This window comes from Homalodisca vitripennis, chromosome 1, assembly GCF_021130785.1.
Source record: "Homalodisca vitripennis isolate AUS2020 chromosome 1, UT_GWSS_2.1, whole genome shotgun sequence".
Lineage (NCBI taxonomy): Eukaryota > Metazoa > Arthropoda > Insecta > Hemiptera > Cicadellidae > Homalodisca > Homalodisca vitripennis.
In genome coordinates this window covers 43,682,168-43,806,054 of record NC_060207.1, presented here as the reverse complement: position 1 = coordinate 43,806,054, position 123,887 = coordinate 43,682,168, and the positions used below count along the sequence as shown (strand labels likewise).

Below are 123,887 nucleotides of genomic sequence, written 5' to 3'. Positions count from 1 at the left end.
ATGTACGAGGTGGGTTGTTGCAACTAGAACTGCATCATCGCAACCCTCCAGTACTGGATACATAACCGTAACAACTAAACGTAAAATTTTAACTCTCGTGATAACATGACCAATGCAATGAAAAAGTAGAAAGTTCCACTGAAACTTCAGTGACAGTGCAGGCAAATATTGCACGGATTCTGGGCTGGTTCTAGTACGGAACAATGAGATCATTGTGACACTATACATCGCAACACGTCCAGAGAGGCTATATTTTTATTTCAGCCTTTTCGTCCTTCCCCTCTAATACTATATGTAACCAATTGGGAATTTACTTATAGTCAGCACTTTGTAAATTTGTAAGTTTTTTTATGTTGGCTACACGTATTTGTCTTTTGTCTGTTAGAAAATGTAAAAATTTATTTTCTGTATGGACATTTTAAAACATATAATCATTGAAATTATATGTTGTGTAATGTTTGCCTCCAATTTAAAGAAGTTAAACCTTATGTCTTGGAAGATTGTATAAACCAGTCAAAAAATTCATAATTTAAATAACAAAAAATTACATTATTGTTATTATACAATTGCTCAATTTTGCATATAATTTCTTTAAAATTTTGAAGTCTTCAAAATATTGATAGAAAATAGTGGTAGTTAGTGATTATTATCTCATAGTCAAGTTGTGGGATGATTTTAAAAGCCCTAAAATATGTGTATGTAAACAGATATGAATTGACGCTTTATAAAAAAATATATTGTTCCTTAATACTGTAATACACATTGCTCTTAATGCTTTGCTTGGGTCCGGAATAAGACAAAAACAGTTTACAAGTTGTATATTTGATCTTTGTCATCAATCAAGTTCAGAGCATGGATCTACCCAGCTATGCTCTGGTTGGTGAAGCCTGGCAGAAATCATACCTGCTCAACCGAGTCCAGTTACACTCAGAAGTGATCGTCATACTGCAGCTAATTATCATTGTGAGTAAATTTTCCCTCTGCCACTGACAGAATAACACAGCTTATGCTAATTGATCGAGTAAACACACAATATAATATAAACACATTAATAATTATTTAGAATTGTACTTCACAAGTAGTTACATTTTGATTACCTGTTCAGACTAAATCATGCCTTTGGTGTAAATTAATTCCTGATACGCCTGGATATATTACAAACAGACTGAGATATTGATGTATAATCTTCACCATTCCTATTAAAATACTATTTTGGAGTTTTTTTTAGGGTAAAATACCCCCTTTTTTTAAATGGGAGTAGACGGGGGTCACTTTGAATTTCAAATTGCAATCCCTATCTAGTGACATGTTATTTGAAAGGTAGATTCAAAAGCAACAATGACATGAAAAAAACATCTCTATGATGATCCTAGCAAAAGTTATGGGCAAACAACCCCTAACATCTTAGGTTGTAAATTAAGTCCTGATACACCTGGATATATCACGGATTGAGATATCAATGTACAACCTTCACCATACTTTTGAAAGGGGGATAGAAGGGAGTAACTTTAAATTTTTTAAATTGCAAATACCTCTATATTGTGACATGTCATTTTAAAGGTCTATGTAATGGAAATGCAATGACATGAACAAAACATCTCTAGGACGATCCTAGCAAACGTATATACATTGTAATGTCACCTAGAAAAGGCACCTCTTACCAAAACCATGCACACCAGAAACATTGATACTACGTAAAGGGATAAGCTGGGCCCCTCAAAGTCTTACTAAAAGATATCATGCATACAATATATTGATATGCGCAGGACATTTTCCCTACAGATTATTATTTTGTTGCGTTATTTGCCCATAACTTTTAACTTTTTAAGAAATGACATACAGGTGTTTTCTTAGTATCATTGTGTGTCTATTAAATAGACTTTTAATATGATAACTGACACCTCTTAAAATTGTTAAACAATTTCAAGTAACATTATTTTTACTTATTTTTCAATAACTCTTAGGATGGTGACCGTTTAAAGTTATAACTCTAAATAACTTGTACATTATAGAAATATACAATTAATTGTTATAACTGAATTGTTTACAAACATTATTTTGGATTGATTTAAGTCCATCATTTTTACAAACAGATTTATATGCTTATAAACATTTTTGTCTTGTAAGGTTTTAAGACTATGGAGTTTTTGAAAGCGTTACAATTATATCAACATTGAGATTTCTGTCATAACAGATAAATGTATCAAGCACATAAAAGAAATCATCACTAATCGTACAATCCTGAAAGAAACAATCAAGTGCAATGACCTTGTTGTGTAGAGCTTAACTTTCCTGAAAGTAATAAAAAAAGTTTGAAGAAAACTGTAGAAAATAAATCATTACATTAAATACATAAATGTTTATCCTGTCTTGGGTTCTTCTATCCGTGGCCTTTCCTTTTTCGGTTTAGGGCATTGCCTGGTTGGCCCCTGGCGGAGAAGATATACCAATACCTTACCTTTCAAAATTTTCTATGTTTTATTTTCTCCTTAGAATTCCTTCCTTTACTAACTCAACACTAAATAGGACACAAAGGAAACATGAATGTTGTAAGTAACATCACACTGTTCTTGTTATCAATTTGTTTTCGGACATCGGAACTCGCAAGATATCACACCCATGCTTGATACTAAACAGAATCTCATACTTTGAGAAGAAAAATGAAAGACAACCACAGAACAAGTAAACTTCGAAACCTCATAGATAAAATCCAGACTGCCAATTTTTGGCAAAAAAAAAACTAATAAATGTATTTTCCAGTTTGACCTTTTTAGAGATGATGCCAACGTGAGAATTCTACCTTTCATCCGACTAACATTTGAATGAATGATATTAATGTCACTTAAAAATACCATCATGTGTCGTTTTGTTTTTTCATAGGTCTAGGAAATGGAAACAGTTTATAATTAGTAAAAATAGTTCATTTATAAATGGTGACATGTAGAAACAAGTTTTGAAATACCCATTGGTAAAATGAAATACCATTTCCTTTTTTTGTCCTATTGTGCACTTGTAGGCAGCACATGCTATAGCCAGGAGAAATGTATCACACGTTAACAGCAAATAAAACAATGACAGAATAGAGAGGTGAGGTACATCAATGCAAGCAGTGGACACAAGGCACATGTCTGGTGGGTTGACTGGGTGGTAGCGGGGTGCAGGAGTGGACCGTGATCCCCTAGTCTTACTCACTGTTCTCAGCGATCGAATAGTTTAAATACAGCAATGTGCTGATTTGATTATTAAATTTAACAGCTGATAAGCTCATTGTTGTCATTTTGAATACCTTGCTATGAAGTTGGTTTGCATGAGTTACACGTTGTTTTCGAATTATTATTTATTTTCGCAAACAAAACCATTGATCAATTATATAATTAATTAAACGTTCAAAACTTAAATTTTCAGCAGACTACTACTATATTTACACACAGCTGAGATTACTAGATGGTTGTTGTTAATTTTATATTTTTATTAGTTTTGTTCACAAATTTCATATTTATTTATGTACTAAATTCTGAATAAGTGAAGTTATAACATGCCTTTAAAGTCAAATAGCTATTAAATTTAAATATTTCCACAAAATGGTATTTTCTTCCAGAAGGTTTATATTTTATACAAATTTATGATCTTTTTTATTTCTCTCATCACGTTTGGTTTCATATTTTCTTTCATATACAGGTAGCTCATGGTAAGTTCTTTTGATTATAAGCTATCACGTTTTATAACTTTCTGTTCTTGACTGTTGATTTGTTGATTAGATGCATACTAATTAAAGTGGTACATCTATTCTATAACCAAAAAATTGGTAAAATGTTTTAATGTTTAACATTATTCTTGTGAGACTTAAGTCAAGATGGCTGCCAGTACAACTACCTCTTAACATTGAAGTGAGGTTATAAAAAAAATACTGCAATATTTCCACTGTTTTTATTAACAACAAAATTATACATTGTGATTTGATTCCTTGCCATTTTTATTTGCATTTTATAACTAACTAAAAGTAGATTTGTCAATATTAAACATCATTATGTACAAAATAAGTTCAAACTAATTCCTGCTCTTAAAACATTTGGATGACAAATATTATTATTAAAGTTAATGTAAAGTAAAAAGTATAGAATAATTACAATATATCCAACTAATAAATCCCAATTAAAAACGTCTTGAATTAAAGTAATGCTCCAAATGTAGTACTTTAAACGGAACTACTAAGAATAAGTATCTTATAATTTATTTGTAGGCAATAAGTTTTAAAATTGTATAGTCTATACAATGTACTAAATATGTACTTTTACATTGACTTTTACTTTCTTTTATACTTTAATGAAAACCGTATTACTTTGATTTTGAGTTAAACACCACTTTCTTAATAGGCACACTATTACATAAAATTAAATTTTTGTAGTAATTTTATGAATATTACTCAAACCGAACTTGAAAGCCCTTGACAGTAATAAGTTAATATACAATTGCATAAACAGCTGTAAATAATTGACAAAATTAAATTCCCTTAAAACATATAATTATTGATTGGAAATATTTTAAATGTGGAGGATAGCACTTCATCTTAATACTGATTGATGATAAACTTCTGATCCCCAGGCTCTGATCAGCCCCCTGTAGTGAAGGGGGTCTGGGTATGATAAAAACTGACTAGTCAACTAACAGAATGGTAACCCTCTGGGACCCAGTTAGCTTACTGGAGGAGATGAACGATCGCATTTACTTTAAAATAAGATCCCAAGAGTTAACTATCTGTCAAAATATTTTAACTTTACTAACTCTACTAAGTCAAGCCCAAACTGTTCCAGGCCACGATAAACCTTTTCTGTTTATTAAAGTAGAGTGAATTTCAGATCTTTGAGAATTTGAAAATGTATTTAAAAGCATAACCATAAAAACAGTATATAACCTAAACTGACAAATAAATATGAAGTAAAATTTAATTTTTAAGAGTGGTAAACTTGTTTTTTTTCTAAATACTCTAAAAACTTTGTATTGACATTACTTCATAAATATGAAAAAAACTGTTAGTGCACTATATATTTGCACTAATTATCTAAATTATACATTTTCAATCCAATTAATTGTATAAGATATGTATTTCAATTTTAAATAAACAAGCAGTACACTTTTACAGTAAAAATATATCACACTCCACTTCTTGAGTACACAAAAATAATTTAATAACTTATAAACTAGTCTATGGCTAACATTTTAGTTTTGATATTTACATTAGAATAATAAAAATCCTCCTCTTAATCTATTTACACGTTAAGAAATGGCTAGATGTAAAAACAATCTTTTATATAAAAAACATATTTAAGTCAATGTTATATCTTGACAACAACCTCTGAAAAAATATATACAAATCTAGACTATGCTATAAAATTGTCTATGTTTAAACACAGTACAAATGTAAGATCAGTTTTATTGTATACTTGTTCACCTACAGAAGGTGGTTATCGGATTGAGGGGGAGGAGCATTCATTAAAACACACACTGCCAAGGTATATACAATAGATTGGAGCCAGCTCTTTACCTGCAGTATTGAACCAAAAACTATAACCCACTACAATATGTAAACATTTAATATTCCATATAATTTATTTCTATTGATTATATTGACTTCTCCTACAGAATTTATTTAAATTAAAAACCAACTGTAATAGATTACTGTTAAAATGTCTGAGTCTGCAAAATACTACAACTTATTATACTTATTACATTATTCCAGTTAGTACTGCAATATAGTATACACCCTGAAACAGTTATTGGTAGATCTCTAGCCACAGTTCCTACCTATTTGTTTCAAACAAATATATATGTTATCCAGTTTACAAAATAATTTGTTGGACTTAAAAATCACTTGATGACTTTCAGGTTTTAGATATTAAATTTGTAAGGTTTTAAATTGAAAAATGTATACACAACTTGACTTGTATATTCTCTTAATTAACTTACTGTGTTAATAAAAACTGAAGACATCACAACATGGCACAGAATATTTTTGCTGTCTTATACTAAAGAATAATTGAGAACTGTTATATTGGTAGTTTGATTGGCAACAAAAAAATAATACTAACCTATAGAAACTGTTATTATACTTACTATTGCACTTTGACACAACATTTGAACAAGTGTTATATCAGCTAAGAGAGGCTAAGGGAGGCTTATCGGTAACTGTACAATATCTATGGTAATTACAAATTAGTTCTACGATGCCGACGTTGATGCCTTTTCTTTATTGATGAAAGCTCTGTTTCTCAACGACTCTTGACTGATGTAGCTTGACTCCATTTTCTTGTCAGGTTGTTGATAGGCCTCATTGGAAGAGAATACCTTCCCGTTGGCAGCACCATTTGCATGACCATTTGCATAACCGTTTGTTCGACCATTTTGGACAGCGGCATCCTCATTCTTCTTCAATTGAGCTTTGATCTAAACAAAGACAAGAAAGAAAATGTAACTAAATCTATTTAGGTCGGACTGGATTTAGTTCAAATCCATCTCCCTCATGAAACTTATCAATCATTTTCGATTTGATAAGTTTAATTATTTTGTACAATTAATGTACCCAAACACTGTCACACAGGTAAGACAATACTGCGGTTTGTATGACTGTCAAAATTATAAAGTGACAGAGCTTCATTTCATGCTACAGACTATTGGTACCATTAGGAAGCTCTTGTAAGAAAAAAATTATCAATGATCCTTTCTTTTGAAGGTAAAATGGTTCCTTCTAAAGAAAATAAAAAAAAATTTTAGGTAGATTTTAAACTCCAATCATACTTATAATGGAATTTCTATAATATTTTGTTCATTTTATAGATTTTGGTCAGCAAAACACAATATAACAATAATCTCAAAATAATTATATAAATTGGTATATTTTAATAGGCATCTGTGGTACAACGCAGGCTAAAATTAAACATTTCCATTCATGTCTATTGGTCAGTATCAAGAAATAATATGTTTCAAGATGGTAAGCATTCGCATTTGTGCAGCATTTTCATCTTGGCTATACAATATACATCAGAAATCAAACATTCTTAGAAACTTTGAGCTTTTTCAAACAACTCTTATACCTACACATGTTATGATGTTATTGATAACTCTTAAGATTTAAAAATGGTAATCATTCAAAGTTTCAAAGTTTGGGGCTATAAATTTTAATTGTAAAATATACTAGACATCTGCATAACAAAACTTTTTTAGATGTTGTATTGGTAATCAACTCAACATATCACTTGTCTTGCTGTCAACATTAACCTGTACTTATACATTGTTTTTCATCATTTCTGCATTTAGTTATAGTAAGGTTCAAAAGTAATAATTTTAGGATCAATTGACTAAACAAGTAGCTAGTATCAAAACTCGTGTAATTTATTAACATTTAACTAGCTGTCCAATAAATTAACCCTTCAATGTGGTTTCTCATGTCAGTTCCGGCTGGCTAACTCACAGTGCTGTGGTGGTTTTACGTGAACGTCAATACTACTGTGTTTTGTTTATTTTCTTCTGTTTGTTTTTTAATGATAGGTACTGATTACGATTACAGATCAGCTGATTGCTTCAACATTATAGAATGTGATGGTTAGAATGGTTAGGTTTACACTTTATTGATGGCACCGTGATAAAATACAATTTTTTGTCTATATAAATTATAGTATGAGTTTAAATATAAATATTTTGACAACATTTATATATTGCAATAAATGCAAAATAATACCACAAGTGTTGTAGTTGGAAGGTCATGGTAGGTTAAGCCTATAACGAAAATTTGTTTTCATTATATAAAATGAAAACAGTTCATTTTTTCAGTTTTTTTTTTTTATTAAAAGTTAAGTATGAAAAATTGGCAAATGACAATGACCGGCTGACTGACAATGTCAGTGATGGTACGGTGAATATTCTCACAGCTGGGAGTAAACAAGCCTGCAAACTATTTAACGTTAGAGGGTTAATACAATATATGTATTAAATTCCTTCCTATTTTGTAGTTTTGTTTCAACAAAGGTTTCCAATCATAATTGCCAAATAACCAAAGTGCTATGTTACCTTTTCATCTCTTTTCTTGTAAGCCTGCTTGTAAAAGTCTGCAAACAAGAAGTAGAACATGACAGCATGAAGTCCAATCCACCACACAAAGGCCTTTGGATAGTTGCAATCAATGAAGAGGAGTTGGAAGGCATGGAGCATGACCAGAACAAATTGGACCTGAAATGAAAAAAAAACCCACTACTTTAATATAATGCAGCTAGAATTCCTGCTTTAGAATATGTCCTGCTGGTTCTGAAAGATTTTCTGAAGCAATCCAAATGACCATCTTTAACTGATTATTCATTATGTGAAGTAAAAATAAAATCATCGTGCAGTAACAAAGTTATGATTATTTAGTTTCTTTATTACAGTTTTCAACAATTTTATTTTTGTACAAAAGAATATATGGTAATAACAATTTTGTTGTTGTTACTGTTTTCCTTTTTTGTTGTGTGTTTTTTATGCTGGTCGAATTGATATTACATGACTTGTAAATATTACTATCTTGTTTTATCACTATTTTTTATTAACGTATTTCTGATACACCATATATGTGAATGTTATAACATCATTGATCATGATGTTGTTGTTTGCTGTGTTGTTTTTGTTACGTGCTAAATGGACAAAACAGAGTGGATATCAATCATACCATTTGGAGAGCTGTGAGATATTTCTTCCACCACAGATACTTCTGCATATGTGGCCCCAGAGCTGCCAGCAGATAGTATGAGTACATGACAATGTGCACAAATGTGTTCAACATTCCGAAGAATGTGCTGTGACCACCTGAAATACCATATAAACATTGTATTCATAATTACTTTAACAGAGCTAGATGATCCAAGTATCTGTAATGTTTCTTAAAAAATATACAGGGTGTTTCAAAAAGAATATAAATATTTAAAAAAAAATGTATTTATTAAACTTTAAGACACAAAAATATAAAACGACCTACACACATTTTACGAACCTCTCAAGTTCAGATTACAGATGTTCAATATGACCCTCATCAGGGACATGAACAATATCACACTGATTCTCAAATTTCTCCCATACTCGGGTAAGCATGTCCTTCATCACTGATGTTATGGCAGTACGGATCTGGTTCTTCAACTCTTCTAGGTTCTATGATAATGGTGGTATATAAACATTGTCTTTAATGAAACCCCACAGAAAGAAGTCACAAGGTTAAATTTGGTGACTGTGAAGGCCAGGTGATACATGCTAAGTCACCAGCTCCTTTATGACTAATCCAACAGTTTGATAGAATTCAATTCAGATATTCACGCACCTGGCGACTCCAGTGAGGGGGTGCCACGCCTTGTTGAAAGATGAAGTTGTCTCAGAAACAACCAGTTTTGTAACATAGTGAGATACTGCTGACCATTTACTGTATTTGTATTGAAGAAGAATGGGCCGTAAACAGATAATCGGGATATCGCACAAAACACATTGACATTGACTGTACACGTTTAATGGGTGCATGCAAACATTGTGTTTGTTTACCTTCCCACTAACATAGAAAGTCGCTTCATCACTGAACACGATGCGTTGGGCGAAAGTTTTATCATTGTCAATAGCATCAATAATCTTGTTACAAAATGCATGTTTGTGTTTATCATGTCCGTTACCAAGCAAAACAGAAGACAACTGACATCTAGTGACTAGACTATGTATTCGTTTCTCTAATAGCTGAGCCAATAGCAGCAATCAATAGTTTGGACAAAATAATACTATGTCATGTGTATATTCTTTTTGAAATATCCTGTATTGTTGTTCTTAGTACTTTGTAGTCAAAACTGAATGTACATCACTTGTCCTGTTCTTAACGTTAATCTGATGTGATATTAGCCATAGAACTCACTTGGTTCATAATGTTTATACATAACTAACAAAGCTTAAAAATAATAATTTTTTAATTCATTGACAAAACAAGTTGCTAAAACAGAATCGTAGTAGTTTATATAATATGACAGCATATAACAATATTATTATAATTCTATACTGTATTATATATTTTGTTACATGTAAACTTAACTAAGCTTATATTTATAAGTTTCACGGGCTTGGAGAGTCCGATTGTCAAGATGTTTTTATTATGTTGGTACTCATGCTCCTGAAGTATAATAAAATTTCCAGCTATATTCATTGTTTACTTATTCAATGGCATTTGCTAAGATTAGAGTGTTTTAAGAACTCTGAAATTTTCATTTGTTAAAAAAATAGATAAAAAATGTGTATAAAATTTTGGTGTGAAAAATTAAAAAAGTTTGGGAAATGTTAACAAAGCCCTATGGTGAGTCTGCTATCAGTAAAACAAGGATTTACAAGTGATATAAGACGTTTCAAAGATGGCCGTAAAGACATTAAAAACAACCAATGAAAACGTGAAAAAAGTGGAAGAAATGGTTATGAAGATAGCCATATTACGATCAGAGATATCACTGATCAAGTGGCTCATGCCATGAAATCTTTGAGTATGAAACATGTGGCAGCAAAATTTGTTCAGAAATTGCTGAAACCTTAAATAAAAATACTTCAATTTATTAAAATAAATATGCACACAAATATTTATTACTTATTGGTGCTATTTCCAGAAAAATAAATTACCTGGTGAGAACTTGACTCCAAACCAGGTGCTGAGGGGCATGACACCATGATGTATTACATGCAGTTTTGACACTTGGTCATTTTTCTTGCGCAAGACGAAGAAAAACTGTTGAAAAACAAACATAAATTTATTTTTAAAATAAGCTAAATACAACACTATGTTATATTTTGAGTGTAGCACATAAAAGTTCTCATTTGTTATTGTTACGTTAAACAAATTACCAGTTCAGCTAAATTTAAAAAGCAAGAAAGATTCCAAAAATGTTGAAATGTTATACCAATATTTTTGTTTTAATATATCTATTTAATTAACACCTTACTACAATTTTATATTGAGTGACCTTGAGTACGCTTAAACATCCAGTACGCCCGGAGTCTGTCGCAGTCAATGTGTTAAAGCTTCAGCATTCTTTTTCATAAATATGATAATTTATAATTGATGAGCATGATGTAATCTTAAACCACAGCTCATATTAAGGATTTTTAGTGGAAATTTATCAATACATTTACAATTTTTATCTGAGGTTATTGAAAAGAAACCATTATGCAACAAAACCTAGACACAAACTAGATATCTGAATGAATTATAACTTGCACAGTAATTTATAAGGTTAAAATAATATAATTAGGTTATAATCACTGTATTTTACAGCTAATGTTGACTTCTTCATACTTACAGTGTCAAAAAACTCAGTAAACTTTGAGAAGAAATACCACCAACAACCTCCTGCTGTCTGTAACAAAAGTAACAAGAAATATTTTTTTAAATATTAAAACAAAATTAACCTCTCATTAGTTGACATATTTAAAAAATATGAACAATTGCAATATATTTTGTAAAAGAAATTATACCCTTTCTTCACTGCAATATGCCTACAACAAATTTATCTTTCTGGATAGATACAAAAAAGTATAAATTTCAATTTCACTGGATTATTTTTACTTTAGTATAATATAGTGTGGAAAATAGACTCAGTAAGTGCAACCTCTTTAGTTTTTCAATTCAGTAATACTGAATACTTGAAACTGAATATCTCTATGATTGACAAATTGCCCAGTGAGCACAATATATTCCATTTATGTGTTCTTTGTAATATCTCTATATTAAAGAGAATATCCTTCCAATACGGAACATTTGATAAAAATTAATACACAGATATAAAATTAAGATATAAATTAGGTACAGATTCGAATAGAAGAGGATGTTTTAGGCCTCTTCCTATGTTATCAAAACTCCCATTTTACAATTACAAGCCAATAACCTAGCATTACTTTCCAGACGACAAAGCTTAATGATCATTAGAAGATATAATCTTGGGCTTTTCATAACAAATTAATATTTATTAAAAAATTATGTATTTTACAGAAAAACTAACATATTTATTACTATTTCCTTAGAAAATAATAACACACAATAATTATGATATTATACACTACTGAAGTTGACAGCAGGTGTCCTAGTGATTCCTAACATTCATTGCACAAATTTATTGTTTTGCTTACTTAACATCAATGCATGTAAAACACTGATTATCTACACATAATTATTGCAAATTCATGCACAATGCGGATATGCAACTCACCCTCAGTGCTTTGGGAGTATTTGAGTAGTCAACTGGCTGGCAACGGAAACTGTATGTGGTGAACCATCCAGCAATTATTGACTGAAACATAGTGTTTATTCTACAGATACATTTTCCTAAAATTTACATTCTGTTTTTATGTATAAAATTAATGTAAGAAAAAGATACTCTTTTTAACCTTTAACGCAGAGATTTTCGCAAGCCTACCTACTGCGAGGTACGGGAACTAGTCAGCCTACTGTTACTGACATCAACATTTTAAAGGTTATTTTTAAACATAGTAAAAAACTATAGAAACACTTTATACATAACTGTTGTTTTGTAATTCTTCATATTACATAAAAGAACAACAACACTTTCATAATTAAACTAGGCTTACAAGGCGCTATTAACACTTTTCTTGGCAGTGTATAGTTTGTGACAATACCAGGAGTAATCATGGTCAGAATGATGTAGGTACCTAAAGAGATATATCCTAAATAAGGGGTTAATCACTTGCCCTGAGCATAAAAAAATTACTCATGCTATAATCTGTGTTGACTAAAATAGTGTATTTGGTTAAAGAAAAACAGCTAAATAAAACAAACAAAACATAGTAATGACAAAATTACAAAACGTACAAACATGAAACATAACTCCTAAAACTACTGTTTAGGAAAGAGTAATATATTATTGTTATTAAAGATACTCATTTTTTAAAGATACTCTTACAACTACCACTACCTTGATTTAAAAATTTTGAACTTACTTCATAAAATAACCATGCACTGAGAATAACTTGAATCAGATTATACACTATGAGAGTTTTTCTGAGCTGGTACGGTTTCCTCTTCTCCATAAATTTGGGTCCAACCACCTTCACGATGAAGGCATATGTGAGGCAGATAAGCAGTGTTGGGCCAGGACCACTCATCAGCGGCCAATCCTTCACTCGAGGATCTGTGCAGAGAGTATTGGGCATTATTTACAGCGAGTTTTGCTCAATTTTGAAACTTTTTATACAATTAATCATCTGAATAGTTTTCTTAAAATATATTACTATCATTTTAAAATAAAATTTTACTTCTTTGAGAGATAGTTGAGTAGTTTATTAATTCTTTAACATGTTACATGTATTGTAAAGGACACAATCACACTCCTTATTTCCAATTTAGCATAAAAATATTATACATAAAATTATACAATCCATATATTCTGTATATATTATAATTGCAAAAATTTGTGAACATTGTTGGGTGTTTGGATGTTTTATACTAAATCATGCAAAACATAGTGAAGAGACTTGAAACGAAATTTGGCATGTACGTTACTCAAACATTTGTATAAAACAAAGACATATTTTTATACCAAAACACCACCCACAAATACTCTTAAAAGTAATTTAAACAACATTTATTTATTTAATTTTTTTATCTAAATGCCTTACGGCTGACTTGGAATTACACCATGAAGTCAATTTTCACTTAAAAGAATGTTTTGCACTGGTTTCATCTGCGATTGCCTTTGATCATTATTCCACTATTATGCTATATGTTTCTTTTTATGGTTGTCAGAAATCTATTTATGTCCTTCAGGGTGTACATAAAGTCCTGCACGGGTATAATATTTTCTGAACGATAACAGATAAAGAAACAAGATTTGGTACATCAATACTACACCTAAAAATCTACTTTTTGAAGGAACTATCAGTTTTCTGTAATATCATGGGGACGTCCCGCAAGGAGTCAGAAGGAAATCTTAAATAGGAGCATAGGTCAATATGGACATCATTTTAAAGGGCTTATCTAGCAGAGTTTAATGCCGCAAACCGCACTCAAAAAGATTGATCCAGTACAAAAATGGCGGCTGTTCAAAGATTTTACTTGGTTACATTTTATTAGTAGCCATAACCCCAGTAAAGCAAAACTGCAACCAAACGAATACTGCAGCTAACTACTACATTATGCTTGTCAGTTGTACAGAAGTGAATTATGACATTAGTTATCCTCAAGAGTTACAAATTTGGTCCTAATATATTGATAACGGGGAAAACCTGATAACAGTAACAATTAGAAATCTCAGTGAACTATGACGATCGGAAACACTTCCTGTTTTCATAAAGTGTTGAACAGTTCTCCCTACAGTTGTTCTAGAAATTGGCTGCCTCTCGTGAAAGTAGTCATTAAATAAATGGCATGCTTCCTCGTGTGATCGTCTGTTATTTCCCCAACCATCATAAGAAGTGTTATACGTTCACGTTCGTCAAGCGACATAGTGTAGTTGAAGAACTACAAGCAATACGACAAACTCTTTTGTACTAAAGCGCACTGATAAAATGGATGGACAGCACTACTAAAACAAGAAAACTAGAATAGCCTACTATGAATAGACTGGCTAATAGGAAAGTCCTAACTGCGACCCAAAGATAAGAGATTTCTAATCGTTACTGTTATCAGGTTTTCCCCGTTATCAATATATTAGGACCAAATCTGTAACCCTTGAGGATAACTAATGTCATAATTCACTTCTGTACAACTGACAAGCATAATGTAGTAGTTAGCTGCAGTATTCGTTTGGTTGCAGTTTTGCTTTACTGGGGTTATGGCTACTAATAAAATGTAACCAAGTAAAATCTTTGAACAGCCGCCATTTTGTACTGCATCAATCTTTTTGAGTGCGGTTTGCGGCATTAAACTCTGCTAGATAAGCCCTTTAAAATGATGTCCATATTGACCTATGCTCCTATTTAAGATTTCCTTCTGACTCCTTGCGGGACGTCCCCATGATATTACAGAAAACTGATAGTTCCTTCAAAAAGTAGATTTTTAAGTGTAGTATTGATGTACCAAATCTTGTTTCTTTATCTGTTATCGTTCAGAAAATATTATACCCGTGCAGGACTTTATGTACACCCTGTATAATCTTGCATTAAAACTAGATAATTTTTTTTTAGTTTTTCTGAGATATCGTCATCAGGTATTCTTTTAATTTGTTGGAAACATGAGTTCCTTTCACAGTCAAATTGTGGACATTTCATTAGTAGATGATCCGCAGTCTCATTCACTCCTGCAGTGCAATTTAAGCACAGAGGAGTGAACTGTAAAAACAGAAATATTTTTACAGCTGATCGAGTCAATGAATGCAACTTGCCATGCAGTGACTCAGTACTTTGTACATGAATATCAGCATGCATATCAGCTGGCAACCGCAGTCTCATTCACTCCTGCAGTGCAATTTAAGCACAGAGGAGTGAACTGTAAAAACAGAAATATTTTTACAGCTGATCGAGTCAATGAAACAACTTGCCATGCAGTGTCTCAGTACTTTGTACATGAATATCAGCTTGCATGAATATCAGCTGTCATCACGTGATGCATACAATGTGAGTTAAAAGTATGGATATATTCTGTTTAGTTTTTGATGGATAAAGATGGAGGGATGAAACTCGGAACACCTTTCTAGAAAGTAGAAATAAACTTTTTAGTAACTGTTATAACTTTGTCAATTTCCCCAAAATGGGATTTGGGAGGAGGGGAGGTTGGCTCAGAATCTTTCAATGTAAAGATCTATTAAGTGACACCTCATTTGAAAGGTCTTAATAAAAGAAGAAGAACTGTGGAAACTAGAGCTTGCTCTCTCAACCCAGTACAAAATGGCAGCTCATTGAAATTAATGAAGTTAAAATGTACACTTAGATTAAACAACATTGCTTTCTCAGATTCACGAAACAACTTTCATGTTAAACGGTAACATTACCAGACACAATGCTCCATACTGGACTGACGTTACTCCTCATTAGATGAGAGAGCAACATACCCAGCATCCTGAAAAATAAAACATTTGGCTTGGCATTGTGAGGGAATGCCCTATTATGATTAGGTTTTTGGGCCAAACCAACCTTGTACAGCACTAACTAAGCAATTATAGGTTTAAGGTATGCCACTTATTTAAAGATAAAAGACAGCAGTAGTAAAGCCATAAATTGTTTTAAAGCCAAATCACAATTCAATATGTTGAGTTTTGCCAGTATCTGTTCTACATATTTCTTACTAACAATTTATTACGGGTATGGACAAAATCTTTGAATTAATGAGATTTTTATTGTACTTGCCACTTTTATTCTCCATAATATCTGTATAGAAGTCCACCACATAGTTGACGACACTCGCCATGGTCATCAGTTGTTAGAACAGCAGCCAAACAACACTTGTCACTCTCTGCTCCGTATCTTGGACCTGGAAAACAATATACATTTCTAAGTACATAATATTATGTAGGTCTTGATGGGAACTATACAAATTAAATATGACCACGATAAAAGAAAGACTTCTTGGTCTACTACAAATAACCACTGGTTAGCAGACACCTCAATGTACTTAGTTGTACTGTATGTGTACATATCAGATGGTACTCATCTTAGAAATAAAAGAATAGTGTCTAAATGTGTTGCTAAGCGCTAATCTCGAGAATGGCTCGACCAATTCGGTTAATTCTTTTTTTAATATATCTGTTAAGTCAGAGAAAGGTTTTGATAAATAGAAAAAGTTTTCTGGAATATTTAAGCATTCTGGAAAATAATTATAATATTTACAAAGTATAATCCAAAGTTAACTGACGTTAAACAGTTCTTGATGCTTTCAGCTGAAGTTCACCAAAGAAGCAGAAACATTTGTTCACATTTAAATAATAAATAATTCTACAGTGCTTGATCAGTAGTATGATGTAAATTTCAAAGACAAAGTTACAATCTAGTTTTCACTTTAGATTGCACCAGTGACAAATAAACCATATTATTGTATGCATTGGAAATACTACAACGCTGTTATAAACAAAAGCTACATTAATGCACAAAGCTGTGAATGTTTACCCATAAGGTAATCAAAACTGGTTGGCTCCCTTGACATTGTGTATCACATTTTTATTGTAGTTATAAGAAAAGCAAAGGAATGGAACACACTTCCAATTTTACCAGAAGTAAAAAATATGCTTTTTGATCAAAGTAATCTTTTTAAATTTACGTATGCACATTTTTTCTTGATCAAAGTAAAAAATAAAATTCACTTAGAACCAGAAATATTTTAGACGCTTTTTATCCAAGTTGGATTCCAGAACTTACATATTATGTGTTTGTTTTCTTGGTCAGTACAAAATATAAATAAATTAGACCCGGAGTGAACTTACGGCCGGAAATGACAAATTTTGACCAAAATAACATTTTAGTCATATGTAAGTATATAAATTTTTTGTTTCTTTATCGGGACAAAAAAATTGAACTCTACCTATGGCACTTGAAATATCTTAGACCAGAAGTAAGTAGATCACAAGGGTAGTAGATGCTTTTTGACCCAAGTAGATCTTGAAAACCAACATACAGTATATATCTATTTTCTTGATCAATGCAACAAGGCAAACTCACCTGTTGAACCATACATAAATTAGACTGGAAGTGAATTCAATTGGCTGGAACTGAATCTTTGTAACCACAGTAACTTTTCAGTCATACTTAAGTAATACATTTCCTTCATTGGGACAAAAAAAGCAAACTATGCCTATAGTACTTGAAAAATCTTAGGTAGGAAGTAAATAAAAAGAGCCGAAATTAGATGTTTCTTCGAAAAATTGAAGTTGGCTTTCATTGGTATATATTTTCTTAGTCGAAACACAAGACAAGCCCAACTATGGCACTGGAAATACCTTAAACAGTAGTTGATAATCTGGAACCCTTTCCATCACGATGCATCAGTACCCAGCCTTTTACCACCCAATACAATAGACTGCAAATATTTCTATGGTTGTACACACAAATTTTCTGATACTGCTGCAAGAGAATATCCTTTAGCATTAGGATTTGGCCTGGTAATACCAGCTGAATTATATTAATGGTAAGATTTTATTTATACGTAACTAATAAAATCATACACATCAAAATAATTATATTTCTATGAATAAGAAATAGATAAATGTGACAGGCAAAACAGCATCCTTGTAAGAAAGACAGTAGTTATTTTCTTGAAGTTGAATAATCATTTTGTTGAGAAAGAATAACAACCATGCAAATAGAATGAGTTAATCTTGAACTAACTTTTTAGCACACTTATTTGATGACAAGAGTTTCTGTAACTATCACTCTTTGTCTTTTAAATCACATAAATCAAGCATTTTAATTTACTTTTATTGTGTAAATTGAAGTAATAAATACATGATTATGATAACGTTAATATGCAGTAAATATTTTGTTGTTAAAATAAATATCTGTGAAATTAACCACAGAGTTGTAATCCCTTATTTTGATGTTCTTAAATTCTTATACCCATTTTCCTGCACTATATAAAGTATTAGGGTATGCTGCTATACGTAGCAATGTTTTTATATTTGAAATGGAAATAACATTAGTTTATATTGGTTTATTTCAATGTTGTGCGTCATAATATGTTTCTCATTTTTATTTGCAGGCGAAAACTATTATGTAAGCGCTTAGTAAATTTCTGAATCAGTACAACATCAATAAGCGTCTTGTGTATTGCTGTGCTTTAAAATAACAATGGAATCAATAACAATTTTCAATAACATCAAACTAGTTCCTTGAGTTTTAATCTAAATATTGTATGTTTTTATGAACCATTTGGTAGAGTGCCTGAATTTCGATAAATATAATACAGTAATTTAATTTTTAAATAACATATTATTTTTATGAGTAAGAAGTGTTCTGCATAACAGGTGTTATTTTTTTAATTAGGGCACTCTGATAGTAATGTCTGATTAAATGTTTAGGCCCAACCCAAGTTTTTAAATGTTGCTAATTTTACAAGTTTACCAATGCTGGTGTACTTCTGAATGTGCTCCACTGGTTTTATAAATTTACCTAGTGCCTTATGACTACGTAGTTATATTTTGAAATGCCATGGCAAAGATAATTTTGCTCCATGCACAAGCAGTTACAGTTTCAACGCTTTACAGATTTGTTACTTGTTGCCTGCACTTCCTAAAATCCTATATATTTTGTTGTTGAGGATGACGAGTGTAATATGGTAATAGCATTTAAATAATGTGGCTACAGTATAATAAGCAGTCACAAATCAATAATTCAAATAATCAATTAGAAATTCATAAATTACTGAATATAAAAACAGTACATTCTTTCATCATAGTTATTAAAAATTAATTATTGCTAGTTCTTAGCAATGTATTACGTAAAATATTGTTTTGAATTAATTTAAACAAAGTAAAATCATTTTGCGGTATTTGAATATTGGCCACAGAAAAAATGATGGTGATGAGCATGTCTTATAATGTGTCACAAGCAGCTGTCAAATTGTTTATTCTTCAAAGTAGTAAGAAATAAATTTTACACTGCTTTGTTTGTTAAATTTAATAAATACATAGCATTGGCTTAACTATATAAATTTTAAACATCTACGAAATACTTGATTTCACAATTTGGTTTTTTTACAGCTCGATAGTTTAGATAATCGAAAATATTGATTTATGTGGTGTACACTTATGATACTTGCAGCCTTTGTATTTCCAATATTTAACTTCATGGACCTATTAACTTAAAATTGCAACATTAGGTTGGTTATAGAAGAAATAAAAATTTTAATCTGAGTTGAGTTGACTGATGTTGTTTGCATAATGAAGATAACTATTATAGAAATATAGGCCTACCTTTTTCATAGTCCATATTAGAGCTGCTTGGTATGTGTTAGGAAATAAAATAATAACCAATTGAATTAAAAGTTGATATATATTCAAACAATTAATTTTAAATGTATAGATTATGTTATACATATTTACAGTAAATCTTGTCATAATCTTCTACAGGTGTGCAGATCTGTAGGCCTACTGAGGTCTATCCTATTTCAGAGACAAAGTCTCTAAGTTTGCAATAAGATCCATGTGCCGGAAATCATCAGGATTGTTAGTAAATCGTTCTAGAAGAAGTGTTCTTTTTTCATTTTCTTCTCCGTAGTACAGCTGTAATTCATTAGCTAAACATTGAGCTTCCAATGCAGTCAAGACATCTTTGTTGAACTCTCCTTTCATTAGAACTATACCTTTAGATTCCTTAATATCTGTGTAATAAACCATTGTTAAACATTCTGGGGCATTTTCTTTGTGTGTCTGATAGCTTATGAGAGGAGTAAAGTGAACTTCATTGCCTGAAAACTGGCACAGTATGAATTCATACCCTTGATCTCGAGGAAGTGGTAATAAAAATAGCGGAAATTTCTCTCCCCTAGATTGTAATAAATCAAAGTTACTTGATGGAACTGACGCAGCTATACAGTCTTTGTGTTTGTGATATTCCAGCCAAATATCCTTAATTTCATCTGCAGACTTCCCCGAAATTAACTCCGTCTTCATAACATCATTCAACAGTTTTGGCTTTGTAAATACTGTAGATCCAGATTTGGCAGTACCTGCATGTCCAGCTAGAGGAGTAGCTATGTGTTTATTACTCGTTTTTGGAGTTTTCCTGTTTTCATTTTCCTTCAAACGTGCTAAAAATTCTTCAGGGGACGTTTTCTGTAAATCAGCTATTTTATGTGCGTACTTGTTGTAATATGGGTTACTTTGAAGATTTTCCTCTGCTTTTTCATAGTTCATTTTTGACGTAGATATCATGCAGTATTGAGTTGGAAAACAAAACTTGATCACAGCGTTATCGAAACTCAACTGTCTTAATTTTGGAACGTTAATAAGAATCTTAAACATATCCCAACTACAATAACCTCAAAATAGTATGAGATAATAAACAGTGTACAAACAGAACCCCACACCCCACACAAAACTCTAGCAGACGAACTAAAAAACAGATTCCAAGTGGATTTGGTTCAAAGACCTATAAACTCACAATCCATAGAAGATAGAAGTTGTGGTAAACGCGAACGTTCACAAATTCATATATAAATAAAATAAACTTAAAAAATAAACACAGTGATCACTGATATACAAGCTGAAGAAATACCAAGGGTATAGTCAGAGAAATAGCTGCAGTAATCACATCTGAAACACTGAAAAAAAAACTCGCTTCAAGGACCTTGAAAACAACGTTCCAACACACCGAGAAGTTACGAATGTTTACGATGTTGGCCGAGTGAAGGTTTAGAGCAGGAGTCGGCAAAGTGAGGCTCGCAGATGATTTTTGTGGCATTCAATTAGCTTAAAAATGTATCATAAAGAATGAGATTACATAACAATTATATATTATTACATAACCGAAAATATTTTACAACCATGAAGGCCTTTAGACTTCTTTCAACAAATTACAGAACGGATGGGTAATTTTGATTTTGGTCTCAAAAGCCCAACCGTTGTCCTCTTGATGGTTGTCCTTCCTATAGCTGTTATTGTATTTTAATTCATAAACACATGAGAGACGATGTTATCATGCATTATTATTGCATAATACAGCGATATATTTTGTAAGCCAGAATAATATGTTTTCAAAAGTTACATTGAAGTAGCGTATTTATTTGTTGTTTGTTGGCTTTCCTGAGGAATTTTGTTTTTAGATAGAGTTTTCGAACTGAAAGATTCAATCAACGTTTATTATGAAAAGTAAAGGAAACCTTATCGATGTATTTAGTGGTCTTACATGAGTAAGCTCTCTTTAATTCAGTTTCTTTGCCAATATCGCAATGCATCTCAATACCCTGACCAAATAAAGACAGTTTCCAGGCAGTTAGATCACAATCTGTTCGATTTTGTCAAGCCATTTGCACCCAAGCTAAATTGCGTCGGCTTAAGAACTATGACACAGCCCACTTTGACGAACGATCCCAGCGTGAAGGTTATAACATGAATAGGTAGCATGTCACTGCATTGGATTCATTAAAAGACTAGTTCAGTTCGCAATTTTCCAATTTTTGATTTAAGGGAAATGAAGAGTCAATTGGTTTGTTTGTCCAGCTGTTTAGTTTCTGTTTAGAAGTTGATTAAATACTTATAAATATATACAACTAAGTAACACTTTACTACGGGTTTTAGTAAACAAATAAAAACATATAAAATAAGGTGATTATATTGAAGATGATAATTGGCAATGTTTCTGTCAATATTTTCCATTAACGTTTGTGTACACGTACAGTATAAGATGCTGCCATGTACTTCACTGGATCTTAAAGACAATGTTACTGTACTGAAATATAATGCTTGGTGTCAATCAGATCATCATATTGTGTTAATAATTATGATTTCCTCATTCTTAAGAGTAGAATATCTTTTAAAATGACGCAATGATGCAAATAAGCTCTAAACCAAGGATCGGCAACTAAAATTCAGAAAAAGACCCAAACCGTATACTTATTTCAACTCTGTTGCACTTTAAATCAGTAAGTTCCATTTATATGTTTCCTTTGCAGCAGAAATTTTAAGTCGCTGTTAATGTTACACGTCTCGGTATTGTTTCTACAAAAATAATCTGACAGTTAAAAAATGTATGTTGTCAAAACGTATTCTTATAGTTTACCTACTACAAAAATAAACTACCTAATTAACTTTCAACACTTGACCGGACTTATATTGTATCAGAAGTATGGAATAATCCGTTTTTGATTGTATAACATATTATTTCAATATAATGTTCGCAAAAGCTGTACGGTTGACTTTTGGATAAAAATATCAGAATTTTGGATTTTTAGCTATTAATTTTCTTCAACTTATCAGCTTTTAAAAATGTATCGTTTATTTTTCGTAAAAAATATGTGTTTAGTAAGAAATGTTAGCTTTTTGTATAAGCAATTGTTTGCACTATACATTTTACTCAGTAATGAGCATATTTATGTTCACATGCATTTTCCCAAAGACGTTGTTTGGGACATACACACACGCGCGCGCGCGCGCGCGCGCGCCCGAAAGGATAACTTGATGACTTTTATTAAACTGTACTAATTTATTTAAATTTAGAATTTTTATCAAATTTTTTTTTTGTATTTTTTAAGTTTTAAAAATATATTTGTATAAACATACTCAATAATTCATAAACATTTATCTATACCATAGTTTTAGAATGATAAATTAATAAAGAACAACGAAACCACTACTTTTCTAAAATAAGAAATAATGGAAATTGTGAGGAAATTATAATAAAACAAACATTGAGATGTTGTATTATTTGTTTCAAGAAAGAAGACAATGTATTAATGGATTTAAGTTATGTACTGTAGTACGTTAGTGAATAATAGGTTTTACGTTATGCAGGTATGTACAATTTTTTTCAAACATGTTTGTAAAAAAATTGGTTGTGGCATGGAACTATCAACTTTAAATTTATATTTTTTTACAATAAGGATAGCTTTACTGATCGACCTATCGGTTGGGAAGATACACTAAATGATAGAGTTAAACGAAGTCCTCTAATTTTATTTACTACGTTTTGAAGCTATTTCAAACCTTCCATTCCTTTATGTTCCTATCATGAGTTAATATATAGACTAAGTTTGATGTCAACAATCAATAATGAAGTAATTATCAGATAAAACGTAAATAATAAGCTGTAAACAGCCTTATCTTTAACTTATCGGTTGACTTAATTACATTAGGATTAATGTATTTTACATTCTACTAAATGAAAACATTTTGTTTTCGTTATGTCACTGTCAGTTATGTGGTGCCTGACAAAATTGTGAGGCAACCAATCACAGCAGTGTATAACAAATTGCATAAAACAATACTCAGGCGATGCATAGAAAAATTGTATTGTTGAATCACTTTCTTAAAAATAGAATTTACTTTTGAGGTACAACTTTTAATTCACATATCTTACATGATAATTGACCAACACAACTTGTTCTAAATTTAGTTAATAGTAACAACAATTAGAAAACTTCTGATATTTTATCAGAGGCTTAATATGCTGCTACTATTTGGAATATGGATTACAAATTATTTACATTTATAATTACAAATTTGATCAACTGAAAATTATTCAGATCACAAGGTGACATACATTTTTAATTTTTAAGATTAACGCAAAATATATTATTGCAGTACTGTGCATGATTGGATAAAAATATATAGTCTACTAGAATGCATATAAAGTAAACTTATAATTAATAGCATACAAATTTAAACATTTGATTAATTATGTCCAGATAATAAATTTCAACTAATTTAGTATAAATATTACCTGATCAACTTGGTAGCTGAAAGTTGGGATCCGTACGATACGACTAATTAAAGAGCCATGGACACTGAATTTCCGTATTACAGTTATTACTAGATACGAAGATACTATGTACAATTGTGTACTGTATCTCATTTTATACGCATGAATATTTTTGATTTATTATTAGTAACACAATCAACTGATATTGAAAGTAGATATAATGTAGAGTTATCTAGAAATTTCAACGGAAATAATTCAGAGATATTATATAAAAATCGATATACTCTACTTACTCAACTACCATAAAACTGGCACAGAAATCATTTTCAGGAGGACGAAATGTCCTTGAAATGAAACTATTAATGGGTTTTGAATTACCAACTCTTTTCCTGGTAACAATAGATGGGATTTTTGAAAACAGACCAAGTAAACCAATTAAGATGGATATTGATATATCTGAATTCAAAATTTCTGTTGGTGTTTGGAATAGATCTGTGTTTGCATTCACCGAAAATAAGCCTTATTCTCAAAGAAAAAAATAAATCGATGGATAGGTTTAACTCCAGCTTTATACCAATACAACAAGGTTGAATGTAGAAGTTCCCGGATCAATCTGATGTACTACTTTTGGGTTTGAAAACTGTAAACTAGTAAATAAGTGATTGTTTTAATCAGTAGCGTATCCAGGATTTAAGTTTGGGGAAACTCAACCCTATCATGCCATATTTCAGAGACTTTCAAATAATCAAATCTCTTCTTTATGTGTACTTAATGTATCGATAGAATATGGACGTTTACAGAATGTACATTAATATTTCAAGTACTGATTAAATAAATTGTATTGAACTATCAGGTTTCTTCTACCAAATGTTAATTTAACGAGTAATGCTCTCGAAGGTGACATACCTAGTACTATGTTGCGATGAAAAATGTGAACATACTTTCACACTTACTTTCTGATTGCACAGCCTACGTTGCGATCCTTTCTGAGGATACCTCCCTCTTAATAAGTTTCCAGCCGTAATAAAAACTCCTAGACTTAAAAGCATACACGTCAACTTAATAAAGCAGGTAAGGGAAAACACAAACATCAGATCAAAGTTTAATTTTATTTTTACAAATTTATAATATTATTTGTGATGACATACTGCTCATAACTGCTCCTCTTCAATTCGTCGCTGGTCTCAATATAATTTCAAAGTTGTATTTATGTTTAATATTAGTTACAATTATTAGTCTAAATTGGCCAAGTACCTATCTCTGTAATGTTAACTCCTTCATTTTTTAACACTTATGGTGTACACATCTTTAAATATCTAAAGTAGGTAACACGTACATTGCAATGAATTGATTTTACATTGTAGTTAATTAAATTCTAACCTCAATCGTACAAAAAACTATAGTTTGGATACTAATAGTAAAATTGCATTACCCTTGTCATTGACTATCAAAATTTATTTTATTTCTTTATGTCCTGTAGGAATTTTGCTATCCGTGATTAACATCTACACTTTTAATTATATTTTTCATCATTGTTTACAAGTGTAATAAAAGATAACGTCGCAACATTTATCATGTTACACGAAATCTCAATATCAAGATGTCGTTGAATGCACGTGTTCAAATTTGATTAAGTAGATTTTATCATTTAAGCTTCTCTCTTCCACCACCCATAAATTACCTGCAAATGTAAGGGTTTCCATGAGAGATTCTTTTCATATTAATAACTCAATTAAGCATTGTGTGGCGCAACAGTTTGGAATAGAGCAATACAATTATTAGTGTTTGGGTTTATAACAACGTGACAGAGGTAGCGCAATAGTGACAGTGCAGTGTTGTATGAATTGACAACAGAACAGCTGACTGAAGTAGTGCAAGCGCCGAGCTGACGGTGGCGCGGTGCGGCGGGTGCTGTTGCAAGCGAAGCGAATCGTTTGTCTTGCGTTTGCTGCCATTGCCAAAGTGTCTCATTTATTGTCGCACTTTCACTGGGATTGCGATAGAGGACGCTTTTGGCTTATCTCCCTCTTCACCGGCTCCGATTAGGATTTCCGCAGTTTGTTGCTCAATTGTTTATTTAGGCTATACATCGAATACGAAAATCCGAATTTTGGGTGATATCTCACCCAAGATGACATATGAAACAAGTGTCTCGACCACATTGATACATTTCTTATGATATAAAACTTTATCTCTACATAAATTCTTACATTACTACAGTCTAGGTTCAGATGATAGTTTGTTACCATGTGGAATTGTGTGCAAACTGGAATTCGACACCAGGTCTGGGTGACAATCCAGGTGCTAACCGTTCAGCAAGCAGAGACAGCATTCTCCTCAACGAAATACATATGAATGCTTTCTCAATTTTAAGATTTCATCATACAATACCAACGTAACTACAAATTGCAATAAAGGTTGATCCAGCTTTAGAAATATATTTTTCTCTTTTAAAGCAGTCATCTTGCATAATGCATTACTTGTTACTAAATCATATTTCTCACGTATCGGTGCACAAATATATAGACTGATGTAACGTTCAGTTATTAGCTCTTAGTCAAGACTCGAGAGAAACGCTGCTATCAGTTCTCCAATAATATTTTAGAAGCAGATATCTGGAGAGAGAATAATAATTATGAGGAATCCGACAGGTCTTTCTTAAAATCGTGTCGTTATTTGTCCTTCCGTGCTATAAATAACTTTTGATAGAAAATCGTACAGACTTGAAACTTGGAACAAAGGTTGCTCTTAGTACCAAGGAAGAACAATACTGATTTTGGGTTCAAAAGGTCAAAGGATAACAGTGTTGCAATATTATGTAACATTTTTATATTGATCTTTTAGTTAATCATTATGGCATCGAGAAAATCGAGAAATCCCAAATTTCTAAGCAGATTGAGTGCAAATATATGGAATTTTCCAGTAAGTTACTAACACACGATATGAAGTTACGTATTGGTTAAGACTATTGTTACGTTTCATCGTTGTATCGGTTTATTATATTGCCATTTTTGTACAAAATACAGTGAGTTACAAGTAAATACATTGTATGATACACATTAAGTGTAATACCTGACTGTATCAGTTAAGAAACATATAGATGTATTGTATACATACATATAGGTACTACACATTTGTGTAAAACACATTGATTTAAATAGTGTCAATCATTCAATGTTAGATTGTTAAATGTGATTTAAAATAAACATGCAATTAACTGTTAACTAGATGGTATTGTCATAGAATGATCGATGTAATAAACTTGAGGTTAGCATTAAACGAGTTGTTCCTTCTTTTATGTCTAGAATTAACATAGTCACTGGTCTGAGGTAAACAAGGAAATATAGTAAAGTTGTAGAGTGGAACGTGTGCAAATTTACTTTTAGCGAGGCGCTTACAGCTACTGCCAGAAAGTGACGAACCTCGAGTAAATGATCCTGGGAAAGTAATTTTGATAGTAGAGTATTCAAGGAAAGTACAGTCACGCTCATTACAAAGACTAATTTACAATATTAATGACAAAATTAAAACTAAACTTACAAGAGGAGTTTTTTGTACAGGTTAACACCTTCACTGCATCCAGATACGTACTGAGAGGTCTTAAACACTCCAGTGCTGACTCTGCACTGTCAAACGTCTGCCGCAGTCAACGCGTTAAATGGAAACTTTAACGTACAGTTGTTGCGGAAAGTCAAACAACATTTGAAAACTAATAATACGTGTACTAAGTAACTCTAAACACGTACAAAAACATAAAAATGTTATCAGTTAATTGATAACATCACTATCAAACCTTGAAAAGTTGGAAGGACAGTCATTGCACTACAACACTTAACGGTAAAGCTCTTTTTTACTGATAAGTTTGAATTTTATTTTGTCGTTTTTCAACAAACCAACGCACGAACTCACTTTACAGCTGAACATTCGCATCCGGCTGGCAACAGGTTTCATGCCAGGTAATTTACATTCGCTCTCCGTTTTTTTGTGGTGTTTGCTACAGCAACAACGTTGAAAGAGTGAAACTTCCAACGGGAAAAAGATGACTGCACCAAATGGCCGTTACTACCTGTCAGCTTGCCGCATTTTTGTTTCTTTTAGTTCGATTTGCGTCACTTGAAAGACGAACCTCTTAATGCTTTATCGTACCAGGGCTTTCAAATTGTTGACGTCTGAGATTATGCTAATGAACAAATCCGTGAGTGCTTCAAAACAGGCAACTGATCCCATTTGAACTCGACTGATATATTTTAATATTAAACGGTTTTATTCGAATAAAGAGTTAACGATTTATCAGAGAAACTAGACTAATAAATGTGAACAAAATATCAAAGTACGCTGGTCTGACGAGAAAAAAGTGAAAGTGTGAAGTGGATGTTGCAGTGTTGCTATACGAGTATACACGGAAAAGGGCGCAGAAAAGAATAAAATGATAGTAAGGACAATGGTACTTAAAATATTGAACTTTTTATTCGTAATTTTCCAACTTTTTTATTCATCCTTTCCAACGTATGGCATAGGTATCTGGAATACTGCTCAGTCCCTTTACCTCTTTTTTGGCATGGCCACTTCGGAGACACCTAGTAGGAATTCACTTTAGTAGCCAAGATCAGATTATCCAAGTAGCTCGCATTCTTGAAAACTACGTCTATTAAATAGCTCTAAACACCTACAAAACCATAACAAATATTATCAATTAATTGATAAGCACACTATCAAACCTTGAAAAGTTGGAAGGACAGTCCTTGCACCACAATATTTATGTCGTCCTCGTGTATTGTACGATGGAAATGCGACTGTATTGTTAATGCGATGTAGGAATTACTTTATGAAATAAAACTTATGATTGCAAATTGTGCATTTTATTCAAATTTATTTTATCTGACGTTAAACTCTATTTTAACATTAATTAACAAAATTTAACTCCAAGATGGATAATCAGTGATGAAGAAATAAAAGTAAGACCATAAAATATTAATGCAAAAGAATCAACAAACATAAACAAATTAACAATAACATTATTATATTACAATAAGCTCTTTTGTATCCTTCAGATGGCACTATATGAGTAGGTGATACACCTTCATACAGCGACAGTTCTTTTAAAGAAATGTTTCATTCTCCAAAAAGAGGTCAATCATATCTAGGTGAAATATAATTTCTCTACTATGTGGTCTTAGAAATTAGCTATTGTAAATGTAGGATGTAGAGCTACTTTGGAGAAAGAAGAGATCTTGTGTGCGAGTGTGGATAAAAACGTTCTTTCCAAGGAAGTATGGGAAGCCAATGTCATTATCAAGAGTCTGAGAAGAAATACATCAGCTTGCCGTCTTCGGTCGACATGGCTGGACTGACTGCGATCACAGGTGACTAAATTATACTGTAATTTGTTTAATCACAATGAATGAATTACAAAGTTAATATTTTAGGATAGTAACGAGAATGTAGTAATATAGTAAACATATATGCTTTACTAATTCACCCAGTTCAACACAGTTTTCACAAGTGAGAGTGTTTACTGTTGGATGGAGATTTGTTGGTTTGGAAGTTAAATGACCTAATCTTTCAAGTGGCATGTTGGATCAGGATCGTGGAGCAGGTGCTGTTTTCGCAACCCACTCGACACCTCCTTGACACGGATGTGATGTGAGACCGTCAGCCGTCTCCTGCTGAGGCTCAGGACAATACCGACCGAGAGACTCGAGACCGTTTCGTCAGACCGTCCTCAGGAGAGGTAAGAGTGTGGAGAGAGCGAATCTGGGGTTAAGCAACGTAGGCACGGATAGTAAACCATGTTGAAACGCCGTGAATCTCAATAAACACCTTTTTATCGCCAGTTACGTAAATATGTCAGGTAAACGGACTTAACTCTTATTATAATTCATATTCTATCGATCTTTAATAGAAAACGTAACTGATAACAGTTAACATTTTTATGTTACTAGTATTACTGATAAGGATTCGACAGATCCTTTTAAAAATCTGTTGTTTGTGCGATCTCATAATACAAAGGTTGTAGATGTTTGAAACTTAGTACTGCATATAGGTTCTTCTTGGACCATATATAAAGTCTATTGATTTTTTAATTAAAAGGTCAAAGGGCAAATTTTCCATTTGACCCTTTGACTTTCGGTTCAATACTCCTTTTAACTGGTTCATTTTCGTTAGTTAAGATCTGAAAAAATGCTTCGTAAGTTGACGAATTGTATGGTTTTTATGGTCTTCTTGAAAATAAAGTACGAAGAGACAAAATATGGAATATCAGTATCTACGTTTCAAGAACTTAAAATCATTCTGCACACATTTAGCACTAAGGTTCCTCTATAAAACATACTGTTAACCCACTCCAATGAAGTACTTATAAAAACTGAATACTTAAAAGCAGACTTAATTATTTGATGAAAGGGATCATTTCTTTTTTACGTAATCACTAATCTTAATATATGTAATCATGTAGTCGTAACACATTTGCATGATATATTTTGCAATTAATTAATTAAAACTTAATTTCATGAGGTGAAGTTAGGACCATTAGGACCTTCCTTACACTGAACGAGGATCTTCAACGAATAAAAATTTATGGGAGCTATAACAGGCTTATGACTGAAATCACGAACACCCTCATCTTCGTGTTTATGTAGTTGAACATTGTAATTTATAGATTTAAATAATATATAACTGATGGAAACCCGTCGCAAATCGTGGGGCCTGCAGGTGTACTGCAAGTCGGCCTTGCTGATAGTTTCTAGCCTGGTGTAACCAAGACTGTAGTTTCTAGTTCTTCCTACATCTCGACACTGTAGAGGAGCACTGTTTCAGTCACGTCATTAATTGGTTTTTATCCGCGTAATTCCTAGTATGGCGTTACATCTACTCCAGTTGCATTACTAGATCGTTACGTACCGCTATTTAACATTCTGAGGTCATTGTTGTTGATATAACAATAGAGTTACGTAAACTTGGCAAGGTTATTATTGATATATTATTGTATATTATTTTATTAACGGTAGCGTACTATTTTAAATGTATGTTACAGACAAGTAATACATCAAAATATGGCACAGAATAACAAATAACAAAGAATTGTCCAACCTATTGTCGAAAATTATAGGCTCGAGTGTGTTAAGTTCGAGCCTATTACTCCGGTTAGTATGTAAATTTCAAATTAATGATTTACACAATTACTAAAACCGGTTCTAGGCCAGTCGCTTTTCTTGACCTAGGATACCACTAAAAACTATAAATAGTTCAAGGTATTAACTTCATCATCTTGGCATGTACATGTATATAGAGACCTTGTGACAAATAACATGAATGCAATAGTGTTTCTATCCTGTAAGGCCATGACGCTAATGGACAAAAACATTTATACGACTTACACATATGGGTTTCCCCACTGTGCCTATTGGTAATTTCCTACCGCGTAATCGATAGACACGGAGTTGTAAAAAAAAAAAAACCGGAAAATAAGATAATTTGAATGTATACAGCGGTAAAATTGTAATGTATGGGAGGGGCTGTAGCCACATAACTTAATTTTAAAATGTAGATTAAGGGATAGTGATAAGGCAGTTCTTAGCTATGATAGCTCTTTGTCAATACTGTCAGGAATCAAAATAGGCCCAAGACTGGAATTGAAGTTTCTTTTTATTTGTTTAGAAAATATCTCTACAGCTCCTGAAGTGATTCGTATATTTTAACTATAGTATCTGCAGATAGTTTTCACGATTGAATTTACAGTTTGACGACGAAAGAAACTGAGATAGTGAAAAAGAAGTATCATTGAAAGTAGAAGAAGGACGCCATTAATCTCACGATTCTATTTGATCAAGTTATAAATATTTTCACAACTACGTGCAACAAGTCTGTCATGATGGTCTCTCACAGACAGGTTTTGGAATCAATTTTGAGGAAACAAAGTAAACCGGGGATGGTTTAAAATATATAAAATCTTCAGAAAATAGAATACCCATGTGGTAGATGTTCTAAGAGAAAATTTTGAATTCTTATGTTAGATGAACTTTTGCATGTCAATTCAGATTCAACTAGTTCCGTATTTTAGTTACACTCATCCCGAACTCTTATTTCGTGTTTATTCTATGCATTAATTTCGTTAGGCCCAGTTTTACACAATTATTTACGTCCTACACCGTAAACCTTAAAATCAATGGAAATTGATAAAAAAAAACAGTATACATGATGTTTATCGTTTACGATAGTTTTCTGTTCGAATATTAACTGCATTGCAGTATGTCCGTAAGCGATTGTTTAGTATCTTAGATTCCAGAAATGGTAGTAAAAGATACTAGTATAATAGCTTGTCTGTGAGGATAAGTTTTCTGCTAAATTTGAAACGGGTTTATGTTGAAAAACAAAATGAGATACACACGAAAAAACATATAAAAACACAATTATGCTCAAAGAAATAAAATATAGCCCATTTTAACTTGCTTGCAAATTCAGATCCATTTAAACTATACTAACAAAAAAACCAAGATTTATCAGGAATAAGTTTAATCGTAAGGCCCTCACGTACTTGAATATTATATTAGCAGATTTATTAATTACAATTTGCGATAAGTCTAACACTCTCATAGTTACGCGATTCACATTAGGCTAATCATAAGCTAGTTCACTAAGTAGTAACAATTGGTACTACTATGAGGCCACACAAATCGTCCTCTTACTGGAATGACCACATGTATAAAATCCTCTCACTAATTGCCTATATTTTTATTCCTCTTGGAAACTTAAAAAATGACTACAGTGTATGCTCGACCCACAATGTACAATCTACCTACGTCGGCGAGAGTGAATTAATTATGTTTACAAGTGTTCAAGTTTCCTTAGTGGCAGTCAGCCGAAGATTTATGCACACATTTCTAGAAATAGTGTTAATTTAATTTAGTTATGAAGTAAAGTTTTATTCATAAATGCAACTGTATGCTATAAATATTTATCTGCAATCTCTTACACAACCAGTGAATCCCAGTTTGTGTGATAAAATGTTGATTTCCTCAATCCCAGTTACACGATAAGGAAAAAGTCAGGAAAAGTAGAGGAATTATTTAATTTCGAACCGGTGACGCAAGGATACTAAAGAATAGTGGTAGAATAGTTTAGTAAAAAATTATAATAATAAAATATAATAAAGTTTAATAGAATGTCACGCGTCCCTTGGACAGCAAGACGTGCCGTGCTGATCGGTAGTGTAGTTTTTTTTTTAGTGTAATATTCATGAATGATGAAAGAGAGAATTGGGCAGGAGATAAAGAAAGATGGAATCTCAGAAGTACTAAACTGTATAACCTGTGAACTAGCGCTTGCCGTTCTGACCGGTAGTGTAGTTTTTTTTTTTTTAGTGTAGTATTCATGAATGATGAAAGAGAGAATTGGGCAGGAGATAAAGAAAGATCGAATCTCAGAAGTACTAAACCTGTATAACCTGTGAACTAGCGCTTGCCGTGCTGACCGGTAGTGTAGTTTTTTTTAGTGTAGTATTCATGAATGATGAAAGAGAGAATTGGGCAGGAGATAAAGAAAGATGGAATCTCAGAAGTACTAAACCTGTATAACCTGTGAACTAGCGCTTGCCGCGCTGACCTGACGACTAGCGCGCATCTTAGTCTCTTCTTAATTTGAAAATGGTAGTAATCACTATGACTTTAGGAGTTATTCAATTTAAACTATTAAGCTATGGCCCAATATATGGGGAATTTTGAGAAATCTCCCAAAATTGCCCTGATAATTTGTTTTGAAAGACTGTTAAAAAGATCTTTCTCTAAAGCTTCTTTATACATCCCTTAAACACTCACTAAGCACTTAGGTAAATGAATAACACATTGAAAAGTTTCTACAAAGCAAAATTGTTATGTACACTGACGTGTAAATCAATTTATTTCGAATTATTGCATTAAGTTTAGAAAGAGTGCGTAGGATCATAATGTAGAAACAGTAGTCACAATTTAATATATGTACATGTATCCCCATGCATTTCCTATAATTTAAGAACCTAATAATTAACAACGTCAAGTAATTTGAACTAAAATCCGTCATAAGTTGAACTTTATCTAAAATAAGTATACACACAAAATATCATATTTATTAACATATAACCTACTTATATATATATATATATATATATATATATATATATATATATATATATATATATATTATTAAAAAGACTAAACCTATTATCCCTGATATTGTTTTAAATACGGCATGAGTGAAGGATTTTTCGAGGATTATATGGACTTTAATGATAATCATTACATATTCATACATGTCATATATTATTTTATCACTGCAGAATTTATATACACATAGCGTAGCGCTAAAAATAATATTTGTAGCAAGTTAGTGTCTGTACAATTAAACTGTTGATATTAATATCTTAATACACATCACCATGTTATTTCAAGTGCAAATTGAATTTCTTGTTACCAAAAGAGTGCAAGATTAGTGAGTTAATTAACACTCCAATATTGCGAACAGTGTGTATATAAAACAGTCAGGTGGAGTAGAGTAACTGATAAGTCTGCACCAGAGAGGAAGGCCTTGGACTTGAACTCCGTGCGGCAGGAGGGCAGAGCTCTCACTTTTCATAGGATAAACCCGGGGCGGACTGAACCCACGGACCGCGACGTGACGTTGTAGAGGCGGTCTGTGGAGCGAGCTCTAGAGACTGTCCCTAGCCCTGCGTCAGACAGGTAGTCCAATCAAAGTATCATCGTCCCATAGGCAATGTGGACGTATAAATCTTCAAACCATACTGTAGTTTATAACACGGGTTTTATGATTCTAATTGAATATTGTTTTAATACCAATAATGTATCATTTTCGTTGTATTCTTTGGATCTGAATAAAAAAATAAATTCTCCCATGTCCAACCCACATCAATCCAATACTTAGATCCACATCAATCATAACTATCATTTAAATTGGTTTACGCCGCATTAAAGAATCGCTAACACTATTAAAATCGTGAGATATTTCAACATAGTTGTGGAGAATCAACCTCAGGCAGCAACTTCTGTTTAATTGAAACTAACAGAGCCTGTAATGCACATCCGCTTATAAAGATAGTGAAGGAGGCAAAGTCATGTTGTGATTGGCTAAAACACGAAGTAGGTCGTAAGGATATAAACGCTTTCTTTAGAGTAACAATACGAATCTTTTTCTCTTACTATAATATAACAAAAACAAAGTGTCCGATTAGTTAGGGTACTGTATAGAAAAGCAATGGGTAAAACATGCCCACACAAAATATAAAATATATAATCCCAGGAATTCAGTAGATGGTTGGGATTTCTTAAAAATTTGTCACAAGGCTGAAAAACACGAATAACATCAGATAACGATGTTGTTCAATTAACAAATTGAAGATAGAAAGGTATGCCTCTAATGGCGGAATAAATTTACTTTCACTCCCCTATTCGATGCAGAAAACATGGAAGTTGTAATTGAACACGCGTATTTTAACGTCGATTGAAATGTTGTTGCAATGAAAAAGTCATCTTAATTACTCGCTACGAAAAAATCCAAGGTAAAGGTAAACGCAAGGACAATATAGTGCGATACTGCCTTGGTTATAAACAAGCCAATTGTTACAGATGAATATTTTTCACTCTCAAGAACTTCTGAAGGTAAGGGCGATGATGAACATTGTAGACCGCCTTGGTGCTGACTCATGCAGTAGACAGTTTCACCTGAGTTGTGGGATAGGAAGGATCTTTCTGGAGTAGGCTTCAGCAGCTGCAGCGTGGGCCACCAAACCTTGACATTTCAACCTGCGTATTATACACTTTGGTTTGGTAAACAATGGCCGGAAGAAGATTTAACTGTCTGGTCCAAATGTTAAAACCTCGCATTTGACGATTTTTGTTTGATTAAATCGTAATTTATGTTATTTAGTAAAGCCAACCGTAAGCAAAGATCCATTTATATTTTTATTTACTACTAGCGGGCCCGGCGCGCTTTGCTGCGCATTTCAATAATTTTTTGCAAAAGTTGCCCGCGGCTTCGCACGCAATTTCCCGTTGAAAAACAGTACACTATATTCACTTATTCTTTTTCTATCACATTCTAAACATTGCTGAGATAATTGATAGTCGTTCCATCGTGAGCCTCTTGGGCGTATTATGAAGGTATGTACCATATTCCTGCCTCTATCTAGCTGTTACCCACGGCTTCGCACGCAAATCTTAAGAACCGAAGTCCTTATATTACTTAGTAATTTTTTTTTTTTACTATAATAAATTTTAGATTAAATTAGTTATATCTCCGATGCCACGATTGAGCTTGCTTTGTTGTCTCGATCGAGAGAATATGTACACACGGAGTTTTGAGAACCATACTTCTGTCAAAAAAAACAACTAAGGTTGATTTTATAACATTCTTTATATTTGTAGCCAACGTAAGATAGTAATTATGATATCTGCATTACTCTTCTGATCAAGCATGAGCATGGTTTATATTAAATAAATATTGCAGTTAAAGGTGAATTTTTACGTCAAATTTGAATTGTATTATCTGGATAGTAAAGTCTATGTTTAACAGTGATTGCAAAAACAGTTTAAACAAAATTTGTCGTTTCTCTTAAGCTTACTCTATGCTTTAAAACTATAAGTGTAATATATGTTTACAAAGAACAGCTGATTAAAAATTTGAAAAGACGTTAACATATGTTTGCTGCAATGCATTTCTTATGGGTATTTCTGTAACCAGTGGGGCGGAATCCTGAATCGGGAAAGGGATGGGCATAGCTTATAAACCTTCTCCGTGGAAAAATACATATACGTACAAATTTTCATCATGATCGGTCCAATAGTTCACGATTCCATAAAGGACAAACATACAAACATTCATTTTTATATATATATAGATTGAGGAACATTGTCGAGTAAATAAATAACCCAATAGCAATGCTAATGTTTAAAACTTTAATTAAGCTAATTCCATCAAAGGTATATGTTTTACACTCGCTATTACAAAAATGAAATTTATCTGTATTCACAACATCTAGTACAACTATTTGGTAACACGAATTGTTCCTAACGACTAGAACAATAAGTAAGTGGTTATTATAATTCTGCTACTAGAACTTAAACGTCATAATATATAGGAATTGGGATAATAAAACTGAATTACCCAGTTGTTGTATGTCATAAATCCAGATCTGAGTATGTATAATACTCAGATCATTAGTATCATTAGTACCTATGTATAATTTTAAACTCCAGATTCAATTCTGGGACATTTCATAACCCTCCGAAAGCTTTCACTATAATTTTGTGGAAATTGCTGTAGTAGTTTTAAAGTAGAAACGTATAAGAGTTTGATTTGTTAATTGCATACTGTCAAAAACATATACATATTACCAATAATAACAAAATACACCAGACAAGAACAAATAAATAAATAAATAGTTTTTATTAACGATTAGACCAAGTATATATCCAATTTGTACTTAGTTATATTGAAAATATATCAGAGGCAGGATTGTATTTCCAAAGACATGTTGATGTCAGTGATATACCGCGAGTAGTAATGGGCCTCTATAACAAGAAAAGGTGTCCAGAACAAAAATATTTGAATGAAAGCCTATATTTTAAAATATCTAAAAGCTCATGTCACCAAAAAGTACCAAACGATTGGTGCCTTAGGAAAGAGAAAATCAGGTTTACAGTATTTTCGATTTTTCTGAAAGGAATTGCAATGAAAGTTAAGAACAACAAAATGAAAAGATGAAATATTGATTAGAAGTCTCTATTGACTACAATTTTACATCCAACTTAATAAGTCAACCAAATCGAACGGTGATAAACTCTAGCCATCTGCACTTTCTCTAACGCCATGGGAATGAACATCTAAAAATTGTCCAGGAATAGATGAAGAATAGTGTCAAGCAATTACCTCAGACAAAGTTAAATAATTTATTATTATAAGCAAATACTTAGACAAATGTTAAAATTAAATCTACAGTAGGCTATCTACTGTTGAGTCACTAGTATTATATCTGAAAAATCGGTTAAATAAATCTATTGAACTATGAATTTACAAATTTCCATAATCGGGACAAGTCTGAGCAGTAGAATAGTACACGTCTATACTAATATTGTAAGTTTAATTTTGAAAGAAGGTAAACTATTAAATATTTTTAATTCAGAAAGACATTTAAATAACTTTGGTCCAAGTGGCTTTTTTAATGATAATTGACCGGAACGAAGGAATAAGTAGGTTATTTTTGCGCCGCTTTTCAAATCTGCGGGTAAGTACTAGACAACTAGCTAGGTCTTGCTCACAAAGAGTGCAATTCTCAATATATCTGTAGCTTTAACGATATTCAAGACCACACATTATTCCAACTGCTCTGTTTTTCTACGATTTTATGATAACCCAAAACTTAATGCCATAAATAATATAAGGATACAAAAGAAACAATTAAAAGAATGTTGATTAGGACACACGAATTGTGTCAAGAAACACCAGATTATTATTTTGAATAATATACACGACAGTAAGTTTGGAAGACAGCAAGTTATTATGATGACACCAGTCACGATTTGACAATCCAGAAAATGCAATTCCGTTATGGGTATGTTTTCAGAATAGTGGCAACTTCAGGGAGGAGACCTCTAGCACCGAAGATGAATTATTTTTTATTTTAGTCGTATTAAAGAATAAATAATTGTCAAGAAACCAAACCTAGAGGCTGTTAAAGACTTGAAAAAGTTTTTGGCTGATACAGCACAAATACATACACTTATATCGTCAGCAAATTGAGCAAAAAGGCCTCTAGAAGGCGGGTAGAGATCGTTAACATAAAGTACAAAGACGATTCGAACAATTATTGAGCCTTATAGACACCTTGTGTGAACGACAAGAGGAGGGACATAATGTTCCACATGAATAATGTTTGGATACTGAGTACGCCCACTGAGAAAAGAGCAAAACCAGTCTACAGCAATGCCTCGGACCATACGCCTCCAACTTATTCGCAAGTTGACGGCGGTTGATGGTGAGAAGTATACCGGTGAACGACAAGAGGAGGGACATAACGTTCCACATGAATAATGTTTGGATACTGAGTACGCCCACTGAGAAAAGAGCAAAACCAGTCTACAGCAATGCCTCGGACCATACGCCTCCAACTTATTCGCAAGTTGACGGCGGTTGATGGTGAGAAGTATACCGGTGAACGACAAGAGGAGGGACATAATGTTCCACATGAATAATGTTTGGATACTGAGTACGCCCACTGAGAAAAGAGCAAAACCAGTCTACAGCAATGCCTCGGACCATACGCCTCCAACTTATTCGCAAGTAGACGGCGGTTGATGGTGAGAAGTATACCGGTGAACGACAAGAGGAGGGACATAATGTTCCACATGAATAATGTTTGGATACTGAGTACGCCCACTGAGAAAAGAGCAAAACCAGTCTACAGCAATGCCTCGGACCATACGCCTCCAACTAATTCGCAAGTTGACGGCGGTTGATGGTGAGAAGTATACCGGTGAACGACAAGAGGAGGGACATAATGTTCCACATGAATAATGTTTGGATACTGAGTACGCCCACTGAGAAAAGAGCAAAACCAGTCTACAGCAATGCCTCGGACCATACGCCTCCAACTTATTCGCAAGTTGACGGCGGTTGATGGTGAGAAGTATACCGGTGAACGACAAGAGGAGGGACATAATGTTCCACATGAATAATGTTTGGATACTGAGTACGCCCACTGAGAAAAGAGCAAAACCAGTCTACAGCAATGCCTCGGACCATACGCCTCCAACTTATTCGCAAGTTGACGGCGGTTGATGGTGAGAAGTATACCGGTGAACGACAAGAGGAGGGACATAACGTTCCACATGAATAATGTTTGGATACTGAGTACGCCCACTGAGAAAAGAGCAAAACCAGTCTACAGCAATGCCTCGGACCATACGCCTCCAACTTATTTGCAAGTTGACGGCGATTGATGGTGAGAAGTTACCGGCAAAACATTTCTATGAATCGAGATTTGAAAAAAGGGTGCAAATAATCATTAGCTGAATCTGACGTTGATTTATCTTTATGAATCCGAATTGAATGTTCGTAATTATTCCTGTTAGAGTTAACTACAGTAATTGTATACACATATCTGTACGGCAATAATGTGACAGCATCATTACATGCACAACAATTCGAAAGTTGTTATCTAGCATATTAGTAGACAAAGTCCCAGCCTAGACACAAAGTCTAAACATGTCGGTCGAGGCTAATGCGCGTATTTCACCTATGTGTCACGAGCGGAGAAAGTGTTTAAGCCAAGTCCTCCCGATGCGCTTGGAACCATAGTCTTTATTGTGGGCAAACATTATCAGGTAATAATAATATGTACATATCACATTGTGTGATAAGCGAGTGCATGGGAATAAGTCAACAATGTTATCTGCCGTGTCGTTTAATTAAAGGCAATTTAACACCCATGCTGCAGGAGAACCCGGTTACGTCGGAAAAGTTAATTGTAGATCAAGATTGAAGGTGATTACGACAGTGGGATTACCGACGGAAACCAGATTATAAAATATGAATAAAACAATAATTTAAGCGTTGTTGATGTTGTAGAATGTAGTTAAACAGTTTACAAAATTAATTTGGTGACTGGACAGAAAGATCTAATACAATGCATAAATATTACATGGTTGTGCTCAATGAATAAGGCGAGTTTCGACCGTTTATCATTACTAAGTGGTCATAGACAACAAATAAACCAAAATAATTGCTTTAACCAATCGGTTAAACCGGGATGATTTTAAAACCCTAATATTAAAAAAGTCAATTGTTCCATTTTATTTCTGCTATCTCGTTAACTGTTAATTTCTAGAAAGAGGATCCGGAAATACTCAATGAGAAGATATCCTTTAATAGCATAAAAACTGGAATTATAATTCTCAGAGCAGCAAATAAACTCTTAATTTCTTTGTATGACATGTTGAGCTTTAACCATGTCACAAAGATGGCGTTCTTTCAACAAACACGATATGGACTTATTTTCTCATCTTTCTCTAGCCTTGGAATTCTTCTTTCTTCAGACGTGAACACGCAACGCTTCTTGGCCTTCAAACTCGGTTAGGTAGCCCAACTAATGTGTTATGCGAGTCCAGATCACATAATTTAGATCATCTAAAAATCCACCCACAGATATTGGATAGTACATATCATTTCTAAACTATTATTCACATAAACCGAATTTGGTGCCGTTTAAATATTGAGTAACTGGTGACAAGTCCTCAAAATATTTGGGACAAGGTCCTTGAGCCATAAGGTGGCGTGGAATTCACAGGATGAAAAAATTACCGGTTTAGTTTGGTCCACTTTGAAGGCCAGCATTCGTCCGTTACACAGACTATTACGACTTTAAATGTTAACCAGTTTTTGTATATTGTTTATACTATGCTGAGCGTAACGCATGGAAAGGTGGATATGGATGTCTATATCTTAAAATAGTTTTAAAAGTGGGAAGTTTTGAATTTAAGAGGCGTAACCCATTCATAAAAAGCGGCGTGTTTGAGAGTTCATAAATTATAGGGAATTGGCGTTTTTTATAACTAACTAGAGAGAAAAAATTTATTTCTCGATACGATTTCATGTTTTCATTTGTTACTATTAGAAGCATTAAAAGTAACATTAAATAAGATTCTAAAAGCAATCTCATACATTTTGATTGTTCCGGATGATAGCTATAATGTTATATATTTAATTCTCTAAAAAAAATTTATGAAGTATTACACTTTAGCTGATTATTTAACATTAAATACAGTTTAACTATAAACTTAACTACAAAACTTTCTTTTAAAACGCCTCAAAGGCACGTCATTGGTGGAAATAGTACCTAATTAGACATCTTGTAAAACAACGCTGAAAGAAATTAGGAAAAGTGTTAAAGGTGCAGTGGTATATTGTTATTTTGGAATATGAACTTGACATAATAAAAAATTTTTTAATAAATAAATAAAATAAACCGTTTCAAGTTGACGATATTCTTAAGGCATATGCTCTCTGCTAGAAGGTATTCTTGGTGAAATAAGACTTATTTCAGTCATGTAGGTCTGATGGTGTGTTCATTGAACATGGAAGGCCTTACAAAAATGAAATTTCATAATTATTGCAGTGTTTTATATATATATATATATATATATATATATATATATATATATATATATATATATGTATGTATTTTACAAATATATAAATTATGTATTTGATTCCAATAAGAAGAAGCTGCTAGAATGTATTAATCTTTTATGTTTTATTAGTAAATTTAATAATCTATATGTGTAAATGAAAATAATGAAACCTTGTATAAGGTACTTACATTTTTTGTATTCCTACTAGGTATTATTACTATGTGTTATTGGTTTGTTACCAGTTTATATTATTTAGTCTTCAATATTTCAAAACCACAAATATCTGCTAACCAATAGCGTACCACTATATAATGAGTATGAGGGGTTTCTTCAATGTAGATATATGAAACCAATTTCTATGTTCTAATCAGAAAGTACGTCAAAGTCACAAACGCCAAAGTTCTGGTCCGAGTGGATTGCATTTCCGAAGCCATTATTGAGTTTGCCTTCTTGCCAGATTATTACTTTGGCGTTGGCGTGAGTCGTCTCTACCTTCGAGATAGAAGTTGTGTCGATCAACATTTACATTTGTGCCTGATCTAGCAGACTGAGTATTCTAGATGCAGATGTACTAGGATACTGAGGCATGAGTTTCACATCCCCTCTCTAGTTCTCTATAGGGCGATAAAGCAATTAATTCGCCATCAAGGATTTTTCCTGTTAGTTGGAATGCAACAAAACACTGGAAAAGTTGTGATGTTAATTATCAAAGTGGTCGTCAATGATATTAAACAAAGTCAAAATAAGTGAGATCGTAGCATTTAAATGTTTACTTAGAAATAGCCATTAGTCATGTCGATTGGCAGCAATTAGTTGAGACTAATTAACCAGAGAATTACATTCAAGGTCTGTTTCAAAACAATGAGCGTACGATTTAAATCCAATGTGCAGCTAAATTGGTGCAAATGAGAGATGAGCTCGGCAGCTTTAGGTGATGCAGGAAACGATAATTTAACACGGAAATAGTACGAAATAACATTTTACTAATTATATCATACCAGTAGAGACACTTTGTCTTTTAACTACGCCTTTCTACTTTTCCTAACTATGGGTAGTTTATATACTGGGATGTAGCTTTTTTGTGCATAAGAAATGTTATGTTTACTTGATTTTGGACTAAAACTTCACCTATTTAAAATATATGCTGATTGGATGTCTTTCTAGATGGATAGGAACTATGCCTTGGACAAACGCAATTTGAACGAAAATATCACTTTATTTGTATTTCTATACCTCAAATCTTGCATAAAATGCTAATAGTAGGTACTGTCATAACATATATAACAGCTACAATTTTGTTACTAAAATTGAATAAATCCCAAATCGGAAGTAATAAAATATGTATTGTTTTAATGTAGCTTGTAAACTGACTTCCTAATGCAAAATAAACCGATGCAACTGAAAATTGAAGGACCCAACAAACGTAATGAAATAGTTATCGGACAGACGGATATTTGGACAATTTTACTCCAAAATAACTCCAGTTTTCTTTCAACCAAGTGAAGTCTATGCAATAATTTTTATGTCTCTGGAATTTTTTAATCAAAATCCTAGAAATAATATTAATCCTGCAGGATGATCGAGTCATCATTTTTTAACCAGGCTAAAACTCTTCGAGGTCTACGTCGAAGTCTGGCAGACTAGTCAACGATTAAGTTTATACAGATTGAAACACACGATGGGTATTGTGACTTTCGCAAAGCCTTGTTATGTCACAGATACGGAAAACAAACTGACCTTGAAATAGTTTTGTTTGATTCCACAATAGTTTTCTTCATTTCTGTTCAGTCTAGTACTGTTTTAAGTCAAAGACAAATTAGGTGGCAAACTCAGTTAACAGTATATGGGAGTGTGTCGAAGTCAGTTTTATATGTTATAATTGAGTATCCCACAAAGACGAGCCTAAGACTGAACTTGAAAACCTGAGAATAAGTGTGTTATCGCAGCTGTGCCGGAAGTGCGGTGTATGATCTTTGCTCCTCGTGTCTGACCACGAACAACACATTGTTAATTTAAAAGACTTGTTTAATTTGTATTCTTAGACACGGAAAACAAAATAAATACATTCGCAATACACTGGAAAACACAAAGATAGCATTATGCAATAGTTTTCAACCCAACTTTCTTTGTTGAGCATACAATGAATCCTTTCATAAATCAGTCACACGATCAGTCTGATTACTCATAAAGACAAGACAGAAAATAATCACCGGATGTAAGCATTAATATTTCTTTTAACTCGTAAGTAATAATTTTAGACACTTCATAAATAAACAAAGGAAAACTAGGAAATCTGACAAAAGTAAATAATACTTTTATCATAAAAATATCCTGTCTGACTCAGTCGGAAGAAAAGTATGTTTGACATGAGCCCGTCATCTCGAAACGTCAAACTAAAGTTTCATAGATTTAGATGTTTTTTCCCACAACACTACGCAGCATTAATATTTCTTTTAACTCGTAAGTAATAATTTTAGACACTTCATAAATAAACAAAGGAAAACTAGGAAATCTGACAAAAGTAAATAATACTTTTATCATAAAAATATCCTGTCTGACTCAGTCGGAAGAAAAGTATGTTTGACATGAGCCCGTCATCTCGAAACGTCAAACTAAAGTTTCATAGATTTAGGTGTTTTTTCACACAACACTGATGGGACAATAACCATCAATGTAGGCATGTTAATATTATCTTAACAATTTAAAAGATTTAGAAAATCCATAATTTTGAAACCTTACTTGACAAAAACTTTTATAACCATATAATTTTTAAAACGTGGACTTGATTTAGTTTATCTGAATAAATACGAAATGTTGTTTGTAAACATTCAATTATAGACTTCTATAACTTTAAACTACCTCCATCTTGAAACCTTAAAAGATTTCGAACAACAGGTAATAATTGAAGCTTGAATTACTTTACAATATCATAAAGAGTGTCATTTTTTATTTATCTTTTGAAATACTGGAGATGACAATTTTGCCCAAATGTGAATGACCACCCTTTTGAAAATTTTTATTGGTTAAGATTGGGTAAAGAACTCAACCAAACTATACACAAGTGGTACCTCTGTACGAGATTTATTCCTCTGTTCGGTCTGTATCTATTGAGAACTATGGTAGTTATTGTGTTACAATTATTTCCACAATACTACTTAATGTACTCCCACTATTTGTAAACTAATCGTGATATCAAAAATTAAAATTAAACAAAATTTTACATAACTTTATTGGTTATTTGGCTAATGGGTAAATATAAAGGCAGTATATTCAAATCAATATCATTATTATCTATCGAATGGGAGACAATGTCGTATTGAAGTTTTCTCAAAATACTTTACAATTTAATACAATAATAATACTTATAATAAATTATGCAGTTATAATGTAATTTTTCAATGACCTCCTGTGGTCAAAAATGTTTGTCATACTTGTCTTAATTTATTTAAAATATCATATTTTTGTGTCATATATAGCACTGCTTTTGTCGATTGGATACAAACTAGTGAAATTGTCAGAGAACTGGACCAGGATTTAGAGAAACAGAGTTATTTCAAGGGAATTACGAAATTCCATTAAAAGCAGAGGAGGCGTTCCCTACAAAAACGTCCGACACAATGGGCCATACGCAACGGTCTACGCCATTTGCACGGCGGCGGCGCGGAGATACCCGTGGAGAATCGATCAGGTGCGTAACTTTAGGATTAGGTTACGCAACAATCGATAGACATAAATATGGCAAGGCTGTATTTCCATAATTGCTGCTCCGGGCCCGTGAGCGTGCAGATGCACCAGGGAGTGATTTTCCGCAGCGGAGGCCAATAACCTGAACTACAGCCGAAAGTGGTTTCTGATCTAGCATCATAGAAACTGGGTTTACTATTTTAATTTGACCATTTATTTAATAAAATTACTTCTTTTCACTGAACGATGTAGCTATTTACAATGAGGTGCAGGAATTCATATTGAAATTAAATATGGCAATTATTCAATTCATTTTGGTGGATTTAGTATTATAAAAATCTTCGCATCTTAAAACTATATCCTAAGAAATGTTGACAATACTGACAAAAATATTACCTACTTACATAATTTATCTATGCATATTAAATTCATTTTACCAATGATAATTGTATGGTATTTAAAATATGTATGAAAATTGAGATATGATTTGGATACAAATATGTTGTATTAAGTTTCATAAATGGGGCTTCTACGGACCTCAGAAAAGATATTCTGTACCGCCACCGGCCTTGTACCAGGCCCCGGTATAATTGTCCGAAAAGCTGTCCAGAGTACGAGCCAGCTTCTAAATGATCATCACTAAAATAACAAATTTAACTAATTTATAACCTTTAAAGTATAACAGATTTAAAATGTTGCTAATTTTCTCTAGGTTTGTTGAAAAGTCATTTCGGCATATAATTGTTTTTGTCTTATTTGGTCAGATTCCGTTATATGCCCCCAACGCTTAAACTTTTTCAATGAGCTTAGAACGTTATAAAACGATGTAGTTGAGTAACAGAACTAACATTATTCCCCCAACGCTAATTTTTCATTTACGGATGATTATAATGAATTACATTGGTTACTAGCTAAGAAAAAAGGGTACTTACGGATTATATCGACCACACCCCTACATTTCTCCAAACACAAAAATTCAACAAAAATAAAAATTACCAAACAAAAACTAAACTCTTTATTGAAAAAAACACACAAGACTTGTTTTTATTCCTGATCACTCCACCACGCAAAATACGAGTGCCTCCGGCCACCGAAGGTGCTGGCCCGCGCTGATGTTAACGAAAGAAAAACATCCCTCAAGATAGTACCTATCAGTAAAATATCAAATTCTAGAGGGGCTGATCAGAAATATAAATTGAATTGTAATGGAAAGGCAAATTATGTACCGTGCAAAAAACTTAAATAATCATGTGATGCCGCGCGGCCTGCCGGAATCGGGATTCTCGAGAAAGATAAGATAACAGCGACAACAATACCGATCGCAATACCTGGAAATGCTTGTTGATTGATGGAATATTAGTTCTGTTACTCAACTACATCGTTTTATAACGTTCTAAGTTAATTGAAAAAAGTTTAAGCGTTGGGGGCATATAACGGAATCTGACCTCTTATTTAAATAGATATACAACGACTCGAGTTTTATTGCAGTTTTCCTCGCAATTTAAAAATAGTGGTTCATAAAGAAATATATAAAGTCCTTGAAGGTAAGCTGTTTCTTTTACTTGAACCCTACAAAATTGCGAGGTATCATCATACATTGGGAAATATATGAAGGAAAGGCAGTTCACCAAAATGTTCATGTGCTTTTGAAGTCCTCCTTATACCAATTTTATGATGGAAACTTCCGAAAATGTAACTGTAAAATTTTGTAACTAACTGTCTAATCAGCACAAGCAAAACGCGTTTGTTTGGAGAAATCTCCGGTTCTACGACCAAATGCTGTATTTGAATATCGCTAAAACAAGATATTATTTTAAACATTTTTCAAACGGAATATTTCTTTCTTCAAATTTGAAAGGAAGATTGTAAGCCTGAAGTAACATGTCTTTTCCAGCTTTGATTATGTATAAAGAATGGATTTACAATAAGGCTAATAATCTCTAAATTGTTAACCATTTTTAAAAACAAATAATTATTATCACCGTGATGGATGTTTTTCGCTGGTTATAAAAATAATAACGTTAGGCGTTTTCAAACTCTGTGAACAAGGAGAAGCCATACCAGCAGAGGGCAATCGAAACAATGGATGATTGTGAGCAGCTTACATACACTCAGTTTTAGGTGTAATGTTGGCTCCAGTGTGTGGCTAACTTGCCATATTCCAAGTAATGTTATTCAGCTATTTCAAGGTCACCAATGTTTATATAATATAACAAAACGTGTGACCTTACGTCATCACGATTTTTACACTCGTCAATCAATTGCGAAGTAAAATGATAATTTAACGTTCGTGTAAGTTTGTAACCGACCTTGTTGTCAGATCAATTTTCTCACATGCGTCACAGCAACATACGGTTGTAGCAAGTACCGGATTCTCACGATGCCACTTGTATCCTTTTCCTGATTGGTTCCATAAATATTTACTGGCCGATAAAATATTTTAGTTTAGTTTGTAGTTGTAGTGGCAGTGATGTGCTACACCCATAATTACTAAAAACATATGTTAAGGCAAATTTTCTCTATTAGAGTAATAGTGCATGTAGGAGGTTTGTATTCTGCATGTTGAAATGTAAATCTCAAAAACTGAACACGAAATTCCTCTTCTAATGTACGAAACAGTTGTTTATCTGCAACCTAATAATTATTCTCGAAATAATATATTTCAAACTGAACCTGATGTTCCAAAATTCCCTGCACTGCCATTTGGTGTTTGAAATGAGTGAAAATGTGAAATGACATTTTAGGACTTGTGAAATTATTTGTGTCGAATTTTTAAAACGTCGCACAGTTTCTAACACAAAGTATAGGTGACAACTCAAAAACCGTAAAATAATTAGGGCCATTGTGAAAGATTTTATTGAGACATAACTAGGATAAATATGGCCACTCTGGCTTAAATATATTTAAGAGTTTATTTACGATAAATAAATTCCAGAATGGAAACCTTTATAACAATGTTTTATTATACATGTGAACTTTTATAAGTAAAAACATTTCCGTTGTGAGTACAAAAATTTAATACTAAGTATTAATCGCCACCATAGTATGAGGTTTTATGCTCATGTTGACGATTATTGTACTAAACTTTATACTACTTATCTTTGACACATTGTTAATAGTTTACTTATCATTATTTAACTATATACTATATTTGAGCATTCTTTATTTTATTGGTTTTGAAATCACTGTAACTTTTAACATGGTAAAACATTGTATTTAAATAGACAGTGGTTCCTAAATGACTAAGTTAAAAAATTGCCAAGAATAATAATTTTAACAAACGTTTTCTACATTCTAAATTAAAAAAAAAATATATATATATATATAAGGTGTTTTATAAGAAATTTAGAAGTTGACCACTACTTTGGAAAGGGCGGCAAAAGTTTGAAATTCTAAATTTGTGTGTTCAATGGTTTCTGAAATGCATCGCTATGTAATTTTCCTGTAACTTTAGCAGTTACCCTTGGTATTAAGATACATTTGGTGGCACAGTTAAATTGGGCCCTCTGGTTATATATTAATATGTATACATACATAAAACGTCAAACTTTATTTAAATATTTAACGAGAAACAAGAAATGAATTATATAATATTTTATGGAGTCTAAGACTACAAAAAACTATCAACGTCACAAATGCCACACCGTAGCGTCATTTTATGCAGATGTGTTGAATTAGCTTGAAATTATACTTTAATGTGTAAAATCATAAAGAGTTTATAGCTCTGTGCAGTACCTGACTGCACCCGGTTTTGATATTTTCATCATTTCAATCAAATTCGCTAAATAAGTCTTGAGATAAATATTGAATCGAAATGCACCGAAAACCGAAATCTTAAGAATAAGAAATGTTAAAATATGATAAATAAACTTTGAGGTATGTATATTAATTTGAACAAACATGACTATACAAAATCAATGGTAACAATAGCAGAAAAAATATTTTATCATATTCAATCTTACAAAAGGATTGCTTCAATCACAATATTAATTATCGTCAGTTAGTCATATATAATCTTGTCTATATAAAACTGTTTTGAGTAGTAATAAGTTTCCTAAGAGAACCACTGGATTGTTATTTTGCTATATTTCTGATTTACTCAGATCTTGAGAGTAATTTTTATGGATCTAATATGTTTTAGATATAATATATTTCTAAAAATTCGGAGAAAATTTTGAATACTCTTCAACACTTACAAGCAACTGAATGCCTATTGTTCGCATAATCACAATACAACATAACAACTAAATCAAAGTGGATAAAACAATCAACCAAAACTTTCCTCTAAGTTTTCCAACTTTTCAAGCCCTATTTCCACAAACATGTATTTTAACGTTGTTCATTCACAGCAAATGTAATATTAATAGTAATGAAATATTATGTAAATTTTGGATGAGCCCTTTAGTTTTTGTGATTCAACTTAGTCAAATTCAGGTCGTAAAATATGTTAAAAGATCGTCTTACCGAAACACTGAGCAGAGGGGTGGTTCTTGGCGGCAGAGCGTGTCACTACTAACGCTTTCGCTGTTAACGGTGGACCTGGTAAGAATATCTTGGAAAGCGGGGAAATAATATGTCGGAGAAAGTGAGTTATAATGGATTCCAACTCTCTAACTTTAACGTTAGATTCTAAAGAGCCGATTCTAAAGATAATAAAACTACGCATTTGTAAAGATCGTTCCTCGCCCAACCAAAAAAGTGAAATCATAGTTTAATATGGTTGGCAAAGAGGAAAAAGACTATATCATAATATCGAGATAATTCATTTACCTTCACTGGCGTGGTAGAGGGCAATTTATAGTTTTAAATTCGTTTTTAAATAAAGTCCTTTTTGATTCATTAATTATATTCATAACGTCAAAATGGACATTAATAATAATGGATGTTGTGATGTTAATATTTATTACCAGCACATTTACAAAAACATATAACTAATTCTTACCTACAGTATTTAAGAAGATACAGGACCTTGCGCCACAGGACAAATCTGAAAACAAGAAATAATTATCATTGATGGATTAAATTTAATGTTATGCCAAAATATTATACTAAGACAGTAACACAAACCAAATACATGCTAATTATCTTCAACATTTCAATCTTAAAGTTGTTATACGTTTAAATCTATACCTTATTCGGTATGTTTAATATTTATTAGTGATGTAACTTTGTACTTTGGTGTGTAACAAATAATAACGTGATCTCAACGAGAAAACTACAGAATAAATAAAATAGTAAATAAACAGAGTATACCGTAAAATTATCCATATAATATTTTACAGTGCGTTAATGAAACATGCAATGAATTTACTTTGTTGGGTTGGTATCTTTCATACAAAGGTGGAGAATTTCAACAACGGTGTTGCGTTCTGTCAGGTTCTTCGATACTTAGTTATATATGTTTATTTGTTATACCTTTAATTTGATTCAAAGTTCTAAGAGGATGAAGAGAGCAGAGAGAGAGAGAGTAATTTTAAACACAAAATAGACCGTATGCGTATGAACTCTTTAAAGAAAGAATTAATATACAATTTACTTTTAAATTACTAATTAATTAACACTGTTCGTAAATTATTTCCTCTAACTACTATCACGATTTACTTCTGTTTAGTATATGAGGAAATTAAAATGTAATTTATGACCTTAACTGAAAACAAACTTACACAATGTATTACTTCTTTCAAATAATACTAAAATAAGTCTTAAAATAAAAGGAATTAGAATGCCTGAAACACAGTGGCGTGAATTCCTTACCACAATATCATACATTAGGATCATTAAACATCCTGAGACAGGAAAATGAGTGTGTAATGTACACACTTGGCTACAGACCAAGAATGGATGTCCTGTCGAGAAACTGACAGGAATCTACACAAGTGCAAATTGTAACTTATATCTGTAATCACGCAGAAGAATGTAATTTATCCGGCTGACACGTCCCCCGCCCCGAGCACAGACGCACAGATTATGAGACAATTGGTACGTACAATGAAGTGTGCACAGATAGTGAGACAGTCGGTACGTACAATGAAGTGTGCACAGATAATGAGACAGTCGGTACGTACAATGAAGTGTGCACAGATAGTGAGACAGTCGGTACGTACAATGATGTGTGCACAGATAGTGAGACAATTGGTACGTACAATGAAGTGTGCACAGATAGTGAGACAGTTGTTACGTCCAATGAGGTGTGCACAGATAGTGAGACAGTGGGTACGTACATTGAAGTGTGCACAGATAATGAGACAGTTGGTACGTACAATGAGGTGTGCACAGATAATGAGACAGTTAGTAGGTACAATGAAGTGTTGACGATATGTTTACGCTGAAGAGTGCTCGGAGCCACACAAGACGCACTGGTAGGGACGTGGGGTCACTGGTTATGGTGGCATTGGCATTGACAGGCCCCTACAGCTTATTGGTATGGTCAGGTGTAACCGTGACGTTGAAAATAGCCCTTGTGTGTGATTGTCGTCTGCCTACTGTCGACTGATCTATCGCAGAAAACATGAAACAGTCTTGACAGACCGAACACTTATTTATTCCTCCTGTTATAAACAAATAGATAATTCGCGCTGTATTTAAGACCTAGCTGTATTAGGGGCCATCTTGATTTGTACATACACTTTTACGACCTTAATTGTAATAGTAAAATTGTGACTCACATCTCATTTCAAAGTATATATATATAAAGAAGTATATATATATATATATATATATATATATGTATATATATATATATATACATATACATATACAGTATATAATACACATCAAACACTTTATGGTTTATTCAAATATTTTTATTGTTGAGAAAAAAACTGTCATGACTTTTATTCGCTTGAATAATAATAAGTATACATTTTGCCAGAAAAAACTAAACAGTAAAAACTGTAAAACTCTTTAAAACATATTATGTAAATATATCAAATTAAATGAAGTCAGAATTCCAATTTTGTAATCTTTCTGCAAAATTGTTAAATAGTTACTTCACCACCGGACAAAAAGTGATGAAATATTATATGGAGAAGTATTAAGGAAAATTAAATTTGCCCTAATGATCTCACTTCAAAGACTACATGACATCATCAATCTGTATCAGGGAGCTCAAGCAACAGTTACGTATAATAATTCCTTTAGGGATTGCGAGGACTAGGCTTAGCTCAGAGAGAATGATGGATTGCAATAGGAATTTTCCCAACGGGTATCATTAACCTTAGGAATTATTAGCGTCGGCTCGTCATAAAGTAAAAGATTTTGATGAGTCCTGATCAGAAAGTACAAGATAAAAGCCAGGATTTATCGATTTCTCACAATGATGTCAGATAACCTTAGATGTATCACGGTTTTCCTGACGACCCCTGAAGAAGCCTTGGGAACATCGTGTTTACGCCGTACCGTACTTGAAAATAATTATATTTAAATTGATAAATTAATTGTGTACCTCTATATTCTTACGCTAACGGCGTCAGCGCGGTGAGAAATTTAATTATATTCCACCGTTACGTCTGAAACATACGCTGTTGTCTGCATAAAATGAATCCATGTACCTCGGATTTTGTGGATGACTTGAACTAATAACTTCTCCGCCCATTCAGTTTAGATTATTCTGCCTTCCACTGGGTTACACTGGGAAACTTTTGTCTTTGTCATATGGAGTCTCGTGAGTTTTCCAATATCTATGTTGAACCAAATTTAATGAAGTATAGAGTAAACAGGAACGAAATGAAAATGGTAAAAATAATAGAATGCTGAACGAAGTTAGATATACCTTTTCTATATTTCCGTAAATACATGAAATATGAAATAATGATTTTCACCAATTAGTCATATTTTGCATCTTATCATAGGCATTCCTTTCTGTACCACTCCGCTGTTTAGATTAGAATTACCAATTACACTCCTCTTTGATGATATTTACTTACAGTTTTAGGTCCAGAAAGAGAACGTTCGCTTTGTGGTTGGCGGATAAGAATTCTTACTAAAACCATCATTGACCTTTAATATTTATAGTGATATTTCAACATGAACATAAGAGAGCATTATCCTATCGGGAAGTCACTGGTCTCCAAGTGTGTTTCAGTTCCATACTCATGGCAAGAATGATTCTGACAATAAGCATGGTGTTTTTACATCACGCAAAAAATAAAGATTGATAGACCAATAAAAGACACAAACTATGATCACAGCGCACCTAAATAGGAGGATTTAGCTAATTTGAATTTCTTTACATGACTGTCACTGAACTCAAGGACGCCTTAGGACATTAAGGCGTCCACGCTCACTAGGATAACCTTCGTTGACGATAATCAACGTCTGTAAAATAACCTAGGAAAATTACTAGGATTTGTAACACCCAATAAGTTAATCGTTTTCCGGAAGGATGTGAAACATCCCTCAACGGTATTTCCATTTCAAACGATTATCTCGCCGGTAACTTTCCCGCGTGAAAAATGTATATGATACAAAGTAAACGATTACATGATAGGCTCTCAAGGAGAACTGCAGGATGTGGCCACCCACTGCTGGGCTGTATTTATAACAGGGTAATTACAGACCCATCGCACTCACTTGGAATTTTGCAAAATATTTCTAAGAAATTATTAGAATGTTTGCTGTTTTATTGTAATAAATTCCAAATAGTTGCTATAAAAATATGTATGTTGCTGTAAATATTTTAAAGGGGCAAACAAACTTAAAAATAAATGTATGACCTATAATGTGATATGCAAGTCACGAATTGTGAGCTACTTCGACGATTTTTCAAAGTGATTTGTTGTGGAAAATATTTGGAAAATATGAATTGAAGAAAGTATTAACTCACTATACCATATCATGATCAGTATAATGAAACATTAATTTCAGTTTGAAGTAGACGGTGAGCTCTATTAGGATAGTTTGCTGAGACGGCAAGTGCCGCTCCACTTGATGGCGAGTCACCTGACCCACTCTGCAGCAAGTGTCTGTATTGTATTCAGCACTCTAATGGCATGCGGTTTACATAATGACAATTAATGTGGACTACTTAGCCAGCGTTATCTGGCGGGCGAGAGCGAAAACAATGGCGGAGGAAGTGACCTGTCTCAATGCTCACTTACACTTTCAATTGGCTCTTTTATATAACCAATATTTACACAGTAAGATATTCCGTGACTTCGTTACTGATGCGAAATAGTACTCATGGTTTTAAACCATGTTCGGTTACGACAGTACTTTCGAGAATGTTTCAAATGTTAATTTATGCTTTTATGCAGGAGTATATTACCAAAGAAGACAATTGAGGAAATCAGCAGTTCATTTGCTAAGGGCTAGAAATACATTATCTTTAAATCTACTAATTATGTTTTCACATACATCATACATTACAGGTACACATTTTAATACATTAATAATTCGTCGCCGTAAAATTTTTTTGCACCCATGGCTATATTTCGTCATAATTTAAGGCCAAACTGCAAATTATGTTCATCTGTAAAACATGTATTCCCAAAAATGCACTTTATTCAATGCATGCCATATTTCATGAATATAAGAAGTTTTGAACTAATCAAGGAAAGCCTTGAAGCAGAGTAAAAAGTGCAACGAAACGGGAAATCAGAGTAGCCGCTAATCTGCGCGGCAGTTTAGAACTCTTGGGCAAAAAGAACATAAAATCGGCCGCTTGGACACGATAGGCGCGTTGCGGCGCGACGTAGATGCAGCACAAGATATAATGAAGATAATTACTGTGTGGAGAGTGGGGAGACTAGCTTGATGTAGAATGTCCCAGCTGATTGTTGTTTTGACAGCAGGTTGCGTTTCTTGTGGCTTATTTTACACCATAAACACAGAGCCTTAGTTCTTCTGTACTCAGCGTTCAAAGCACCAACTATCATCTCTACTGAAATTATACCTCCTTCTGACTACTCATTATCGTTCATTCTATATTCTTATTAGAGGTTTAACTGTTTCTTAGATCGTATGGTTCATGTAAATTATTAATTATTATATCAAATCTTTGAATAAAATAAGAAACCCCATTTAATTTAGTTTTAAAACAAAGAATCAAAAATGGTTTTAAACTAATAAATATTATTTTCCTATCTAGTGACCGGTGTCTGTTAAAAAATTACTTTTATTACATAATATATCCTTTGCGTTGACAGTATAAGATCAGATTTTAAAACAATAAAAGAAAATGTATTATTTAATATATTGTAGAAATGGAAACGGGAAACTCATAGCTGAATTTAGGCTGAAATTTCAAAGGCATAAGGTAACTTGTTCATTTCTCTTCTATAACAGTAATTTATTTGTGAACAGAAGAAAATGTTTACATCATGAATGGTTGGCTCCACTGCGACAAAACTTATAATTTCTATACTTTGCTGGAGTAAATTAAGGTAAAACATACATGTTTCTTTTACAGCACATAAACAATTCGTATGAATAAAATTTGGATAAAGTCAGTAGAAAGTAGTAACTAGTAAAAGAACTATAATTCCTTCTTGTTATTCCTTTTAATCTTGGAATAAATATTGTACATTACCAAAATTATCTCCGGTTGGGAAGCTGGTTGTGATGGAAGGAAGCACAAATAAGCAATGATTTGAGTATTCCAATGTTTGATGAACTCCTAATAATTAGGTACTAATGACCAAGCGATGCAAGTTTGGAAACTCTAGTGTTTTCAAAGAGGCAGAATGCAGAAATGTGACCCGCTTGATAAAAACGAGGGTTTATACTTTGCGTGCACATTGAGACAAAAATTTAATTTACAACCGAAACTGAAGTTTAACATGCAGGTAAAGCAATAGTGGGGGGCAACATGAAAAACTCCATTATTGTTTGATTTTGTTCAATCCAAATGAGTTTTTTATAAAAGGACTCTCCGGGATTCACGTGGCCCACAATAGGTTAGTTCGATTGATTGCAATTAAAGAGGTTACGACAATAGCAAGTTGAGCAGATTCCTCGGTGCGGATGTGTCAGCAATGACCTAGAGCCCCAACTGCTTGCGACAGCCTCTCCGCCTCTCTGGCTGGCCACCGAACAGGCGCAAGAGGGCTCCGCCTCGACTGCCTTGCCTATCTTCGTGGAAATTTCCGTTCTGAGGGCAACCAGACGGACTGGTCGTTTGCCTTTCTGTTTTTTATCACCGCCCAGGACACGCTCGAAATTCGTCCTTCACGAGTGTAACGCTCACAGGAAGAATATACACTAAATTGTTTTAAATGAGTAAATTATTGACAAATTAGATTTCAAGGTAAAGTAGATTTCCTGTCAAAAATTTACAGCTCTGCTGCTTGGAGTGATCGACAAACTAGAAACATATTAATGATAAAACATATACACAGTTGAACACTTTGATAAATCGTACTGTTTCAAAATATCACTGACTCATTAGTAATTGAATGAAATAAATGTTAAGCTATCCGGGCACTTCGAAATTTCAGTTTAGGTAATGCCCTTTGACTCAAAACACCAAATAAAAATACCAAAACGACAAAATAAAAAAAAACTTGAGGTAATATGTTCAGCATTGTAATCAAACATTTCGTACCACATTATTGTAAACTGTTTATCCTACTTGTATTCATAAAATTCATTATTCTGTATGTATCGTATAGTCTCATTTTTAGATAACTAGGTTATTCTTAAGAAACATTTTTTGGCTAATATTACGTTGTATTGTTTTACTCCAATTACAATATGAACTACATTTTAGAATTATCCCACACATGCGTTCAAATTAATATTCGATGAATGTTTGAGGTAACTTTTAGATGATTTATTATATGTGTTTTTATGACTGAATAAAATGCTATCATGTTATGTGTGTTCTCTGACCATCAATAGTCGTGTTCCACAATTTCAAATTTTCTTGCATGGGTCTCTGAGAATATTGTTAACTTTCAGAGGATATTTTTGTATGACTAGTAACATAAGTCAACATAAGATTATCTATTAATCAACATGTAAGTATACTCGCATGTATCTCCCACTTGTACGTACACGTGTTTACCAGTCCGTCCGGTATGTAATTTAATTATGATACAGTAAAAACTAACTGAGCTTGATTCTATGTGATTATATTAGTGCAGTTAAGCTGTTAGAACTCTTCCTTAACTTTGTGAACGAAATTTAATGTAACAATTTCCAGGTATGAATACCACTGAGCATTAAGCATATATGTTACAGCGTTCATATTTGATGTCCTGTCTTTAAATGCAGTTTTCTCACCAAAGGAATATTTATGGCAGACAGTATTGACTGTAATGCACATACTGTGCACATATAGCCATACAAAATAAATGTTACATTGTTCCCACATGCCGATTGTGGAATTCCCGATAATATTGACAAGCACGATCGCTTTGGGGTTAAAGTCAAGGACATTCTGCTGCAGGCTTGGAGGCATGACAGTTTTGTGGCTCTTGCAGACGCTATAATGAGTAAAAGTGTTTTTGTCGAGAGGAGGTTAAAATAAAAGTTATATTGAGATCTTGCACAATACTCATCATTTCCTTGTAACTACTTTTTCTAAGTAAACTATTTAAGCTGAAAATAGTTAATGTTAATAAATAAGCATTGTTTGTGAGTTATGTATAACATAATAAACATATGAAGGTTTCAGACTGAATAATGACAAAGTATTGAACAAATGTATTTAATTTTAATTTAAATAAATAAATGGAGTTAATTTCACAATATTACCTTCCCTACTGCAAATAATGAGTCAAATTCATGTTATGTTATTTTTGTGATATATAGGCCTATATATAGATTTTTTGTTGATTTTTTTAAAATTAAACATTTATGAAAAAATTCGCCTTGTCTAGATAAATAATCATTATACGTTTCTTTAGTTGCAATGCCTTATAATCAAAACAACTGTTGTAGTAACATTGTAATTAGAAGTTCACGCTTCCCGTTCATAAATTGAAAGTTGTGGTTTTAAACCTGAATAAAGATTGCAGAGAACTAATTCCTAGGTATTGATAAGCACTTTAATCTCTCTAATTTACGATAGGAATTCAGCAAACACTTGCACACAGATTGCTTTGGGGAATCTATGTTACCTTCAACCTAAAACGCAAAGGTAACTTTTAATATCTGCGTATACATATATTATAGTTATGACGATCGTTTATACTGTAACTATTTTACTTATCGAGGTTTACTTTTGGTCTATACTTTCTTTTTTGGGTCAGTGTGGTAGTAGGTAATGTGTATAAGTATATTTATGCAGTGTGTAAGTAAGTACACTTATGCAAGCTTTATATATATATATATATATATATATATATATATATATATATATATATATATATATATTGTTTAAAGCTTGTTATAGCTTGTTTGAATTTCCAAATATAGTTTCTCATCGGTTATTTCAGCCACTCCGAGGCCAGAAAGGGTCACTCTGGATAATCCAAATAAGAGAAACTCAATGTTCGTGAATTGGTTACTTAGACAGCGAAGATTGACATGTTGAGGTCACCTCTCTCAGTTGTGATCTGACATAAAAGAACATTTCACTTTACCCGACCTTCAGCTACTATCAAGTGGTGACTAATGCTGCAGCGTTCAACAGTCCTGGTTCCTAAAGGAGGGTCATCAAGGCCCTTCCTTGACCCTTCCTGCCGCAGCTTCCGGAAAAGTACTGCACAATTGTTATCCCTTCTTCACCAATCACACACTGTATTCATTGAGTCTGTAGTTATCTGCACAATAATTTCCTAAATTACACCTGAAATATTTCAGTCTTTTTTAGCCTATATATAAAATATTCTTAATGAGCACAATAAAACTAGTTTCCATAATTCGAAATAATATTTTCTTAAACCTTTAATATGAACATGATTTACCATCCATAGTTTAATTCTGCAAAAGTACTATATCAAACAGAATAAACCTCTGCACATCCAAAAACAAAACAAATCTTTTTTGAACAAAAGCGATTTGTTTTTAATACAACAGTACAAGATTAATACAGAATATTAATAGCCTATGGAATGACACACACAAGAGTGCTTTAGTGTATAGTTAAATTATGATATATTTAAAGAAACTATACAGGACATTGTAAAAGCTAAAAAGTGTCAAGAAAGCTACATCGGATCAGAGGAAGCACACACCCGCCAATCATTATTGTTGCATTCCTCTATAAATTTTGAATTTTTTGTACTTGTTATTGTATTGTAGATTTTTGTAAACTATGAGGCCTTTATAAACTAAAACTGATGTAATCGTCATATTTATCGTCAAGACCAACGTAATCAAAATTCATGGTCTATAGAATAAACGGCTGTATAATGAAAAGTTCCAAGCTTTGTAGTTCATGACACAAAAAAGGGTAGTTAACTAGAATACTTGGAACAGGTCTGATATAGTATGGTATCAAACGTTTTAGTAAAGTAATCATCTGACTTAATGACCTTTTTTATTGTTATGAATATGAAACCAAAGAAACCTTGAGCTTTTTCCCTCCTTCTCGTTACATGCGACTGACCTCAACCCGACGCCTACACATATGACCATACGAATGAAAAATTACATTATTCTTAACCTTGATTCGACATCATGAACTCCCACCCGGTTTTCTAGCAGTTCGTCACACACGTCCTTTACTAATTGTTCATTTACATTCCTCCCAGATTATTCTCACCCTTTGGAGAACTCAACTGTCATTAACATTCATGAATGTGGAAACATCGATTATTTGCAAAGGGTTTGAGTAGGCTGACTTAACACCTGACGTTTAATTACATTTCGTGGAAAGAATGTAAATGCATAATATAGACAGGTTGTTGAAATCTGTTGACTAATGTACGTACACTTTTAAATTTTAAGGATCTTACAAATTTATAAAAAACTGTAATCTACTACCAACCAACTTTAAAACATCTTTAACTACTTGTAATAATTTAAGTTTCGGATACCAATCGATAACAACAACACTACATTCATCAGGTTTCTTATGAATAACGTTCTCGTATATAAAATAATCTACGTAATGACGTATTATATCTTGCACTCTTATTCTTATTCCTCAACCTTAAAAGAAGTAAAATTCCATTCATTTACAGAATCAACAGATTAATGGTTTTTTTTAGAAATATTTTTAGCTAGTTGGCCATTTTAATCTTTGAGGTTGTGAAGTAATTATCCTAACTGGTTACAAAATTTGAATCAATTTATGAAATCTCTAATCTCTTTTGAGTATTTTTATTTTCCACAATCAATTATTAACACTCTCGCCTTAATTAACTAGTTTCACCTCTGTTCAATATCGATTCATGTGGCTCTTATATTTTTAATAGAAAATTAGATAAGCTTATGTTCATTTTAACATTGGTGGCTATTTTAAGAGTCTAAATAATACTCATTAAGTAGTTGTAACCCATATGAAGTTACGTTAAAGGAAGGGTAAGTCCTAAAACCCGTTTTTAACTCGTTGGTTGCACCATTCTGTGTTGTCCTGGCGCCTGTGCCAAAAATATTTATCCATAAAGTCAAGGTCAACCACGTAATGTACATGGTGAATACTAAGTATTATATACTTGTTGATTAACATAACATTGCAACAAGTATGATTTACAGAACAGAAGTCCACTGTTCTATGTAATTGGTAACACTACCTGTAATTCGCGACATATGATTAAACTTAGATTTAATGATTGGTGACAATGCTTGAAGAATTTGTATTGGATTGTCAGTTCAAAATAATATTCACCATGGCATTTTAATAATTGCTATATTAGTCCCATTACTAGGTTGATCACAGTTTTTTGCATAACAAAGTCTTACTCACGTTTAGGTAGATTTTATTTACAAAATCAGTGTATTACAATCGCTCTCATGGTAGCACTATCGAAAATTTCTGCATGAGTTCACTGTAGTTATATATGCTATACAGGGTGATTCATCACCCTGTATAACGCGGCTTTTGGAAACGATAAATGCCCCAAACATGTCGAAACTTGTACAAAAATTGATTTTACAAATGTCTTTTACTAAGTTCGTTGGCCAGCTAACACGTACACTATTCTATTCCATTACGGCGGCCGTTTGATAGAAAGATTTATAGCTCCTTTATTTATGAACCGGGAAAAAAGGCAAAAGAGTTCTGAAATGCTTATAATATTTTCTAAACAATTTGTCATAAACAATGTTTCTGTATCTCGAACGGTTTATGTTTTTGTAATAAATTTAATATTTGGTCTTATGTACTAGAGTTAACACTTTTATATACAGCTCTTGAAAACGTGTATATATATTTTAACATTCGGTTCTGTAAATAGTTGTCACATTTATCCATAACATTTTCTCACCAAATTATCCAAAATTTTGAATCCATACAGATTTATAATTAATAAATAAAGAATAATATTTATCTTGCTTTAAAAGTTCATCTTGCTTTTGGCATCTCTAACCAGAAGCTAGTTATTACATAAAAAATTAATGATAAACAAATATGTGTTTGGATGAACATATATAATTGCTTCACCGAACACATGTTCGGCAACAGACCTAAGTATTAATTACACTATGCGAACGTAACTGCGCAATATGTACCGTAATGACTTAGGAATGTTGGCATACATAAATAATGATATTATGATAGCTTTTATAACAATTTATAATTTTTTAATAGTATCAAACTATTATAAAGGAAAAAGGTATAAAGGAATTATCATAGTTGTGAGGAATTTTAAACATTGCTTAATTTGTGTGCTCTATTTTTCTATTTTCACTTAGAATGATTTATAAGAAATTTTTCTTAGGATTTAATATATGAAGATAAATACAATTCATGTTTGTGAAATCTACTATCGTATGCATGGACTCTGTCATTAAACACAAAATAAAGATGTAGCATACAAAGATGTATTATAAAAAGCGTAACAGATCAATTTCATGATAAATACGACAGGTTATGTTTGATTGATATTATCTTAAGTTTTATGACTTTTCAGTTTGGGTACTAACGGCAAACTGTAGACATATTTTAATACCTGAGAATAAAATTAAGCTTGTGACTTGTTTTATCCTGTTTATATTAAATATCTCTAATGTGGATGTGGTTCCTGTGTACAGGTCCGTGTTCATTAAAAAGAACTGGTGACACTGACGAATCTGTGCCATTATAATTAATGGATAACCCTCAAATAATAAAATAATAATAGTACCGTATTCATTCAATAACTTAACATATTCTGATAACTAAATGGATACGACCGACGTTGCTTGTTATCATAAATAAATATTGCCATTTATAAAAGTAACGATTTACAATTTAACTATTAAAACTTTGCTAACTATTTATAATGAGTTGTTTACAGTCAGATGCATAACACATTTGAATGTACGGCATAGTAAAATGTGTACTAAAACGTCACGTTATAATCTTGTGATTTATATTTTGAATTTATGTGTTGTACCCATAAATAACAATTAAAACTACCTGTGATCATATTAGAGCTGACAGAAACAAATTCTTTACACTTCAACATTTTCAAATAGAATAGTCACTAAATTAATTTAATACATTAATATTGTGTAAATAAATCAATCTTTTGTAATTGCTTGGTAAAATCTCATACAAAATGTTATCTGACAATATACTATGAGGAGAAACCTCTCTGTTGGTTTAAGTCCTTTAGAGAGTGGATAACAAAAGTAAACAAACACGGTACTTACAATAGCGAATCCTGCGCCAAGAACGGGCGAGAGGACCGCGCAACACTAGACTAGGCAAGGCACTGCCGGCTCTGCATCAGCAGTACTGTGGACTGAACCCCACCCCTTCCCACAGACTCAGCGTGGCCTGCCCTGACCTTCATTCGCTGATAACACCGGTCCAGAACTTCCAGAAGACTCTGCTGCTACTTGATAAGGTGATCTTGTGCGTCAGGTATTTCAGGTTACTTTTCACTAAACAAGAGTCAAGAGAAATAAATTTCAAGTCGACGGGAATAATTAGAGTATCTGCCTTTTCATATATCAAACATTCTTTTCTAGCGTTTTTTAAGTATTATTGATTTTTATGTATTAAATATGGAAGAATTCCACTTATGTTCAATGACGACAAGCCAAAACTACACGACGTCTTGTTCAAGGTCCTACAATACCAACCAACTGTTAGTGTGATAACTTGACGTGAAAGTGTATAATGCGTTCAAAAAAACCTGGATGTATAGACCAAAATATTTCGTCTGGCTATGATTTTCACGAGGAGATTCCCTAAGAAAAAACGTGCAATTAAGTTCAAACGATGGGTTTAGGATTATCTGCAAATTTGCCTCAGAAATACACCATTTCCAAAATAATATTCGGATAGAATGTATTCAAATCCAAACTTAAACTTTTATTACGCGCAATGATAAAAAATACTCATAATTTAATATTTACATGGGATTAATTGAATCCACGTAGCTCACCAACAGCCTGTACAGGCACAATACACTACCACATGATGAAAAGAAGTGATGTAAGACTATAGATTACATCTTTTAAAAGGTGGAAGGAACGTTAGACACCGAAAAATATGGGAAGGATATAAAGAAGGAAAATAAGAAAATAATTAAGATATCTTTTATATGAAATCCACTTAAATATGAATTACTAGTGGGATTTAATCATAAATATTGAAATAAAACGGCCGGCACATTAATCAATTAGTACATTTAGCGGAAGAAGGATTCACAATTAATTCCTTAATATCTCTGAAATGGTTAGCTTAGTGAAAAGTAACACGGTAATACAAATGTTTTAAAATAGCATTTTATACCCGAAATCGAGACAAAATGTATTTAAAATGTTTGTATTGGCCGCCTTTTGTAAAAATGGCTGACATAAAACATTTGAAAACCACCAAATTGTTTATAATATGATATCCAGGGATTTAACTTTTTATAATATGTCATTTAAAACGGTTGGAACACTTATATCAAATACTCTGTATACAATATAAAATTATAATAATGCTACACGCAAAATATATACAAATACAAATACGAATAGTTAATAGGAAATTATTATTTATTTATTTGATGAGTAGGTTATGTTTAAGATTGAAAAAATGTATAAGACTTATGTAAAATATTTATAACTGGCTTATAATACTTCACCAGATTGGAAAGAATCTTCTGCAGTTCATGATCACGTTGTGAATTTGTTAGTCCGATGGAAAAAATGAATTCACACGATATTCCGTAGTTTTTCTATATCTAGATATGCGGTGTTACTGAGATTCTCGCCATATTCATTTAATTACTTTATATAGAAAAATGTTGCACTAGTCTAACCTTCTGTTACAACTGCAATCATGAAGTTGTTAAAACATGTTTTCAACATTTTTATTTATCCCTCACTTTTTCATTCAGGGAAGAATTTCTAAACAATAAACAAAACTAACTTTAAATCAAGTTTTGATCAGTCATTCAGTTTTTAAATTAACTTGATATTAAAAAGACATATAGGAGGTGGATCGTTCAATTTTTGTCAGCAGTTACCATCTTTTGCTCTCGCTGTTCGGGTATGGGCCAGTCTTACCCATGTGAATTACCTTGTTGATGGAAGCTGATAACTCCGTTGAACCAGGTTTTAGATTTTATCTTTATGATTGAAGGTAACGTAGGTTGAAACAGAAGGTAGTGAGGGCGGTGGCTGGCCAGATCGTACATCAAGGATCTCTTGTATCAGTTGACCCTGTTATAGATGATTGATATAACAATTTGGGGGCACACTGTTGAAGAGCTTTTACAACTAAGATTATCTTGGATAACTTTTCGAAAAAGCAAACGATGATCTGCAGCAGGTGGCATGACTTATGTCCTTTTTATGGATTTGGGTGTTCTTCATTAACACATCCGCATCCCAGACACTTTTTATGTGTGATCCACACAAATAAAGTGCACTGTTTAAAGATCCTCGCTGTGCTACCAATTAATTGTCTGTAATCTGTAGTAGAAGCTATTCGTGGTTATCATTGAAATTTATTTCGTCAGTAAGTTGGGAAGTTTTCAGATAATTGTTTGACCGAGGTGGGCGTGTATTGGATTCATATTTAAACTGTTTCGCGTCGATAGAAAATGTTTTGTATGTTGGAAATATGCATTTCTCCAAATATTAAATCTTATAGTTATATGAGTTGTGTGGAAAATTGGTTATAAAGGGTTTTTCATTTTGGGCTTTAGGGGTTGTAGATGTTGTCAGCCTGTGGTGGCCATGTTGTTTTGGTGTCAGCTGTTTCATTAGATTTTTGTTGTTCATTAAGTTCTGCCATTTCATGACAAGTTCTTTCATCATGACGAGTTTACACGATTGAGTAGCACGTTCAGATGATTAAACTTTATTATCAAAATGAGTGTTCACTAGTTAAAACGTTACGTGCGTTGCGGCCATTACGGCAGACGCGGAGGGCCTTCAATGTCAACTCTTCAACGTTTGGTAGCTAAATTCGAGAAGACCGGTTCGGTAAACAACCAGCCTACACCCGGACGTCAAAGAAACAGCAGATATATCGAGAACGTCACCGCTGTCCGTGAAAGTGTGCAGAGGAACCCGAGGCAGTCAATTCCTCGCCGTGCACAAGAACCCGATCTTTCGCAAAATTCAACTGGGCGAATTTTGCGTCTGGATTAAGGCCTGCATCCGTACAAATCCAACTGACCCAGGAGCTCATAGGTTATTGCCATAGACCACGCCGTTTGTTCGCCGATTGGGCTTTGGAGCGTTTGGAAAAGGACCCTAATTTCGGCCGAAAAATTATCTTCAGCGACGAAGCACATTTCTGGATGAATGGCTATGTAAACAAGCATAATTGCCGTATTTGGGACAACGCCAGTCCACATGAGGTTCACTAGGTAGCGATGCATCCACAAAAAGTTACCGTTTGGTGCGGATTTTGGGCTGGCGGTGTGATTGGTCCGTTTCTTTTTGTTTTTTTTTAACAACGTTGCTGAGGCCATCACTGTCAACGGTGAACGCTACGGAACGATGATAACAGATTTCTCTTGGCCCACAATGAATGATATGGACGTAAACGACATGTGGTTTCAGCAGGACGGCGCTACGTGCCACACAGCGAACGACACCGTTAACATTTTGCATGAACGATTTGAAGGTTATCTCTTGCAGAGGTGACGTAAATTGGCCACCAAGATCGTTCGATTTGATGCCTCTAGACTTTTTATAGGGTTTTCTGAAGTCGCAAGTCTATGCCAATAGGCCTTGATCAACCGATGAACTTAAGATCAACATAACCCAGGCCATCACTCAAATTCAACCGGATTTATGTGGCTTTGTAATTGAAAATTGAACCACTCAAATCAGTACCATTATGAGAAACCGCAGTGATCATTTCAACGATGTCATATTCCATACACAATGGCATACATAGGCCTGTCATTTGAAAAATAAATTTCTTTAAAATACTCGTATCATACATAGCTTGTTTTATTTCATCTCAACATCTACCCGCCCAAAATGATAAACCATTTATATGGAATTAAATTAACAGAACTCCGAGAGAAGTATATGTTTCTGTAACCAGAGACAAGGAAACTCTTCCTACAACTGTGGTGACAAAACATTGGGATTCATGTCTTATATATATACATGTCTTAAGTTAGCAAAATATTATCTGAGAAAACATTTAATTTTATATGTTATAACTTTTTGAAAATCTTCTATATCAATTCCCACTAAAACTTGAGTGAATGTCATCATGTTCGTAGTTAGAACTTGTCTTAAAGTTTTACTAATGCCTGGCAGATTTGTTGTAGTGCATTTCACAAGACAAGATGGTGGCATTTCTCCTTATTTAAAGTTATCTGATAGTATTTTGCACTGAAATATTCATGACTTTGCAATGCTTCTTTAATTTTATAAAAAATTCCAATTTTACATTAATTGAGTTTCATGACATTATTGGATAGAGATTTTTTCGATCACCACGAAAAATGTTGAATGGATTACCTATCACCTCAATCGTGCAGGGTTTTAAATGCGGCCGACATGTATCGGTCAATTAATTTGACCATTGAGTATTACAATATATAGGTCCCTTAATCGTAAAAGATCTGTTGGTCATGTTACTTTTAATTTTGTTTATTTTGATATGAGCTTAAATGTTTCACAATGGGCATAGAAACAATTTCGTGAAAGGTTGTGATTCGTTATTAGAAGTTTTGGTAATATCGGTAACACTTTACTCAGTTACACTACACAGACTAACATACTTTAATACTATTTGTATGTATTATTCTTAATAATTTGGAAAAACTTTGTTTCTTAAAAATAAATATTTGAACATTACAATCTTTTCTCATTATTGAATCAATATTGTAACGGCAATTATAATAAGTTTGCAATACAAGTTTAGTTTTTTTGCTTTGTAATAAATCCTTAGCTTTTTAAATACAAAACTTAATGTACTTTGTATAATCAATGAAACGCTATCAATAAATCTCCAAATTGTGACGTTGAAACGACGCAAAGAGTTGATTTTTAACGTCTTCGTCGCTGAATTTCTTCTATCTCTTCCGGATTCCTAGAGTCGAGTCTGTGACAATGTCAGATTTCAGACACAAAGCGTCCTTAAAATTGAGCTAAACTCACATGATTTGGAATACTCTATTCAACTATGAATGCGGTATTACGTTAGTCTTAAATCTTAGGTTTACACAACCCATGTCATGAGTATCATCTGAGATATGCGGTTCACACTGAATAGAAACATTGCTTACCTTCTTGAGATATTTCGGCCTCGCTATTGAGAGCTATCTTTAGTCAACAGATGTTAATCCGTCTGAATGATTCGGAGCTTTACCATAATTGTCTGAAGCTAACCGATTATGATGAAGAAGGCTTCTTTATTACAGTCTGACATCTTTTTGAGAATTTCACGCTTTCTTATTTTATCCTTCTTATTTTATTTTTAAAATATTAAGGAAATATGATATGAAAACTGTATTTAAGTCAGCTAAAAAATTGGACAACTCTTCGAGATCAATAAAGGACTTGATTCCTTTGTGTACGCTGCGCTGCGAGTCTATGAAATGCCGTAGTTTACACTCAGTCTACATTGGGGAGACGAAACGCCTGATATTTATTTATTTATTCTCACGGTACAAACCAATTTTTACAAAACGAATATGCAAAATAACATGGCTGAAGTATAATAAGTCGCTGTCAACAAAAACAAATAACATGTCCAACAACTTAATAACGATAATCCATAAATACTTAACGTGATAGACAACGTTAATATCAAAACAATAATTGTGAAAAAAGGACTTTCTAATCAAAAGCATGATTCACAGCAAGTTGTAAACTATGCAACTAATTAATAAGTAACCAAAAGTACTATTCTAAGTAAACAGTGACAAATGCAGTTCATGTAAAGGATAACACCGGCAGTACCCCGGTTAATATAAACGAGATGCAACAACAATCAATAACAAGGGTACAAATAAAGGTGATAAAACAAAATGACAATGTGTTGGGCAAAACACAAGGCACAGATTGCATATATGGCACAGTAAGTTACCGTCCCACGTGACAACCAGTGTGCCCCCCCCCCCCCCCAAAAAAAGCACCACAAGGAGACATCAAATAGCCCTCAATGGTACCAATAGGAAACACCATTGTGGCCCTCTAACGACCCACCTAGACAGAACCGCACACAAGACACTGTACCACCGATCTCCTGAGGCAGCCTCGGAATTAGCGAATAAGTCCACGAGTCCTGCAACGCTGTTGCCCTCTCGCTGTAGCCTTGGGATGGGACTGTGAAGCTGGTAGTATGCGCCAGATTGGCCAGTCGTGAACAAAAGTTGACATCTGGTTCCAGATGGCACCCTGATGTTGACAAACGGAGAAGGGCCGGGCAGTCAATTTTGCCGTTCATAATCTTGTGAAGCAGTGTCAGGTCGGAAAACTTACGTCTAGAAGAGAGGGACAGAAGTTTTTAGCAATGTTCAATCTCAGCAGTAGGGACGTCCAAATAGTTGACCGCACTAATACTCTAATGAACCACACTCTCTGAACGGATTGGAGGCTATCGATCTGTCCGATCTGGTAAGGAGTCCAAATGACAGAGGCGAATTTTAAGTTCTGGCGAACTAATGCTTGTACAGAACCACCAAGGCCCGCGAGCCAAGCACAAATCTAGCCGACCTGACATTGAATCCCAGAATTCGAGAGGCTTTGGAACAAATGATGTCGATGTGTTCTTAGAAATCCAGGGAAGATTCAAGAATAACATCAAGGTCTCATACTGTCATACCTTTCAATGGCGATTCCGTCCAGCAGGTAGTCCACGATGATCGGGTTCTTTTTCAGATGGAAGTTAGTTGATTTGGATTTGGGTGAGTGGATGAATAGGTACGCGAGTGATTGTACATATTACACACTCGAAACGTTAAGACATGGAAACGGTTCCAACTTAGCAGAACTCAAATTTAAAATTACCTACAGTTCTAATGAAATATTGTAGAACTTCGAAATCAATGTTCTTGCTAACATTTCCTAGTATTATCACAAGAGAACCCTTACCTACAAATAATAAAGAAAGAAAACAATTACAACGAAGAAGAAAATTATCAAAAAGCGTGCAATCTATAATAAAGAAGCCAGATTGATCATAGTTGGTTGTTGATTTGTTAAGCTCAGCCAATCACGACAAAGCTCCACCCCGTTTAAGTCACCTGTACAGGCGAATATTTATTATTGGCAGTTTCGATTTAACATTATACTATTGACATAAAGGTGGCTCTCGTCAGCGAGGCCGAAATATTTCAAGAATGTAATTATGTAAGTTTGTTTCGACGCGGTGAACAAACGCAAAAACATGGATGTTAGTTTTTATTGTTGTAGTTTCTGTGCTGAAATGTTTCTTTTGTGAATACTTTGTGTTTCTGGGTGATTTTTCACTGATATCCACGGCATATGATCAGATGTTTTGTTTTGTTTTTGAAGCACTCCGTTACTCCATAGACCATTTGCCTTTAAGTTGTTTAAAAAAAGGCTACCCAGTTGTATAATGTAATCTTTTCTGGTTTGAAAAATATGGTTCTTATATATGATTATACGGATATAGATATGATATGGAACTTGTTAAATGTAAACATTTGTCAATAAAATATACCTCACCTTGTCCTGCTTCCCATTAGCCTTTGAGCTGGAATAGTGCCAATCTAATTACATGTTTCTATACAGCAACAGAGCCTTATAAATATTCGCGTTCTATAATCGATTTCCTCATGATTTGCTGATTTAATCTAAATTTCTACTTCTTAGTTTAATTAATGATTGTAAAGCATAATGTAGCGATTGTTAATGTTTTATTGCATATGTTGCATAAAAAGTCATTCCTTAGAAAATTTTACAATGTTTCAACTCTTATTGTAAACTTTTAGTGTTGATAAGAACGGGATATTTATTAAATTTTGGAGTGGTTTATGTCCACTCAGTAAAAAGTATCATCACTAAATAAAATACAATTCTTTTGAAGTTTATAATAGTCGATTAAGGTGTCCGAAAAATATTTTGTGTGTCATATATTAATCAGTTAAAATTATTTTTATGGCATAGGATACTAAACTATTAATTAATTTCATAGTAAATCTATATGGTACCAGACATTCATTATATTTTGTAAACAGAACTGTGTATTTTATCAGGGCTGAAAAGAAATAAGTCTTGCAGGACCTTTTATCGAACCAATAAATAACTCATTTTCCTAAACACATACAAATTTTGAAAACTTCATCAAGAATTACATGCATATTTTTAACTCTTAATAGACTTCAACACTATAACCTAACGAAATCAATCCGTTTACCAATTAATTTCAAGACACGAGTTAAATTAATTTTTTAAGCTGCTTTATTTAGTTCAATTATTTAAACATTTTTGAAAATAAAAAAAATAAAATTTTATTCCTTTTGTAATATAAATCTAAAGGTAGCGAGCAAGTTTAGAACCAAACTAAAGTTTCTTAATTGATAAGGCAACTCTGTAAACGACTATATGCTGGCCAAACAGAACTATGTTTATAGCTTCTTATTACGATGGAAGGTTTGAAATTAAAAATAGGTTTTTGGACATCTGTCATCGTTATATGTTACAAAATATATGACACAGCGTTTTGGGGATTGCTTACATTTCATACCACGTACGCCTGTGCTGGAGTGACGTGATTGTGCTCTTGACTTGTCGTGCTCATGACGTGTGTTTGGGGCTTGTATAATGTAAAATGACGTCTGGACTGGACTCCAAGCAGTTTTCGGGTATGTTTTCCTCTTTTTGTTTTTTTGTCTTTTCTTTCTCTTCTTTGCTTCTTTCTTTCCATTTTTATGTATTAATTACCTCGGCGTTTGATGAAGAGGGTAGCTTGCAATCCTCGGAACGTTGTGTTACACATTTTGTAACAAACAAAGGTGAAAAATGTTTAAAATACTATTATCCTTTCAAAGAGAACTAGTTAGATTAAAATTTATGTGGTATAGACTGTATATTTTGTCTCTGTTATTTCGTCATGAAACTATTGACTCTTGCTATGTGTTGTATTGTTAACCGAAAAAGACGCTTTGATTTAACTTGATCTGTAATAGTTGGGTAAATAACTGTCTATCATATCAGAATTAAACATTAAGTGTCCATAATTTGAAAGTAACGTAATGATGTTTTACTATCCATGTGCACATTTCAATGCCTACATAACTATGGGTTTTCATATAATGAAATCTATCAATTTCATGTTGCTAGAAGTCCTTCTTTTAATTATAGTCAGGATAAGTTCAAACACATTGTTCTGCCAGTACAGCGACTAATTATGTTGAGTTAAAATATTAAATTAAAATTATATTTAATATTTAAATTTATAAAATAATTTGTTATTTAAGTATTATAATAAAATTATTAAGTATATATTTTATAAATTGTGTGTTAATAAGTTAGTTACAACTCCTCTTATTTGCATTTTCCTTGTGACTGTTAAATACAATACTTAAATACCTTTTATTTATTACTATTATATGTACATGTATTAAATATCCTTAACAACAGCTTGCGATACAGTTATTTTTTAATTTCAAAAGGTTTAATAATTGTTATAAGCATCCCAGCACATTTTCCCTCTAGGTTTGTAATGAACGGAGTTGTGATTTTTTTAAATTTGAACTGCCACCATATTGGTACGAAATGGCGTACCATACCAAGCTGGAGAATGAAAATAGCCGAGATATATACAAGAAAATTTTCTGTACTAAGGTTGAAGTTAATTCAGCATTCCTACAGCAAGTTATTGGCGATAGAAAAATCCTCATGAATGGGATTTAAATGTAATAAATATCACTTAAACTGTTCAATATGCGAAAAGAATTATTGTTAATAACAAAATGTTTGGCGCGTTTTATGACCATTCCAGAACACATTAGGATTTTTGCTTTAATTTCATAAATAACAGAGTTGGGATTTTAAAGTTTGAACGGCCGCCATAATGGAAAGAAATTCTTTCGGCTTGTTTTTGATTTATTGAAAGTGGTGTGGTTTTGGCTCTGGAGTCTTTCGTGTTTGGTGAAGTTATGCAAAAATATTCGGCAAGTGCTACTATGAAAATAATTGCAATAGGTTGATTTTGTATAAAAATGCAATACAAAGGATACGACCTATACTTATTTCATTTGTATACTTTAATCTTATATTGTATTATTAAAGAGACTATAACACCCTATTCTAATAGGTTTAAAATCTAAATGTGTCTCGAACATTACAAGTTTAAAAAATGTTAACTGAATAAACGGTTTTCATATTGCAAGGCAAAATAACAGAAGAGAATCAATCATACTTTTTGTTGCAGCTAATATGTTTGCCTTCAACTTATCTTACTCCATATTCACACCATAATTATTGTAATTTTCGTTAATGATAGGAAATTGCTACGGTGCACTAATTTTAGGCCGCCAATTTCAGGGTTCACCTAAACAAGACCGCGTAGACCAGTTTTTCACTAGTTTTACTCCAGTTCACCTTCAACTTGTATCGTTATGTGTAGGTCACTTCCGATGAAAGTACTTGTACATCTAAACTAATCAAATAAATATAATTTAACTTGTGCTCAGTTTTAAATGGGTTTACACTGTGTTTAGAATATTAATAGCAATTTCTTTAAATACTGTTAGTGTTAATAAATAAATGGAAAATGACAAAGACGTATTGATTGGTGCTAGATCGGTAATATTATAAATAGGTCAATAATAATCATTAGTATAATTAACATTAGCAAAATAAGTAAGAAAATACCCGATTAACTACGAAACAATTTTCATCAGTGCACAGCCATAACGAATAAATAGTAGTTGTCCAATAACATAATAACCAAGATAACAATGGTTATAAAATAACAAAACAGCAATACATATTTCTGTATAAACAGTCAAAAACAGACACAAATAACAATAAAAACTTAACGATAATTAAGCTACAACAAAATCGACCAACCATAAAATTCCACAGGTATTTTACCTGAAGGGAAGGTATGACAGAATGGCCATATTAATGTGGTTAAATAATTCTACTAAGGGACATTCTAAAGACATTAGGTTACTGTCGACGAAATCTACATCACCGGACACCTCATTACCATCTCCATGAGTCAAGGCATGCAACTGCGATGGCTGTAGAACCCTAAAAGTGTTCCTCTGGTCACTGTAGCGTATATCAAATGGCGGAGATTGGTTACCTGATGAATATATAGATATTAATTTAGACATTCTTTAAGACGAAATGAGTGATAATTGTTGTGTTATTAGTGTTCTTTCATAACAGTATTAAGTGGCATTCGTTTTAAATATTGTAGCAAAACACTATAAAAGGAACTTGGATAACGGACATTGACGGAATGTTCCTACCAATACGCATCATGACGGATGGGTTACCCGACATATTTTACATTTATTTTTGAATTTTGAATATTACTGGATGACTGGCTGAATAAATCAAATTGGCATGTAACATATGAGGTATTTTAGTACGTTCTCTATCTACAGATTTCCTTTTGCACTAAACAAAAACCGCGCATGTCAAACTTAATTCTCCCAACTTAACGTAAGATTCTGAATTTCACAGTACGTTCGAAAGCTCTAAATGTTCCTTCGATTACAAGAATTTAGGTGGTTTTGATGGTTGCAGACAACATTTTTTTATTTACTTATTTTTAAATAATTATATAGTGAACATACCTCAAAAATATGAGGGGCCTTTATTTTCAAAAATCTTTCAGATTCCCGTTCCTACTGGGGATTTTCCAATTCATCTATATAACTGCTCTTCCAAAGAGAAAACTAAAAATTTCATTTTAAAGCTTTAGTGTAACATTTTTATCAAATTTCCGAGTAGAGCCTCCTTACTCATCATATCGAGTACAGTTCAGTCCAAAATTGAAGACTAAGCAAGAGGGTGATTGTATTGGTTTCTTATTCTAGCCTCAGCCTAAATAAGTACATGTTTTCTAGAGATATAATGTGTGAGACATTCGGTGATACTTATCGGCCTGACAGTTGCAATCAGTCTGAGAATCTAGCTTTATCTCTAGAGCTATAAACAGAGACTTTCACTGCAAAGCTTTGGCAATGCGTTCCAATTTGAGAAACTAAGGAAATAGAATCAAAACACGCAGAAGGGCACCACGTATCCAGTTACACATGTCGACGATGTGCTAGACTAATATCATTTCATATAAATGACTAGATAAATCCATTTGGTTTAATTAAAAACAAGGTTTACTCTATAAAAACATTGCAATGGACATTGTCATATTTAGTAGATTACCATTATTTAATTTTAAGATGTAATGATGATTAAGAGAAAATATAAAAACATGTGAATTCAATACACAGCCACTATCAGATTTATCATACGATTTATCTCTCTCACTTTTTCGCTATGTACTCTATTCCAGTTGTGCTCATTAACCCAGAAGAGATAAAATTCAATGTCCATATATCAATATAAATGTAATACATATAATTAAATTAATACGATGAGTGTTTGACAAAAAATGTTTTATAAGCTAAGAATGTAGTCTAGACATTGTAACAATATAATCGTATAGTTTCCCAGCTTAAAACGTGACAATGACTGAGGCGCTGTAGCCCTGACTGTGGTCGGGTAGAATCGCGACGGAAGTGAAGTAATCACTACAGAGTGGTTCCTGGTCACAGCTGTAATGTATGTAAATAGTCGTACCTTGCCTGCTAACTAGGAGAGGAGAGCTGATTATGTGGGCGCGAGGACGGGACACAATTGAGTTTCAGGGAGATTACACGTTAGACGCGCGGTTTAGGAAAGGCTCAATTGAGGTCAAGGAAGGAAAACCACGCCTTCAAGTATGTTCTGAATAGTTTTTAAGCGTTCAGCAACAAAAACCTTCACTCAACGGAAATGAAGGCAACTTTAATGTCGATGTTGCACTGCTTGTTTTATTACACCGAGTTAAAAGATACTAGCATATTCATACATTAAACTGAAACGTGTACTGTGTCATTATAATAACTGTATGATAACACAATTTCATTTCATTTCTCATTAATCACAACAGAGTTCTTTCTTGGCAAATTGTAGATTGAAAGATAAATAAGTACGAGTTATCAATAATCAGATGGGTGCTGAGTATACGCGTATTTTTGATCGCGATTATTATAAATTACCAAACTCGTGAATTACATTACTGAAAATAGCAGTTTTACTCAAATAAATTATTAAAGTGATTTGAACTATGTTTTTACTACAAATATACAATTTACCGGAATTTAGCCGAAATAAAATCAACCTTATATGAATTCAATAGTTTATTTCACAAACCAGTCAAGCGCAAAAATTTAGAACAACGAATTTATAACGAGAGTTTTTTTTATGGAAAACAAAAATTTTTAATGGAAAAACCAGTCAAGAAACACTTTTATTAAAATCTCAGTCTAACAATAACAAGTTTAAATACCAGCAATGTCTGCTTTCTACCCAAAAGTAACGCAAAAGATTTGTTCCGCAAAATTTAGTTTTTACATTAGTGTTTTTGAAAATATGCCTGAGGAAGGCCATCTAACAAGAAACGAGGACTTTTGTCTTGAAAATTATGATTCATACGACGGGAGACAAAAACCACCAAAATAGCAAAGTTAAATTCAAAGATAATTTAGAAGAAAAGTTAGACGAAAAACTTTTTGATGGTTAACATCATTCCTCTTGAATGTACACATTAATTTTATCTGATAGAAAATAAAACTCTCTTGATGTTCGTATTCATACTCGGATTGTGACTGAAGGGATAAGAGGAAAACTATCGCGTAGCGAATAAGAACTGTTTATGTATCTCACATAACAGATTTTGCAGGATTACAAAAATGTTACTAAAAATACAACTTCTTAAGATCAAAAATGTCAAAGCAAAAGTGAAAATAACATTCATCTGATACAGAATTAAATTTCTAAATTTTTTGCAAAGGAGTTTTTTTTACTAAATTGAATTGAACCAAACCTCTAAAATCTGACAAGAAAGAATTCTAATAACGTTTTTAGTAAACTATACTGTTTACACATCCCACATAACAGATTTCGCAGGGGATTGTTACCTCTAAAATCTGACAACAAATAAGTCTAAGAACTCTTTTAGAATTCATATGAAAATTTATTATCATACTGAAATTATGCTGACTAGTTCTATACTAGTTTTAGTTTAAAGTACGAATGGCTTTGTTCAACGTGGTACAATTAAATAAGCAGTAAAAATGTTGTGCTACATCTTGGACTCCTGATTAAAGGTCCACAACAGTGTAATAACCTGCTTATATATATTTTTTTATGTAATGCAAAATGTGCTGTAATTGCATAGCTTGTGATCCATAAAGGGAAAGTCAACAAGCCTTATGCTATAATGACATAACTGTCTAATAACAATAATATCCATTTTGCTTGGATTATATAAAAAAAATCTGCATCATACATTCTAGTTTGAGAAATCTTTTTAAATGAAACTATTGAATAATCAACATATTTTCATTTGTGACACGATACATAAGTGAAACATATGGATTCGTCATAAGGAATAATAAAAGAAATTGTCATAAGGAATACTCATTTTTGCTAGGCTACATTAACTTTAAAATAACAAACAACATAAACAAGCTTTTCTTTTATATCGTGTGATTCAACAAGACAAACCACAATTCTATAAAGTTTAGATACGACCTTTTGTAACAATAAAAGTTTTAATAATACCGAAAAATGTAAACAGTGTTTGAATGCGTATTAACTACGTCTTTAAAATGAGACATTTCCCATAATTATGCGACTACAAATAAAGGCGTTAACATTGTTATTGTTGAGCTAGAATGAAGGTGACCTCCAAGCGCCAGTATAACCGGGTACTAAACCAAACGTCAAACACGTAAATTAAATTTAAATGTGCGTCAACCAACCGTAGGAAGACCGGCTCTTGGGATGATAATAACGACTTGCAGTCTTTATATCTTTGGCTGACGGTAAAATAACTATTATCTGTTTATTATTTATGTCTGACAATTGATTTTAAGTTTATTAAGCCAGAAATATACGTATGTGTTGAGGAAAAACTATTGTTTAATATTTGTAATCCTTTCGATGCCACCTCATTTTGACCCCTGCCAAAATACTATGCGCAATAATTATTTTCATTCGTAAAGAAAATGTCTCTACATATTTTACGGAAACTAATATATGCTTAAACAATGGATATTGGCTCTCGACTCCTGTACTACATGGCAGAGTGGTGCAAACCGATCCATATTGTAATTAGATGATGTCTTGTGCAATACAAAAACCAATGTACAATCAATCCATTAATTATTTAAATTAAATATATAATCTGAGAAAATTCATCGTTTGACACCCTTCCATTTCAGTTATTACCAAAACTCCTGCTGTTGCGATCTTTCTTGAGGTAAGTTTGTCGATTTCATGGAAGCTAGGGTGTATTCTTTTACTATAGAAATTGGCTCTTGGATCCAAGAAACCCCACGATATATTTTCTGCGATACAGTCAACAGTGTATCAGATTCCTGAATTGGTTAAAGAGTCAAACATATGCCCAAACCAGCTATCAGGTACGTTTTGATAAATTCAGAAAAGAGCATTTTGCTATTTTTTCCAGTTTATGTAAATAAATCATGGGATATGATATTTTGAGGATAAATATTAATTCTTACCCAACCATAAGATGCACAGTTCTATTTCATAAACATGATATAGTCGGTTACCAGTTTGACTTCTCCTACGACAGCCAGTCCGCTCTAAACAGAATTATTAAGTGTTAGTATAAAGAATATTATGAGTTATTCTTTTACGTTTATATTTTCTAATCTTTTTCAGTTATACTTTTTATTACTTGTTATTGTACAAGTATAGGAAGCTTGATTATTTTCTTTTAATTTTATGTATTTTGGTTATATTTTGCTCCATACTTTATGAAAGTTAATTATCTTTTGATTTATTATTGTTAGTGCTATTATTGTAACTATTATTGTGACTACTGTTTTAATTATTATTGTTGCTACTTATTGTTCTTGTTCAAAGAGTTGTAATATAACTTTATAAAAATGAAGTGTTGTCTTGATCAATAAATGAAAAGTGTATTACTCCATTACATTTGACATTGTAGGCATGTTTCTAGGGTATCCGAAAGCTTCTGGAGAACAACACATGAATCATACTGGAATGGAAATTTGGGAATGAGAGCAGAGAGCCTATGTTGCTAGTGAGTACGAGCAAAATGTCGTAATCCTTCAGTAGAGCAAAGATGGGCTGATTCTGCAAATGTGAAAAGTATATTTCCATCTTCATTTGTGTAAGTCAGTTTTTAGTAAATTTCAACAGTTATGATAAAAGGATAAGGACTTTTCTGTCTCTCTAAAGTATAACCAAGGAGGGAGTAATTAGGAGTATAAGGTAGAGCATATTTCTGGCATATTTCGAACTTGGATTATCTAATAACCACATAGAAGTAAGACAGCATGGAACAATCATGCATGAACGTAATGTGGAAGCTAGGAGTCAATTTGTATTATTGATCAAAACAAAGATATACAATAAAAATGCTGACATACCTGTAGTTGCATATGTCTTGTCGACATACATCATACGTAAATTGCTCCATAATGCTCCATATTGGTGTATAATGTTCATTATCACACTCTAAAGAGATTTCAAGGAGATAATTGTTGTTTCTTGAACTGTGTTCAAAGAAAGGTGAACGGTACTTCTTTCTATGAGGAATGATATGATGGGAATATTTATATTGTAATGTTATAAATTTATTAGTGAATCACTGTAATAAGTAACACTCCGTAACAATGCAGTGTGCATTATAACAATGCCTGCTGTCTAATTTTAAAACACCCTTACAATTCATTCTATTTTCATTTTAACATCTATTGGAGGCAATGAGATTCCTGTATTCTGTAAAATTAATAAACGATCTCAGCCATTTCTTTGTCTTCTCCATGACTCTTTCATAGACAGGCTAATCACAACAATTTATGATCAACAGTCAGAAATCACTGTTCTTGTAATAAATTATTTATTTATTTTATTAATATTATTATTTTATTTATTAATAAACATTTTTCACAACAATTATAGTTCGTGCTAAATGTCCCTTATTTAATGCACCTTATTCATTGTAGTATACTTATCATTATTCCACTGAAGCCAACTGTAACCGCATGGTAAATTAGTATTATTGACTAACTCATGGAAATTCGATCCTTGCAGAATTCCATACGGACTTGTCGGTAGTTAGGTATTCAGCCAGACTACTGGCATGCCTGCATAATCAGGTGTGATGTGAGCGTTTTATAGTATGGCGTGGTACTACATGAGTGGTGGTTATACCGAAGTGAATAAGGAGATCATGTTTTTGCAAAAAGTGATCAGGTTAAGGAAATGTTTAAAAATAGATTCGATTTAGTTATGGTTATTAATTTGTGGTATTTAAATACATCATAAAATCCTGTTAGATCTTTCGATAGGAGTATAAACAGGACAGGATTCTAAGATTCAGGCTTTCGTAAGAAATAAATGTAAAACCATTTAATTACTCTGGTCTACTTCACTTGTTGTAATGGTAGATTAGTAGTACGAGGTGGTGTTAATTTTAACAGGTTTATTACTAAAACTTAGAAACTTTACACGTTCGAAATGTATCACCTCTCGGATGAAGAAGAATGTGGATTGCAGAAGGCCACAGTTATGAGCGGACAATAGAATTTCTGTTGCTTTACAAGCTCAGGTAAAGTTTATCCTGCGAGGATGAGGGACCATCCTCCCATAGGACCCAGCCGTGATGTATATGTACCTGTATGCTGAAGGTGTATTGTCAGCATGTGATATCTAGGAAGACAGCAGTGTATCACCCAGGTGGCCAGTTGCCAGCCTGCTCTCAGATAGGGAAGGCCGCCACAGCTGCTCCTGCTTCACAACCATACTTCCTTCTGTCTGATAAATCCTGCGATACAAGGCCGCCGAGGTCAGGGCAAGGGACCGTCCTCCCACAGGACCCAGCCGTAGTGTGTATGTATGCTGAAGGTGTATGTCAGCATGTGATATCTAGGAAGACAGCAGTGTATCACCCAGGTGGCCAGTTGCCAGCCTGCTCTCAGATAGGGAAGGCCGCCACAGCTGCTCCTGCTTCACAACCATACTTCCATTCTGTCTGATAAATCCTGCGATACAAGGCCGCCGAGGTCAGGGCGAGGGACCTTCCTCCCACAGGACCCAGCCGTAGTGTGTATGTATGCTGAAGGTGTATGTCAGCATGTGATATCTAGGAAGACAACAGTGTATCACCCAGGTGGCCAGTTGCCAACCTGCTCTCAGATAGGGAAGGCCGCCACAGCTGCTCCTGCTTCACAACCATACTTCCTTCTGTCTGATAAATCCTGCGATACAAGGCCGCCGAGGTCAGGGCGAGGGACCGCCTCAGCCGCCTTCTGCACAATTATGCGTCCATCTGGATTGCAGCTTGGAGGTTTTTTTTACTGCCGCAGGATTGCAAATTGCACAAATAATTTATCATGTATGACTATGCATGAATCACGGCCATCAATTTCCAACATTCTATCAAGAGACATATCACCTCATGTAATTGTAAATACAGTCTTCTTAAAATGTAGTAATTTTACAAAAATATGCATTTTTTTACGATACAATTTATTATAAACAAAAGTATGCTTATAAATCAAGATTGATGTACAAAAAGTTTTTCCTATGCGCAAAGATCAAAGGAGGTATATTACTCAGTTTACAACTGAACGATTCTGAGAGAACACAAGTTACTACTGATAAATCGTGCAATATCGTTGTGTTTAGCTTCTTAAATAGCGTTAAATAATTTTTGAATCGTATTTTAGTGTTTTCAATTATTTGTTTTATGCAAATATTTTATTTATTACTCATATTTTATTTTACTGTTATTACTTATTAATTTGCATTATTAACGCAGTAACGTACATAGGTTTATTAATTAAGGTTTTGTCATAATTAATGTTTTAAGAGTTGTGTGCTTAGCTTTAAAATCCTTTTTATAATAATACACTATTTTCTCCATGATGTAATGTTTTAGTTATCTTATAACAGGGTTTTGAAGGATCAGCTGGTGTATTATTTCTTAATCGCGCAAACATAGAACTTTGTAATTGTATCAGTAAAAATAAATATACAGCTATTTCTGATACATATACTTGATGTTATGATACAATGAACATAAAATAAACTTAATTAAATAAAATAAAAAATAAAGTTCTATTTTTGTATTTCTTATAAGAAAAACGTTATCTACACAAGGAACAGAAGTATTTTGGGCACCACGGTTTATCCTCTTTCGTAAAACAGGATTGAGTACCAAAACCAATCAACTACTGTTGCTTCTACTGACGAAAACTACAATTTACTTTGCAACAATTGTTATCATCGCTCTACTTGAACGATGAATATTACTTGTGAACTTTAATATTTATAATAGATGATTTGACATCGTTATATATGTTAAATATAGAAACGCTACATTTCGGGAACTGTACATACATCATCTTCAGCTACCAAGAACCTCGGACATAAAGCTAAGCATCCGCGAATACAAAACATGTCTTATCACATCTGTAAAAAGGACAGATACCAGTTGACGAAACATAGAGGTCTAATTTTGCAACACATCACTAAGGGAATTGGACTATATTACAAATCATACGTAGTTATACATAAAGTACAGATTATTTATTTTACTGTCGTAATAAGATAGTAAATGGTATTCACGTAGAAGTATACTCAAACACCGTTACAGATAAAAATATCTTCCAAACTTTTAAAGTGGATATATATCTAGATTTATAATATTTATAGGCTAGGCATTAGAGTTACATGACCTAACTTCCGAAAAGGCTAAATAGTCGTGTAAGCCGAAAACGCTGCAGGCCACAAATAAACACAACATTTTACTAGTCTAATCGCAGAATAACAAGTGCAAAACATATTCAGTGCCGAGAAATATAGTTACTGAGCATTAGCGCGCTGCTCGAAGAGTAAAAACATCTAATTTGATGTGGATGTCGTTGTTTTTTTTTTTTTTTTTTTTTTGTTGGAAACTCATTCCACAACGGTACTAGGACATGATTGATTGTGGTTTATTTTAGGTATCTTAATTTAATGTACCATTTCAGTTTTCTTGGATATATTTTGTTGTTGTTTTATTTGTAATGTAATGTTATATTTCTTTATATTATTAAACATTAATTTGGTTTTACAAAATAATGCAACGCCTTACGTGTCCGGATTATAGAGTAGCAATTAGTATCCAAATTTTACCAAAACGTTCTGTATTTTTCGTTTTAAGTCAATTCCAGATTGAATCTTTAAAAGTCCCTGTATGTATATATACTCTTCTAAGTACTTTAAAGTTTAAATAAAAACAGAATATTCAGTGCTCATGTTTTTATTTTCGAGTTCTCAGAACCCTTCATCAGAAACACACTGGATTAAAAACACACAAACAGAACTCAAACCAAGAACAAGAAACATAACCAAAATAAGTTTTTAACAAGTAAATACCATAAACAACAAGATTCCAATCAGCTGTATGTAGAATGTTTGTAAATGTTTACATAGAACTAAAAATTTGTTGTTATAAATTTTGTTATAAGAAGGCAAAGAGAATCATCTTAAGTTCAACCCATCTGGTTGCCTTGATTTTAAAATTAATTGATGTGCGATTTCAACATTTCTTAGATTTATCAGATTAGTATTTTGATTGGGATTTGGCTATAAACGGTAAATTCCTTTTAGGCTGAAGCAATTTTCTAATTTATTTAATTTATTTTTATTGTGTTGAATTGCATGAGCAGGTAATGGTCTCTCATAATTTTGATGAACAACATCAAATCGATGATTGGCCATTCTCACACTTAATGGAGTGATGGTTTTTCCAATATAGTCTTTGGAATTGCAGAATACATATATCTTCTCAAAATACATACATACATATATATATATATATATATATAAAAGTGTGTGTGTGTGTGTGTGTGTGTGTGTGTGTGTGTGTGTGTGTGTGTGTGTGTGTGTGTGTGTGTGTGTGTGTGTGTGTGTGTGTGTGTGTGTGTGTGTGTGTGTGTGTGTGTGTGTGTGTGTGTGTGTGTGTTCAAGTTCAAAAGATCTTTATTCAGAGAATTACAAGTTGAATACATGCAAAACATTAACAGTACATGCAGTTTAAATATCTATCATTACATGCATTTTTAACCGTACATTCCCAATGCCCCTATAATGGCGCGTGCGGGAATTAAAGTTGGCTTACTAAATTACATTGCTTATTTTTTGACAGTCATTCCTTTACTTTTAATAGTTATTTAAGATCTTCTCCATGCACAAGTCATTTACCATTATTCCAACTAAGCACTACATTCAAAAAGTGATATTTGATACAAATGCTTTTTTTCCAGTATATTAATATGTTTAAATATAAATGCTTAAATTGTACTATAGCAAATTTATTATGACACAAATTAATTGATTGAGCCCACCATGTTCTCCAATTTGCTACTGCTAACAACTAACACGCATGAATACATACTTATATCCTTCAATAACAATGTTTGTATATATGCATGTAAATCTACATACATATAGGCCACACACCTACTTACACACATCTGTATATAAATAACAAGAGATAAATAATATAAGCAATTAACAAGGTATAAACATAGAAACAAATCAACAAATAACAACAATAAATTAACATAACAACAATAACAGTACATATAATTTTATAAATAAATAATAAATATTAAATAAATAATAAATATTAAATAAACAATAAATATATCAACAACAAAGACAGAAAACAGGTTAAATTCCAGACTTACTCCTGATATGAACTTTATACATTTTTCATTATAAATTTTAAACATTTCATCTTAAATTTAGGCTTTCGTTCAAAATATATACCATTGCCATATCTCTCAACCAATTTATTAAACATCTTTGGGCCAACATAGGAAAACTGATGTCTGGCAATTTCTTTAAAATAATTTGGTACATCGAGAAGTGTTAATTGAGCAGCTCTTGTTTCCCTGTACGTCATTTTAATGGGATAATCCTGCAAGTGTTTATAAACATACATCAATACGTTAGACTCATACACTTGTTTGAAAGTTAGGATATGGTTATCAGTGAACAAGTAACTAGCTCTGTCCGTACGCCGAAGTCCAAATACCGTTCGCAAAGCATGCCTCTGACTCATTACCACAGGCTGCAACACCGTGCTAAAGGTACCACCATAGTGTACGATCCCATATCTCATTGTGCTCTCGCACCATGACATGTATAACTGTATTAATAATTCGCTAGTCAAAAACTGTTTCATGTGGTACAACGCATAATTGATTTTCCTCAGTTTCTTTGTCAGGTACGTTACGTGGAATCCCCACTTTAACTGAGAGTCAACGTACATTCCTAAATATTTTACATTATCGACTATTTCTATATTTGAACACGTACAGCCGTACAAGCACTGGTGGCCATGGCAGAACAAATCAAACATATTCTGCAGGTCAGACTTAGGCTTGTTACTATCAAAGAATAGAATACATTTAGTCTTCGATACATTAATTAACAACCTGTTGGCAATCAACCATTCCGACACCCTTACCAAGTCCCTGTCAATCTTTGTCCTGAGAGAGGCTCTGCTGCCAGATGAACACACCAGATGTGTGTGTGTGTGTGTGTGTGTGTGTGTGTGTGTGTGTGTGTGTGTGTGTGTGTGTGTGTGTGTGTGTGTGTGTGTGTGTGTGTGTGTGTTTTGAGAAGTTCAACTAAGAAATCTTACTGAACATTTATAGAATTCCCCAGCTTGTGGAAACGCCCACAATCTGGTACGCTGACCTTTTTGGGACATTTAGAGATGTGGGAGCTGAACTCTTTAGACTACAAACTCTTTTTGTGTTACTTCCTGGAGGATCTCTTCAATACCTATCAATACCTCAATATTGATTTTGATTTGATGATTTTTGATTTTGATCAATACCTGATTTGAAAAATCAAAGATCAATACCTAGGCCAAACTTAGTTAGATGTAAATGCTCTTAATGGGCATTGGAAATGGCGATAAGCGCTTACATAGGATTATGTCCTCATAAACTGATCCAAAGCCACACATTACCTTAAAGGCTTCCCTGCATTATTCACATTCCAGCAATAAATTTCGCACAAATCCGGACAGTTATTATTTGTGGACGGCCATTTTGATGGAATTGTTTATTTAAATATTTGCTTATTAATTTTGTTGATGTAATTTATTTACCTTATTATGATATATTTACGTTTTAACGTTTCGAGTTGTGTTTAGTAGCATTTATTATTTTGGAGACAGAAATTTAAGTGAGTTAAAAACTAAAGTAAGGAATAAAGCTTAAACTAAAACATATTTACAACTGGGCCTAAATAATGAGTGTAAAAAGTATATTAAAGTATAGTAATAGTCATATAATTTTTTTACTGCTTTTTAAACTTTTGGTAGAGAGTTTTATAATTATTAATTTGATGACTTAGTGTAAGTTTAAATTTAACATATTGTACATAATTCTCACTATCTTCTGAACAGGTGCAAAGAAGTGTTCTACAGAACACCTAAATCGTTCGTAAAAAGTGCAAAATACTCTAGGGCCTTTCTACTCTGTAAGTTGTTATTAAAGGTGTCACTTTTATTTTTTAAAATAATGGACAACGATAAACTTCTGTAAACGTTCTTCCGGGTTAACAAAAATGCTATATATTTGTCAATAGCATACTACTTTCTGCGTTCTTCTTAATTTATTACCTCCTAAATAATATAGTCAATAACTTACCAGAGTAAAAGTCAGACAGGTTTTACTCTCTATAAACACAGAAGCACAGACAATGCGCCATTGCGTCACACACATAAGGAAAGGTCAGGTGAATATAATTGAGTGTTTATCGAACAGCAATATAATGTTGGATTGAAAGTGAGTGGATAAAAACCTTCGCAGCTCCGGTCGTGAAATGTCATATTAATTGGTCCTTCAAAATTAAAGAGGTAATTATTCTAATATAATAAACAAATGAATTTTTTTAAAGAGTTTATATGTATAAGATTTCGTAGACCTTGTTTACTATTCGAGTTCACCTTTTTTAATATGTTTTCCGCCGTACTTATAGAAAAGGTGTTACAAAGCGGAAACGGCAGCTAAGTTGGAATCTAACCGATTCTACTTTCAGTGGTAAACGTCAAGCCATCCAACAGTAGTAGTCTAAAATGCTTGTTTTGGTTACGGAACTTTTTAGCCTAATATTTAGGTAATTTTAGAATTGTAATCTAAACTTAGAATGTAAGTTTAAGCCCATACAAAGTTCAAACTATAACGATTTAACATTCTTTTTTATACTAGTTGCTAGGTTGTCTGAGATCCAAGTCAATAAGAAGCCAATAAGACGGCTGAGCGTTTTCGAAGGCTGTCATTCGAAGAGATTGGAAAATATTCATTGTTGTCTGCCTGTCTCTCCACACGATATCTTGAAACCGAACTGACTTTATATTCTGTATTTCATGAAATTTTGCATGAAGTTTCATTCTATTTAGGCAAGAATTGGAATTTGGCTGAACATAATTGGAAAACCTTTTGTTATCCAGAAAAATGTATTTTCTATATAATTGTCTGTCTATCTTTCCGGAGGACATCTCGAGATGAAATTAAGTTATAGATTTGAAATTTTACATCCAACATGTATTTGTACCTGCAACGAAACCTGTTACGCGACACGAAGTGTGGCTCACTCCTACTTTTTTTTATAACCGGGACTGTAGAGTGAAACGGAGACATGCATGTTAGCACAAAATATGGAAGCTTCGATGATATGCCAAACTATTAAACAGTTTTCGTTTGATACAGTAAAGCTATAAACTAAAATTGTTTCAATTAATTATAAACAAGGGAGTAGTATGCTAACCATAAGTTGTATAACAGCTTCGCTGAATTTGAATGCAAAATTTCAAGTCTATAGTTTATTTCATTTTTGAGATATCATCATATTTTTACGGGATAGTATTTATTACACAGGGCTAATGCTATGATTTGTTTCTTTAAAACTATCCAATTAAAACAAACTCACATAAAGCCAATAATTAGCCAACAAACTCGTTAAAGTCAAATGTGCCTTTAAGCCATCAACTGTAATATCATAATTTGATGCACTCATACACCCGCCATGATTATATATTAGGTCTTTTTTATGTTCGAAGGTCTTCCCCATTGTTAACCGCTGTCTCCAAATGTTAGTGCTGTGTTGGTGTTTGTTATTTTATACAAATTACAATACATTTGTACAAACTATTCTCCTATTTAAATGTATACTTTATTTTCTAGCAATAGTGTTATTTATCTTGACAGTACAATTTATTTCTTAACACTAGTAGTCCAACATGACAGTATACTCGTAAGAATACTAACTAGTTGTTTCGTGAAAGAGAAAAAGAAATGTCCAATATAAATCGATGTTCAACAACGAGAGTTTAATCGGAAGTCGAAACGGAAGGGTAGCAAAAAGGCTTAAAATACAAAATAATTAATTTTTCACAGGTTACATTTTTTTAGATACATTAAAAACCAATCTTAGGCAACAATAAATTATACTAGCGTTAGCCAATGAAATAAAGAAACCAGCGACATTTAGATTATCTTCAGCCTGAGGTCAGAATTACACTAATGATCACAACCCGCGTTATACGTATTAAAATATTTCGTATTTATAATTTAAGGTTTTTGGTTATTTAATATTTAAAATATGGCAAAAAGTATAGGTAACGTTTGTAGAATAAACAAGGTTTGGCTTTCAAAACTTACTATCGAAAAGCATATAAGTACATGTTACCAAGTTTTAAACTAAATTTAAATTTAACCCATATCATAAGATAGTTATTACTAATCCCCATGTCTTTAAGAAACGCGAATTTGGTAATGTACTCATAAATAGGCAACGCATAGCAGAAATATATTTTGCGACAGTTGTAGAACGATTCTTTAAATATGAGGTTAGGGAAGAATCATGTCGTACTGTGTTGAAACAAATCTTTAATGCGATTTATATAATACGCGTAATACGGTCTTTAAGGTAATGATTTAACGATTTATCTAGCACACGTCCGTAACGAAAATAGAAGGTAATTTACAGTGTACGCAGGTACTTTTTTTGCGAAAAGGGTGTTTTACTTTTATTGTACAATTTCAATGCTTTTTATCTTTATTGCGATTTATACAATTATACGGTCTTTAAGGTTATGATTTAACGATTTATCTGGCACACGTCCGTTTTACTTTTTTTGTTTTGCTTTTAAAATTCCGCTCCTTGTATCTTCCAATGTTTTTTAGGGAGAACCTCACTTCCTCATTATGTCTTGTTGAAAGTCGTAGTGTAATGTACGAGCTGTATCAAAGCTTGCCTTACCTGTCGAGTGTTGAGCCATCGCACACCTGAGGGTCGCGCTGTCCCGGAAAAGTAAGTATTACCTCCCAAGGTAGTCCCTCGGGTCTCCTTGGACAAATGGTACCGGACCGTGTTTGCAATGAAGAGGAACAATTATCACAACACCCGGTACCCGACCGGTCCTGTCCGTGGAGCAGGAAACACACCGACCTCCCGTGACGTCACACGTCACGGTGACCTTGAGTGGTGATCCTGTGTAACAGGTGTCACTGCCGCCGCGCCCTGCCGGGCCGTGCCGTGCGTGGAACAGGTACGTTGTTAACCTTCGGAGTTCGCTTCTGGCGCGCCACACTCGTACAACTCTCGACTGATTTATGTGATTCAGAAATGTGTAAATTAAACAGAATTATCTGATCAGAATATCTAAGTACAAAGCGGTAGTGCGTGTAAAATATATCTCGGGTGTTGTATTTCTCTAAAACTCAGTCGCCCGGTAACATTTTAAATTAATGATTCAACTAGAAGATGTGACTCGCACAGTGAACGAATAAATTACGTTGCGATTAAATCTCATTAAATTCTGGGCTGCTTTTTGCAGAAGTACACGTAATGAAGTCTGCAAAGTAATATAAGCTATTACGTATATTCTTTCCGAATAAAATACACTATCGTTTACTGTACATCACGACTATCTTTTTTATGAACTAGATATAAAGGTTTCACTGAACTCACTAATAACCTTACCAAGTATTACTCTTAGACAAAGACAAACCAAACTATAACGTTTAACCGTTCGAAAACCCAATCACCTACACAGCCATTGTTTCTCTTAAAAATTTTGATTTCAATTTTAAGTTGAAACTTATTTATAAGAAAACATTATTCTTCTGAGCTTTATTTATAAAATAGTGAGCTCACAGAACTTTAATAGTAAATACATTTAAAACTGCACATGATAATGATAAAATAATGTAGGCCTAATCATCTAGTTTCAAAACCAGATAGATCACTTTTTTTATTTACTATTAAGGTTATGATATTTTCGCTTTTACTTGAATGAATTTCTATTACAATAAATATTATAATTTACTTGGAAAATATATGTTTACCTTATTACATTTTAGTTTATAGTACAATCTAACTAGCCCATTACTAGTAGTATTTTGTATAACATAGTTTATACAAACAATATTCTTTTCATACATGTAAAACATCACAATAAATTTAAACGTAAGATGCATTCGATTTTTATGAAAACGCCGGTAGAAAACAAGGCTTTTTCGCCAACTCAGAAAGATTACAAAGCTTTATTGCAAAACCAGGTAGATCGGGAAAAAACTTTTTCTTTAAAAGTGTTACACAAAGAGAGTTGAAAAGTGGCCTAATTCTGTGACTATCCTAGATGCCCTTATAAAAATACTTATTTTTAGGCTACAACAAATAGTGAATAAATTTTGTTTGTTTTTTGCGTTTGGTAAAAAATGTATATAAATTTATCTATATGATATTGAAACTAGACTACTCAACTATAGTTGATATTTTTATTTAGGCAATTTAATTACTTGTACACATTCGATTATATCAAGTTTAAAAAGGATTTATATATTGATAAATTAGGAAAAAGCATTTTTTTTTTTTTTTTTTTTTTTTTTTTTTTTAAGAAACTATCATATCAACAATATACTATAGCAATATCAACTGGCATTATGTAGCAACACTGCTAGTGAGCCACAATAATCAGCTGTTATAATTTTAGCTGCTCTAATCAGATGGTCAAAACATTTAATTGGTTAACAATGATTTTCCATATTAATATAAATATGTATCACAGTCCAACAATATAATAATGTTTTAATCACTTGGAGGCTGTTTGGATGTTCATAGAAAAATTGAATATAATATTTTGGCTTTCCATTTAGCCCAGTATTAATACCTGATAAGGTTAGTAGAGGATATGGTTTATACGATGACCTGTTAAAAGTCATCGGTTAAACTTGGAATGTTATTGTACTCAACACATATGACACATAAATTTAGTTTTTTATTACTTTTAGTTGGTTATATTATACCAAAAACCCACAAACTTTATGTTAGAATAACGGGTAAGAATACAATGGATTGCTTCAAGCTGTGAATATAAGATTTATAACCAGCCTTCAGGACACGATCAATTATATTGATCTTTAGTAGATCAATTTGTAAAATTAATATAAGTTTATTTTTCACAATTACACAATTCACGTCAAGTTTATCCTGGTAAACATACGTAAGTCCTCAGTTAGCTAATAGTGTCTGCAGATGAGTCTACATATCCTGGGGACGACAGTGACTGTCTACTTTAGTAGATCAATCGCGGACATAACAGCGACATGCCAAAACATCGTTTTCATGAAAGCTCTTGTTATACAATCAACAACATTAAATGTCTAAACAAACCGTTGGAATTTCTTGGAAGTTTACTACACTTAACAACGCTTTCACAATCTACTCGCATTTTACCGATGTATCCACATTACGTGAATTATTAAAATCAAAGAGTAGGCTACAATTTTGCTGACTATCGACAATATCTAGCAAATCATGCATGTGTGCATTTCTGAATATTTGCATATGATATTTCAAGAACAGTTTAAGACGGAAAGTTGATATAAAAGATTTGTACCCTTGTCTTGTAAGATAGGCAGCAACAAGATAGCCCAAACATAGATTTAAATAAGCATGGTAGACATTGTCATTTAAATTTTTGATGAGGCATTAACACTGATATGAGAAAAATACATTAGGGTGCTTTCGAAAAATGGCAACCATTTAAAGGTGTCCATTTTCCTGCTTAGCGTCAGGACACAGTTCAGGTACACGTTGGAATCATGGACCCCAATGTATCTTCTACGTATAACCATTCATGGAGTCCTACGCGCAGATTAACCTGTAATTTTAGTAAAGCATCTCTGCTACCAATTCTCATTGCATTTGGCAAAGAAAACTAAAAAGGTGTGTTTCAACTGGTTGTTATTTGGATATAAAACAGGATACAAGATACGAATATAAAAAAAAACAGTGCGAATCAGTACAGTTTCCTCGGGTAATTTTTAGTTCTTGAGCTAAACCTCAAAATGGAGGGGGGAGGATGACATATAGCCATCGCCATGATCAACGTAAACATGTCCAGAGAATATAATATACAACTGATAGCCAATCAAGCCTATCAACTGCATGACAACGCATTCACAATAATTTACACCGTTTGTTTATCTTGTAACTAATTACTCTTCAATCTATGTTGTTATATTTACCATAAAACTTTTTATAGCCCTTGATTAATCTGATCGGCTGAATGTATGTTGTATTTAGCCTGTAATAGCTATTGCGAATTTGTTTTGATTGGTATTAAGTTTACCATTTTAATAGTTAAACGTGTATGTAAAATATTCTCAACATCATCATGTGTAGCCTTCATTCAGCGTTTATAGTTTGATTAACGTTTCGACACACGTTTTATGTCATGACCTAACGCATGTATGATAATCACTTAGGCAACCTTTACATATAATATCAGATGTTATTCATAGTAGTTTATCTAACTTGTTTGTATAAAGTTAAAATATTTATACCCCGCTTTGGGACGATCATCTTAAAGAGCAGTGACTATCTTAAATATCCATCTGGAAAAGTAACCCAACTGAAAACAGATTGCTTACTTAACCCAGTGCTGTGTGGCGTACCTCTTAACTGACAGCTTTGAAGCCTACTTGTTATAAGGAAGTAAGAAACCAATCGTAGACAAATATAACAAAATGGCCAATTAATTTGAATGCGTTTAGACAGTAAAAAAATTACAATACACTTTAAACTCATCATAAGAGTTAACATATTACAAAATAAATATACGACCTTTTTAGGGTCTACAATAGTCTCTGAAATCACGGGTTAGTTAGAAGTCAACGTATAGTGTATTATATTCTTTTACTAAAATACTAACATTAGTTCATTATTTGATTATGTTTTAGTTTAGAAAATATTGCATCTAATTCAAAACTCTGTTTCACTTGAAACGTTATAGTTGAGCGCAGTCTAGCAGCAAACGAATGAACAACGATTATAAATATATTACATAAAACTATTAAACACAAGTTACATTCAATAAGCTCTGACAATAATAAAAATCCTCATTTTAAATTTAGTTCATAAAAATGAGGTATTTACTAAATATTAAAATGGGTGATAATCCTGAACAAAATGTTTAGTCTAGTAGCGGTATCTATTTGAAGAACAGAATTTATTATCTTTAATGAGAAAAATTTCCTGCCATACTATTCCCATGTGGATGCAAGGTATATTGTCTAGAAAGTCAAAGGTCAGTTCTTATAATATAGTTCTTATTAAAAATTTTATGGAGATACATATTGTAACTATCCAGAAAATAAATTAGTAGGTGAAATACTGTATATAACCGTTATGTAGCACTATCCATACTGGATACGTTTAAAGTGAGTTACGGCATGATGCTTGGAAAGTACCGTACAATTTCAGAGCAACGTTATGGTCTATTACGTAATAGATGTGAACGACGGTAACTTATATTGTCATCCGTGAAATAATATTGCTCTTATGTGTGTTTTCATCCTTGTGGACATAATACACTAAACATGCATGATCATAATCTTCAGAAAAAATATAATGAGTATGAAATGGCCCAACAGAACGTAATGAAAGTATATTACTAATTCAACGAAGTAAATTCTTCACATACAGGTATGTTACTATGTCATAATCACTCATAAAACCAATGTAGAAGTGTTAATATTCTATTTTTAGCATCAAATTTTACCAAATCAATAGATATATTCCTAAAACCAAGATCAACGTATGAACCTCCAAGTAAGTCTCTAGGGTCTCTCTATCAAATGTCAGCACAGCCGGAAAGACACAACGTCTAAGAAGGCCCTTCCTTAGTAAGAATTCTCAATTTTTGTTTATCTTCACATGTGCTACTACGTCATAGTCACTCATAAAACCAATGTAGAAGTGTTAAGATTCTACTTTTAGCATCAAATTTTACCGTATCAATTGAGATATTCCTAAAACCAAGATCAACGTATGAACCTCCAAGTAAGTCTCTAGGGTCTCTCTATCAAATGTCAGCACAGCCGGAAAGACACAACGTCTAAGAAGGCCCTTCCTTAGTAAGAATTCTCAATTTTTGTTTATCTTCACATGTGCTACTACGTCATAGTCACTCATAAAACCAATGTAGAAGTGTTAAGATTCTATTTTAGCATCAAATTTTACCGTATCAATAGAGATATTCCTTAAACCAAGATCAACGTATGAACCTTCAAGTAAGTCTCTAGGGTCTCTCTATCAAATGTCAACACAGCCGGAAAGACACAACGTTTAAGTAGGCCCTTCCTTAGTGAGGATTCTCAATTTTTGTTTATACCTTTACATTTTTTCTTGAGGAATTAAAGAATATTTCAGATTCTTTGTATTGCGGAATGCAAGACATACACCAAGAGTTAAAAACATGATCATTTGGAAGTACCTATTTCAGAGTGTTTCTAACTGTCTAAGACGGTTTCTGCTATTGAAGCGGAATATTTAGGGAGTGTTTAAAAAAATACGCTACATTGAGAGATATACTTGTATTTAAATTTAGCAGCTATGAAAAATATTTATATCCAGACCAATGTTATAGGAAACTAATTACCGCCTTTTTATTTTTTCCAAAAATAGAAATTGTACTTGGTCCTAAAAGTACCAAGTACAACACCCAAACCGGACCCACAGGATTTCCATATCCGGAGTGACAGGATATTCTGGATGGGTAAGGTTGGGGGTTGGGGCCACCTCCTGTCAAGATCCATGAGGAAAGATTTTGGCATTAATCTCAGTCATTTCTCCTTGAAGGAAGTGGAAGCCAGTTCTATGTCAGCCTCTCCAGTCAAAGTAGACGAGGAGTGGCATGCCCTTATGTCTAGGCTAGCAACAGTCCTTAACACTTAGGGAGCCCCACCAACTCCGACAGTTATATCCCGCAGTAGACTCGACCTAATCGATCTACCCTCACACCCTAATTCATTTCATTGATTCATTACCCAATTCATTTCCAAAATAAAACATACCTTGACATTTGCGGTCAGTGATGTGCTGTTCCTGCACATCTCTAAGGTTTTCCAGATTTACACGTCGGTTTTTGCTGTGCCCAGCGTAGGTTCAACTGGAAGGTATAAACCAGCCAGAAGTGAAACCTACTGGGGGAGTTGTTATCCTATTTGTATGTGAATATATCGTTCAATTTTAAGTAGGCTATCTGTAAACTAAAGAATATAACTGAACATTATGGAGTGGGCTGCAAAGTTTAAATCAAGAAATATTGGCTTTGTAACATGTTTAATCTTTCCGAATTTTTAATCATTTACTAAATTTTTAATATATCAATATTAGGAATAATTCCATCCTGATAATTTTAACTATTTTGGAGATATCTAAGAATAGGCGTTCACAAAGTCAATAGTATGCGGGTAAAAGCCTAAAACGCTTTTAAATTTATATGTGATTTCCGGTGCTATAAAGAGAAAATACAAAATTGTAACAAAACTAAGAAATGTAATTAGTGGCGAAACTTTCTGATACTTGTTTAGGTTATGAATATCTTTATATCAATATACTCGTTGTAACCTTACATACACCGATCTGAGTTAAAGGTACTCACACATTATTATGAATGATTCAGTGATATTCTAATTGGTCGTTTTAGAACAAAGTCCTGGCAATTAATTACGTAATTTTGCCATAATGTTAAAAACAAGATGTTTAAATAATACTAGTTTGAAGAAGTATGACTAACTAGAATAGTAATAATGAATAAATTGAATAATTTGGTGGATGCTAAATTAAATAAATCCATACATTATGCAAATGTTTGTCGTAAGTTTTTAATTGTATTGCTAAAGTCCTAGCGGAACGTCTTTGTTTATTTTTTCTATGTGCTAATTATAAGATAAAAATGCTAACTCGGGAATACATGAAATACAACGGAAAATCCGGCATATAATTTACATATACATTACAGACATCACTTTGAAAAATAACGGGGCATATGTTGAATTGCAAATGAACCATTTTCAAGACGTGGTTATTGGATTTAATTTAAAGAGAATGGAAGTTGAAAAATATCCTTGGCGAATGTTAGAAGAATGTCTTGTTCAAAAACGGAAATTATTTCAGTTGGGCAGCCATAACTTCAGACAGTCATCCATATGGTAGTTACATCGGATTGTTGATATTAGGTAAATAGTAAAGGACTGTTTTTGAGCTAGTGCTTTAAATATATATATATATATATATATATATATATATATATATATATATATATATATATATATATATATATATATTATATATATAAATATATATATTATATGTGATTGATTGATTGACTGAGTGTCAGCGAAGCCTTGGAAATTTGCATGAAGCTTCATTTCTATAGAAATAAGAAAGAAAATATTCTGACTGACCATAATTAGAAATGATCTTTCAACCATTAAATATAAAGATGTCCTTATGTCCTTACGAACGTCCGTCTGATTGGCACTTCTGGCCACTTACGAGAATTATACAGTAGATAAAGAAAACTAGTACATATAAAATAATTATATTTAGTTTTAATTCTGGTGAGTTGTACTTAGTTTGATTTTATCTTAGTTTTAACTTAGGAGTTCGATTTTGCTGCTTGTCACTCTATGGGATTTGGCTGAACGTTAGCAAACATGTTTTCATTGGTTTTATAGGTAGCTATGATGGCAATGAACAAAATACAGAAGAAATAAATTTGTAAACAAACTGAGTGTATTTGTTACATTGTAACATGTGACACAGCAAGACGTGTAGCTATCCGTAAGATATATCCGAATAGATTTCATTTGTAGACTTTAAATTTGTAAACAAACTGAGTGTATTTGTTACATTGTACATTGTAACATGTGACACAGCAAGACGTGTAGCTATCCGTAAGATATATCCGAATAGATTTCATTTGTAGACTTTAAATTTGTAAACAAACTGAGTGTATTTGTTACATTGTAACATGTGACACAGCAAGACGTGTAAGCTATCCGTAAGATATATCCGAATAGATTTCATTTGTAGACTTTAAATTTAGCATAAAACGTAATTTCTACTTAGACAAGAATGAGTTCTATGATGGTACACATCCAACCATGGATTTGGCTTCAATCAATCACACATGGTATTAAAAATGGCAAAATGTAAGAAATAGCTCTAATCGCTCAGATTTAATTATCATTTGGAATCAATATAACGAAAAAGTATTGCATTGAATAATTGTGAAAATTATTTGGAAGCATTTACACCTTAGACATGCATTCTCAGTTCCATGATACCGACCGTTAGTTGCTACCACATTGGAATGGTAAGTGACATTTTGCAAGGTCTTTCAAATTTTCTCAGAGATGCACTATACACTGTACATTTAATTTGGCATCTAAGGACTTTAAATTGTATCAGGAATAAATTACATACTATTATATCAAGGCACTTTCTCGTGTGGTGAATCAAAAATCATTTTAATCTCCTCCTTTTTGATTTATATTTCGAGCAAATTTGAGACCAATATGTGATGTGTCGGACGACAAGACTTGGAGATCAAAGTAATCACTTTTAGTTAAAGTAGGCATGGTTACTACATAAAAATAAATATACAATAAAATAAGTTTTAATTTTAATATCGGAAAAAACTCTGTAATATTTTATGTTTTTGGGTTAAATTTTAGGTATAACTTTTACATTAGTGACCATGAGTGTTTGTCGGTATTCGCGGTGTCAGTTTACAAACAGTTAAACCGTACCGTTATGGAACAGTTTACACATATGAGATGATTTTGAGATTTCTACCTATACTGTTACAAATCGTTACAAAAACACAGAATTTAGAAAAATGACAATCTTTAATATTCACCCATTTATGTCTGTCTATATGGGTATCAAATAAGAAAGTATTCTACAGGTATATATACCCAAATTTTCAAGAAGGAACATATTTTTAAACGTACTTAAATGTGTTTTTTAAATAAAGGTAATTTCTTACTAGAGGCACTTACATGTTTTTAAGTTTTCATCGTAGCCTTTAAAGTTTAAAAAGTATGCTCTAGACTGTTTTAAAAAATTGAAAGGTTCATGACCTATTTTCATGAGCCTGAACAGGTGATAAATCACTTGAACTCATTTTCAAATAAAATGTATTCGTTTCTTTTTTGTGATTTTGCTTAATTGACAAAATTATACTAGAATGAACAGAAGGATATAGTTATAAGAAATCCTTGTCCTTGTTCCAAGGTTTTCATTGCGGGCATATAACAATCTACAAAGCAAGAAAACTAACGGCTGTATACGCTTGTATAATTGAAGGAAATGTAGCAGATGTAAAAAATTATCCGCCGAACTACGACGGCACGCCGGCGCTTATTACAGTGTAAGCTATTTATTTATTTATTTATTTATTTATTTATACATTCCAACGGCAATGCCATTTTAAAAATACAATGAATTGATGACATGCGAATAATTGGTACAAACATATATGGATACAAAGAAACAAAAATGCATGCTTAAGATAACTACAAACAATAATATAAACGTGTTTAAATAACATAATAATAGAATATATAATAATGATAATAATAAAATACGGGTATGTAATACCATAATAATACAATTTGTTATATCAATGTAATAAATTGCAATACATAAGTAAAAATATAATAAACCAATAATATATACACAACAATAATAATATGACATAACAACAAATCCATTAATTAGATTACAAAAGTATAAACTACAACAACTGAAATGCAAGTGTAAGTACAGCATTTATGAGTAAAGTAAAGAGCATGAACTGGGTAATGTAGGTCAGAGAGAGAAAAATGGCAGGAAGGGTCAAAGTAAAGGCAAAGGAAGTTTGGTCAGTGGATGGGGAAGAGTTCTGTTGAGCTGCAGAAGGTGGTGGATAGTGTAGCAAAGAGTTTAGACAGCTTGGTTATCCTCATTCCTCTCAATCCACAGATAAGGACACCCATTTCTTTTTCAGTGTTTTCAGATTCGTGCAGAACAGGTCTAGCTCGGCAGGAACGCAGTTTCCAACACGATGCAGTCTGGCCATGGGTCCGTTCTTCAGGTAGTTTGTCCGATAATATTTGCGAACAAAGAGTTCAGTTGACCTGGTAGTGCGAGACCTGGTATTGAAAGAGACTAGTGTTTTTTTTATCTCTTTCCCACAAACAGTTATATGTAACTGTTCTATACTTACTAGCTGGTCATTTGGAATACTGTGGAAATATACTATCAATTTACTATTATGATACTAAAATTTAATGGATGAAACATCCACCAGAGGCTCACTGGACGTACTGATCCCTTCTCTGAATCTGCCATTGACCATGTAACTGGCGGGAAACTGTATCGGCAACACCACTTTATTTTCAATGCCGCAGTGAGACTAGACGAAACAGGGTTTGATAAAGAGATGGGTTGTGCCAAATTATTTCGATCCGGCAAGTACAGTTTTGCATATATATATATATATATATATAAGGTAACATTAATACACTAACACGCAGATCTGCAACGTCGCAGATAGGCTATGGGTTCCTCGGCAAAATCAATTCTTACTATACTTATAGTAAGTAGTATATATATATATAAGTATATTCTATACTTTGAAATGTAATGATTAACCAAAAATTATTACGATTTTAATACAAGGAAATTCGGATTCTGATAACAATCGTTAAGAAAGAAATGTGTTTAAAACAGTAGGCCGCCCCATAGAAGAATAAGAAGTGTTTGTAGAAAGGGTAAGGAAATGATCAGTCTGTGATTTTTTTTATTATTTCGTTATAAAATTTGTGTAAGTAAGTTGCTTTCTACATGCCCGTGAGTATCGGTGGAGAAGACTGCATATTTTACACTTGCTCCTGATGCTAGCCTGTGAGAAAGGTTTCCAATCCCATCGTGATCCTGAGATAGGGGTACTAGCTAGCGTCATCCGTGTTTACCGCTATCGTTTTGATGGAATTCGGTTCTCGGCGAAGCCAGTGTAATTCTAATCTGTAATATGACTGACAAAATAGATTTTTCTTGGCAAAACAGATAGCCTTCTCCTACTAAAACAAGGCTTACAGAAAGAGAGAACTACCCGGAAAACTTTAGTTGGTTACAGTATTATAAGTAGCCTATTGGGAGTTTGTGCCAGTTATATTTTGCTACAGCTAACGCTAAACAGTAGTTCACTCACTACGTACCTCTTAGTGCGAATACAAAGTCTACAGTCTACCTACCGGCACGAACCACTCAGTGTTCCTCAATGTATTTTATAGGTTTTATTTACTACAGTGAGTGCACCCTAACTGTAATAGTTGGCGTTTAGTTTGAGAATTATGTCTGCAACTCTGCAACCAATACAAGTTCTCATTTTTTTATCTCAAGTTTACAAATCATTCTTTACTGAGACTCTTTCAAAATTATAGAAACATTTTCTGTGGCAATTTTCAATATTCCTTGTCATAATACAAATGGCCTTGGAATTTTAGTAAATATATACAAGAAATATTTAAATTGTAAAATGTTTAGCCTTGTTTTCATTCTTAATATATTTTTTTCACTATGTTGCCAGACATACTATTCTGATTTTTTTTTTAATGTATAGTCATACTCACGAAAATTTCTTCTTTAATTTAAATAGTGTGTTTTAATTTTAGTCACCTTTGAATAAGATTTTGACCGGCTAACGCAAGTGTCCAATGTCGTTTGCTGGTTTCCATTAACAATTTATTCGTGAGTCATGGCCGGACAGGATTGGTGGGAAAGGCGGGACAAGATGGCGAACCCGCCGTGTTGCCAAACTGTGCAAACTCCAAATAAGTTAAAGGTAAGCATGTACTATATATTAATACAAATAATATAAAATATGTTTCGATGGCAAAATATTATTTTAGTACATACATTTATGCGTTAAGATTAATGGGAGCGATTTAATGCAATACAAGTTGGAAATAAATGTCTTTTTTTACTGCGGTGGACGCACATTAATACATTCCCAGCTCTCCTATAGTCGACACACTACTCGTGTCGCAGTGAAGGTGTTCAACGTATTCTGTAGCTAGAGGAGTATCATAGTTTAATCATACATTAAAACAGGAAAGCCGATGATTGGATTGTCATTACGTAATTTCATTTGATGTTTAATTTGCTATACAACTTTTCGGAGTGGGTAGTCGAGAATTTATAATAGCAAAAGTCAAAGTTGTGCATATGAATCTAGAATGTATCGGAACGATCATGAGTATTATTTCATAAGAACAATATCAAACCTGATCAATACATATTCAAGCGGTTTTACATTGTTCTTATAAAGGGTATATTTTTTAAGTATATAAACGATAAAATGAAAAATGTTTCAGATTTTTTTATGAATAATCAATAAAAGTATTGAAAAATCATATACCATATGGATGCATATTTATTATATCTTTAAAACTACCAATCTCACCTTGTTCTAACACGGTAAATTACAGCGTAAAAGAGGTCTAACATTGTTCTTATAGGATTAAAAAACAAGATGGAGGCCACTAGTAAAGGAGGTTCACCTTAGCTATACGGAAGTAAAATACACAACTATCTGATAGATACTTTCATCGTATACACTTCGTATTCACCTTGGAAAACGGAAGTAATATGCACAACTATCAGATAGAGACTCGCTCAATTTAAGCTTCCATCGTCTACACTTACAATACTATTAAACGCTTATCAACATCAGCACTGGTATACAGGATTCCGTAATCCACGCAATCGTGGCCATAATGAGCGACTTGCCGATGGGTGGAAGGTATAATTGAATTGACTTCTGAGTACATTTCCTCACAACAGTAGTTACGGGTTACCATGCAGTGTCTAACAACTACCTAAAGTTATCCTAATATGACAGCCATTACCATCTGCTTCCTGCAGTAATGGCGACCGCTGAAGGAATGTGCTCCAACAGGACTTGTTACGCGTGTATATCTGCTGACTTTTCCTTATTCGACTGTGGCCTTGGATGACCTACCTCTTTATTCTTTATTTCCTTTCACGACTTTTTTATGACGTGAACCGCGCACCATCATCGTTTGATTTGTGTATTTTTCTTTTTCTTGTTGTTCTGTCATGAATTTCTAGTAGTAAATATTATGTTATTACGTTACAATTCAGAAAGTAAACGAGCTCAGTTAGGAATTTTCTAATAAGGCAGGAACTAATTTCTCAGTGAATATTTTGGACTAATGTAATCGTTCACAAATTTTTGTAAAAATAATGTTTTAAAAGTATAAAAAATACTGAGTATACCAAAATAGCAAAAAAAAGAAAAAAAAAGAAATAAATTGTACACATATCCTATCTCTACATTAATAAGTTATGACTACAGATTAACACTGTAAGGTGCATTTATAATAACTGTCAGATGGACAGTTGTATAATCTTATGGACATGAAACGAATACCAGTGAATTGCATAAATTATCAGAATCATTTTACATTTCTAGAATAAATATACTATTTACAGAATTCTTATCTCGATATTATGCAACACACAAATCTGTTCTGAAACTACTGAAACAGTTAAGGTCTGCTTAGAATGGCCTCGGTCAAATGTAAGGTAAGGCAATCCTGTTAGATCCTTCTAGATTTCAGTTGAACCGGTTACCCACATCACGAGATTTAATCTGTACGGTGTATATTCTAGAACTTTCGTCATCTCAATGTGATCGAATGTACCATCCGTTTTGTTAAGATCGATTCCTGGCTCAAGATTAGCATAAGAATTGCTTCCAAGTTGCTGTAGTGACGGAACACGTGTAATCGCAGACACGTGTATTGTGTCACGTGACCTGTGGTCTCTCTCTCCCTCCATCGGAATAATACACGTAACAAGCGAGGTTTAAGGTGCCATTAAATAATTTTCTTGTTAATCTCACAATATTAGGTTCACGTAGAAATCTTTTTGCAAAACCACATACAATGTGGTAATTGAAGTTTGAAGAAGACTATAAAATAACAGTTCCGTCAACCGAAGATGTTGTTTCAGTGAGAGGTAGACCTAATTAAAATAAAATAGTGTTATTCTATATTACTAGTATTCTATGAGAAATACCTATACTATCCAATTATAAAATCTTTTGCCTCACGGAAACGTTCGAGATGCACCCTATTTAATTGTAAACAACTATTAAAAACTAATTTAATTGCAAAGCTAAAGTAATTAAAACCAATACTTCATATTATGTATTTAGTAAATTCGGATCTTCATAACACAAATATGTTCATTACATTGACGTTCAGTCAAAATGGGGATACGCAAAAGTGACTTTCGGTAATTGAAGATTCAAAAATTAGTGGTATGTCGTAACAATTTGCTTACTCTATTTGAACGCTGTGTCTTTGATTTTATATGAGTCTTTGAGAAAATGTTGTACCCAATAGTAAAATTTATTGCCACTTGAAACGTTTTGGTTGTTCGCTATCTAGCGGCTAACGAAGGAAACCGATTATAAATGTACTATAGGAAACGATTAACATTAACGATTAACGATTAACCTCTGCTAATAGTAAAAAAAGATTTTTAATTTAATTCATAACATTTAAGTAATTACTATAAGATTAAAATTTATACGACTCTGAACAAAAGATTTATTATGATAGCGCTATCTTTGTTTTACCGAACAAAATTTCTGTCACAATCCTCTATAGGTGCCAGGTCTATTCCCTTGTAATGTCGGCTTTTTAATTCTGAGTTTATCTTGTGACTTTATTCCTTGTGTAGATTTACATCCAAGAACAATATTCTACAATTGTAGAATACATAGCACTTCACTATGTTTCCTTTGTCGTAAGTTGTCAAAGCTGCAACTACTAAACACTGAAACAGTCACCAAACTTCAACTATTCAACACAAAATACACTTACTCGTATGCTAAAAACATACTTTATAATTAAAACATAACTCACCTGACTGAGTTTTACTCATAACTCATAAACTGAGTAAAATGTACAGTGCAATCACTTATAAAATTGCTCATAAAACCAAAAGCAATTTTAGTTTCAAAAATAAAAAAATTCAAGTTAGAACACTTTTAAAGCTAATAAAATTGTACTAAACTAATAGTACAAAATCCAAAAAAACCTCATTTTCATTTTTTTTAAATCGGTCGATCCCCTTTATATAAGATGCCACATTTCAGTACATAATATATTATGTGGTACATAAAGTAAATTTTCAGTATGGGGACTTAAAAAGTCTTACGGAAACGATGAACTTCATTTAATTTCCTTAAATTTCTGAGCTTTTAGCACCTTTTTTATTAGGTTATATTATATTAAATTCCATCTACTGTTAAAAAAGTATGCAAACAAGTGTATACCAAGTAGAAGAGGTAGGCTATGTGGTGGTCATGCACTCAGTCGGCAAAAAGCAAAAGAGATTCTCTTCTTGTATGAGGTTTACTGGTTTACATAATGTACAAGCTGGTTACGTAAGGTGATGAGTTAGCTTTGTCATTCTGTAAACCACATGTACTGTTTTTCGATTATTCTTACTAAATTCTGGGAAAGTAAATATTTCCTGATTTATTCCTTTGCTCGTTTGGGTGGAAAATCATAGATTTAGGGTCTGGCAGTCAAAATTTACATTGCCCATTTAAATTCAAAATATATTAAATAAATTCAAAGTAATTAATCAAAATGTCGAGCACCCAATCAAAAGACGCTAATGAGTTTTCCTCAAAGGTTCTCACATGTTTAGTTTATTACACATAAATACCAATTCAATTCTGTGTTTGACAATAACTATTAATTGGATATTTTTAAGGAAGGTTTCATTCTATGGAAGGTTGTACGCCATTAATCGTGTGGAATATCCTTACCTTATAAGTTTGTTTGTTAGGCAGCCTATGACTTTGAAACGAACTAAACTTTATCTAGTCATTAAAAACTACTATTATTATTACGTAAACTACTGAATGGTTACATTTCCATGTTTCAAATTCAAGAATAATTATTTACGTTACTGTACTGATAGGGTATACCGAATCTACGATGACGTTCAGCATGGGTTTCGAGAAACTCTTTCTTAGTAACTAAGGTACAGTTATAAAATGTACTTGTGTTATACAATCACTTTGGCTTAAAGTTCAACTATTGTTCTGTTACAAATTTTATTTGGCATAGAGAATCATCAAAAGCTCATTTCTTTATATCTTAAGGGGTCGTTATAGATGAAATTAAAAGTGTGAATTTATGTAAGTAGTAGGGAAAACTCCTTTTAAATAATGTTTGATTTATTTGTGTGTATACGTTAGCAAAAGTAATAACAAATTATTTTCTGTTCTTGTTTCTTAGTGTTTAAAATACATTTCTATTTATATCAAGTTTAAATGTGTAAATCCTGTTTAGATATTTTGTTATAACTATCGTAGAGAATAACCTCTTGAAAACATCTCTATTATTGCATTTGTCTCTAAGGAATTACCATAAAAAACTGAGGTGATGAAAGTTGAAGAAAATGAGTCTTAATTATAGAAATTGTGGCTTTATGAATAAGCGAATAAGATCGCACCAATACGTAAGTGATTCGAGTCCTACATTAAACTGTGGTCCCTTAGTTTTTTTTATCAATAAGGCTATTTCCTAATAACCTTTTCTGAACATCGCTGACCTTGAAGAGCTACACGACCAAACAGAGCTCATTTAAAAAATCATATATCTACTCACCATCCCCATTCATCATAGTTGGGTGAAAAGTGTATTAATGGGAATCATGACCACACGTTCTTATGATTTATTCTTTTCAATTACCAAAGATTACTTCCTAAGTAAATAAAAATAACATTTTTAATCAACCTTAAGTTGCCCAAAGGAATATTTTTAATCTTATTTAACTTTAATCATAAAGAAACGTCTAATCAGAAAGTTGTCGGATGAACGACAGAGAACGAATTGAGCAAACAAGTTGGATAATTAATCAACTCGCAACACTCAATTTAACTCATACCTAATTACGTATCGTGAAATAAATCTTTATGATAAACAGTACTGTCACTCATCCTACCGATTGTTTACATTGAGTTAAACTTATAGTCGTAATTACATTCAAATGACAGTTTTCCACGATATTTTTGTATAGTAGTAATTAAGGTGGTTAAAACGCGGTAAGTTGTTCGCATCACAGTTTTTGTTTTTCCTGTAAAATGTATGTTTGGAATATTTCTCAATCATTTCATTAAAACAATATTTCTTATATTTCAATATTAATTATTTCTTCTTCTACATGGTACCGTACCATAATGAAAAGCTATCTTACCTGTAGTTTGAATCTCGACGACAGACAGTTTTAATTGCGTTCATTTTACATCCTCCGTTCTCTTATGACGCCGAGAAATTAGGCGAAGGTTGGTAGCATTTATAGCATTAAAATGGTGCAATTGGCTTTGATTAGGATATCATTTTATTGCAACATTGTAACCTTTTAAGATAACTTTATTTGTTACAAAAAATCAAGTATAAAATATTTGAACACACCACGAAGAAGTGCATGCGTTTAAAGTACGAAATTAGGCATATTTGTAAACAGGCTCAAATAAAAGCTGCTGAAGATAAAAAAATTAATTTAAAAAGACTTGACTTTATATGAGGTATTTAGCTTCTTCATAAGGTGAAATATCTTTGAATGATTTGCGACTATAAGGAAATTACATTTTTTACGTATTTAACAAAATGTTTCAGAAGTACATTATTTTTGAATAAATTTTAAACGTGCATTTCCTGTCCTAACATCTTTTATATGCATACTGTAAAATTGTATATACTTATCATCAAGTGTTTTTTTTTTTTTTTTTTTTTTTTTTTTTTTTTTTTTTTTTTTTTTTTTTTTTTTTGGACTAATTAAAGATGCTCTTAAGTTCTGCTTCAAAACACTATAATTACTCATGAAATAATACAAAACGTGTACTTTGGTATGACTTAAGGAAACCTAAAAGGGCTGTGACCATAATTTGATTAAAGATTTAAAAGGTTTTCAACGAAATTGAACTACGACTTGTGTACGCCAAACCAAGTCTTATAAACTCAGTCTGGATCACGAGAAGCTCTTGTGCTGCAAGGTATTAAAAATGCGATCTTAAGAAATACAGTATGAATTTAAAACAAACAAAGCAGTAAATGTGGTTATGAACACACGGCATAGAAATATATGTGTTGTTTTTAAAATATTGTTGGAGAGTTGTTTGTGTAAGGTTATATATTTCTTATTCCATCTTCGAACGTTACAGTTAATTAGAGCTACTTGGCGTATTTATAAAGTTCTTCTATTTACTGTTCATAGGGTACAAAGGGTATAACTGTGAGTCATTTTCACACTTTCCTGTTACGTATGTTTTATTCAGACAAATACGTAGTTAGTAATTCTTATAAAACAATGCTCAATAACGACTGTGCGCAATTCGAATATTAAAGCTAAAGGATGTTCGTCTGACGTCATTGCTGTGACAACTCCTGCCTACGTCTAGCTCGTACGCTCGTCTCTGACGTGGCGAGGAAAGAATTAATGTATTTCTCATCTCATTGGTCGGCTCGTATCGGCCCACAAGAGTTACTAGAATTGTGAATCTTAGACGGTTCAGTCGCACGTGCGTGTATACACACGTACACGGGTTTTAAAATATCACCTCTTTAATAACATATGGCTGCAGATGTAGGAGATGAGAAGAAAATTAAAAGTAAATTTTCAATTATCAGCTTACGACTAAGATGAAAACAGAGAGCATTTAAATATAATTACGATAACGTTTCCATGGGCTTTATGTACTGAGGTGAACGCGTTGAGGAAACAAATACAAACAAACCGCAATGAAGTTGAACTGAAATCGTGAGAAAGCTCGTTACAAAACTCAAGTAACGGATGAGAAACCCTACAAACCATCGTCGTTAGCAATAATTACCCGGTAGTAAAAATGAGTTATACTCTGTGTTTGTTTACGTTTTCGGTCATTCGCTTTAACATTTGGCAATGTTTCTACTGAAGTTTTGATATTTCATTGTCAGTATCATTTCCACATCTGTTCATCGTTCTTGTCTAGTTAAATGCAATTATTAGTGGGGCAATGTAAAATAGTATATAATTATATATATATATATTATATATATATATATATATATAGTATACATATATTTTGGATTTGTCAAGTATATTAATCAAAGAGGTCTTTAACCTATTCTATAACAACAGTGGTAGAACTGAAAGGAGAGACACGTTTACAAAGATCTAATTATTTTACAACTATTTCTATTATTATACTATGTGTGCTGTTGAAAACATTTCTCTTAAACTATTTAATCTTCGACTTTAAGCATATCTTACTAGATATGAATATTTCAACTATGAGGAATTTAAGATTATTAAGAAATTTTATTTTATTGAACACTTCTCCAAGGGATTCAATAGGTCGAGCTTTGAAGTCTGTAGAGTTTGTACTGTATTGAACGTTATAGGTAGTTGCATATCTGAGAATTTAGTAGCCATATTTTATTTTATTTTATTGGTGTGTTGAAATTGGATTAATTAATCTAAATAAATACAATTTTAAAATTGACGTAAAAATCTCAAAACCAAAAGAGGATTAAGATAATCGATTTGCGCCAAAATTCGTTATTTTTATTTCTGCTCTATTAATATTTCACAAAAGGAGAATCGAACTTTGAAATTATAATTAGGAGCTTTCTATCTTGAGGGGAAAACGCTTGGAGATTTATGATGTGAAAAAGTTGGCACTATTGGCATGGTAACACTTTCCAAGTTTCGTTTTTCTACCTGCAACCGTTCACGTATACTTGGATTGATTATACGAATATCTATCATTACCTTTATGTTTATCTTGTGTACATTGTAATTATATAAAACAAGACGTGTTACTTTAAATAAGCAATTTCAAGATTGTAGGTTTATTTTCAATACTACCTCCAGAAGGCTCAAGGAGAGATAAGGTTACAATACTGTCATGAATGAGGCTAGCCAACTGTCCGTTCTTGGCAAAACTTGTATATGCATTGCTTAATTAGTTTTAAGAAAGATAACGAGAGCAAGAGTAAAAAAATGATTTAGTTTAGTTTAGTTAAAATTACAAATTATCTAGCGATAGTTTGTGAACACCATAAAGAATGGTAGAATATTTCCGAAACCTATATTGTATAATTTATTTCTTACATGTGCGCATTTGTCTTAATGCGTTTTAAATGCATTCTTCTCATTACTAATTTAATCTATTGCATGTTTCAAGTTTTAGTATATGCAAACTTAACACGCAACTTCAATGTCGAGTTTCCTGTTTATATAATGTTTACTCTACCTTGTTTGTGAATCTCATGTTACCACGTAGGGATGAGATAAGATCCGAAACGTAATTATTTGTTTTAAGTACTCATGCTGAGATAACAGCAAGGACAAAATATTAAAGAAATGGCAGGTTTCTTGACGGTCAGTTGAGAGCCTTGTGTGGCTTATGAACAAAACACACATGATTTCGACCATCATATCAACTTGGATTAAATCGGTTATGAAGTATGTGCATGCGGCTGAATAAACTCCTCCAACTATAAGCGACCTTGCTATACGTAGATACGCAGTGTATTTAATTCATGAGGACAAAATTGTTTTATTGTAAATTAATTGGGAAATTAAAATACTTTCTAAATTTTCTATAAAATGTTTTCTAAACTTTGCACCACCGATCACTTTAACGTTTATCCAAATATTTATCTTAGGAATTCATTTTGGAGGCGCATGTTACTTATTCAGTCTCAATCTGGGTCGGTAATTTTTGTTTAATTATTTAACTCTTAGCAAATCTTGAGTACTAGACTTCGCTAACGCTGATTCACATTGGATGGAAATGCCTCATCACTGAATCGGATCCTGTCAATGTAGAAATGATAATTCAAGCAAAATTTCAAGTGTACAGCACAATTCGTTCTCGACTTATCCTTGGACAAACAGTTAGGCAAACGGAAGAGAAATTTTGACAGCTCCTCTTAAATTGATAAGATGCTAAAGCTCAGCAAAAAATAAATTCCAGATTTAGATATTAACCCTAAAAATGCTCGACTGAAAATTCTTCAACCACTGATATTTTTGTTTTCTTTTATTGAATCGACTGGTTTTTAACGCTGTCTCAGAGTCGTCTTCTGGAATCTGGAGTCATGTTCGCCGGAACGAAGAAAGGCGGCGACAAAGAAGCTCAAAACGAACCTTAACTTAGTTTAGACATCGAATACGTCTATAAATAGGTGAGGTGGCAGTCTCATTATCTCATTAGGTGCACAATTGAGTACACTACGATGTTTCTGACACGATCTCCAAACATGGTGAAGCAACCGAGTTTTCTACACATAACGAAGCTATGGTTGGAAGGGTTGACCCAATTTAAATGTTGAGTTTAGTCCCAGTTAACCTTCTTCTTATTATTAAAATAAAAGAGATTGTTAATACGCAGGTAATTCAGGATTACAATAATAGAAATTACTTTTCACTCTATAAACTATTTTATAAAGTCAAGGTTAAAAACATTTAAAATTCAAACCCCAAATCAATCTAATTGATAACACAAAATGGAGACCCGTGTTCAGTGGTGAAAGGGTTGTTCAGTGTGTGGAAGCGGTCTAAGACGCCCTATACCAAACTATATTACATTGGTTAGTATGTTGGTAACCTAAATTGTATGTCAGAAATAAAGGTAAGAAAATAATTGGTGCAACAATACTAAAATAATTAAGATAAACCATGATTTACATGTGGAGAATCAAAGTTTTACTTGTTACACGAATTAAAGATATTTGTTACATTTCAATATTGTTCAAATTCAATTAAAAGTCCCTTAGGTGGTGCAATTGGTTTCCGGATGTAATATTCGAGGAGTGGTAGGCGTTTGAAGTAAAGTGAAAGTGAAACCCGAAAGAAATATATCAGGCCGAAAGAAAACCCGTTAAAGGATAATGCTATGAACTTTTACACTGTGTATATGAAAAAATACTATAGAGCATACATTTTTTAATTGTATAAAACAATAACATTTCCTTATGAAAAAAATATTGAAACATGTAATTTTCTAAATTATATATAGAGTTAAAAAGTATTTTCTTAAGTCATAAATGTATCAAACACATTTCACCCTTTAAATGTATAACTCATTTATATACTGTACACTTTCTATAAGTTCTAATTTAGAAGTCTATAATTCAACTTGGAGTGTAAAATATTCAATACTTGTTCTGTCTTCGGGTAGTTATCTTAATGAGTATGGATTTAAAGGACAAAAGTATTTTCTCAACCAAAACTCGATTGGTTGAGAAGAGAAAACATACTTTACTACATATGCTCAGGATAGCCTTCGTTCTCTATTCCCAAACTGGGTGAATGTACCAAAATGAACAGGACGTGACCATTTTTGATCCACGATCCAACGTCCCCTTCGTGGAGAGTCGCTCCGGGTTAGCCAGGCGGAGAGACGAACACACGAGATGCACTCCAATCAAGGCCCCGCCACAACAATGCACAATGACGTCACAACCCATGATACCAGATATTTATCTTCTGAAGCAGCTCTTAGGACTGGTTTGTGCACGAGTTGGTGTTCCCCAAGAGATAAAGTGAACAGGCTTCGAGAGGTGGTCGGTTTCGTCATCCGTCTAATTTTCAAAGCTTCATCACAAGTTTGATATTTTACATTACCAGCACAACAAATGGAAACGAAGTGAAAAGGGACATAAATAGGAATTGCACTATAATAATGCAATCCATGTTTAGTTTGTTCCATCCTCATTCACTGAATCAGTGAACTTACTACCTTTCATTAATTTCGGAATTTAACTACCTAGTTAAAATGTTTAATCATTTAACAAATTTAAAGAATTATTGAGGGAAGATCTGTTACCAGGGCTAAGAAAAACAGTTAAAAACAAAGAAGTGAGTATTTAAAAACGCTCTGTAAAAATTATGGCTTCAGAAAATTATAAGTATTTCTATTTTTTTTTTTTATGAAAATTTAAGAAGTTACATTTACTATACATATTCTAAAAACACTTATTTCCTTATCTTCAGCCGTTTTTTTCACTCGTAAGTGTGTTTCAAGAATCCCTCAACTACTAATTTCAATGCCTACAACGGCTCAATGAATAATCATATAGTTATTGATTTGGTTTGATTTTTCCTAATTTTAGGGAAGGTCTAAACTTTTGAACTGAAAAATAACCCAACTTAAAATCAATTATTTAAATAGATCCTCTAGTAAGCTGATAGTAAATGATCATTTAGTTTAAATATGCCAACATTAAAATGAGAGCTATGATTTAGGATGGCACGTGAATTGTCTAACGCTAAGAAAACTATTCAGACTTAAACCCATTAGGGCTTGAGTTGGTCTTAACCGTTCATGTAATGCCATAAACTATTAAAGTCTGTACGGTATAAATCACCTTGACAGAGAACGACAGGATGATTTCTTGTGGTGAAGCCATGTGCGCACTTAAAGTAATAGGACATGCATTCATTGTTCTGTGACAACTCTATCGGTAGCAGAAATGCAAAGTCCTACAGGTGTCTACCTACAAGAAATTTTTATTTATTCTGCAATCACTATTCGGTAAACTCATGTACGAGTATACCAATCAACACAGATGCTGTATTAAAAAAATACGTCGATCAATAATTGATACAGTTAATCAACTGGTCGAAACTGAAAAACAAAGTCCGACAGCTACAAATCAATTTTAATAACTACTACCAAGAGTCTTAATAATTTTCAGCCACTGGATTCAACTTTTGTAATTTAATCACCTATAACACCTAAAACAAAATTTAAATCTGTTAGTGCCAGGAGACACTTGTCTTGTGCATTGTTTTATTGGACATCGCTACTAAACTTATTCTTCCTAGACTGAAAGAACTTGTTCGTAGTAGACAAATGTTATACACCACAACAATTCAGAGTTCAGGTGTTCTGATAATGGAGAGCAATTAACTTGGATAGCACATTTTCCAAAACATAGATTTATTTTTAGACGCATAAAAGTTAGTTAGTGTACATTTAAATTGCCAAACAAAAAACATAAATTAGATGTTACGTAAGTTTTTTTATCATGTTACATATGGTATGTTTTATAATTTGGCTAAAATTTTAAATTTTAATTACATCGGTTCCATTAAGGTACAATTTGACCTCTAATTATTGTCTCCCACATATTTCCATCAGGTGATCAAATAATCACTTTCCTTTTTAGTCAGGACGAAATTAGCTGTTTTTTTTTATCAGATGTCAGGAACGCGAATCAACTCATCACTTCCTTGACGTCATCCTGCATCTAGTCATTAACGTTCACTCTGCCACACCGGCAAGCAACGTGTTCTGCAACATCATCCATTAAATGGGAATGCTGTTTTGATATACGTCACTTGTTTCTTTCGGAGGAAATTAAACTGCGATCTGTTCAAGGTCGACCATTAGCGTAATTCTGGCAATCGTAAAGTAATGCTTGTGACGTCTAGGAACAATAAAGAGTTTCAATTTATGTTTCTGGGACCGAGGATTCGTGTTTGAGTAACGAGTACCATTATCAGCACCCATAGAACTGGTTTCAAGTCCAAATTCTCACCTCAACCTCGACTGGCTCGGTTTTTATTGAAGACCCTCACTCGGTTCCCGGCTCGTTTTTTTTGCCATTGGATAATAGACAATGCGAGTACAACAGCTCTTCAACTATATCCCTTCCATTTCAAGTATCCAATATTATGGTCTATTTAATATCCATCTCATCCATGAATAACCACAATTTTTATAGAATATCCTAATGTCACTCGTTATTAGTACCTTTGAAATAATACGCTGAAATTAATGCCTAGCACCGTTTAAGATTACCCATGTATGCCTCACTGATCTTCCACACAAGGAAACGAAACCATTGATAAAAAACTAGTACATAAAACAGTTTTATACCTTAACCGAGTTAATACGCAGATCGTCATTGCAGAGTTACTCTCCAGGATGAAGTGCGAAAGCCTTCCACGTGGACCCAAATTGCGTTTATAAAACAAACCATTAAGGTGGATATATAGACAATTACACAATGATTACGCCGTTGTCCTCGTGCCACATCAACGTGCCTGATCGACTTTACCGCTTGAAAATATTTAACTTGTGGAGTAGAAATAGAAAAACTATGAGGTGGCAAGTTGTACCGAAGACAGAGGCAAGGGCAAGTACTTTATGGATTTCGATGTTGTCCTTTTCGATGAGTATGTCACATTGAGAATATTTTTTAATACTCAAAATGAAAGTAGTTTATCGGTAATATACCACTAGTAACAGGTAAATGTTTACTAAACTGAGATCACGTGGAAACCTAATATTCCGGTAGATATGCTGAGATACCTTCTTCAGTCTTATTATCAAATAAACACTACGTTAGATTCTGGGCCGTCTCGATCATCATGATAAGTTAAAACAGTTAAGATTTTATTGTATTCTTGATATTTTAGGTGCCACTATAACTGCAACTGAATAAAAATATTTAAATACAAGTAAATAGCCAAATCAATACGATTTATGTAGACAGAAAACAGGAAATATCTCTTCATTCCTGTAGAAACTGGTACTTATCTAAACCTTTCCTCAAGTACGGATTAAATCAGAAAGGATTGGCCTCCACGTTAGAATCAAATTGGCAGTTCAATGTGTAGCTGTTTTCCTAATTGATCGGTGTTCACGTACCGCATAAATCTAAATGTTAAGATAAAGCATACACAGAGTGAGTCAGATAAGATATCCTAAGCATATAGTCAACTAGGAGAACAATTAGAGCTGTAAAAAAGAAACTAAATGAAATTATCCTAATTCTCATTTAGAAAATCTATTTACAATACAAGGTTCTATCAAACTCAAGTTAGAATCTCGAAATGTTAAAATGTAAACCAAATGTTTGTAAACCACATTGCTTTAAAACTCCAGTCGACAAAAATATGTTGGTGAACTTTTTTTTAAATATTTTGCCATTTAGAAATAGTGAACCAAAACAACAAAATTAGGTTTTATGCAAAACAAGCACTTTTTTATTTCAAAATAAAATAGTAAAACCAGCAAAATTTTACAAATTTTTACATTTAAACTATATGTCTATCTCTAATGAGTTTTCAGTGATGAAACCATTTTTTTAATGTTGAATATTAGTAGGCCTATATAGCGGCATTATTGCTGTAGTTTGTAATTATTTCATTTTCAAACGTAACTGTGTCACCAGGTGCTTGGGCTCAAAATTTTAAAAATTAAATTAAAAAGAGACATTTTTGTGCATTTTTTCAACCAATTGGAAAACGGTTCACTAAAAAAACCATACAAATTTTAGTTTGTAATGAATATTCTTAAAAAAGACATGCCAAATGCACATATTTTACAAAACTTATTTGTAATCTATAACAATATAATTTTTGTATTTTCAAAATAAAAATACGTCATTAATTGACTTTTTGTTATAAAAAATGAATTAATTAAAAATGTTGAACTAGAAAACTGAATGGCTTTACAAAAGAGCTCTTAAGCATGTCAGACAATTTTTTGCAGTTTTTCAATTGTTATTTATTGGCCCTCAGACTAAAATATTGGTTAAATAGGTTTGTTGTATATAGAAGGTAATATTAATAGAGTCACATAATAAATTTATAAAAACAAAAATAAATATGTATCTGTTAACAACAATTCCTAAATATGTAGTGCAAATAATAATAATGGAAATAGTGTAGCTTGAAAAAGGCATGAATTAAAAATGTTCTCTTTTTTTCCTTCTACGTATCCTGGGCTATTCAAGAAAGTTATATATGGAGTGATTCTAAATTTGGTATTCAAGTGTTTTCTTACAAATTATAAATACCAAACTGATATTTAATTAAATGAAAGTAGGTATACACTATTTAGTTTATTAAAATGTAAAATCAGTTGCTTTTAAAGTAGTACAAGAAGACCTATAAATATATGGATACGTAGCGTAGCATAGGCTTAATGTTTAAAGTGATAAGGATTTGTAAATTAAGATTTTAAATTCTAGAAATAATGTCATATAGGGGACTGAAAAAAATTACTGTTGTACTAAGTTTTCAAGTATTAATGGAATTAGTAAACATATTTAAATTAAATTAAAACCTTTATTTTTTGTAAGTATTACATTATACTTATTGTTTAAATGTAATATTCATATTTCAAAGGTTTAAATGTGAAAAAATGACATTCACCTTTGTTTGGGAGCCAAGAGCCAATTTGTATTGTGTAAGCACCAAACCTATTTTTCCGTGAAATCGATAGAGACGTTTCTCTTGAGAAGAAATCGATCGGCGTTTTTATATATAAGCCAAATACCATTGACTGTCTGACTGATCACATTTTCCCAAAAACTACAAGACTTTGGATTGTGAAGCGTGGAACAAATATTATTTATAGGCTTTTTATTCTTAGTAAAAGAAAGGATTTTGAAAAATTCTGCGCGGAAGTACGTGTAAGAAATCGACGTTGGTGTTATGCATGTTGCCCATTTCTTACAATATTCAATTAACCACGTACTATATAGGAAGGTGAAAATTACACGAAAAAATATATAAAAGCCATAGTTTTTATGTTTATAAAAAAGTGCAATTTAAATTTAAATGTTTAAAACAATACAGCTTTTGTATTTTGTGAGAAATGTAGATATTAATTTAACTCGATGCATAAGAAATACACGGGGTTTATGGAAGCAAAAGCTCCCACCAGAATTTTATTCCTGTTGATTAATGGTAGAGGTTTATTTTTGGGAGTAAATATACGAATATACTTGACTCTGAAGAAAATTGATTAATACTCATAATTACTTTTTGAGAAAATTGCTATTAATATTAAGTTAATGTATTGCTTTCAAGCCCAAGGAAAAAAATATATCATAGCAATTGAGGTCCCATCTCATGGAATAGTAGCCACGTTGTTGAATAGAGAAAATTGCGCACTCAGCATTCAAATATCTCAACTTAAACATTACGGATACTCCAATGAGCAAAATTTCAAAGAATTTAACTCAGCACATGTTCTTCCAGGATGGAAGCTGATTGTTTGGAACCAGTGTACAATTAGAGAGAATGTGAATCTTTGAACAGGACTTTCCAAGACATAATGTAGCTGCAATTCAATTATGGGGGATGACTGTTGCTGGCTGATGATTTTAGACAGACATTATCTATAATACCCCGAGGAACTTGCCTTGGTGAAGTTAAAGTCTGTATAGTTTTATCTTTGGATGTAAATATGTGAGTGCACCCTAACAGTGCACTATAGATGTGGAATTGCCACACTCACTAGAGATATGAGACGGGAAGTTACCGGAGTTCAAGTATGACACTTTGACTATTTCGGAAAATATTTGCGAGGTTATTTAAGACCTAAAGCTATTAGCAGAAAATATCTATGCTGATGTGCACAATTTGGCTCTAAAGAAACATCTTGGCTCAGAGAACTATCGATCCTAAGTCCTGCATCTTACACCCACGATCTTTAATTAGAGCAACATTCCACGGAGGTTGTGAAGTACCAATATATTGACTCAGTAATAGAACCAGAAGACGCTGTTCACTATGCTGTTAAGTTTATACATAACCTTAACCTGCCAGGAGTTTTATTTCACAATTTGTGTTTGAAAGCTGGATATCTAATGGTGTTACTACATGACCTCATCCCTCATGCAATGGCACAAGACTGCAAGTTAACACTTTGCACTCTTATATTATAGAGGCTGATGTGGAACAGGTGAAACAGTTTTCATACTCCATATAACCGTATATAATGTATAAACAAACACTTCAATAACTATGACATTCTATTTTTGTGAGGCCTTTCGTGTTCAATGAACACATCATCAGACCCACATAACTGAAATAAAAAGGTTTATGTTTCCTTCCTAATTTATGTTTCCTTCAGATTATCAGTTCCAATTTAAAAGACTACAGTTCCCAGTCAACCTCTGTTTTTCTATGACAGTAAATACAACTTAAAGACTCAACCGATATAGACATTCCATGGAATGAATGCTAACCCATGATAGTTATTAAGCGTTTTCTTTTCTTCTATTAAGGAAAAGCTCCAGAACCAGCAAAATGTTTAATGTACCTGCCTGAACATATTATAGTACTGATGAATCATTATAGAATTGAAATATAGTAAGTGTTAACTTCCTATGGACTGGATGTAACCAGTATTATGCATTAAACGCCTCTAAACCTGGTGGATTCACTTTCATTAAACAAACATTCAAAAGTTAGATATCTTTCAAAGTCAAGAATGTAACCTTTCATATACTAAGGTAACAACTTCCATTTGACTTTCCATTTTCCATAGATCGGGAGGTCCTATATTTGGCAGAACACACAATCCTGGGACTTGAAAAGAATGCTCCTACTCAGAGGCCAGGAAATTTTATGTCACATGAACTTTCAAAGGTCGAGATTTGCCGAAGGTCGGGGCTGAAGCCATTGCCCAGCCTATTCGTCGTATAAACCGAGGGCTTCAGCATATTGGAACCGCCCCAGAGGAATGTAAAATCGTGATACGCCCAGATATGTTGTGAACTACGAAGAACATATACTAATAGTATTGTGGCTAATAACCCAAAAATCATTTTTGAATCAAGCCATATAGAAATCAAAACTCGCGGTGTCACAAAACTGTTATACTGATTTTCAGATTCAATGATTTGCATTGAACATTAAGACATTGATTTTCTGTTTTTATTCGTTTAACCGAGATTTATAAAATGTATGTTGCATCATGTTAAATATTTGTAGAAAATCAATTTATTTTATAGTAATAGATAATGACGGAATGAAAATGTGCGCTCCTCATGTCCTACACCAAGAAGGTCTTCCTTGAGACTATCATCCTGAATCTCTTTCCCTGGTGATAATCGAAGGGCAGAGCTGTAAGTTTGTTTTTATTGAGGATACATTCTAAGTGATTCTGTAATTCTATTTATTACCACCAAGCTCTCTACAATTTTGCGTCTTAATGACAATTTCTTAATGATAACAAAATCCTTTACCCAGTTGTCAACTTTGATCTATTATTCTTAATTTACGAATCTCTTAACGTTATTTCATGTTTACAAGGTCCCATTGTAGTTTTCTTTTCTTAACTTTTTTCTTGTCTATAAATTTCTTAAATATCCCGTTTTGGATTTAAATATTTTACGTATGGCTTAAAATTCTTAAATTATATCCACGTTTTTAAATTTGGTAATCAATTTTATCTATTTCACTCAGAAATAAATGTTTTATATGTTTCGTCAGTTACAAATTTTATGTAACAAAACATTCTCTTGTTGGCCTATAAGTAAACTTTGCCTGATGCTTCAGACGGGGGTTTCCCAAATTTTGGACCCGTAGCTTCCTTAATATAAAGATTTTTTGGTGGTGCCCTTCAGGCGAACCAATATGAGACTCGCCAAAGATATACATTTTACGTCACAGTCAGCGCAATATAATTTTAATAGTAATTAATATATAAGGCTTTATTGATACTGATAGATTTTGACAATATTTACATATTTTAAAGCAAAGTGTATACTATGAAATAGAAAAAAAGAAAGAGGCGATAGAACTGATGGCCTTGTTTATCAGTCATGAAAACCTAGAATAATGTTTGACAGTGCAACACTTGTTTTATTAATTTTAAGGTTAACTATAAATTTAAATTTGTTTAACGGCAACTGCAGAAAAATCACACTTACTAAGAAATCGGCAAATGGTATCAATTCTTGAAGTGCATCCTTGCTTACAACTGGACACTCATCCTTGACCCTGCACCAAAAATATAAACTTGCGGCCTTCGTGTCAATATTACGTGAAAATATCTATCAGCTGTTCTGCTACCTCCTCCGTGATGTCTCAGGTGTCTCTATTTTCATAGTATACTTAGGCCTACACTCTGTACTGATTTAATTGTTGGCAAATTTTCATGAAAAATGGATCTTTTAACATGAATCCATTTTCGTGCAGTATTTCGTTACAATTAAATATAGTAGGCTACCCTTTCAAATTATTCGTCCATAGTTGATGTCACAAACATCTAGTATTCGGATCTTGTGTTTTGTTTTTGTTTCTTTAATGTCGTTAGATCAATAACCTTTTTGTTCTTTTTGCTTAAATTTTTCCCCAATTTGGCGAATTTTTAAGTAAATTTATGTGAGTATCTATCGTATGAGTAACTAAAATTCGAGGAGTAAATGTAATGAGAGGTGGCGCATACTTAGGGATTCTCTACTTCAATATACTAAGAATGCTTTCCTCAAAATTCAAAGACCGGCTTAACAGAAAATGTTTTGCATAGTCTTATTTCATTTGATAAATTCTAGTCCCTAGAGTTTTGTTTCACGAACAACCGGGTCTTTTCATTCTGTCTTATCACTCGTTAACTTCACACACCAAAATAAGTATCTTCAACACGCCATGATTATTTCGTTTCCCACCCAAAACCGATAATTGCCGGAGTGGTGTGGACTCACTGACACACTTACTGCTGACATTTTAATGGCACACTGCGGCCTGTCGCTATTTAAATACATTCGAGCGTTTCGTTCGGTTTTGGCAAAAACAAAGCGGACAGGTTATTAAACACGATAAAAAACCTTGTGAACCTTAACCCAGTTGGGACGTCATATGAAATGCAAAATGGAAAAAACACGCGTCGGGAGGACCAGACTGGTGCGGGTTTATCAAGGCCGCGTGTTTCGTTAACAAGATACGGTGAGCGCTACTGCTGGCCGCTGACGCTGCGATGGCCTCGGTCGCTGCCGTTATATTGCACCCTGCGGCAACTGTTGTAGATACCATCGCCATCGCGGGCTGACCGAGCCGACTTGTCAGGACATGTCAGATCATGTCTTGTCCGGTGCGTCGCGTCGGTACAGAGGTAATTAAGTGGTCGACCATCAGATTCATACTACTTTTCCCGCTTAATTGGACAACAAGGAGTGACTAGTGACAGAGCAATACCAACAAATAATAATCAACAAACAAGCTACGAGGTCTACAAGGATTAAACATATCTTAACATTTGTCATCTTACGAAAGCTACCAATTTTTGTTTTTCTTAAGGTACGTTCGGCCAAGCATGCGCTTCCAGTTTACTTGCCCACTTATTGTGCAAAGGTTTAAAACATTAATATTTGTACATTATTTTTTACAGGAAAACAAAAATAGAAAATTGATACCTTAGAAATCAAGTAATCTTAGCATATAAACAGCAATGGGGCAGATTTGAGAAAGTTATGGTGGACTGCTTAAAACCGGCATTCGTAGACTGTGGCCACGCACCTTTCCCCCTCAGACTATTAGATAATCAGGAATCATTTTCCAAACTCGGGAGAGTAACCGCGGAATAGCCCAGGGCAAGCAAAATCCTCTATGTTAATACAAGGGTACGGCGAGTCTGGTGGGTCAGTGCTGTGGCCAGCTGGTCCTGACCTAGCAGAGCCTGTTTCCGTCAGAGATCCGGTTGGCTGAGTTTACTACTCTCGGAATTAGAGTACTTCTTTACGACGCGGCCGCTTTTGTGAAGTCTATCAAAAATAGTAATGATTCAGTCACAAGGATGGATGGCGGGTAAATGTTATTTGTTCGAATTTGTCAGATTTTCTGAATACAGTTTAAAAATAATGTAAAACTTTGTGTTAGGGTATAAAGAAAGAATATAACGTAGATTAACTAAAAGCTATGATTGAGAAACGTAGAACACCTTACCGTTAGCCTACTTTAAATAAGTTATTTATAACCAGACCGCCAAACCATCTGTCAAACTCTAGTCATAAAATGGCATTACCATTGAAAGAATAAATAAAACTATTTGCTTTAAGATGCTGTAAAATCTTTTTAATGGGACATTTTTGTCTTAATTACATACAGAATTTCATAGTTACAGTACTTTACGACGCCTTAGAAAAATGTAGGAAACAATCTTTATTAATTATTAGGAATGTAACAATCATAATGAAATAAGCTGATATTACATAAGTTAATGGATGATAACTGTCTATATAAGAAACAAGTATGTGTTTAGTGATCAGTCATTTTAAACGAGAAAAAATACTCTTACAAGAGTAACAGTGGGACTTTGGAAGCCCGTGGCGCACTTAATTCAGACATATTTCAAATCTACATAAAGCAAATATAGTGTGCAAGAGCTTTATATTGATACCAAATATGTATACACAATAATAGATTTAGATACTTAAAATTGCTGTATAAAAATCAAGGCTTTTAGTAATATAGCTAACTTTTTGAGGAATATGGACATTAAAAATACTCCATTTTGAGTAACTTTGTTAAAAGGAATAATAAAAATAGCTGAGGATAAGGATATTGAATTTTTAAAGTTCAGGAATCACACGTTTTTAATGAAATTACCAGAATTAAATTATATGTTACCATACAAAAATCATTAGTGCTCGAAAGTACTACTTTTAATGCATGAAATTTAAAAAAATCTAATTTGTCTGTCCTCATGAAAGGTGTCATAATGGGCTGTCACTAAGA

At 32.9% G+C, this 123,887-nt stretch overlaps 2 protein-coding genes across 7 annotated transcripts; both read right to left on the bottom strand.

Annotated features, from left to right (window-relative positions):
• Positions 1 to 3,913: 3,913 nt before the first annotated feature.
• On the bottom strand, positions 3,914 to 90,331 carry LOC124360471 (elongation of very long chain fatty acids protein-like). Of its 6 annotated transcripts, none has more exons than XM_046814154.1 (10): positions 90,219 to 90,331; positions 51,124 to 51,168; positions 16,327 to 16,450; positions 12,985 to 13,175; positions 12,237 to 12,317; positions 11,331 to 11,387; positions 10,654 to 10,759; positions 8,693 to 8,829; positions 8,062 to 8,220; positions 3,914 to 6,441 (listed from the first exon to the last, which is right to left on the bottom strand). In XM_046814154.1, exons 3-10 carry the CDS (start codon positions 16,391 to 16,393, stop codon positions 6,217 to 6,219), a joined length of 1,023 nt encoding a protein of 340 aa, XP_046670110.1. In that variant the 5' UTR covers positions 16,394 to 16,450; positions 51,124 to 51,168; positions 90,219 to 90,331; the 3' UTR covers positions 3,914 to 6,216. The 6 variants fall into 6 exon arrangements, with proteins under 6 accessions (XP_046670110.1, XP_046670127.1, XP_046670102.1 ...); XM_046814171.1 differs by having other exon boundaries at positions 51,128 to 51,168; XM_046814146.1 differs by lacking the exon at positions 90,219 to 90,331 and adding an exon at positions 63,867 to 63,954.
• Positions 19,941 to 21,167, bottom strand: LOC124360503 (ATP synthase mitochondrial F1 complex assembly factor 1). Its single transcript, XM_046814194.1, has one exon. The coding sequence runs from the start codon at positions 20,928 to 20,930 to the stop codon at positions 20,070 to 20,072; it is 861 nt and encodes a 286-aa protein (XP_046670150.1). The 5' UTR covers positions 20,931 to 21,167; the 3' UTR covers positions 19,941 to 20,069.
• Positions 90,332 to 123,887: the final 33,556 nt, after the last annotated feature.

What these genes read in the sequence shown, in the direction of transcription:
- LOC124360471 (XM_046814154.1), bottom strand. Translation starts at nt 16,393, where the DNA reads ATGACCATGGCGAGTGTCGTCAACTATGTGGTGGACTTCTATACAGAT. An exon ending in TATTATGGAGAATAAAAGTG is followed by an intron (nt 13,176 to 16,326) that starts GCAAGTACAATA and finishes CTCTCTGCACAG; the next exon opens with ATCCTCGAGTGAAGGATTGG. An exon ending in TGGAGTCAAGTTCTCACCAG is followed by an intron (nt 8,830 to 10,653) that starts GTAATTTATTTT and finishes ATGGTATTTCAG; the next exon opens with GTGGTCACAGCACATTCTTC.
- LOC124360503 (XM_046814194.1), bottom strand. Translation starts at nt 20,930, where the DNA reads ATGTTTAAGATTCTTATTAACGTTCCAAAATTAAGACAGTTGAGTTTC.